The 139,009-nt window shown below is 39.2% G+C and overlaps 3 protein-coding genes across 3 annotated transcripts; 1 reads left to right on the top strand and 2 right to left on the bottom strand.

Annotated features, from left to right (window-relative positions):
• Positions 1-19,054: 19,054 nt before the first annotated feature.
• Positions 19,055-104,427, bottom strand: LOC141427580 (acid sphingomyelinase-like phosphodiesterase 3b). The gene is made up of 10 exons (XM_074087161.1): positions 104,285-104,427; positions 78,045-78,153; positions 52,298-52,366; positions 48,659-48,818; positions 47,259-47,458; positions 39,519-39,670; positions 25,979-26,150; positions 24,155-24,267; positions 23,657-23,841; positions 19,055-22,811 (listed from the first exon to the last, which is right to left on the bottom strand). The coding sequence occupies exons 2-10, from the start codon at positions 78,112-78,114 to the stop codon at positions 22,571-22,573; spliced, it is 1,362 nt and encodes a 453-aa protein (XP_073943262.1). The 5' UTR covers positions 78,115-78,153; positions 104,285-104,427; the 3' UTR covers positions 19,055-22,570.
• On the bottom strand, positions 41,732-46,826 carry LOC141427581 (uncharacterized). The gene is made up of 3 exons (XM_074087162.1): positions 46,613-46,826; positions 41,883-46,531; positions 41,732-41,801 (listed from the first exon to the last, which is right to left on the bottom strand). Exon 2 carries the CDS (start codon positions 46,431-46,433, stop codon positions 45,291-45,293), a length of 1,143 nt encoding a protein of 380 aa, XP_073943263.1. The 5' UTR covers positions 46,434-46,531; positions 46,613-46,826; the 3' UTR covers positions 41,732-41,801; positions 41,883-45,290.
• A 7,705-nt stretch (positions 104,428-112,132) lies between the features above and the next one.
• On the top strand, positions 112,133-115,158 carry LOC141427092 (centrosomal protein 20). Its single transcript, XM_074086324.1, is given in 4 exon segments — positions 112,133-112,293; positions 113,143-113,214; positions 113,217-113,298; positions 114,238-115,158. Coding segments are annotated over 4 exon segments (432 nt in total). The 5' UTR covers positions 112,133-112,197; the 3' UTR covers positions 114,420-115,158.
• Positions 115,159-139,009: the final 23,851 nt, after the last annotated feature.

Below are 139,009 nucleotides of genomic sequence, written 5' to 3'. Positions count from 1 at the left end.
GGCTGTCCTCGCGATCAAGATTGATGGCTAGGTGTCGGAGAGTGCTTTCTCGTGTAACGCCCAAGTTTTCAATGGATAAACCGATACAGAATTTGACGTATGTTTGTCTGAACTTTATAAAGATGGTAGAAATAGAAAATAATAATAGCTTCCTTATTTTTCGAGTCGCAATTTACTTCTATGTTTGTAAATGCTACATATTTGAACCAGGAGCTGATTTTTTTGTCTCCTTCCGAATTTCGATGTCATTCAGTTTTTATTATCTTAGCTGCTACACTCTTGACGGAGTAGCCGTGGTCTTCGGTTCACAATCAATAGTGAACCTGCATGACGACTTTCTTGGGAAAACATAGGTAATGCGGTACCGCCTTCCACACTCCACACCTCAGTGCTGTAGTCTGGAGTTCCTAATTATAGTTAGTTATAGAGCGCGCTTGAAGGATAAAACAATAAAACAATTCTATGTCTTTCTAGAGCAGACATTTTCAACCAGTGTGCCGCGATTGCCGGAAAGTGTATGGTGTACTGTGTGGGAATAGTAATTTTATTGAGAAAATAGTACGAAGAGAACTGACGCGTGGCGTGCGCAATTCGTACTTAAAGGTGTGAAGGAGACCCTATTAATAACTTATTAATAAGCCTCCGCTGTCCGTTATTGTTTACTTTAATGAACGAAATGCGTGTCGTGTGTGTGTGTGTTTTAAAACCAAAAGGTTGAAAACGCCTGTTCTAGAGTCACAAACAATCTTTATACTAAATTTCATCCTAATGAGTTCAAAGGTTTAAGCGTAAAGAGGTCAGACAGACAGACAGAATTACTGTCGCATTTATAATATTAGTAACGATAGTTATAAAAAGGAAAACTATCACAGCTTAGTAGGTTTTAGTAAGTAGTACGTAGGTAGTCGTCCAAAACTCTACATAGCAAGTGGTTCTGCGGTTTTTCCTGCTAACACCCATACAGCTGAAATTTTATTTAATCTCGTCTTTGTACTTCAGAGATAATCAAACGATAAACACTAAGCTCGTGATATTTACAAGTTAACATTTACAGTTGAAACTAATTCATGTAGACGACCAGATGGCCTAGTGGTTAATAGAGAACCTGACTTTGAAGCTTGAGGTCCCGGGTTCGATTCCCGTGTCGGGGCAGATATTTGTATGAAACATACGAATGTTTGTTCTCGGGTATTGGGGGTTTAATATGTATTTAAGTATGTATCTATCTATATAATTATATTTATCCGTTGCTTATAGTACCCATAACACAAGCTTTGCTAAGCTTACTTTGGGACTAGGTCAATTGGTGTGAATTGTCCTGTGATATTTATTAATGGATCCTTTTAATAATCAATTGCACTATGGTTTACTTGACAAACGTATGGGATATCAACATAACATTAGTAGCACAAAGGCTCCACCCTGGCACATGATTTAGTATGTTCGACTGTAAAATATGAACGTACAACCATCATGTTGATGTCGCTCGGGAATAGTCGGTTTTCTTCCGTTTCCAAAAGTTTCAAATTTGGAACAAATAAAACCGAAATTTTGTTTCGAGTACCGAACGATATTACCAAACTAATACACGTCATGATTTCTACATAATTCATGAAAACCATTTAGAACAATGTGTCATCTGGAGGTATACAAACAAGCGAACAAAGGATTTGTGTGCCGTGTTAAATGGGCAAATATTGATGTTCGGAGTGTTAGTCCAAACGTGACTGGTAAAGAGTAGAGGCGCAGTGGGGATTGTTGACGCAGTATGACAGTAGGAACCTGCTTACGCTACAGTAGCAAACACGGAGCGGGAAGAAACGCGAGTTAGCTCTGTCTTCGGATAAAACATCAAGTCAAGTGCTAGTGCTATTGTGCAATGGCAATCGTACCATTAAAATAATATTAAAATGCGTTTTAACAATTTGCTAAACATAAACCCGAAAAACTACATTATCGGAAAGTTTCGTATTCATGGTGATCTCTCAATTAGTTTCGGTGCTCATCGTACTGTACAATTATCATTATGACATTTAACACTAAATAACACAAAACACACATAATAATTGACATTTCGGGTGCCGTATTCCGAATGAAATCTGGCTTTTCCCAACACTATTATATACTACATCTGTATGCTCACCTGGAAATAAATACTTTAATTTTGATAAAAATAATACTTTCATTTAATAATAATGATACTTTCCTTTTAATAATAATGATACTTTCATTTTAATGATAATGATACTTCCATTTAATAATAATGATACTTTCATTTACACTTACCTACTGCATTTACCACGAGTAGTGCGCACAAACGAAGGGAGCGGTTTGAACAAGAATTCTTCGGCTAACCCATCAAACACGCCCTTTTGAAGTGTGGATCAAGACGAGACAGACTGAGTATAAAGCGGGCGAGTTCGCAAACAACATTATTGGTGCTGATGGCTTTAATATTGAGCCAAATTCATTTAAGCGCGGGTTCACGGGTGACTCGCCCGATTGAAGTCTTAACACGTTCGCGTGACCACCGTCAATATCCGACAAATAGGGTACTATGCGTTGTGACACATAGTCTAATCACGTCAGACTTTATAAAAACGTTAAAGGAACTACGTGGTCGGACGTTCGGTGTTCATAATAAATTGCAGTAGTTCCATCCTTGCGCCGTATCATATTAAATTACCAAAAATCTTGCGCCACATAGTATAACATTTTTTGACTCCAAAAGAGGCGACGCACACGCTCTTAAATGTGACTACTCACAGACGCACAACGTCGGTGGACGCTGTATTTTGTTCCCGCGCCCATACATTCAGTCATCCTGTTCACGTGACGGAGGACGCGCTCGCGCTGGTCGCGGAAGGTTGATTCAGCAACGAATTTGTCCACGCAGCTTTAGTATTATTTCAATATTTTTGTATGAATAATAGTATTTTTTGTTATATGTTACATTCTTAGTGATGTAAACTTTTACTCGGATGGGTTTTTTATTGTGTTTAGTGAGGTTTTAGGGAATTTAGATGCTATGGTTCTAACTCAATTACCGACTTATTTCTCACATCTAAACGAGTAATTTCGTAAAGTATATGTGTGTAGTTCTTGCTGTGATAGTATTATGAATAATACTGCTAGATATTATTATCCTCAATTGATTTGAGAGCTTTTTCTTCTTTTAGATTAATAAAAAACTACGAGCATGTTAAAATGCTTCTGTGCAAGTCTTCGAGGAAGTTCAATCATCTCGAGAAACATCACCTGACCCTTATAGTGATGACGGGTAGTTTTAGCTTAGATGCAGACTACAACCCAGGAGGAGACGAAGGTTCCAGCGCGAGCAGCATTGGTAATATTTCTGTAGGTGCACCAATAAGAGCAACGTCTTTCCAGCAAGTCAGCCACAAACTACCAAAGCAGCAAAGACACGGCCAGAATCACGGGACTCGGCTAGAATGTTATAGATGAGACTGTATACGCATCCTCCAGTTCAGACAGTATTTTTGACAGTTTTGGCGCTGAAGCCGAACTAAATATCAAAATAAACAACAACCCAAGAAACCAAGGCATGAAGTACTCGGTAAGAATGAGGATGACCGAACATATCGGTATCATCTAATATTATAATAGAGTCTTAGGAAATGACTTTACTTTAGAGTCTATCTCACTACCACAAGACCCGGCTGAACTGCAACCAGACATAGATTTAGAAAAAACTCTTACAGAATAACTTTGCTACCTGAACAGGAATCAAACTCTGAAAATACCCTGACAGCTTCATTTTTACTCCCTAAATAGGAACCAAGTTCCGAAATTATTGATTGGTAGTGAAGTTTCACATCAAACACCACCCACCATATTCTGGAAATAAAGAAGGTAACCAGCTCTCTATTTTTATCATCGGGAGATCACCCTAGCCATCTTCTTTTACTAGATACTGCAGCATCATGCTCTTAGCAACCGGTAACGACAGTTCTCCAGTATCAACACCGTACCCTGAAATGATGGAAACAGATCAAGGATCTCCACAGGCACAAGCACCGGGAAGGACCGAGCTCAATTTCTCTTTATATTTCATAAATGAAATACAAGATAAATTGGCTAAGCTACAACTACAACATACATCTCGTAGTATCAGTTCGTTACCATTCATTACCGGTTGCTGAGAGCATGATGCTGCAGTATCTAGTAAAAGAAGATGTCTAGGATGATCTCCCGATGATAAAAATTAGAGAGTTGGTTGGTTACCCTCTTTATTTCCAGGATATGGCGGTGTTGGATGTGAAACCTCACTATCATCAATAATTTCCGAGCTTGGTTCTTGTTCAAGGAGTAAAAATGACGCTGTTAGGGTATTTTCAGTTTGATTCCTGTTCAGGTAGCAAAGTTATTGTGTAAGAGCTTTTTCCAAATCTATAACTTATGTCTGGTTGTAGTTCAGCCGGGTCTTGTGGTAGTGAGATAATCTCTGAGGTAAAGTCAATTCCTATATAAGACTATCTAAAATCTCAGATGATACCGATATAGTTAGTGTATCATCATCACACTTCCCGAGTACGTCATGTCTTGGCCTTGGCTTCTTGGACTATTGTTTATTTTGATACTTGTTAGGCTTTAGTGCCAAACGATTGTCAAAAATACTGTCCAAAGTGGAAGATGCATATACAGTCTGATCTATAACACTAGCCGAGTCAGAGACTTCGCTGCTTTGGTATATAGTTTGTGGCCGACTTGCTGGAAAGACGTTGCTGTGATTGGTGCACCTACGGAGACGTTACTAACGCTGCTTGCGCTGGAACCTTCGTCTCCTCCTGGGCTGTAGTCTGCATCTGATCCAAACTACCCGTCATCAATATATAGGGTCATGTAATGTTTCTCGAGATGATTGAACTTCCTCGAAGACATGCATAGAAGCATTTATTACGAGCTTGCAGTTTTTATCCATCTAAAACAAGAAAAAAGCCATTTGCCAGTATGATATGGCTGCCGTAATGTGACGTTGATATATTCTTATTTTATAATGTAGCATGATTTTGTGACACAACGTCATTTAACGGTTCGATATTGTTGCCGTAATATGACGTTGCTTTATTCTTTTAGTATAACGTTACATCGCATTGTGACACTACGTCAATTGACGTTTCGATCATGTTGCCGTAATATGACGTTGCTACGTTATTGTAGTATTATGTTACGTCACTATGTGACACAACGTCATTTGACGATTTGATAATATTGTCGTGATATGACGTTGTTAAGAATATGTATAATTACAATATCAGTTGTACGGTAGAACGTCTATAAACGGTGACGATTAATTCCGCATGCGCCGTAACGCTAATTATTTCTGTATACAGTCAAAGCTCAACTTGTAATGACGTGACGTCTCATTGTATGGAAAAAGTTGTGCGATATCGCATTGACCGAAAATTTTGGGCGTACGCGCGAACGTGTTAATTAGGAAAAGTTGGTAAATACTGATTATATTACTTAATAAAATCTGCTCAAAGCGTTTTCGGTATTCCTCAATCAACCGCACAGCAAAGGAGTGGAATTCCCTGCCTGCGACTGTGTTTCCTGAACACTACAATTTTGGCCGCTTTCAAGTCCAGGGTGAATGAGCATTTACTAGGCAAGCGTGCTCCATCGTAGGCCTCATCCTCGCTTTCCATCAGGCGTGATAGTGGCCAAACGCAAGCCTATATTGTATAAAAAAATATATATGTACAAATGCGAGAGTTTGCGTGTTTTTCTCTGTCACGCTAAAACAGCTGGACGGATTTAAATGAGATTTAAAATGTTGATAGCTGTATCTACTTTTTATCATGACTTTCTTACGAGATTGGGTTGCACGCATGTAAACTCACGAATGCTGGGATCATTTTACGTGGTTACCTATTCTGCACACAAAATTAAGGAAGACCGCAATACTTTGGGAATTGTAAAAAATAATTGCTAAAATCGTGAGGAAAATTCAATGTTATGTGTGAAGTTCCCAATCCGTACTGGATCCGTGTAAGAAGTGCGGCCCAAGTCTTCACATTGTGAGAGGAGACCTGTTCCTAGCAGTGGGACGTAAATATACTGCGATGATGATGATGATGTCATACTTTTCACAACTTGATACAATTATGATAGTATCTTGTCTGTAGCCATATATTCATTTGGTCGCCGTGTAGTAACTTTTACGTCTTTTCTGTACGCAAGTAGTAACATTTGCTACGTTTTGGCGAAACTGATCGTGTGTGGTACGGACAGTCAGTAATAAGAGTACCATACAGGTTAAAACACAAAACGTGACAAATCAGACAAGTTTTAGCAATAAATTAATATAATTACAATACCGTTGTTGTAAAAACTTCTAAAAAGCCAGCTTAGTTAAAACTTTCCGGCCTTGTTTTGTTAATATTTGGAGGTTTATTCTAGAAATGTTCATAAATCTTAACAGTTACCGCTTTTTTATTTTGTAACTATTTCTTTAGCGAGTAAAAACATATAAAAGTATGTATGTATGTAAACTCTTCATTGTACAAAAGAAAAGAAACAAAACACAATTGACAAAGTGTTTGTTTCGTAATTATTTAAAGGTGGTTTTGAATAACTTTTAAACATAATCCATACTAATATTACAAATGCGAAAGTAACTCTGTCTGTCTGTCTGTCCGTCTGTCTGTTACGCTTTCACGCCTAAACCGCTGTACCGATTTTGATGAAATTGGGTACAGAGATAGAATAGACCTTGGGAAAGAACATAGGCTATTTATTATTGCAAAAAGAGGCTTTCAGGGGTTGAAATAGGGGATGAAAGTTTATATGGTGGAAGTTCGTAGCTATCGAAGATAAAACCATGAAACTTGGCATTTAGGCACTTAAAACAAAATAATTCTATATTTGTTTTGAGTTTTTTGAAAATTCGACCTGTGAGGGGATGAAATAGGGGGTGAAATTTAAATGCAAGGTCGTCATTAATGAAGATAAATCGATGAATCTTTATTAAACTTGCCATTTCGGCGCGTGAAAAGAGATACATAGATATTTGTTAGCACGTTTTTTTTAATTCTTCCTGTGGGGGGGGATTCCCTATTTCAATAGGGGATGAAAGTGTATATGAAAGATCGTCATTGTCGAAGATAAATCGATAGTTCTTTATGAAACTTGGCATTTGGGCACGTGATAAGAGACAAAAGATATTTTTTCGCGCGTGTTTAAAAAATCTTCCTGTGAGGTAGTGAAATAGGGATGAAACTTTATATGGAAGATCGTCATTATCGAAGATGAATCGATGGTTCTTTATGAAACTTGGCATTTGGGTACTTATAAGAAATAAATAGATATTTGTTCAAGCGTTTTTGAAAATTTTACCTGCGAGGGATGTTAGCAGAGGGATGATTTAGTGTTAGCAGAGGCTTCTAAGCTCAAGCATAATGTACCTACGCAATGTGGGGTCATTTTAGATGATTCACATAGACAGTCAGACATGCAAAATTATGAATTTTCAGATCTTTCTTATTTATTGTGCTAAGAGCTACCTTTATGCAAAATTCCAAGTGTCTAGGACAGCCGGAAGTACCCTTTTACTTTTTCTGTTAAGGCAATTTGTATGGAAACACCTTTTTAATGACTGTAGCTTTTGATTGTCTTGACTTAGCTTAGAGTTTTGATTGTTTCACAGCTTACGGACAGTTGACCTGAGTTTAGGGTTTTTAATTTCAGCTCGATACCTATACTCCGCGCGTTTACGAGATAATCAGTCTTGACAGACAGACGGACGAACGGACAGCAAAGTAATTCTATAAGGGTTCCATTTTTTCCTTATGGTACGGAACCCTAAAAACATTTGCTCTGGCGCTTTTCAAATTTCGACCTATTTACTTGACTTATGGGATGAAAGTTCTTAAGAATTCCAAACAAATTACTACATACTTATAAGTATGTTTATCGGAAATATGTGTAGCTATGCTTAGTAAAAATGCCGTCTTAATCCTACCTCCTGACTTACAATAAAGGACGTAGGTAAGGTGTCAAGAGTTCACTATGAAGAATTAGTACTGGTACTTTGTGTTGGCAGGGTAGAATACACGCCGTATTTGATAAATAAATTAAATAATTCCCAAAATTACTATTCCACGCGGACGAAGTCGCGGGCAAAAGCTAGTATTCTATAAGAGTAGTTGTGTGCATTCTGCTTTTAACTTTTTTTTACCGAAGACTATACGTTGTATTATTGGCGGCGTAGAAGTTTTACTTTATTTAACTATTTTCCTAACATTTTATTTCTGGAAACTGTTTCCCACAGCAGAACTGAAAAGCGTATACCTACTTAGTTCAAAAAACAAACAAAGAATCCTAAGGAAAAATAGTAACAAATGCGTTGGCCGTTCGTTTTTTCCGGCCAAGTTTCGTCTGTTACAGCGGAAAGTGGGAAATAATGAATTGTCTTTCCCGCGAGTCAGCACAAAATTTCTTTTGAGCTCGCTGTCCTTGGGAATTAAGATTGATGAATTACCGTGTTGTTTTACTTTCGCTCTTGGCGAATTTTTTTCTATCTGCGAAATGCGGGCAGATGGCGGGAGCAGGTGGACGCTGGCTCCAATAAAACAGTCAACTGACAAGAGGTTAATTAAACTTTGAGCAGCCTGAGTTGCATTAACGTGCCAGTAAGAGCGACAGACTAAATATTGGACGTTTTAACATTTGTTTTTAAATTTGGCTGTGTTCTTTTCTGTATAATTGACAGCTCCTTCTGAGCTACAAAAGCTCTGAACAATATAAAGCTTCAATATTTAATGGCTTTTAGAATTTCGTATCTCAAAAGGAAAAGACGGAGCAATAATATACAAATAGGATTACCCAGTTGTTAGTCTGTCTATCTATTTACGTACATTTTTCTTAGAAAGGGCTCTGCTAACACAGGATATTGATAGGAACGTAGATACGTAAAAAAATATACAGAACTTCAGTGCGCGAGTACATTACGCACGCACTTGGTTTTCTATCATTGAAACAATTACTTTGCTCACCCACGATCTAATGATAGCTACGTTTATGCAAGAAATGTGTGTTCGTGCAGTTACTCCACCTCCACACTGTAAGAACACACACAAATCACACAAACCAATCTATCACCACCATCACACTACACTGGCGCGTTTCGAATTCAACCAGAGCTCATCTTCAGAGCAACACAACCGTTCACCATGCTACCAGATAGATACATGTCTCAGACCAAGTAGATGTCTTTGTCATTTTGACTTTATCATTTTCTTTGTACTTTGTACTGGTTTTCGGTTCTTGTGTAACGAATTATTACCTAAACTATTTTATGTTCCTCGTTATTTTAGCCATCGCAAAAGTTAAAACGAACAAATACTTAAATGGTCTTTACAAAATGATAGGCACTCATGTTAAATGAAAAACGCCTGCTTGCCAGTATTGTGCTGATAAAGTGTTTAATACTTCATTAAAATTTTAAGCTTTTAAACTACCCGCATTCGTTTTCAGCTATCACCCGACAGCATCATGTGAAACAACAAACGATCGAGGGCTCTCTCTGTTCGGTGAAACTTCCAAACAGTGAATGGCTTTTTAACACGGTGTGACGTAAACGCCTTTAACACTAAAACTTGAATTTTGGCAGACATTTTCTTCACATATCGATTACCTATAGTAAAACATACATAAATCACAATCCCAGCTCTAAGTTTAAAGTCTACAGGCAAATCGTAGGTAAATAAACAGCAGCTAATGTGGAAAGGGAATCAAATATTTAACAATCAATTTCCTCTTCGATATTTGCGCACGGATTGACTCAATATACAAAAGCATCAATCCGCAAAAACGAAGTATTAAAAAGGTTTGAGGTGCGTACAACCACTGTTACTCGTGCCTGTATCCTGGACTATGAACTTTAACAATTATTTTGCTCACCTGCGATCTTATGATAGCTACGTTTATGCAGGAAATGTGTGTTCTTGCAGATCCCCCACCACTGTAAGAACACACAAATGACAGATACCTAACCATCACCACCATTACAATACGCTGACGCGTTTCGATCTCAACCAGAGCTCACAATCAGAGCAACGCCAGCGTTCACCATGCTACCAGATGTTAGACCATGATCTGGAATACGTATTGTATCGAGACGAGCTACAGTACGAAGTACAGAAGTATTTAAATTAAATTAAATTAATGCGTTCATTTTAGGCCAGAAGTCCATAAAAAATTGTAACCTAGTTGCAATGCCTTAGTTTATGTTACAAAATAAACAAATAAAATACATAAATTTGTTAAAATAGGTACCTACATTTTAGCCATACTTAAATGATCTTGTCTTGTACCATCCTTAAGCCAGCAGCTACTATAGTGTCCCCAATTCAGTTCCCTGTTCACAACAAGACAAGTATCTCCTCCTAATACAACTTTATTATCCTTTAAAACGGATTCCATTTTAAGGCAACCCATCTTGTTTCAGAACGGCCAGTATAAATGACTATTCCTTTTTTACGAGGAGTGGCAAAGTGGGTAAAATATCTTGACAACAATCTGCAGATTACTCCACGCTGGTGACACGGAAGCGATGATAAAACCATCATAAAAGCGATGCTTCATTAGAATACACCCGCCCCGCGCTTTAGGGTGATGTCAACAAGCTATAGCGAGCGATATTTTGTTTAAAAATGTATGAATATCACGGTGTGATGGGAAGCTCACTTTGAGCAACAGATTGTGGGAACAAATTGGAGTTTCAAGGAGACTTATCTGGATGACGTATCAGGCTGAATGAAACAATCACTCAGTCAAAGTCGAAATATTTTTATTCAATTTAGACCATAAATAGGCTTATCAATTTAAAAAAATCTATTATTGGTTCGGAAAAAGCTCTGTAGAGAAGAAAGGGCAAAAAACTCGAGGGATATACATTTCTACAATATTATTTGATGACTTATATGTACATCATAAGTTACACAATCACATTTTGAACACAGTAGATTCGTTATTTGAAGTAATGGATCGCTAGGTAATGCCGATCGGAATTATTTATTAATATCTTTGTTCGTCACAACCATTAATTTTAAAATTACGCCAGATATTGTCTTCTTGCTGTCACTATGTCGTACATACGGGATCATTACACAAGTGCGACCCCGAGTGTGCGATGTACGATTGTGCGGCATTTTTATTGAACGACAGTTCATTTCTGCGAAGTGATATGATAGTGTGAAATGTATACTGTTCAACAATACAAATATACGACATTATCTATCCGCGAAGTTAAATTGTGCGCAAAAGGAACTGCTACCAGAAAAGTGGGTTAGGTTAGGTTAGAACTGCGACCATTGCACAAAAGGAACTGCTACTAAAAAGTAGCTTAGGTTATAACTGAGATCCTAACTGTCGCGCAACCGTGCATCGCTTGATCATACTTCGCACGTACGATGCCTCGGCCAAATGGCATGTCGCACCAACCGTGCATCGCTTGATCATACTTCGCACTAACAATGGTTCGGACAAATATATATGGGTCCCACTGAAAAACAGCGTTGTGGCTTGCCGCAACATTATGCTGAGTGGGCCCAATTATACCATTCGATGTTTTTTTTTTATTTTTATTTCTTCCTAACGTGTTTTTTCTGTATCGAATATGTGTAAATCTCTCTCTCTCTCTCTCTCTCTCTCTCTCTCCTCTCTCTCTCTCTCTCTCTCTCTCTCTCTCTCTCTCTCTCTCTCTCTCTCTCTCTCTCTCTCTCTCTCTCCGTCTCTCTCTTCCTCTCTCTCTCTCTCTCTCTTTCTCTCTCCTACTCTCTCTCTCTCCTCTCTCTCTCTCTCTCTCTCTCTCAAATAGTACGTCGCACAGTCTTGCATCGCCTAATCGTATGGCGCATAAATGACACTCCGACCAGACCTGTTGTGTTTCGGCGTGGAGAGTAAGACAGCCGGTGAAACTACTGGCACTTGAGGTATCCCATCTTAGGCCTCTAGGTTGGCAACGCATCTGCAATCCCCCTGGTGTTGCAGGTGTCTATGGGCGGTGGTGATCTCTTACCATCAGGAGACCCACTTGCTCGTTTGCCATCCAATCGAATAAAAAAAAAGAAAAAAAAAGACGCGTGTCGCATTCCAGTAGTAAACCCCGTATAAACAAGTATGGTACTATTCAATGGAAAAAATCAATTGTGTAAACAAATGTGGTGACTGACATTGACACTTGACTGACGACTGGCTGACTGACTGACTGACGTTGGCTCTAGTGATGTGAAAGCTCTTTAAGATACTTCAATCAGCAGTAAATAATTATTTTGAATTTACTCATATTTCATTCTTTAATGTTTTCCCTAAGTTTAATTTTTAAAAATGGCGAATCACGTATTCTCTTAGTCCTGTTCAAGAGTCATTCACAATGTTTCCATGTCCCTTTTAACTTAAAATGTTTAATAGCATTTTCACGAAGTTTTAGAATTATATCTTCAAATATATATACCTAACGTTTTTTCCATACAAACTTACACTCCCCTTTATACCCTTTAAGGGTAGAATTTTTAAAATGGTGAAACATGTATATCCACTTATATTTTTGACGTATATTTTCCCCAAGGTTTATGATGGAGTATTTTAGAATTGAAAGGGTCAGTTAAAATATGGATTAATTTAGATTTTTTGCTGCTTAAGTAGCGTAGTAGAAAAAGGCAACCTGAGATATGTGTGCATAGGAGAAATTTGTATCTTGACTCCTGTCCAACGGTGGTGTAGGGGTTATAGTACGCAGTACGGATTGCTGAGGACCTAGGTTCGATTCCCAGCGCTGGTCTCTTTTTCTGGTTTTTCTGTGCATCCATGTCTCAGTTTGTATTGTCGATATAATTTAGAAGAGGCATTTTTAAATTTACATAAGACAGGGAAATGAGAGTAGACACAGGGAAGTGATTCAAAATGATTTTTTGGTCCAACAATGGACTCCACAGTAAATATGATACTAGTAAATAGAAATCTACATAATTTCTACTATAATACTCTTTTATCGTCCAACTAGTGTTTACCCGCGGCTTCGCACACGTAAATCATTAGGTCCAGCAGCTGAAATACCGGGATTTTTAAAAATTGACGTGGGAATTCCCGAAAATTAAATCGTTGTTTTCATTGACATTACATTAAAAACAATCATGGTCAAATTTCATGACTCTAAGCTGAGCGGTTGTTATTTCAAGATTTTATCCCTATCCCATGGGAATATCGGGATAAAAAGTATCCTATGTTGTAATCCAGGTTATCCAACTTTTCGCCAAATTTCATCCAAATCCGTCCAGCCGTTTCAGCGTGAAGAAGTAACAAACATATTCACTCACTCACTCACAAACTTTCACATTTATAATATTAGTAGGATTAGTAGGATATAGTGGAAGTAAGATAGTAGGATAGTAGGATAGGATTAGAAACCTTTATAAACCTTCATTAAATAGTGTAACTTAACACAAATAATTATATCTACGAATAAATTAATTTGCAGAGCCAGCCATAATTATCGGTAGGTAAGGTTGGTTCAGTCAAATAATTAATTTTGTTGGTACAGCACTAAATTTCCAGAGACTAGACCGACCATAGACCAACTTCGGTGAGGAAAAAATTATCATGTCAATTTGACAAATATAACGGATTTTCGTCTTCCAATTAATTCTATAAAATAAACATATTTACACGATTATTTAATGATAAAATGATTGTTAAAAACAGTGGTGAGCTCATTGAGATGTGAATATGATCGGGATTGGCGTTCAAATGTAAGTAACTACGGAGTAATCGTGAAAAATTGCTTTGTTTACACAATTGATTTTTTCCATTGAATAGTACTTTAGGTTACGATCATGATGGAAGATGAAAAACTGAATCGGAACTAGATTAAACATCAATAGAGTTTTTAGTACCTGTTCTTAAAAAGTGAACTCAGAGCACGGTTGCCCCCGCAGACTTTTTCCGTAATAGGTAAACTGTTTATAATTATTGTTATTGGCAGTTGCCCAGCAGTTACTGAGATTGTAATGATAAAAAAATGCCCTATCAATGTAATATCCCGACTATTACCCTGCTCCGCTAATCTCAAACACGGTATTTTTTTCATTTTTCCCCACCGGTATAAATAGGTAAAAAAAGTTATCTAATTATCTCTGATGTCTGATGGCAGAATACAATGAGACATCTTCAAAACCCACAAAACTAGTCTCTATGTTAATACTTAAATAAAAGAATTATGAATTTGTTTTTTTTTCTAATTACAAGTTTAAGCGAAGCATTTCCCCGCGTCTAAAGCGTGCCGCCATCGCGCCCCCCACAATCGACTCAGATATTTGGCCAATTCGCGAACAGACATTACCTCATTCGATCAAATATATGCAATTTGTAAGCAACGCAGGTTCTATCGCGATTCCCTTTCCCCTTTCGATACGCCGTGACATTAAGCCGGTGTTATTTCCAACAAAATGCTTGATAAATTTTATGATATAGAACGGTAATGTACCCAGGGGTACTATCATGTTTTCCGCATAAGCAAGTGCCGTGAACATCTTGTCATGCAAATTTATGCAAAGCACAAAAGTCGATACGGAGTCTCTTGATACCCGAACTAGCATCTTGTAATGTGGGCTCGTGTACCACACTAAGTACTCCGGCCCTGCCATTAGAGTGACGTCACTAATTACTGTGTGCCACAAGCATTGCCGAGTGATATCGTCGCACGTTAGGCTTTATTGGTACCATTGGGTTCAAATTTATTCATATTTATTTATTCAGTAGTCTTTAAACGTCAAAAAAAATGATTATTCTGCAAGTAGGCTTCAAAGAACTCTTTTATGCACATGTCACTTTTTAGGATTCCGTAGTCAACTAGGAACCCTTATAGTTTCGCCATGTCTGTCCGTCTGTCTGTATGTCTGCCTGTCTTTCTGTCTCTCCGCGGCTAAGCTCAGAGTATACATATCAGTCACGCCGACAAAGTGGAAAAATAAAAATAAAACGAAAAAATATATCTTAGCGTACCTACCTCCCATAGACGTAAAGTGGGGGTGTTTTTTTTTTCCGACGAACCTTATTGTGTGGGCTATCGTTGGATAGGTATTTTAAAATTTCCGATTCAGTGTTCTGTTTGCGAAATATTGAACTTTACACGCTCTTGGTCGGTTTTTTATTTATACTATTCAGCGCTTTCGGTAAGGACCATCATTGCCAAAAATAATGCGCCCCAAGAAAATTAGCAGAAAGTATTTTTTCACAAAATACCTATATAATTACAATTATAATGAAAAGAGGCGATCCGTCTATGTATATAAAATGCCGGTATACAGAATACTTCGCAAAGTATTGAAGTACTTCGAATAAACAAACTGAGACATGGATGCACAGAAAAACCAGAAAAAGAGACCAGCACTGGGAATCGAACCCAGGTCCTCAGCAATCCGTGCTGCGTGCTATAACCCCTACACCACTGCTGGACAGGAATCTAGACACGATTTTTTCCTATGCATACATAATAATATATCAGGTTGCTTATTTTTACTATGCTACTTAAGCAGCAGCACTAGCGACATCTATGTTTCGTCGACAGACGTCACACTCTTTCGGAACTAACCGCTCACCCAGACGAGAGATTTTTTCGATATGGTTTCACGGGATACCCGTAAAAGTAACAAATTTGGAGTTGAAATAAAAAATACAAAAAGACTCAAAAAAAAAACCAATCACACTGAAGTACTTATTTAATTTTTATCAAGTTCTATTTACCTCGCAATGTTTGCTCACATCTAGATGTGATATGGTGTTGTGTGTCGTATTTAGATATTGCAGAGCATTTGAATTGGAATAATGCAAATAGTCAGCAACAAATCAGCAAAATATACTTGTGTATCTATTTTCGCAAAAACTAATTAAAATTGAGTATGTACATAGACGTAATATTTTAGTTATCACATTCATTAAGGCATTCATTAGGCCGACGTAGCCAAGCGAATTAGCTTGAAGTGGCAATGGGCGCGCTCTATAGCACAAGGAACAAGATGGCCGTTGGGGCCGAAAAGTTCTCGAATGGAGACCGCGGATTGGCAAGCGCAGCGTAGGACGTCCACCAACAAGATGGACGGATGACCTGGTTAAAGTCGCGAATTCACGGTGGATGCAGGTCGCTGCCAACCGAAGCGACTGGAGGTCTATGGGGGACGCCTATGTCCAACAGTGGACGTCCTACGGCTGAGATGATGACGATGATATAGGCGTAATATTTCAGTTAGCTCAGTATTAGCATATTGTCAGTCTCGCCGCTTCTTTAGGGAATGCGAGTAACTCAGTTATCTGTTGGCGGTTGAATATTCATTATGTTTGTTTATTAAGGCAAACCGTGGATGACAAATTACGTTTGGTTTATGACAATTTCTGTTAAAAGGTATAACTTAATCATCATCCCAGCCCGTGCTACTGCATTAGGACACACACACACACACACACACACCCGCGCGCGCACAGGCCCTCTTTTGGAATGAAAGGGCTTGGGCCGTAGTTCCCACGTTGGTCCATTGCGGATTGGCAACTACACTCACATGTGCAGGTTTCCTCACGATTTTTTTCTTCGCCGTGAAGTTCATGATGAATAAAATTTTGCACATGAATCGCGTAAAACTCAGAGGTGCAAGCCAAGGCTCGAACCCACGACCCCCTGCTTCAGAGTCCATAGGTCTAACGACTAGGCTTCCATGACTTGTGTGACTACACGGTGTCTATCTAGTCGCATAATTTTCGCGAGTTTATCAGAGTTTATATTAGTCATATTTTTTAACACTGAAACCGTAATTTTTTAAATAGTCGTATACAGTGTGTTACAGGCAGCCAGGCTTTTTTTAAGGGAGATTAAAGTAACGTTTATTTATTAAATTAATTTAACGTATAGTTTATTAATTAAATTCCGATAGGAATCCTATAGGATTTCGATAACTTAACCGTGACATTAATTTAATTAATAAACTAAAATTCACTGTTAACTTTCTAACCAAATTATAATTGGCAGCAATTTACAGCAAAGTAAATTGACAAGTAAGTGTAAATGACAGCCGACATATGCTTTGATTATTACTTGTCAATTTACTTCACTGGCACTTATAATTTTGTTAGAAAGTTAACAAAGTCTGAATTTTAGTTTATTAATTAAATTAATGTCACAATTAAGTTACAGAAATACGTTACTTTAACCTCCCTTAAAAAAAGCTCGGCTGCCGGTAACACACTGTATAGAAAATTTTATTTTAGGTTTGTTTTATAACAAGTACCTGGGTGACCAAGCTACGCTCAGACTATAATCGGAAACACGCATTTCCCTAGAGATAAGACCAAGCTAGATCGATTATTCTTCCCCGAAAACCCCCACATATCGAATTTTATCAAAATCTTTAGAGCTACTTCCGAAATCCGTGAAATAAATATAAAAGAATTACTTGTTTTGAGATATAAGGTTCTGAACAATCAATTGATGCTATCTACTATAAGACATTGTATGTACACCAGATGTCGTTGCGAATAAATGAAATAAAAAAAAAGAGTTCTAAGGTATTGATTATACTTAAATTATGACAAACATTCCAAATTACATTATTACTTTTAACAATTATGCGAACTGATAATGGACCAGTGGCTACTGTAGTCATATTGTGTGGGATTGTGTCGAAATGTGGCACCGTAACCAGCAGCAGCGACGGCGCTCGGCACAAACATATCAATCAAAGGCACGCTGTTTCAGCGCGACGATTACCTTTTCCTCAGGAACTCTGTAATTTCGTACAAATGAGCCGATGTTCAGTTGCGATAACCGCCAGAATTCTGTCGTTTTCACCTCACTAAAACGAATACAATATTTATATTAATAGTGGATAAGATCAAAGGTCGCTTGTCGCGTGCCGCCGGTTTCCGCTGGGCAGAGTGTTGGGCGCGATCAATAAGGTGCCATTTTACTTTGAATACATCAAAGCGTCAATCAGTGAAATTGTTTGTTTCGACACTGGACATTTTACGACTTTGACGTAAGACGCCGGAGCCGTTTTATAATAGCGCTAAATATAAAAAAAGATGTTTATTTAAAAAAAAAGTTTTTGATAAAAAGTTAATTTTTAATACAAGCTAAAAATTTTGCTGCCTGTGCCTTTTGTTGACTGTACTTGTATTGTCACCCAAACTACTTTTGCATACCAAATTTCAAGTCGATGCCATTAACCGTTGAAGAGTTCCGTCCTGCGGAGACGATCCTGGCCGGACTACCAGGATGTCACTACCAGATTATCGTGTTGTCACGCTATTTACATAAGTATTCCAAATTTCAAGTCAATCTGACTGGGCAAGTGAAACTAAATAGAAGCTTGTAAAAATACACGAAATTTCCTTAATTAACTACTATTCCTTAATTAATATGATTGTTGCAGTTAATGTTTATAATAAAAATAATAAAAGTCAAATAGATTCTTTTTTTGGAATCTTTTTGTATTTTTTATTTCAATTCCAAATTTTTAATTTTACGGTCATCCCGTAAAACCTAAATTGAAAATACAAACTGAAATATAGATGCACAGAAAAACCAGAAAAATAAGACCAGCACTGGGAATCGAACCCAGGTCTTCGGCATTCCGTGCCACGTGCTATACCGCTACACCACTGCTGAACAACGGTACAGACACGAATTTCCCCTATGCACCACATATCTCAGCTTGTTTGTTTCTTATTTAGCCACTTAAGCAGTGACGCTAGCGACATCTATACCGTACTTAGCCCTCATCGAGAAACTTTCGGCACTCCATTGGAACTAACCGCTCACCTGGACAAGAGATATCGTTATTAAGCAATCAAATTAAGATTGTTTTTTTTGGAATCTTTTAGTATTTTTTATTTCAATTACAAATTTTTACTTTTACTGTCATTCTAGTAGTAAACAAAATTAACGTAAAACGTAAACTGCTGCAAATATCGCGACAGGTTTTTCTTTTAATTTTCTTAACATTTCGTAGATCGAGAATACTAGAAGTAAATGAAAATACATTCGTTGATTACAGTCATTTATTCAAAAATTAAGTATTGAAACACCCAGCTGAATAAATACGGGAACATTAATGTTTATTTTTAACAATAAAAGCAAAATAACCCACTACGAACACGGCAGCATCGCAGTCGGGCGCAAAAAGTTCAAGTTCTCGCGGAGGCAAATGTAAATCGCGCCTACGTTTTATTCCTCTTCCATTCACAAATCATAAATCAGAAAATTTTAATAACAATTCGGGAACTGAAGTTCCATCCGCTCCCTAAAGTTATTTTACGCTGACTGTGCTCACCGAACTTGCACGCTGGTACTCGTATGGCGTCTTCCTAATAGAACGCGAAAGCGCGATCATCGCAGGTTTGCGCGAATTTTAACTCATACGAACGCGTGATCAAAACATATTGAACTCGAATAGGTGTCCTATGACAATCGCACGACGCGGTCACGCGACTCCAATGTTTGTAAATCTATTCGTGCGAACTTAATTCGTACGAACGCGCGATCAAACATATTGAATTCGAATACGTGTCCTAATTGAAATTCGCGTGATACCGCTCGCTCGCTCGCGTCGTCAATTCGCGCGGTGATAGGACACCCAGTTTTTGCCATCGCGCGAACACTCGATGGTCGCATCGCTTACTCGGGCGATGATCGCGCATTCGAGTTTTATTAGGACGATGCCTATGTTCGAACCAAAATTAACACAAAAGCCTTTATTTTCACTTTTTCTTACGAACTAGTTGTTCCTCATTTACATTTGTAAATTACCTACGTCTCTAATGTTAATTATTTACAATTTAGCATTTGTTTACACGTTGTATTCCAGACTATTTAAAGTTAACTTTATACTTATACGAATACTTAAGATAACATCACAATTCCTTCGAGAGAAGCATCGCATGCCGAATGACATTACTAAGTGCAGTGAACAGTTCACAGCGCGAATGGTCACGATATAAACGACGTCGCTATTTACTATGGAAACTTTTGCCAGTTCCATCTTTATTTATACTCGTTTCACGTTTAAAATAAACATTATTCTAAAAACAGCAGTAAATTTTGCTAAAGTTTACAAACACTGGGAACAAACGAGGATCCAAGCTTAAATATTAATTAATTCTAAATTACTTTAACATGCTTATTAACATACTTATCGAAGTACTGGCGTATAAAAATGTTTCATGTAATAAGTAGGGTATTAAAAATTATAGCTATGAATACGTCTTATTTACGATCTGAATGTCACTTTATATAAAAAAATTAGCAGTATTAACAACTTTAGTTTCGCCGGATGAATTATTAAAATATAGGTGAATATCAGCAGGATTAATAACCTAGCAAAATTTTACATTCTTATTTTTTTTTAGGGTCTTGATTATTACGAATTTTCCAGTTAATCAGATCAGACTGCTACTTTCATGAGTAGACATCAACTTAAATCAACTTATAATCTATATACCCTACGAATATTTCATCGGTTTTATTGGTTAATTCAAAAGTGTGTCACGTCATATATATACGTGACTACATTTTTAATCGAATATTCCGATGAAAAACCATTATAGGGGTTCAGTCAAAGTGACGACCATCTGCTGAAATATTATGTATTCATTTAAAAACATTATGCAGATACAATTACTATAACAACGTAATTTTTTTTAGATCTGATAAAGTAACCAAAGTGTTTTTATAGTAGACTATTATTGACTTCCCTCCGAGTCATATAATGTATCACGTTGTGTTATTTTTTATTTTCGTTTACTTCAACAAACGGCTCATTCTTATCACTAGAAACTATCTAATAATGAACTTTTTGGCCAATTCGGAAAAAAAAATTCGTGCTGTCATTGTTAAAGGTCGAATTTTAATTGATAAATTCACTAACTGGCCGAGTGAGATTGATTTGACACATAAGAGGGTTATATAAAAAAACACCTTTTAAACCTTTGTTTGCTAAATATGTATGATTTAACAACATTTTAGCTACGGATTTTGAAAAAGCTGCATAAATTAAAATCATTTATAATGTGTACCGCACATAATCAATCATCTTAATGCTTGATTTACTTTTAAACAGTTGGAGCTAGGCCACTAGTTTCTTGGGGAAATTAATTTCATTTGACCTGTTAAAGTTTCTTTTAAAGCTAACGGAAATCAAAAATAACACGTTGCATAGATTTTAGAATTTATTTTTATCCTTTAATCCATACCTAGTGGGTATAATCAAATCACAAATGAAAGCAAACCTTCGATGGTCTCGATTTGCTTCAATGAACAATCTCCAACATTTTTCTAACGATTTATCGAGTATTAGAAACAGTTTGTACATGAGTACTTAGTTAATTAATTTACTTAACCGTACTAATAATGTCAACTTCTATCAATATTTAGCAATATCACAAATTGCCGTCTGAGCGAGTTTCTTGGCTCTCAAACGAAAACCTTTAATGAATAGAAGCGAGGCTTTGATTTATTTACACACACAAATTAAATTATCATTTAATGCTACCTCTTTACTTTCATTTGAAGCGAATGAGCACGTACGATATTCTATTAAATTTTTGCGCAAAATTTATACTGTACTCATCAAAATTGTATTCAGAAGGGGTTCGCTACGAAACGCTAGCCAATATTTAACTGAGTTGGGAAGAGTTGATCCAGATCACGTCTCCAGAATGCACAGAACCCTCGAAGTCAGCAATGTATTCCGGATTGTCATACTCATTAGTCGCCGGAGAGGCCAGAGTGCGGCGGATGAAGACATATTTGTTACGGCACGTAGGCCGTAATTACCTTTACCAGCAGTGTTGGCGTGTACCGTACACGTCGGCAGACCTCTCGCTAGGTGGACTAATGACATCGTAAATGTTGCGAGCAATGAGTAAATGAGGTGGCAATATGTGGTTCATCGCAGCGGTCTAAGCAGGAAACCTTTGCTGCACAGTGACTGTGCTCTTCCAGCTGATGATGCAATATCACGATAAGATGCTAATAGGATTCTGCCTCTATAACATGTAGCTCATTATGTATTTCGCAGTCATACCTACTCGCGCGCCTCACTGTAACCAGTATTCGGACGTTTACCTTCAAACTCAGTTTCATCGGTCGATAACTCGGTCGACATACAGCGTGCGGTGTCTCCCATAGGGGGTATCATGACCCATAAGTCGATAACTTTGTGCACAAGCGTGCAGTCCGTAAACAATGCCCTTTGGTATGCACTATGGAAATCTCCCGTACCTCGCATTAAGGGGCGTACCAACTAATGAAAACGGATCCCCAAATACGGGCAAGGCATGCGTTATGAAAATCTCCATATTCCGCCCTATCGACTAATGAAACTGAGCCTGTATATGTAATTCCACTGGATTATTAAAACGATCAATGAAAACATCAATGGTATGAGTTATGGAAACCTCCCGCATGTGGGTCCGATCGACTAATGAACCTGAACCTTTACACGTAATTCCATTGGGTTAGTAGGAGCGGACGCTCTGTCGCGTCTGATGCATGCATCTGGTTTTATACAGTTTGAGGAAGGTCGAATAGAGTGAGCAACAGCATGGAGAGAAGAACCATGGGCGCGGCGAAGACGAGATGCGCGCGCGCGGCGCGGCCGGCGGCGGCGAGCGCGCTGGCGGCGGCCTCCACGCACTGGCGGTAGGCGGCCGGCTCCACGCACGTCACGGCGCAGTAGTGCTGGTGCGCGCATGCGCCGTCGCACTCCGCCTCCGAGTGACGCACGCTGTACGCGCGGACGTATCTGCCGGGAGAACAGCTTGTGTCATTTTTTGCCTCAGATTCATTGCAATGCGTTATGTTTTATACACATTCGGATACGATTATAGCAGCTACAGGAGATTGAAAATGTTCAGAAGATCTATCTTTTTGAAGCAAGGTCATCAGCATAGCCTTAGGATGTCCACTGTTGAACATAGACCTCCCCCATAGATCCTTAGTTGCTTCAGTTGGAAGCGGCATTTACCCATCGTGAACCCGCGGCTTTAACCAGAGGCCTTCTTGTCTCTAGCACACTTGGAACTACAATTGTTTTCACCACTTCTTTCTGTCACACGGTGTAGGACGAGGGTAGAAAGAGAAGGTGAATGCGATCGCAACCATCAACGTGCTAGACAGTACGACCATCATCTAATTCATCTTATTGTTGGTCGTCTACGTGTCTGAGCTTGTCGATAAGCGGCAAGGATAAAAGATCTCGAACGGAGACCATAGATCGACAAGATGGACAGACGAGCTGTTTAAAGCCGCAGGTTAACCGTGGATGCAGGCCGCTTCCAACCGAAGCAATCGGTCTCTGGGGCAGACCTATGTAATGCAGCCGATATGATGATGAAGAAGGTGCACTATGAAGGTAGAAATAGACACAGGATAGGGTATGGTATACAACAGACTGAACAAAGGCCTCCGCCTTAGAACGCCACAATGAACGACAACTCGCCACTTGCATCCACCGGTTACCCGCGATTCTCAGATTTCGTCAGTCCACCTGGTAGGAGGCCTGCCAACGCTTCGTCTTCCGGACTTTTCTCCCCCAACGGTTGTCTGTTCTTCGAGCGATACAACAGGATCTGTCGGATGAATGCTCACTTGTTGAAGGTGGCGGTCTCCTGCGGCGTGCCGATGCGCAGACGGTCGGCGAGCGCGTGCAGCGCGGCGGCGGACACGTCGGGCAGCGCGTAGTGCTGCGTCAGGTTGTACTCGGGGGTCCACTCGGCCGCGCCCAGCCGGTTGGCCGCCGCCAGATCCAGGTAGTACTGCGTGTAGTCCAACACCTGGGAAGACGTTGCTAGGTAACATGAGGCTTAGCACGCGTGTGCTACCCTAGTGACACCTTGCCATTGAATAGGGTACAGAACACTGTGGACCGTAAAGCTAACGAATTCGAAGTGTTCATTCAAACGCCGCATTAATAGTACATTGTGTCTTAAGGGCGGTAAATAAGGAATTACGAACGAGAGTCTATTAGAAGCCCGAAGTCGAAAGGACTTAATAAGGCATTAATGAGTCGATGTTTGTAATTCTAATACCGCCCGTGCGACATACAATGTTTTTCATCATATTTTTACTATTATAATATTAACGTACCTTGCCGGAATTGGTGTCAAACTTGTAAAGTCTAAGGCCGGGGTTGGAGGAGCCCCCGGGGTCCCGGTGGGGGCTCACTGAGGGCGCCAGGAGCGCCCACGACACGGCACGGTCTGAAACACACTCACATCAGACTTTTTTTTTTATTCGACTGGATGGCAAACGAGCAAGTGGGTCTCCTGATGGTAAGAGATCACCACCACCCATAAATATCTGCAACACCAGGGGTATTGCAGATGCGTTGCCAACCTAGAGGCCTAAGATGGGATACCTCAAGTGCCAGTAATTTCACCGGCTGTGTTACTCTCCACGCCGAAACACAACAGTGAAAGCACTGCTGCTTCACGGCAGGATTAGCGAGCAAGATGGTGGTAGCAATCCGGGCGGACCTTGCACAAGGTCCTTCCACCTGCAAGACTGACAATATAATGCCTATAACTTGCACGTTTTTGCACGCACTGACGCACTTACACTTTACAATCACCTGCTTGAGTAACCTGCCACAGCGGAGCGTGCAAAAATATCTGACTCGTCCTACTGGCCCTAGAAATACAGTCATATCAGATATTTTTGCATACTTTGTTGTGTCAGATATTGATGCTAACTTCATACAAATACCACACAAACGTGCGCAAAAAAATTGTGCGGGAAATGTCGTGCTGCGGTACACTGCCGTCGATGACCCATTACTTCTAAAACTACAACCCATAAGTGCCCACAAGATGAAATGTAACGAAACTTGCAATGTCTCGCACCATCTGAATAGTCGTTTAAATGTTAAACATTCACACTGTGTTGATTTACACGATACCAGTAAAGAGTCAGTCGCTAGACATTGCAGCGCTCGTTCACTTGTAACTGGTTAGCCCGCGGGCCTGTAATGTAATACTACCGGCAAGATATTACTGACATGGTGTAAGCCAGCACTAATAATATTTTAACGGTTTGTATTCCTATATCTCACGCAGTGACAGTCTGAGCTAAAACGCTTGCGGCATTTGATATTGGGAATTTTGGACAACAATCATTGTGAAGTACCGGGCAAAATATCCATAACAAAGCACGTTATTATGCACATTAAGTACAGATCAGTTTAAAATCACTGCTGAGCTTAATTATACTTGTGTTAGGTTCAATTGTAAATTAAGTCAATAAGATTTAATATATTCATACTAATTAGCGTAATTGTATTTAATAAGTTATTATTTATGAAGCCATTTAAATAAAAAGTTGATGTTTTGAATATGGTAAGTATTGGGGATGACAAAGTACGTACGTTGGAGGGAGGATAACTTTTAAAGGACCCGGGAGGTTAGTTGGACCGGCAGTTAGTGTTTGATTTGGAACAAGTTTAGTGTACCTAGTCCTAGAAGCCTGTGTACTGAAATAAAAATAATAATATAATTTGTCTTAAGGTGTTTTCTTATACTTGTAAGCAACTAAGGTTCACTCCTGCTGCAGAGTAGCAGCACCACGCTCGCCCAATCGCCACTGAAGAATAACCTCAAAAATGAGGGTAGCCGGAGCACCTCCACCGAAAATTAACACCTACCCGCAATTTCTTTATTCTACCCGTTATCATCAACCTATACACGTCCCACTTTGGTACAGCTCTCCTCTTAAAATGGGAGGGCTTGGTTATAACCCAACTAACTACAGTTCGGACGGGCTATGTAAGCCATCTTAGAGCGCATGAGCGCCAAACAAGTGACTAGGAGTAGAAGTGGTTGCCGTGGCCGAAATCGGTCAGATCATCATGATCAACTAGTTTCAAAGCGGGCCTAGTGCAGATTGTGAATTTCATGCACACGTAGTTAAACTCACCGTTGTCGTATATCACGCGGAAGGTATCCGCATGCAGATGGCCGAAGAACTGTCCGGCGATGCAGCGCGCGTGTTTGCGCACCGTGCGCAGATACTGCGCGTTGGCCGCCGCCGCCGACGCGTCGTGCGCGCGCGCATCCGCGCCCGGCAGCGCGTGACCCACTATGTACACCTGAGAACGGAGCGTGTGAAAGAGAAAAGCATTGGTGGCTGCATGTAGAGACATTTTTTCTCCATAGAAGACACTAGTTATACTTAGACATATTTAACTTTATTCGACATCAAACTTAAAATAATGCATAATTTACAGAAAATACATTTTTGATGATGTCGAAAATTGACTCAGCATTATGATGCCTGCTACAGCGCTGATTTTCAGTCAATACCGTCATTATTACTATTGCTTCTACTGGTGGTAGATAAAGATAGGTACAGTCGAGTACATAAACTAATGAGCAAAAATTTGATCAAAAATATCTGAACACGCTTCTACGGCGTTAACAATAGAGTCGTGTTCAGATATTTTTGATCAAATTTTTGCTCACAAGTTTATAAACTCGACTGTACCCAATAAATATCTAGAGAATAATAAAGTTAAGGTAACTTCTGTGGAGAAACAATATACACCTCTAATACAACACTGTCATAAATGCACATTTTCACCTTTTCGAAACAAAAGCGAAAACTTTATTTTTGATCGATTTTCGAAAGTTCTCTACCATTATGGAAACACCCCGAACAAACAAGCTAACTTAATGAGCGGCAAAAATCTCAAATGTATGCAGTAATGGGTAATTTTGTATGTAGAGTGGGCCAACTTTTGTGCCGGTGGATATAGATTGCCAGCCCTCAATCTGCCGCTCTTTCTACATTGCCAAACTCGTATCGTAACGCTGTGGTAATCTTACTTCCCTCAAATAGACACACAATAACTGCCAAACATAATAATTTAAATCATACCTTGTTACTAACTAATCTCTCTCTACTAATCTTACTTCGTTGAGTTTCTTGCCGGATTCTTCTCAACACAGGTTTTTCCGAACCGGTGGTAGATTTTTTTTGACATTCATAAGTGCTTGTTATAGCCTAAATTGAATAAAGATATTTTGACTTTGACTTTGACTTTGACATACCCACTTTGCAAGCAAATCACTTAACATTACATTAATTAAACGAGTCCACTTTCGCCGGCCCAAGTGGCCTTTCAGAGCAATCAGTCCCGTAAACGCATTAATGAGGCCTGCCCCAGCGTGGAGCCTCATACATCAAGGCCATATCAAATTACGCCGCATCCTGTATGTGGGCTATGCAGCGGCCATTTTATGGCGGTAGGGCGCGGACGTCCGGGTTGTTGTAACTGTTTAAATATAGTGGCGATGTTACGTGAATAAAAAGTAACTAAATAAAACTGTCTAGTTGGCCTCACGCACCCTTCCCGGCATTTTTTTTTCGGTATGTGAAACCTACGTTTTAAACGCCCATATCTAAAAGGTGTTTGGAAGATGGATGGACATACGTATATAGGGGATAGATGGGGCCATAAAATATGCAACGTGGTCAAACATAAAAAAATACACACGGGCCCAAAAATAATTTTTAAATATGTTTTTTATTATATTTGTCAAATACTCCCGTTTTAGTGATTTAAAATTTTAAAAAAAAATTTAGGGCCCGAGTGTTTTTTTATGCTCGACCACGTTGCTTGGCCCCATCTATTTCCCTATATACGTCCATCATAAGGTCAATTTCAAAGAAAATATCTAATTTAGCAGTATATTAGTATAAACTTTATCACCAAGTTTATCAACTTAGGTAATCAAATTTATAGATATATGAAAAGTAAAAAAAAAATCGTTTTTTAGTGAATACGTAAGCAAGTCTGGCCTTTGGAAAAACTCTTAAATACAAGTTGCAACATTGCCGACCACAGCTGTCCAGGCTATTGAGTAATTTCTATTTAATGTTTGGAATTAGACAAGCAATGTATTGCGAAATCGGCATTTTGAACTGCTAGGCCCCCATTGAACTACTATTGTACTTTGTTAATTAATATACAAGGTAATTTTTGAACAGGAGCAAAACTTAAACCACAGTTCCATTTGATCTAGCATTTTTTTTTTTTTGCTTAGTTAATAGACAAGCAGTATTGCGAGGTCATTATTTGTGACAATCTCATTTAATATTATACGAGTTACATAATAAATATATTCTATACCAAAATATACGATAAATATATTTGACGACCAGATGGCCTAGTGGTTAGAGAACCTGACTACGAAGCTTGAGGTCCCGGGTTCGATTCCCGCGTCGGGGCAGATATTTGTATGAAAAATACGAATGTTTGTTCTCGGGTCTTGGGTGTTTAATATGTATTTAAGTATGTATCTATCTATATATTTATATTTATCCGTTGCTTAGTACCCATAACACAAGCTTTGCTAAGCTTACTTTGGGACTAGGTTAATTGGTGTGAATTGTCCCGTGATATATATATGTATGAAACTTAGATTTGTTTCTTTGTACAAAATACCTACCGATTCTTAAAATTCTTCCGCTATTACAGATACACCTGTGATCTACACTAACTTTTAACTCGAGCTACTTTTATCTCGGAACCACAAAGTTCTACTGAACTCAAATTAAATTGCGGGCAACATCTATTCTTTCATTAATCAAACACCACACGTCAACGTAAACTAAACCCCGTGCAGCTGGACAACCAATACCACAAACCCCAACCGCCTAGTTTGCCCAACTACAATATGTTACACATTTCTATGTTAGTGCGGTGCTGAGTTACGGCCGCGTTATGATGGACGGCGGCGGCGACGGTAACTCACCAAACTTGCCAACGTATTAAGGGACAACCACACTGGTGTTCAAAATACGTCGCACCATTAATGCGGTGACGTCTTTCATGCGTCACGTTTTTATCGCTGCTCAAAATTCGTTGACGCAGTGATGTGCCTTGTAGGTCACGTTTTAATCGCATACTATCCACAGCACTTTTCAAAATACGTTAATGCGCGTAAACGCAGTTAACTGCATGCTTCATGCGTCACGTTTTTATCGCAAACCATCCACATTTCTACTCAAAAGCCGCTTAACCACCATAAACTAATGTTTTTTTTTCAGTACCAGTTTAAAAGTTGTGTCTCAAAATATATGTGTAGCTTTCGCCCGCGGTTTCCCCACGTGGAATTCGATTATCGCGCTGTTCCCTCGGGAACTGTGCATTTTTTCAGGATAAAAAGCAGCCTATGTCGCTCTCTGGCCCATAAACTATTTCTATGCCAAAAATCACATCGATCCGTCGCTCCGTTTCGACGTGAAAGACGGACAAACATACAAACACACACACTTTCGCATTTATAATATTAGTATGGAACTATGGATTAGTCAGTAACGCTAATTGCTTTCACGTACTGTGTTTAAGCAGCGTCGTAGACAGACGGTATTCACTAAAAAGGTGTACAGCGTTTTTTGAGCAGCCAGCATTGAGGATGATACGCTATAAGAAGATGACGCATGCATTTTCTTGCGTTAACAGTGCGTCAGCGTATTTAAGCACCAGCGTGGTCGATCCTTTACTCACCGGACTAGCCGAAGAATTATGCGGCCGCTATCGTACACATCTTAATAGGCCAAATTAGTGTACGATTTGAGGCTTTGCTTGAGCTGGTTTGGGCTCTATTTTTTTGTAATATTTTGTTCGGTTACTGCTTTTTCGTCACTGTTTAACTATTTGCAATAAGCGGGAGTACGAGTTGTATTTTAGCAACGCGTTTAAAACTAGTGACCAAACAAACTAGAAACCTTGTAATTGACGGTGAGCTATATTGTTGGTGTACATAATTTTACGAGGTACTTAATAAAGCTGGATTTATAATTATAAAGAATAGTATTTTTGTTATATTCTCAAATTTTAAGGGTTGTTAGCACAGATATAGATTACAATAGATTACGCAAATGCATCTACTTCGCGTGCCCGAGCCCCGACCAAACGTCGGGGTTGGCCCCATACAAAGACTGACCGCTAACTGACTAATCATGACTAGTGACTGACTCGAGCCCCGGGCGCGGGCGGGCGGTGCATTTGAATCGATTTTGCGCGGACATCGGGGAATTCACATCGCTAATTCGCTCTTGAGACGTCCCAGTAGATATAAAAAAGTGACACGGTTGGTTTTCATACAGATTGAGGTGTTTGTGTTATCTAGTGTAATCTATATCTGTGGTTGTTAGTAGGTACAGGTCCATAAAAACATATTTCTTTGTTTTATTAAAAATAATAAACTCAATAATTGTGTTTGTTTGAAACAATGCTTACGACAAGCATTTTACAAGCAAATTACGTACGTAAAAGTTACAGTAACAATGTTTTTTTGGCGGCCTAAGAATCAAATTGGCTGAGTTCACATTATCCGACCATCTCTGTCTCTATAATATCAAGTTGTCCAATATTATTTTACATCTCCTTTAACAGCCGTTAACACTGGATAACAAGACATATAACAAGTGTTACGTCCGCTATCGTCAGATTATTGCCCATCACGATCCCTATGAAATTTAATGTCTAGCTACTATTTATACGAGATATTGCCCGTAATATAGTATACTGGGTGACACAAAATGACGGCAGAAAAGATAGATATAGATTACCTTCTGAAAAAACATGCCAGGTAATTATTAAAAAAACACAAAAGCATCGTCAAATGTATCTATACAAAATAACTAACTAATTGGCTCAGGGGCCCAAAGAGGGTCTTGGCCTCCGAAACGAGAGCATGCCATCTGTCCCGATCGTGCGCAGCCTCTTGCCAGTCGTCGACTTGGAGACGTCCCAGATCCGCCTGGACACTGTCCTCCCAGCTATACAAAATAATTCATAAATTTAAATAAAATTTAAAATAATAATTAATTCACAAAACGTGAAAAGATTATAAAATAAATCAAATTTCAATAACCTATTATAAAAAATTAAAATATAAATTAAGTTAATGTCGAATTTAGAAAATTAAAACAGTTTATGAAATAAATAAACCTGTTCGCGGTTGGATAAATTCTAAAGAATTCATTATCTCGCCATAAATACTGCGGGGCACAAGCCACCTCTCAGAATGACGGGGGCTAGGAGGGGCCAGGCCGTAGTTCCCACGCGGGCCCAGTGTGGCTTGAGAACTTCAACTTCCAAACAAACAAACTTCCTTTGAATTGCATCGCAGGTGTCTGACAAATCGATAATTCTCTGAGTGAACTTTATGAACATTATTTCAAGAGTTAATTTTTCTTACATGTATTGATTTGAGATTTCTGCAAAGTATTGACAAATGTCCTTCTTAAAATTGAAATATTGTACTACAGTAATTCATAGACTACAAATATTATATATTAATCATCTCGTTATAGAAACCACAAATTAATAACAATAGGTACAACCCTCCCTAAACGGATTGGGTTCTAATAATAACCCTTTTATCGAGACATTAATTACAACGCTCTGTAAACTCGAACTGTAATTATTAGCTGCTATCGAATTCTGTTTCTAAAATTGGAACGCACTAAGGGATCATAATGATAGTACTTTGAATTAAATCCGTAACCTAGTGGGTTGAACTGTGGGCTCTCAAACAGAGGGTCGTGGGCTTAAAACCGAAATCATATCTCAGTTTTTTGTTATTGACTACGCAAGGTGATTTGGAAGTAATTGGGAGGCCTGAGCAGTACCACTACCATGAGTTTACAGTAACCGTACTCGATAGCGACGGCGTAAATTATTTGTATGGAGAATTGTACAGCGCCTCTACAAATAATTTACGCCGTCACTATCGAGTACACGGTCACTGTAAATTCATGGTAGTGGTACAGTAGGACTACCCTACCGAACTCAGTTAGTTACAGCTGCTAAATCGTACCAGTAGTATTAAGGTGTTTTTTTTAATTTTGAAACAAAAGGTAACTAACTAAATAACCAACAAAGACTTGGAAAACCTCGACTTTGTCACTTCGAAGTTCCATATCTCCAAAACATGTCTAAGAACCATCGCTAGAAACCTTGATTTTAAATTAAAAAACCGCATTCAAATCCGTCCACCCGTTTAAGAGCTACGGTGCCACAGACAGACAGACACACATTGCGGTCAAACATATAACACCCCTCTTTTTGTGTTGGGGGTTAAAAAATACTGAGTCAGTCTGCAATTAAAAGTGTGAGGGTTTTTTCTTAAATATGATTGTGATCGATCCATTACAAATGGGATGTATCGTCGTGCTCAACTCTAGCTCCCGAACCACCCTTATATAAAAAATATTACTATTATTATATAGTAAATAATTTATTAAATCGAGGCGTTACTTTGCGGAGGTCCAAATCAATGAACTAAAATAATTTCCTTGCTCACCCGCGACCTTACGATAGCTAAGCTTATGCAAAATATGCGTGTTCATGCAGTTCCTCCACCTCCACACTGTAAGAACACACACAAATCACACAAACCCATCTATCACCACAAACCACACTACACTGACGCGTTTCGAACTCAACCAGAGCTCATCTTCAGAGTGACACAACCGTACACCATGCTACCAGTTGTTAGACCCCAGTACCTGTTGTTGTTGTGTTAGAGTCTAGAGTGTTTGTCTCAAGAGTAAAAAAATCTGAAACCGGCCAAGAGCGTGTCGGACATGCCCGAAATAGGGTTCCGTAGCCATTACGAAAAAATTAAGTAATATTTTTCTAAGTAATCAGTAATCAGTCATTTATTTGCTCAGACATGGTACAAAGAAGATGGTTTACATACAACTATAACGGTTAAGTTTTCTTGAGAATTATTAGTTATTAGTAGGCCTTAGGTATAAAATACCTAAACTTGGAATATTCCCTACAAAATAAGAAATCCTTACAATGTAGGGATGTTATAGTTATCCGTGTAAGTTTGATATACTTACTAGTTACCATTCTGATTTTTTTTCAAAATTTGCCACCCATTGGTTTAGATTTTAGAGGGGGAGGGGACGCTCGATTTTAATAAAAATTTGCACTTTAAAGTTGAATATTTTGCAAAAAAACTCACTGAATCGAAAAATCGTTTTAGCAACCCCCTTATGGTTTTAAAAGACCTATACAAAGGTTCAATACAAGGTTCGATGAGAAAAAAAATCACCCCCATTTAACGTCTGTGGGAGGCACGCAAAAAAATTTTTTTTTGAATTTTTTATAGTACCATTTTATCGGCATAGTTTACATATATATTCTTGCCAAATTACAGCTTTATAGCATTCATAGTCCCTGAGCAAAGCCGCGGACGGACAGACAGACAGACATGGCGAAACTATAAGGATCCCGTTTTTGCCATTTTGGCTCCGGAACCCTAAAAATGACATAATTTTAGTTGTTGGGAAATGTCGTCTCAATATTATGTAGTTGGTGTATTTAGAAGTTGCTGTACTTCTAAATACAAATACTTGTACGCTAAAAATACGGCCGGGCGGGAATGCGTCCTTTGGGGTCAATAATAAAACTTCATCATCTAAATCATAATCTCTGCCTATATACGTCCCACTGGGCACAGGTCTCCTCTCAGAATGAGAGGGCTTCTACCGTAGTACCCACGCGGGCCTAGTGCGTATTGAGAACTTCACACACCATTCAAAGTCAAAGTCAAAATATCTTTGTTCAATTTAGGCTATAACAAGCACTTAGTTTATGAATGTCAAAAAAAATCTACCACCGGTTCGGGAAAACCTCTGTTAAGAAGAATTCGGCAAGAAACTCAACGAGTTATATGTTTTTAAACAGATTCACAATATTATTAAATTGTATCTATACATCACAAGTATTTAACACAACTTTATTTTTAACACAGTAGGTTCGCTATTTGAAGGGATCGCTAATGCGGATCGGAATTATTTCCAAATATCCCTGTCCATGATGTAATCATTAACTTTATAATACGCCTTAGATATTAATGTCTTCTTGACAATAGATCTGAATTTTGTATCCGTTTCATTTGTGATATTTTTTTGGAATTTTATTATAAAAACGTATGCATTTTCCCAGTAACGAATTTTTGGTTTTAGCCAGTCTGTAAGATGGAACTTTAAGCTTCCCTGTGTTTCTAGTAGCCTTTGGCTTATCGACGTTAGTGGGAAAATCACATATGTTCTTCCTTACATACATTGAATTACTTTGCAGGTTTGCGCCGGTTTGTTCACAATGTTTTTCTTCACAGTAAAGCTCGTGGTAAATATCTAAATATTATTTGACACATGAATTTCTAAAAGGTGCGAGCTTGTATTTGAATTTAACCCACGATCCTCTGCTTGAGAGGCCATAGGTCAAACTAGTAAGCCACCAGCTTATATTCCAGTTAAAGTATAAACCTATTCTAGTAAATACGTCTCACCTCTATTTTCTCCGCGATTCCTTATTCTTTTTCATCCGCCCGTATGGGACGTCACACGTGCTCAGATAAATACGCGGAGAGATCCGAGAGCCGTCGGCGCAAGAGACAAGCTCTTTGAGAACATCTGGACACGTGTCGTGGGATGCTTCCGTTTTCTTACGCTTTTTATTCGAGCGCCGACAAAGGATTATGTTAAGCTTAGCCCAGTTCGATCTTGACTCGCGCAGTTCTTCGAAATCTAAATGTTTAAAACTGTACCTACGGTGTATATTTTTTTTACAACCACATATTTTAAGGGTACTTAGTGAACAAAGGTCCTAATAAACATTGCTTTCGTATGTTTTCTTTTTCCTTTATACCTAAATTAGCACGTGAACGCTACTTTTTTATTCTAAACGTCGCATTTGACGTGACGTCTGACGTGACATCAGATGATTGATGCTCGAAATATATTATTTAATTTATCACGATTTAGCGATTTGGTAATTATTGCGAAACTTATTTTTTTTTGCAACTAACATGGTTACTTTTTGTGTTTGTATATAAATTATGTACATCTATCTTCTTCTTCCTGTGGTGCTACTGAAGGTTGGCCATCAACTCAGTATATTTCTTCTTGTCCTTCGCGAGGTGGAACAGCTCAGCAGCACTCGTGACTCCGGTCCACTATCGAATGTTACCATGTAATCTTATCTCGTATGCAGGTTGTCCCACGGATGTGCGACATGGACGGATATTATCATAAATATTGTAGATAGACAATTTAACTGAAGGAAGACTTCATTTTGATTTAAAAAAACAATTCAAACTGCATTCAAAGATTTTTTAATTTCCCATGTCTGAACCAGCCTGTAATTTTACGGTAGCGATCCAAATGCTCAATCATAAGGTTTTTTTTCTGTTAACATAGAATCCATAATAATATTATAAATGCGAAAGTGTGTTTGTATGTTTGTGTGTTTGTCCGTCTTTCACGCCGTAACGGAGTAACGGATCGACGTGATTTTTGGCATAGAAATAGTTTATGGGCCCGAGAGTGACATTTTTATCCCGGAAAAATGCACAGTTCCCGAGGGAACAGCGCGCGATAACCGAATACCACGCGGGCGGAGCCGCGGGCAAAAGCTAGTCTCTAATAAAGGGAAGACCATGTATAGGTGTAATGTCAGGATTTTTAATAACGGTGTTTTTTTTTACTAATTGGTGGGTTCGATTCCCAGTTCAGACAGAGGATTATACCAAAATCTTTGAATGCAGTTTGAATTATTTTCTTCTCGCAGTTAAATTGTCTATCTACAATATTTATGATAATATCCCTCCATGCCGCACAGCCGCGGGACAACCTGTATACGAGATAAGGTTACATAGTGGCTTGTAAATAATCTAGAATATTGTTTTCAAGAAACACTATAGTTTCTGTGGCATTAATAACGTGAGGGGAGCCAGTTAGCGGCGGCATGAGGCATATTTCCAGAGCCTGGAGTCATAACTAGCGGCGGAAGGCGCGAGGAAATCCGGCCGCGGCCCTCACTAATAAATTACAGATTAGAACCTCGTTAATCTAATCGCCTTTCAAATATGCAAGGAAAACGTAATTTTACAAAGAGTTCTTGGATTACGGGAACTTAATTTTATTTTTAAACTAGCTTTTGCCCGCGACTTCGTCCGCGTGGAATAATAACTTTGGGAAGTATTTAATTTATTTAGGATACCTATTCTGCCAATAATAGCACATAGAAACTTCCACAGTTTACTGAATAAAATAAACTGAACTGAACTGAACTGAACATCCATACATCCATGTTCTTTGGTAAAACATAAATATTTTGCTGGTAGCCACATTTTAGCAATACGACGTGTATTCTACCCTACCAACACAAAAGGACTAATTATTATTCCTCATAGTGAACTCTTGACACCTTACGTCCTTTATTGTAAGTTAGGAGGGTAGGATTATAATTAAAACGGCATTTTTACTAAGCATAGCTACACATATTTCCGATAAACATACTTATAGTAAATTTGTTTGGAATTACTTAAGAACTTTCATCCCCATATTTATATGTCGATATTTTAAAAGCGCCGGAAAATATGATTTTTGGGTTCCGTAGCTCAAAAGAAAAAATGGAACCCTTATAGGGTCACTTTGCTGTCCGTACGTCCGTCTGTCTGTCAAGATCCTCTATCTCGTAAACACGCGGAGTATCGGTATCGAATTGAGATTAAAACCCTAAACTCAGGTCAATAGTCCCGAAATCTGTGAAAAAATCAAACTTCTAAGTCAAGGCAATCAAAAGCTACAGTCATTAAAAAGGTGTGTCCATACAAATTGCCTTAACAGAAAAAGTTATAGGGCACTTCCGGCTGTCCTAAAAACTTAGTTTTTTTTTGCATAAAGGTAGCTCTTATATAGCACAATAAATAAGAAAAATCTGGAAATCATAATTTTTCATGTCTGACTGTCTATGTCAATAAGCCATCTATTATAACCCCACATTGCGTACATTTTGCTATGAGCTTAAAGGGCACTGCTAACACTGCATCATTTCCTCTGCTAACATCCCCTCGCCGGTAAAAATTTCAAAAACGCTTGAACAAATATCTATTTATTTCTTATAATGTCCAAATGCCAAGTTTCACAAAGAACCATCGATTTATCTTCAATAATGACGATCTTCCATATAAAGTTTCATCCGTTATTTCACCCCCTCACAGGAAGAATTTTAAAAAACGCGCGAACAAATATCTATTTATCTCTTATCACGTGCCCAAATGGCTAGTTTAATAAATATTCATCGATTTATCTTCGATAATGACGACCTTCCATATAAACTTTCAACCCCTATTTCATCCCCTCACAGGTCGAATTTTCAAAAAAGCTCAAACAAATATCGATTTATTTCTTATTAAGGGCCTAAATGCCAAGTTTCATGGTTTTATCTTCGACAGCGACGAACTTCCACCATATTAACTTTCATCCCCTATTTCAACCCCTTAAAACCTTTTTTTCGCAATAAAAGATAGCCTATGTTCTTTCCCAAGGTCTAGGTATTCTATCTCTGCACCAGATTTCATCCAAATCGGTTCAGCCGTTTAGCCGTGAAAGCGTAACAGACAGACAGAGTTACATTCGCATTTACAATATTAATATGGATTAAGGGCCTAAATGCCAAGTTTCATGGTTTTATCTTCGACAGCGACGAACTTCCACCATATTAACTTTCATCCCCTATTTCAACCCCTTAAAACCTTTTTTTCGCAATAAAAGATAGCCTATGTTCTTTCCCAAGGTCTATTCTATCTCTGTACCAAATTTCATCCAAATCGGTTCAGCGGTTTAGCCGTGAAAGCGTAACAGACAGACAGACAGACAGACAGACAGACAGAGTTACTTTCGCATTTATAATATTAGTATGGATTTATGAGGCTTTGTAGACTTTTATTTTTATGGTGCAAAATGAGCAGGGTATTCAGTGGTTTATCGTGGGAGGCTGTTATCGGCTTACATACGAGGCTCGCTAAACATGTTTGTGTAGTGTTAGTAGGTGGCAAGGTTGAGGAAAAATGTAAACATACCTTTCCTAACAATGTTTTGAGAAATAATCGATCACGAAAAGTTGAATTTACTGTTTTAAGTGAATGATATGTTTATGTGACAAGAAACCGATGTTACACAAATTTTCTAGAGTATGTAGAAGCGTCAATGGGGTTCCGATATTTTTTAGTGATTAATAGTGAGTTGGACGGAGGATTGGGTTAAGAGGGTCGCTGACGGCGGCTGGATGCGATGGGCTGAAGACAGTGTTGTGGCGCGCCATGGAAGAAGCCTATGTCCAGTAGTGGACTGCTGTAGGCTGATGATGATGATGATGATGAATAGTGAGTTGAATCATCTAATTCTGCAATCTATACTAATATTATAAATGCGAAAGTGTCTTTGTGTGTATGTTTGCCCGTCTTTCACGTCGAAACGGAGCGACGGATTGACGTGATTTTTAGCATAGAGATAGGTTTATGGGCCAGAGAGTGACATAGGCTACTTTTTATCCCGGAAAAATGCACAGTTCCCGAGGGAACAGCGCGCGATAACCGAAACGCGGGCGAAGCCGTGGGCAAAAGCTAGTCTTTTATAAATATATAATTTTATTTAGTCTTAATTTCCTTATCATGATTGTTTTCTACATACACCAACCGCCGCCGCTTGCAACCGAAGCAACTGGAGATTTATGCGGGAGGCCTATGTCCAACAATTTACGTCCTACGGCTGATATAAAGATTATATTTTGTAAATAGTTTAAAATCTATAAGTAATCGGCAGTTGACAGTCACGTTGCAGTTGGAAGGCAGTCCGTCTGTAAACTGTAACTGGCGTCACTGTAAATCACCGTCGCGAAATCATCATCAGATCTTTTCGCGACACAATAGCTGAGTGGCGGCCATTTTGGCTGGTACAGTCACCAGCATTAATATCTGCCACAGCGGAGCGTGCAAAAATATCTGACACGTCCTTCCGGCCCTAGAAATAGAGTTGTATCAGATATTTATGCACGCTTGCTTTGTCAGATATTGGTGCTGGTGACTGTAGGAATAGGCATCCATGTGTATATTAAGTCAGTGTTCGCGTATGTGTATCTATTTTATCAGCCAATAAACCATTCTTATTGTTAAATTCGAAAATCGAAGTTCGTATCGTACCGTCTCTCTCACTCTCGTGTTAAGTAATACCGGGTGTGGCTTAAATAAAACAATAAGTAATTAAAACATAGACCACACCCCTCAAACTGAACAACATTAGTTCAGCGACTTTTAAAAATAAACAGTTTTTTAATTTCCTATTAAACTTTTAAGTTTATTCGAAGAAGCAATGTTAAGCAAAATGCTCGATGTTTGTACCTTGACAGACGCCGTCAGTTGTGTTCTAGGATGGCGTAAATTGATAGCATTATTAAATTTGTATGAAAAAAGGAAAATTCAAAGACTCCATTATTTTTAAAAGTCGCTGAACTAATGTTGTTTAGTTTGACGAGGACGACCAATGTTTTAATTTTTTGCTCGTATTACAGACCACACCCGGTATAAGCGTCAGCGAGTCGGGAAGATACGAAGCGTTGTTAGTAAAGGGTTATAGTCGTTACCATTTCGCTGTTGTCAGCCGCCTTGTCGAGCACAGCGTCGAGCCAGGCCCACTGCGCGCGCGCCGCCGCGTCGCGCGCGCCCCCGAACAGGTTCGTGTTCAGCGCCACGATACGCAGCTTGCTGTGTGACTGCTCTATCGTGTAGTAGCCTCCTGCCAGTGCCAACAAGCATGGTGTAAAGTTAATTAACTAAAGCAATCTTAAAAATAATGTTGGTATTTAAATACTAAGTTGGATTTTACCCTTAAAATAATTTCGTTTAAAACAGGACAACACACATGATCAGCTGTCATCTTTAAAATGCTGTTTGGGCTGCTCCTTATTCTGCTCAGCAGTGACGCTGTCGGTGCGTGCGTGACTCAGCGAACATCATCAGCGAGCACCATGTAGGCAGACATTGTTTGACTTTTGGGTATATCGGACCCACAGGCTGCTGGTGTAAAAGGAAGAATAGTACGCCTTGAGGAAGAACAGTACGTCTTGCACTTAAATGAAGCGTTTCTATTGGTTCATGAAACACAGTCCTCGCTCATCTCTGGTGGAAAAGGAGCCTTAATTAGTGTTTCAGTCGGAGAACTTTCTTCTGGTTCAATTATCTTGCAATAGCGGGTTCGCATATTCGTGCGAATGTGAGTATCCAGTATTATGAAAATATCTTTAAAGAAATTAAAAATAACGTAGTTTCCTGGCCTATTACTGGCTAAAAAATAGTATTCTTTTTTTATTAAAGACATAGACATAACTTTATTTCGACATCAAACTTAAAATAATACACAATTGATTTGCTTGCTTATTGCTTAATTGAGGCATACATTTGAAACAGGCTTATAATATAAAGTAACAGAATATTTATAAATATAACGAAGTTGCCTGATTATGTATCTCAGCTAGATTATTTATCATAAAATATTGGACACGTAATTTTTTTTTGGCACACAGATGGACAAATGCATAAACGGACAGACGGACATCGTAACGCTGACAGTAACAAGATCCTGTTTGTCACTTTCCGGTAACGCGTAAGGTAACGCTCACTGAGACGGGAAACATTTCTCTCCGTCAAATTTTTAACAATCAATCCAATAACAAAGTCCAAATTACATTACGGCTCGATCACTTCAAAGTTGTAAACTCACGCCAAAAAGTGGAATGAATAGAGGTTAATTGGATAAACTCCGGCGGCGCAGGTTGAGATTTAACTTGGATCGATTGGGGCTTTAATAGAATAAACTTTTTGTGCGGCGCTCAGTTGTGCGCATGCTTGGAGGGACTTCAGTAATTGAACATTTTAAAATTTCGCGATTTTCACTCATAGTCTCATAGTCGAAATACCACAAACGGGACTTATCACTTTAACTCACACGAGTAATATTTACCTCGAAGTTTCGACCACATTAAAGTGGCCGTGGTCACGAGTAGACACTCGAACGTTGAGGTACTTAAATATTACTCGTGTGTGTTAACTCGATAACTGTGATAAGTTCCGTTTGCGGTATTTTGACTATTTCAGTAATTGCTTTAATGTTTTACTGATATGATAATTAAATAGATAAATATGAGTGTTACTCGTATAAATTGGTATTGGTATGGGAGATCGCTTTTTAGCGATAAGACCGCCTATTGTGTACCTGAATTTTTCTATTTTTGTAATGTCTCTGTACTGTTTTTGGTGATCAATAAAGAATATTTGTATTGTATTGTATTGTTAACGTAATTTTAAGCATTTTGTTTTTTAACGTCTATCGTCTATCAATGTTTAGTTAAACTTAATAAAATATAGGCTTAAATTAATTATTAGAACCATTAATATATTTTTTTTTTAACTTCACCTTGTAAATATTTGTAAATTGGCATGAAGTTGGCTCTTATAGCACAGCCACTAAAAAAGTCTGAAAATCTTAATTGTGTACATCTGCCTGTCTACATCACTAACCAATCTAAAATGAACTCACACTACATAGTACATTTTGCTTAGGAAACCACGGCTCTTCTTACACTGGATATTCATAGATAACTACAAATTTATGTGCAAGTTGAAGTGGCAATGGGCGGGCCACATCACTCGAGATAACCATTGGGGGAGGAAGGTCCTCGAGTGGCGACCACAAACCGGAAGACGGCCAGTTTTTTTATTTCTTAAAATTATTGGGCTAAACATGATTTAAGCCAACCAAACATGCGAAGCAGATTACACCGATCAACAAAAAAAATATATATATAATGTGTATTCCACCCAGTTTTCTTAAATTATCTGAAGCGGTGAAATAAAACCACTGAGTTGCTCTGAAAAGAGTGGAGTTTTATTATTCACTAATACTTAACACATATCTAAGATTATAAAACTAACTAAATAACAATTCTTACCTGAAAAGAGAAACAACATTAAAGCTAATATTCCACCACAGTATTTACTTCAAGTACAATTTTAAATACACGCTAATTACATTACTTGCACTTTTTCTGACAAGTCACTCTGCTACAGATCAAACAGCTGTCATCTGTCATCAACTCTCATACGAGTAGCTAGCTACCTTCAAACATAAAATAAATGAAGTGATACCCTCTTCTTCATTTACATCTCCCCCCCCCCACAGAATCTGGCTAATTATACATAATTAAATCATGTTTCTATCAGTGGGAGAAGTTTGGTTACATGGAACAAATTGGACTCAGATTTTTTATGGCCTGTGTCTATCCTGTAAATAGAATTTGATAATTTTTGTAAAACTTTATACGGACCTATTTTTAACTCATGTAATTTTCTTCTATTTAATCGATTTCCATTTTCTACATACACTGAGTCTCCTACCTTTATTTCTGATTTTTTCCGATTTTTATCAAACTGTTTTTTGTTGTAGTTGTGTGATTTTATGGTATTTTGTAATGCGATTTTTCTATCTTGTAATAATTCATTATATGTTTTTTCCTGTTTTAGTTCATTTGGTAGAATGTTAACTGATTTCCCTTCCAACAAGTATTTTGGAGAAAATCCTGTCACTGAATGTTCAGTCTCGTTATACCTCCGAGTACATTCGTGAGCAATAGTAGTCCAGGCTAGTTTATTGTCTCTTTCATTTATCTTACACCTTATTTTGTTAACTAACGTTTGGTTTAATCTCTCATTCAAACCGTTAGAAAATGGTGCATTGACTGCAGTGAAAACAATTGGTATGTTTTCTTTATCTAAAAAATTTTTGAATTCCGTTGAATTTATGCCTGGATATTGATCCGACAAAATCATTCCAATTTTATTTCCCTGGGTCACCTTTTTTACAAGCTTTATAAAGTCACCAGAACCTTGAGTTTTAGAAGTCGAAATATAGGCATACCTAGTAAAATGATCAACAAGTAAGTGTAGATATGTTTTTGTGGAACGTGAACCACCAAATCCTCCAATGGTGTCTATAGATACTATATCAAAAGGATGCGTTGCAGGACCTAAATGTGACATTAGCCCAAATTTATTTTTTACTCTAGATTTATTTTTTACACAAATATTACAGTTGTCGCATATCTTTTTAATGTTATTTGTTAAATTTTTCGCGGTAAAAAACGGTTTAATCTTGCTTTCTATTTGTTGTGGTCCTAAGTGACAGAAGTAGTCATGTACATTTTTAATGATTTTCAAGCTAAAATCTTCGGTTATTAGTATCTTTTCTTTTTTCCCGATTTTCTTGTAGTACAGTTTATCTTTTACCTTTAATTTATTCTTATTTTGTTTCAAGTGTTCATTATTTTCCTGGTCATCTTGAATGTCTTTTAATTTAACAAAGTTTACACATTTTAAATTTTCGTCTTGGTTATCATCTGGTTCAAGTACAGGATTTCTACTTAGACAATCTGCCTCCAAGTTGTACTTCCCAGGGGAATAAATGACTTCAAAGTTAAACTGAGATAAGTAGTATGCAATGTCGCCTAGTTCCTCATCCGTTCGAGCCTTAATATTCATTTTTTCTAGAGGTTTGTGATCAGAGAAAACAGTAAATCGCTTCCCTATGAGCCAATGTTGCCAGTATTTGACGGCTTCTTTTATTGCCAAACCCTCGAGATATATGGCTTTTTTCTTTTTTTGAGCATCATTTAATTTTCTCGAAAAGTATGCGCAAGGTTTTTCTTCTCCGTTTGATTGAGGTTGTTTTAAGATCGCGCCTATGCCTTGCAAACTCGCGTCTGTATAAATGTGTATCGGTAGATTCGGATCAAATATTTCTAGAATGGGTTTTTGACAAAGTAGTTTTTTAATCGTCTCAAATGATTGTTGACATTTCTCTGACCAACTAAATGTTTGTCCTTTCCTTAACAAGTTATGTAACGGTTCTAATATTATTGAAACATTGGGTACATATTTCCCATAAAAATTAATTTTACCCAGGAATTGCCGAACATTTTTTTGTGTCTTTGGTACAGGAAAATCTTTGATAGCGATTAGGTTATCTTTTAATGGAGTAATTGTGTTATTTTTTATAATGTGTCCCAAATACTTGACTGAGTCTTGAGCAAAAGTACATTTCGCCAATTTTAGTCTAAAACCCTCTTTTGTTATTGCTTCCAATAACAATGATAAATGTTTAATATGATCAGTGAATGTTTCAGAAAATATTAAGATGTCATCTATATAATTCACTGTAAAATCTGACAGACTATGTTTCCTTATAATACTACTTAATATTCTCTGAAAGATTGCAGGCGAGGTCTTCAAACCAAACGGTAAACACGTCCATTGAAAGTGCCCCTCTTGTGTAACGAACGCTACTTTTTTCCGGTCTTCAATTTTTAATGGGATCGACCAGAATGCTGAGTTTATGTCGAGTGTGGAGAAGAACTTACAGTTCCGCGTTTTGACCATTAAATCCTCAATTAGTGGAAACGGTTGTGACTGGGGAACAACAATTTTATTTAAATCGCGAAAATCTACGCACAACCTTGATTTTTTCCCTTCTTCTTTCTTATAAGCTAATGTTACTGGAGCTGCAAAAGGACTATAGGACTCTTCAATTAATTCTTTTTTTAGCAACATTGATATCTGTTGTTCTATTTCTTTTCTATCTTCAATAGTACACCTATATGGCCGTTTACTACAATATCTGTCGACTAACAAATCAATGTGTGCTTCATAATCCTTTACGGTGCCTACATCATATTTATCCTTAGCAAACAGTGATGCATATTTGCATATCAGGTCATCTATTTTTGACTGTTGTTGTAGGTCGAGGTGATTTATTGAAATATCAAAGTTTTCAACTTGTATGTGTTCATTAAAATTTATTCTATATTTTGTTTCCTCTTTAGTTTTTTCCAAAATACTCTCATCCTTGTTACCATTATAATTATTTTTATTTTCTATTTTGCTACCTGTGAAGCCAGGAATTATTTCTGCATGTTTCTGTTCTGTAATGTTTTTACTAATTTGTTTTTGTAGGATGGGAATATTTTGTGTAATTATCAAGTTTTCATTTTGAGCTAAGTGAAATTTTTCAATGCAATCCAATCCAATTAGGAAATTGTAATCAAAATTTTCCTCATCTATAACGAAAACACTAACATCTTTTTCAATATTAAATATTTTTATTGTTAATGTTACCATTCCTATAGATTTTTTTACGCCATTAATCGTTTTCAAGCCTACATTTGTTTTACCATTATTACTTGTGTTATTCGTCAGGGTCAATAATCTCGAATTTATCAAAGATACATTGGATCCTGAGTCATAAACTCCTAGTATTTCTAAGGTATCATTTATTAATATTTTAATTTTGATTAATGGCGGGATATTTAGTTTTTTGGACCTATTTCATTTAATTCGGTCTCCAATTCATAATTGTTGACACTCTTTACTTGATCGCGCTTAAATTTATCACTACTTTTATTTTTAAACCAACACTGAGACTCTGGGTGAAACCGTTTGCCTTTGTTTTCCTTCTCACAGATCCTACATGGTTGTACGCTCACATTTTTCTCTTTAATTTTATTTTCAAAACCTACTATTTTTTTCTCCCAAGTCTTTTTCTCCACCAAATATTCTAAACCCCTTATGTTACTAAATAAATCCTCAGTTTTTTTTAATGTATTTCTGTCAATTTTATCAGCAACAAAGTTTGGCAACCCCGTAGCGATGAGATCCATCAGAATAGAATTATCCATGCTTTTATTAATTTCCAATAAAAGTCTTTCTTTTTTTACTGCATACTCAAGTAAAGAACCCTGTCTATATTTAAATAATATTGCGTACCTGATTGGTGACCAACTTTTGTCTGCATAAGTTTCACAAAAATTATTCCTCCATAAGGACCACTCTGAGTCAACCGTATGCTTTATGAGCATGGAGCTGTACCAGTCCAAACATGATTCCTCTAAAAATAACCTAAGCACTTCAATCCGTTTTGTATCCTCTTCGATCCCGAGACGAGTACATTCGGCTTCAAAAGTTGTAATCCATTGCAATACATTCGATGTCTTTCTAGTGAATTTCTCAATCACAAATTTTTCCTTTAAACCTGTCATGCTTTGAGTTTTCAGTTTATCACTCCGTGGCTCTGCAAAGTTTTCTAGAATTCTTGATAACGCTTCTTCAGAAATCCCAGCTGCTTGAGTCTGGTCCTGAGTCTTTGGTGCAATTTCTTCCAACAAATATCCTTTAAACTGCATATTACCGTCCTCATCCATATAACTACTACATATATCTGATGTCAATGAAATCCACACTTGCCTTTTGTCGTGTCTCTTCTGTAGTGTATTTTTTACTTTTTGAAAGGCTTCCGTTTTCATTATTGACTCATGCAGTTTCACTGGTTGGTATTTTTCTGGGATTGCAAAGACATTTTTATCAACATCCGTAATCGAGGTTATGCAGATTATACTGGTTTTCGTATCTTCGACACTTGCTTTGACAACAAATTCAAATCTCAATTTGTTCATGTTTTTCAAGAAATAGCTGGAAATGTTGTTTTATAATGTGTATTCCACCCAGTTTTCTTAAATTATCTGAAGCGGTGAAATAAAACCACTGAGTTGCTCTGAAAAGAGTGGAGTTTTATTATTCACTAATACTTAACACATATCTAAGATTATAAAACTAACTAAATAACAATTCTTACCTGAAAAGAGAAACAACATTAAAGCTAATATTCCACCACAGTATTTACTTCAAGTACAATTTTAAATACACGCTAATTACATTACTTGCACTTTTTCTGACAAGTCACTCTGCTACAGATCAAACAGCTGTCATCTGTCATCAACTCTCATACGAGTAGCTAGCTACCTTCAAACATAAAATAAATGAAGTGATACCCTCTTCTTCATTTACATATATATATACACAGTGCGATTACAAATGGAAAATATTTGTTCATTTTTGATTTTTGCGCTTTATTAATATCGGTCTTTGCGCGCTGTGCCGCTATTCATTTTTAACCCCCGACGCAAAAAGAGGGGTGTTATTAGTTTGACCGCTATGTGTCTCTGTGTGTGAACGGGTGAACCGATTTGAATGTGTTTTTTTTGAAAGCAGGTTTTCTGGCGATAGTTTTTAGACGTGTTTCATCAAAATCGGTTCAGCCGTTTTTGAGATATTGAACTTTGAAGTCGGGGGTTTTCCAACTATTTGTTGGCTAGGTTATTACTCGTACACATAAAAGAAAATTCTGAACTGTTCTTATTTCTAGCTATTAAATAAAAAATAGTATGTATATCCCGTGCACAAAAACGCAGTAGACCGGTGTTATGGTTAATGATGCTTACCAGTTTTGAATGTGTCGAGCGCCTCGAGCGGCAGCCAGTGCCCCCAGAGGGCGGTGAGGTTGTCGGAGGGCGGAGGGTCCAGGTGTCCCAGCACCGGGAACACGAAGTGCGACGAGAACGTGCGCCCGAGCAGGTCCGTCATGTTGCGCACGGCAGAGAAGCGCGCGCGCGCGTCGCCGTAGCGCGCCGCTATTATGTCCCTGCAAGAACGTGGAACTTCAGGATCTCTCCAAAACTATCGACGCGGAAGCAGCTTTAGCCAATCAAAAACTCTCTCATCATCATCAGCCTATAGCAGTCCACTGCTGGACATAGGCCTCCCCCAAAGAGCGACATTGCGCCCTGTCCTCGGCTAGACGCATCCAGCTTCTACCAGCAGCCTTTCGCAGATCGTCACTCCACCTGGCCGGCGGGCATCCTACACTACGTTTGCCAAGACGCGGTCTCCACTTAAGAACTCATTTACTCCAGCTAGGTACCACTTCGACTTACTAATTCTCTGAGCTATGTCGATGACCTGACGGGACGTGGTGGCCGAGTGGGTTGACCTATGGCCTCTCAAGCAGAGGATCGTGTGTTCAAACCCCGGCCCGCACCTCTGAGTTTTTCGAAATTCATATGCGACATTACATTTGAAATTTACCACGAAGGAAATGGGAAGTGGGACGTACATGTATATAGGCTGGGATGATGATGTCAATGACCTAAACTCTCTATGTCCACGCAATAAATCGGACGCGTAACGATGTTTATCAACGGGAGTCTTTTCGTTGCGTGGACATAAAGCGTTTTTGGTCGGCTTTAGCTGACGGTAGATGTGGGAAGACCCTTAAAGTTAAACATGAAACTTGAACATTCACTTATAACTAACAGTAACATAGGAAAATACGCAGTTTGTAAATTTGTCGAATGAAACAGCTAAACTGTGGCTAAACAGAGCCAAATATAGAGCCAAACAGTGCCACAATTTTGTACATGATCATTTTAGGAAACGTTCTAGTGAAAGCTCATAAAAAAAATATTATTTACGAAAGCGACGTCGTTGTTTATATATTTATTAGTCAGTAAGTGTTACTAATTTAGATATAAGTCAACGGCTACTAACATAATATTAACGATCTGTACGGCCTGTTTTTTTTTTAATTATTATTATTATATAAACATCGTACGTGACGATTACAGCTATTTTTATGATGGAACCGCTATCCTATAAAACTAGATGTCTCTCCACATTTATCTACTCAGAATCGGCTTAACCCATTCAGTGCCGCTGACGCCGATGGGCGGCAAAGTACGTGATCTGGCGCTCGCTCAAGAATGGGTTAAACCGATAACGTTGCAATTAGGTTTGCGTAGAAGCCATAGCGGGCAGCGCGCTGCTGTAGTGGCCGCATCCTTACCCGGTCCAGAGCACGAACTCGACGTTCTCGGCGTGTCGCGCGCGCATGTGCCTCGCGGCGGACTCCACGAGCGCGTGCGAGCTGTGGCACGCGTAGTCGCCGTAGCGGCCCAGCGCGCGGTGGTGCCCCGAGCTGCCGCGCTCGTCCGCGCGCCGGCACTCTGCCACACAACACGACTGTTAGGTCAGGGTTCCAGCGAGTTCAGGAGGACCCTCACCATAATAATTATTTTTTATTTATGACATATATATTCACAGCTTTACGTCTTGACCAATAGGTACACTGAGAAACTCACTCACATCTTAAAAGTCAAAGTCAAAATATCTATTCGGCCTAACAAACTTATGATTTAAAAAATCTACAGGCGCCTGGAGAAGAATCCGGCAAGACTCGTCTATATTTTTTTTAACAGATTTACAATATTATTAAATGATATGTATACATCACAAGCCCAACAAACACAGTAGGTTTGCTATTTGAAGGGATCGCTAATGCGGATCGGAATTATTTCAAATATCTGCGACCGGACTAGCATCCCGCCAGATATTAATGTCTTCTTGACAATAGATCTGAATTTTATCGGTTCATTTAAATATTTGAAATAAAAAAACTATAGCAAGTCTCCCGAAACGACTATTAGGTTTTAGCCAGTCTGTAAGATAATTTACTATTCCCTGTGTGCCTTTGGCTTATCGACGTTAGTGAAGATCACATATGTTTTCCTTACATACATGATTATTTCAAAATAAAGCGACGGCAGGTTAGGATACCTGTTTCCTAAAAAAAGATCTTAAACTAAGGTACAGTGAGAAACTTTAAAGAGGAACACTAGTTTTCCTGTCATCCATCATCTCGCAAAACATTAATAATTAAAGAGACCCGCCAGCAGGTCGCACTCCGGAGTGGACACCAGCAGCGCCAGGTCGCGTGGCAGCGGCGAGAACCTGTGCGACACGGTGCGAGCCGCAGGCACGGCTAACAGGGAGCGAAACGCGGCCTCAAGGTTATCCTCGGCTCGTCAGGGACAGACGATCTGACTAGCTGCTCAACGAGCTCAGGACAGTCTGCCGCCCCACGCAAGACCCGACCAGTTAAACCGAGAAGGCTTAGATTGCGCCTCACCTCTAATGAGTCAAAGCCTAGAGTGCCAAGTAAGAATTTAGTACGGTATAAATAAAATAATAAAATACAGGTAACATCCATATATTTTTTTGTACAGCGTTCTCAAGAAAGCCTGAACCTTCTCTAACAGCAAGATGTGGGTCGCCTCATATGGGCCAGTGGGTGGTTTTAGCAGGTAACCATTTAATCCTACATAATCCGGGGCTCTTTATAGACGTCGGGTGATCCTGGCCATAATTCACGTAGTTACTACATACAGTATGACTTGAAAGACGTGAGCAGGACAAACCCTACACCCTCAGTATTGATAATAGATCGTTTACGGGTAGGTACAGTCCTATTTAAACCAGTTAGTAAACCCTCACATTTTTATCTGCAGAGTGACCATAAACTTCGTAAATAATATTTTGATCGTTATGCTAGGGCCACATACATCGCGATAACGCGAACATTCGCTTTATCGCGATGTGTGTAGCCGAATATTCGCGAATACTTTGACATTTAAGACGAAGCCGCAGACACATCGCTCCACTATCATTAAACTCGCGCACATCAAAGGCACACCATAAACTATCGATATTTCTTTGTTTGTGAATGTGGCCATGCACAGTGCCGTAGGAGGCCTAAGAAGAAGTTTTATCGCGATTTTTGTGGCTCGTACCTACTCGTATGTCAATTTCAAAATTGTTATTGAATTTGATTTCATACAATTATTGTTTTAATTCGTTTATTTCTGATTATAAATAAAAATTAAATGAAATTAAATCAATTAATACAATTATTTATTAATTATTGTTTTAATCATACATCGCTCAAGCATAAGTGGAACAGATATTCACAAATTGCTTTTCTGTAGTAGTTATTGAATGATAAAGCTCGGTCAAGTTTGCTATGAAAGTTAGAAATTTTGGTGATTTAATAAATGTATCTGGCATAATGTTCCGTAAATCAAGTTACATACTAATATTTAAAATGCGAAAGTAACTCTATACTTTACTCTTACATGCGTAAATCGCTTAACAATCAGTTGTGATGAAATTTGTCGTGGAGATGGTTTGAAATCCCAGACATGGGGCAGGTAGGTTCCTGTAAAACAGCGGTAAACGAATTGATTGCAGACAAAAACGCAGACAGCAGCTATTACTGCTGATTCTATAAATACGTAAGTTTAGATATTTAAATTTTAGTTACTTCATCGCACAAAATCGACCTAATATTTTGGCACACTTTTTTCCACGCACGGTAAAGCTTTGGAATTAGCTTGCAGCACCAGTATGTTCGAACCGGTACAACTTAGGGATCACAGACCTCGTATCGATATAAGGTCTGTGTTAGGGATCTTCAAAAAACGAGTTTGCTCCTCTCTCAAAGGGCCGGCAATACATCCCTAACTCAGCTTAATGTTATGTCTATGGGCGGCGGTGATTGCTTTCTGAATATATAATCTGAATTAAAACATTAGGTAAGTTTTCGGAAGATCACATTATTATAGTTTTCGTGAGAATAGCGAAAAATGACTGAAGATCAATTAGCGGGCAACAGTACCTACATATACCGGGTGTGGTCTGTAATACGAGCAAAAAATTTAAACGTAGATCGTCCTCGTCAAACTAAACAACATTAGTTCAGCGACTTTTAAAAATAATGGAGTTTTTGATATTTCCTTTTTTTCATACAAATTAAATACTGCGTTTAATGTACGCCATCCCATTGCAGAACACAATGTCATGCTACAAACATCAAGCATTTTGCTTTACATTGCTTCTTAGAATACACTTAAAATTGTAATAAAATTAAAAAAAAAATGTTTTTTCAGTTTGACGAGTATGATCTATGTTTTAATTATTTGCTCATATTACAGGCCACACCCGGTATAATAATGAGCAAAGCATCTGCTCATTGAACTAAAAACATAAATACGAGTACATGTGTACAGATCGGCACATGCGTGAAGCCTTCTCTGCTCAGCGTCACCACTTCGCTAATAATTCCCGCTTGCATACATTACGGCAAACGTGGAGCGACAAATATTTGTTTTATGGAAGGAATGCAAATAATAAACCGGGTCACTTGAATGCTGAGGCAGGAAGCTGGTTACACCAAAGGTTTTCAGGGGCAGTGGCAATGATTTTATATAACAATTTCTTGTTTCTTGATACCACCACAATGTTTGCAACTTAATAGATACTTAACATAAGTTATTTAATTTGCACAATGCATTTATTTCACTTGACATGAAATGCAAGTTTAGTATTTGACTTGACTTGATTTTACGTACAGATTAATATTATTGGTATTTGTCAATGTTAGTTTTCTAAAATTTGCTATATTGGTAAAAACTAGCCAAGTCATATGTAAAAGTAGGTAGTTCTAGAAAATTGTATTTCCCTTCGATAATACATTGTCATAGCTTTGATTAGTAAAATAGATAAAAAATAAACAGTCAAACGGTTTTATTTAACGTCATAAATAAAGGTCACTTATAAACTTTAAGTAATATGTACTCTTTGTACCTACGTCTTCTAGTGTCGCCGGTGGAGGAGTACAGCGGGTCGTAGTGGAAGTCCGTGATGTGCCAGAAGTATCCTGCAACAACGAGACACACACGTTAAAAACTAACCACTTTTAGGATTCTTCCAGCAACAGGAACCCTTATAGGATGGGTTCGTAGTCTGTCAAGACCCTTTTTCTTAGGAATAAGACAAGAGGATGTGAGTTGAGATTAGTATCAACGCTGAAAGTGATCGTTAAATATGATGGCTTCATTTTGATGGTGAATCAGAAGTGCATCTGCATCGCTACAGTATCATGGGCCAACTCGGTTGGACAAGAAGACGATGAAGGAGAAGATGTTCGAGCACAACCTTGAGGCAGGTCGGGATTGACTACAAGGGTCTGAGTTTGTTTATCTACTCGCTCAAGTCTATCAGAACCAAAAATTGCTCTTTGAGTTGGAATCTCAGGTACTTGGGTGCCTGCCAAGGACCAACAGATGTTCATGCACTCCGACTTCTGGCCGCTTTAAAACTCGTAAGAAAACCTCAGTGCAAAGGTTTTAAATAAGTATACTGAATGAATACTGTAACGTTTTTAAACTTTACTTACGTGATTCTCACTCATAGTCAAATACCACAAACGGGACTATTATCACGCTATTATTAATCACAAGTCATTACAAGTTTTTAGATTTGATAGGGTGACTAATAAAAGCGAACAAGTGCGGGTAGTTCGTGATACGGTCGGCACTATTAGTGATCAAGTGCGGGTAGTTCGAAGAACTCGCGCTGCTAGGCAGACTTGACACCCCACACTTCAGTAACTCGTGACCACGGCAACTGTAACGTGCCGAAACGTCGAGGTAAATATTACTTGTGCAATAATAGCGTGATAAGTCCCGTTTGTGGTATTTTGACTATGATACTGTACTGCTGTACCTTAACACCCTGTACTTACGTTTAAAAGTATTCTAACAAATAAAAGAATTCTATTCTATACTATCCCTATTATGTAATCAGCCCTATTTATTACCCTGTTCCTAGAACTGCAGGCCACGGAGCCGCCCTTCTTCTCGCCTAATTAACTGCTCGTTTGCACGTGAAATTGCTCTGCACTAATTATTGGGCTCAAGACTGTCAACTGGGCAGTCAAGTTCTGTGACATGTTGCGTGCCTTGTCGCTCTCTTGAGTAAAAGGTGAGTAAGTAAAATAAGTAAAGTATACGGGGCAATTTAGAGGACGTGCGTCAAGACCAACTAACCAACAATAGTAGATATTGTCGTGCCTGGAAGTAGGCAATTGCTGGCTGAGTATGAGTATTAAACGGACGAGCTCGCGAGTCCGTTTAACTAATACGAAGCCAGCAATTGCTATTCCAGCCGAGACTAATATAAAGCTTTTCTCAAAAATGGTGAATAATTCTGAAATAGAATAAACTTTTTCTCAAAATATATTGTAAAATTTAATTTTATTCCAATATTTTCTTATGCTTTCCCGCCTTTTTTCATTAAAAATAAACTGCAGGTGTATTTTCCACCGAAACACCACAAGCTATATCACACCCAATACAAAAAGTCCGGAGTTCCAACAAAATATCTGATACCGGCCATTACACTTGGCTGTATGTAACGACTTGTGCCAATATTGCCATGGCCTTTTTAACTTTAAAAAAAATGTGACTGATTGCAGGCGCGCTAATTCATTATTGTCGAGCTAGCGTGCCTGCAATCGTTTTAACTTTTTAATTTTTCGCTGACCATAAACTATGCACTTCACCTTCTGATATGTAAAGAATAATGTCAACTTTTACGGTCATTTTTGAGAAAAGTTAATTATAGGCTAGAGCTTCGTAGCAGGATCGACTGCTCCTACATAGTAGGGTAGGTACACTTCAGTGGGTTGCACCGACCTGCTACCATAGTTATGTGATGAACCTCATAATTTTCCATTTGTGTGCGTAGTATCTTGTTACTAAATATGGTTTTAAATATTACCTGTATTACTACCAAAAATGTGTCAATGTTGTATCGCGCATCGCGGCATCACTTCATGGTCCCATGGCAGTCCAGAATGGCAACGAGGGAACTCGTGAGGTTATAAGCGGGTATCCCCCTCGTGGATGAGCCCCACATAACCTCTGTTTATCCAAACTGATAACAGTTTCGAAAATGTGCCTTATGTATAAACATACACATCATTAACATAAAAACATCATAAAAAAAGTATTAAATCTTCGTCTTCTCGTAGGTACTTCACTCAAATATACATGTAATGTTGGTAATGTTTATTCGTAGAAGCAACACGTTCACCGTTTAGTCGTGCTTCCTGTTATTAAATTTTGTTATTAAATTACAAGGAAGAAACGAAGAGCCGCGGCGAGTGGTGACTCGCAAGCGTCATACTACTGTGGCGACACCCCTGCCACATATTGTGTGATCAGCATTTTAGCTAACCACGCGGGGCCCGCGGCCAACGGACGCCAGTCGGTACACAACCACCTTACTTGCCACGCGCCTACCAACGCGCCCCGACTCCCGCCTGGTTAGCCCGCCTTCTGAACTTTTCTTATAACATACATGTGTGTTATTAAAGAATATTAGCTACCTACTTTGTTCATCTCTTCCATCCCAGCACGCAACCCGAACTATAGCCATTGCCAGTAAAAGGTAGTTAAAGTGGTGACCCCGTTTTCGAACACGTGCTAACTAGATTCGTTTGTGAGCTAACCAGGCGGTTAAATTCAGTGAAACCACAAAGTGACCTCAGAAGTAAAAGCCTCAACAGTCGAGCAGTCAGACCACCGAACTGCTATCTGATAGCGGCAAAAGCAAGATAGCACCGTTCCGGACCAATCTTACACAAACACATATCGTTACATCAGCAAATATTTTCGCCGAACGTCGTCTCATTCCTAGAAGCCATCACAACCGCCAAAGCGTGTGGTTAAAGGATGTTATATATTGCCGCCGGACATCGTGTCATTTGAAATCCATCTTGAAGCCATCACAGCCGCCAAAGCGTGTGGTTAGAGGATCTTCATTGCACCGTCGAGTGTCGTCGCAGGGAGTCATGCCATTACACGCAGAGGTCGCTCATGAAGTCATTACAGCCGCAAAGGCGTATGGCATGAAGACTTTCTCGTCAGAGCATGATCAAGCGGGACCTACAAGCGCCGCATTCCAGCCCAGTCACGTTGCATAGCAGTGGAGCAGCGTCAGCGCGGGCACAGAGCGATCATATTACAAACGTCGTAAACATGAGCGCAGCGTCGATTTATTTGCATCAGCATTACCGTAACAATATAAGAGTACAGTCAGTCATGAAAAGAGGTTACAAGTTGTCAATTGTTTTTATTTTTGGCTAAGTTTTTTTTTTGTGTATACATTTTATTTTTCTCAAAAAAGGGGGGGGAGTGATGTGGCGACACCCCTGCCACATATTGTGTGATCAGCATTTTAGCTAACCACGCGGGGCCCGCGGCCAACGGACGCCAGTCGGTACACAACCACCTTACTTGCCACGCGCCTACCAACGCGCCCCGACTCCCGCCTGGTTAGCCCGCCTTCTGAACTTTTCTTATAACATACATGTGTGTTATTAAAGAATATTAGCTACCTACTTTGTTCATCTCTTCCATCCCAGCACGCAACCCGAACTATAGACATTGCCAGTAAAAGGTAGTTAAACTACCATATTTTTTTCGTTCGGGACAATTCACACCAATTGACCTAGTCCCAAAGTAAGCTTAGCAAAGCAACGGATAAATATAATTATAAAGATAGATACATACTTAAATACATATTAAACACCCAAGACCCGAGAACAAACATTCGTATTTTTCATACAAATATCTGCCCCGACACGGGAATCGAACCCGGGACCTCAAGCTTCGTAGTCAGGTTCTCTAACCACTAGGCCATCTGGTCGTCAAATCTTGTAGTCTGACAGCTGGTAGAAATTTTTATGTACGTATTGAGGCAGCTTTAAAAATTGCCTAGAAGCACTTTATAACGTGCCTAATGTGGTGGGACACTGTAAATTAGTTAAGAATATTCTTGAAATCTAAATAAATAAATAATAAATAAACAATATCGATCATAGACACACAGACCTGTTTGAGCGGTGGCTTAACGATGCTTGAATTTTCCTAACATGCATTTTTTGCGAAGAAAATGTTCTTGAGGCAAGTTGAGTTATTAACATCTTTATTAGTTTATATCTTAGACGTGAATAAATAAACAGGGCATGTAATATACTCAGGTCTAAACATCATTTATTACATATTGTTCTAACTGTATATTTTAGGCACGTTGAGATTTCAATACTTTAAGTAGGTATATAGAATAATGGGAAAGTTTTCGAAGAATATGTTTATCGCTATCTCGCGGGAACTATACGATTTTTCGCGATTAAAGTTAACCTATGTCCGTCTCAGGGTGCACGCCTGCTACATGAGGGGTATCACGATATTTCTTGCAAGTCTAAACTCGGCGAAGTCTACTCAAAACTTGCTCTACTCCCCCTTCATTTAATATTAGGCACTCACAAAAAGCCACAGAGAAAACGCACAAAACGGCCGCATTCACTCATTGTGTCTTATCATTTACAGCACTACACTTCCCGCGGCATGAGCCATTGCACAAATATAAAATTCCTTAAACAATCCCACTTTTTCGAGCCAACATTACCCATTAGGGCGCCGCTTGTAATAAATTAAGACAGTTTAATCCGGCAGCAATACAAATCTCTTGTCTAATTTATTTCGCGAGTCGAATTCTGTGGGATCTAACTTTTCGTACTTGGGTGCGTGGAGGTAAAGCGTCTGGATGTGTTAATACCGACGCGTAATAAAGTACCTACCTACTATTTTTTGTGAAATAGGGAAGGGCAACTTATATAGACATGCATCGACATCTGTATATACTGCAAGTTTCTTACATCAAAACGGCGCACAAACTTGGTTCACAGCGCGGATTTGTGAACCTTTCACTATAGTTTGTTGACGTCCGTGACAGGGGTTGTGTCAAAGTAACATGGATGATTGATGCGTCACGCGTTTAGTTCCAAACATGAACATCATAACGTCATAAGCAGAGTAATTTGCATTTACTGAGAAACAGCACTGTGTAAATCTATGTAGGTAAACACATATTTCAAACTTCAAAAACAAACTCTCACTTCAAGCATTTAAACATAATCATATTTTAGCCAAATAGTTAGGAATCACTTTTAAGAAGTGGGGAATCTGTTCCACTCCTATGACCAATGTGGAAAATATGTGTCGGGGAGTGGGCCGCGCCTCTTCCAGCGCGCTACGGGGCACGTTCAAAGCGACGTGTTCATCAGGCCGCGCTCATTAATCACACGTTTTTGCCGCGTCCCGGGCAAACGCAAACTCCGGCAAATTCCCAGAACCGGGAACCTGCGTCGGTACGTTATTTTGTTTAATAAAGCAATGAATTTCTGAGATCGGAACCAATACGTGTTTGATGTGTATCAATCGTCGTAAAATAAAAATGTTACCTTCACCACGTTCAAAATATACTTCGAGTCGCTTGCGGGGTTCTTCTCGACTCGACAGTGGTTTTTCCAAACCGGCGAGATTTTTTTTTGACATTTTGAAGAACTTAAAAAAAGTGAAGTCGGCAAGCGTGGCGTAGGACGCCCTTAGACTAGGTGGAGCGATGATCTTCGCAGGGTAGCTGGCAGTAAATGGATGAGAGTGACCGAGGATCGTGCTCAGTGGCGTGCAATTGGAGAGGCCTATGTCCAGCAGTGGGCTAAGATAAGCCGATGATGATGATTTAATATGAATGGTGATGATGATGACGAAAAGTGAATCACCAATATAAATTTATCAAACCTGCTCACAAAATTTAATTCGATTTGGTGGAGAAATGCGCCCCATACAGGTAGAGTCGTTCACGATGACGCGTGCCGTGGTTCTTATTACAATGTCATTAATATCTAATTTTGTCAAAATCACGCGTCTTCGTGGATGGCATTAGGTTTACAGAAGTACAACGGACAGCCGCTCGAGAAACATTTTAGGCCATGCAGGCTATAACAGAGATGCTTCATCCGCACTTCGCGCTCGCTCGTTTAATTAACTGTTTGTTCAGAAGTTACTTTGAAAATATAGGTAAAATTCCAACAAAAACAAGCTGTAACAAACGTGTCAAGTCATTCAGATGATTTGCTTATATAAGAAGGAGTGAAATCTCATGAACAGTCAAACGTTGAAGATAATACAGAGTCATTATTTGGGAGTTGTGAGCAGGATCACTCCTACTGGATTCAGTTGCTTAAGACACTGTCGCATTATTATTAGTGAGATTAACGTTTATTTTTGAAGTGTTGAAAACAAAAGTATTAACTTATTTACTACTCGACGTAACTGCATGGTCACTCTGTAATTAAAGATTGATTGATTAATTAGAGATTGTGAACGATCCATTATCAGTTACGAGAGTCGGGTTGGTCCCGCTCGCGCTTAAGTCTTCCGAATCACTCAGTAAGTAAGAAAAAAAAACTTACTGCTTAAATCTAATCTGTTGTAGGATTCCATATGATTTGTATCAAAATAAAACCAAGGTTATGTTCAATGAACATGTAAGTCCGGAACCAATTTCAGTTCAAGGCATTGTTCTCGAAGTGGTTAAAGAGTATGTTTACCTGGGGCAAACTATGCAATCAGGTAAAAACAACTTCGAGAAAGAGGCCAACAGAAGAATACTATTATGGGAAACTGCGTCGAGTCTTCACATGGCCAATTCCACAGAGTCTAAAAACGAAAGTCTTCAATCAGTGCGTCCTACCCGTCATGACATACGGTGCCGGCCGAAACATGGACGCTCACGGTAGGGCTGGTCCACAAGTTTAAAGTTGCTCAACGTGCTATTGAAAGGGCTATGCTCGGAGTTTCTCTGAAAGATCGAACTCGTAACGAAGTGATCCGACAGAGAACCAAAGTTATCGACATAGCCCACCGCATTAGCACGCTGAAGTGGCAATGGGCCAGCCATATAACCCGAAGAACCGATAACCGTTGGGGTAGACGAATTTTTTAGTGGAGACCACGGATCAGCAAACGTAGCATAGGACGTCCTCAGACTCGGTGGAGCGATGATCTTCGCAAGGCGGCTGGCAAGAGCTGGATGAGAGTGGCCGAGGATCGTGCTCTGTGGCGTGCCATGGGAGCGGCCTATGTCCAGCAGTGGACGAATATAGGCTGATGATGATGTATCAAAATATTGTAGGAGTCGCCGTAACCATTTTGCACTGCTAATTTTATTAGTTTGAATTGATATCAACAACGGCGTTCGACTAGATTTCTGACCTATTTTCAAATGTAAACTTCTACACATCGTCGATAGGGATAGGTATATACATTTGATTCATTCCGCGTTTGCCGCAGCTATCACTCTCGAAACGCAAAAAAATACCGTGTTGAGATCCGTTTGTGAGGCGCAGGGGGGGGGGCTTCAGCGGTCGGGGGTCGCGGCGCGCTCTACTTCCTTTGAACGGGAAATGTAATGGTGTTATGATACTCGGCGGAAGATTGCGTTGAAAGTCAACGCAACGAGTAGGTAAGCTACGAGTTTTTAAATTTTACTCCGCGACACTTGTGAGGCGGCTACGTCTATGCTTTACATCTTCATTTTCATGAGGGCCCGGTCGTAAGTATAATTACCTGGAGGAGGTCTGCCAACGCTTCGTCTTTCGGTTAGTGATCGCCAGTCGTAGACTTTTATCCCTTTTTAGGGTTTCGGAGCCAAAATAGCAAAAACGGAACCCTTATAGTTTCGCCATGTCTGTCTGTCCGTCCGTCCGCGGCTGTGCTCAGGGACTATCAATGCTAGAAAGCTGTAATTTTGCACAGATATAAATGTAAACAATGCCGACAAAATGGTACAAAAAAAATTTTTTTAAGGGTACATCCCATATACGTAAAGTGGGGGTGATTTTTTTTTTCTCATCCAGCCCTATAGTGTGGGGTATCGTTGGATAGGTCTTTTAAAACCATTAGGGGTTTTCTAAGACGATTTTTCGATTCAGTGATTTTTTTGCGAAATATTCAACTTTAAAGGGAAAATTTTCATTAAAATCGGGCGTCCCCCCCCCCTCTAAAATCTAAACCGGTAGGTGGAAAAATTTGAAAAAAATCAGAATGGTAGTAAGTAGGTATATCAAACTTTCAAGGAAAACTATAACGGCTAAGTTTGCTTGATAATTATTATTTGTAGTTTATGAGTAAATAGCAGCCTAAGGTATAAAATATACCTAAACTTAGAAGATTCCGTATAAAATACGAAATCCTTAGAAAAATATTACTTAAGGGCAATGGAACCCTATTTTGGGCGTATCCGACACGCTCTTGGCCGGTTTTTTTACCTTGACTTACTAACCCTATAGTGTGGGGTATCGTTGGATAAGTCTTTAAACACCATTGTGGGGGTTTCCGAGAAGATTTTTGCATTCATTGATCTGTTTGCAAAATATTAAACTTTAAAGTGCAAATTTTCATTAAAATTGAGCGTCTTCTCTAAAATCTGAACTGTGGGGTGGAAACATTTGTAAAAAAATCAGGATGGTTATAAATATATCAAATTTACAAGGAAAATTATAAACAGGCCAAGGTATAGAATATACCTAAACTTGGATTTCGTACACAACATGAAATCCTTAGAAAAATATTATTTGATTTTTTCCCCAATAATTTAACAAAACCTTCACAATTTGCATGTAGCTAAAATTAAGCCAATTCGATACATGAGCCCCGTGAAATTGATTCGTATTCAGGGAAACTCCCACGTATAATTAAATATCCAGGATGATCATGAAAAATAACATTAAGAAACAAAGCACGCCCCGAATTCGTTAACTCCCGCTAAGAATTGAAGGAAAATAAATTGTCTTCCTGTGAATAAGTAAGGGCTATAAAAAGTTTATTATGCTCAGATTCAGCTGCTACATGAGGCTGCGCGTTCGGAGCTGAGTGGTGAACATAATACACATTTTATGTGGAATTGTATCAAAATATGAGCGGCAAAACAAAGTGTTATAGAACAGTTTAAAATGGCAAGAAAAGTCGTGCAAGTTGTATTACATTGCGGCTTTCGATTGGCCACATCAAACTTGTACGCTTTACGGCCTTGCAATGCAATCTAACTTGTAAAAATGTTTTTTTAGAGTACAGTCAAGTGCAAAAAAAGTCTCTATTCGAACCACTCAAAATATGTTACTATGGCCTTATTGCGTCGGAATAATAACAGTCTGTGGTACTTATTTTTGAAACTTTGATTAAGTTCATATTTTTACACTTGACTGTACCTCCCAGACGTAAAGTGGGGGTGATTTTTTTTTCTCGTCCAACCTTTTAGTGTGGGGTATCGTTGGATAGGTATTTTAAAACCAAACCAACCACCTCTAAAATCTAAACCGGTGGGTGGAAAAATTTGAAAAAAATCAGGATGGTAGTAAGTATATCATGATTTGAGTAAGATTGTGATTTGGGACCATTTCGTGCATACATAAAACTATTTTTTTCTTATCTTATTTTTTTTTTATTCATTGTTCTTATGTTTGTCACGAATAAATGTTTCTTTCTTCTTTCTTTCTTTCTATCAAACTTACAAGGTAAACTATAACGATTAAGTTTTGAGAATTATTAGTAGTTTAGGAGTAAATAGCAGCCTAAGGTATAAAATATATCTAAATTTGGAATATTCCGTACAAAATACGAAATCCTTAGAATACTTATAACTTATTTTTTTCGTAATGGCTACGAAACTCTATTTCGGGCATGTCCGACACGCTCTTGGCCGGTTTTTAGAATTTGTTTGCTAAACTAAACTTGAAATTTACTATAATTTCGGTTGATTTAAAAAAAACAATGAACACCGTAGACAGATACACAATTTGTCATATTTTTCAGCAGTTTCGATTTTCAATAAAACGTCCCCTCTTTTGATCTCTTCGGGGGTTAATTATAAAAACCGCTTTAGAAGAACTAAGAGTTAGTTTTATTCTGAATCCTTTTTAAGGAGTCACGGGGTTTGATGCCCAGGAGCGTGACATCTGCGGGCGACGACCACTATCCTCGTGGAACGTAATTTATGTAAACTGTACGTTTTATTATCTTTGAAACAGCTGAATTTCGTACTAAAAGCACGGATTTCATACCGAGCTGGGATGAAAATTTATCTTTCTCAGGAAGATGAATTGCTACCGAATTTGTTTTTGTTATACAAGAAAATAAAGTGCGTTGAGTTTTGTGGGTGCTCTACGGCGTAAGCTGCTACGCGTGTAATGCTACGCGGCAAATGTTCAAATAACCACTAATAACTGCTAATAATCTGAGATGGTAAGTAATCATTTACAGTTGGTCAAATTTAAACCACAATGCTTTTAAAATTTGTGTATTTCTAGCTAATGCCCGCAGTTTCGCACAGATGGGAAACAAAATGCTCATTCTGTGGATTCTAACAAATATACCGTCTTTTTAAAACTCTATGATTCAAGGAATATGTGGCTCCAATGATTCAGGCTTTGCGTTGAATGTCTGTCAGTCAATCAAACCCATTATTCTTTTGTAGACGTAAACCAATGAAGACAATGAAGACAAATGATTGCCTAGGTTAGGCTAGTGAAACTACAGGAAAAGTAAACCAGTAGTTTACAATCAATCAATCAATTCTTCTCTCTCTCTCTCTCTCTCTCTCTCTCTCTCTCCCTCTCGTAGTTTACAAATCAATAACACTCTATTAATTACTTAGTTTATTAGATTTGCTTTACTAACTACTATTTCTCTATCTTTATAATTCCACCTACCTTATTTAACTTTCTCACCCTAGTGTCCTGGCAGCTGGGCAAATACCTCTTTCCTTGACCTTCACAACTCGCGGTTTGTCGCAATGTCAGATCAATCTTTTACATACACGTTTAAATCGACTTAACTTATGTACATTATGAATAATAAATATCATGGGACACTTGACACCAATTGACCTAGTTCCAAACTAAGCAAAGCTTGTTCTGTGGATATTAGGCAACGGATAAACATACTTATAAAGACAAATACATACTTACTCATAAATAGATATTAAACATCCAAGACTCAAGAACAAACATGCGTATTATTCGTACAAATATCTGCCCCGGCCGGGAATCGAATCCGAGACCTCAAGCTTCGTAGTCAGGTTGTCTAACCACTTGGCCATCCGGTCGTCAATTATTTAAAAGAAATGTTTTGTTTATGTCTATTAACAAACAGCTAATAAGAGCCAAGCACAATAAGAATCGCTGGCGTTATTTCCCCTCGGAATCCGCCCGCATTCCAGAACACGTAACACACGAAATCTGAAATCTCATTTCTCCGGTCAAATTTTAATAAAAAGACCCGCCGCAAAGAGGCATCGGGGTCGTTGAACTGATTAGGAGAGAGTGGCACATCTCATTTTAATAAATTTCAATGAAATATGTATCTCCTGTCGGTTTAAATAATGGCCGACGCTCGCTTGAATACTAAGAATAAATCACGCCGTTTTTTAATGTTAGGGAGACTTGTAAGGAAAGTGATTTTCTTACAAAGGGATCTGACATAAATATGATTTCTGCTCTCTGGCTTTGTGTTGGAATTACGATTTCGGAGCTCTGTTACCTATTGTGCCGAGTGCCGGCTCCGGGAGCGTTGGAAACGGAAAGTATTTAACAGTTTTTAATTTAATGGTACTTAAATTACGTTATAAATATTTGATAGGTGAGGTACTTTTGATTATTTCTATGAGCTTCCGATGTTGCTGCATGGATCATGACCTCGAACAGACTCACTCGTATGTTGTGGCTTTACATTTGTATTTATGCAGCAGGTCAATTGAAGTTCCGGGATTTAACTAAAATTAATATCAAACCTGTCATCAAATCTCTTTGATTTGGCGGCTGGTTTGTCATTAATAAAAATAAAAGTAACTTGGTGCAACTCACGCTCAGAGCGGTTTTAAAAATACGGTCCTAACTATTTGTAACGGAACTATACAAATCCCTAGTTCTGCAAACACTCCTGACCGTATTTTCACGGATTCGGAAAGGAAAACATCGTGAGGAAACCTGCACCAACCTGCGTAGCAATTCAACGGTGCGTGTGAAGTTCCCAATGCGCACTGGGCCCGCGTGGGAACTATGACCCAAGACCTGTTGTTCTGAGAGGAGGCCTGCGTCCAGCAGTGGGACGTATGTAGGCTGGGTTGGAACGGAAGTAGTGCGAAACCGCTCTTAGTCAAGTTTAAAGATTTTACCGCGTGGAAATAGCGAGATAAAAAGTACTGTTTATGCTATTATTCTAGAATCAGTCTTCTTATTCCATATAAATTTGAACCCGCGATCCTCTGCTTGAGAGGCCATAATAATAATAATAATTAATAATTAAAAGCTGTTTATTTAAATAAAAAAATACACGTCCATTTCATTAATTTAGTATTCTTAATTAATAGGATTGTTGCAGTCAAACAAGTCAAGTCATAGGTTAAAAGACTGGTAGCCTACCACGGTGTAAAGCATCACTGTCACAGTGCCTTAATTGCCTAAACCCTAGCGCTCTCTTATGCTTAGCTGCTGCTGTTCATGCGTACCTGAGAGTCCCAAGTATACCTATGGTTAATCAATCAGGCTTTGTTTCACACCTCCTGATATTAATGGTGGCCAGCGCCGGCGGGTAATTTGTTAGAGAAACCGCTTTTTGTCGGCGAAACAAATGGACTCCACTCGGAATGTGTAGTTTTACGGGTGCTCTCTGAACTGGGAACAGTTATTGTACTGATTGGTGACTAGCTTTTACCCGCGACTTCACAAAAATTGATCGCTTAAGATAGGTTACATGAGAATAGAAAGAGAAAGAAAAAAAACAGACGATATGTTTCTTGGGTTTTAATTATTTAATTAGAATCTGTAGGCAGTGTTAAACACAACGCCGTTGCTTGGTCTCTATGAACTACTTATATGCCTGTTGTGTCACTTCACAGATAATTAGACAAACTTTATGTATAAAGTAAGAACCAACGTTTTCTACGGAAGCACATAGCTTCAAAGTTCTGTAGAAATAGAAATAAAACGTCAATTATTAAAATTACTAAAATGCTTAAAAACAGGTAATCCGAAAATTTCAGAACAGACTAATTTCGTACTATGTGTTACTACAATAGCGCCTTTAGAGTCGACACGCGTAGAAATTACTCCGCGCACTACAATATCGTTGCGGCTTGCGAACAATCTAGAATAGGGTGCGTGAATACACTTTGCACCAGCAAAATGGCTACCAATTATGGAGCCGAAGTCGCAAGCTAGCGTGCTAGTAGCACCCGTCCCTCATGCACCGGAGCAGATAAAAAGGGACGGGCTGAACGTGCGTGCCCGCGTAATGACCGCTTGATTGATGAACATATCCACGTGGAAGTTTTCCAATTATACTTATTGTGCCCTTAATCAAGGGCCCGAGAAATTGGTTCGGAGTTTTATATTGTGGGGATGGAAATAAACGGCCGAGTAGCTACTGAGTTTATGGAGTTAGCCTCTCATTCACACAAGTTAACAAACCTTTTAAGCTGAAATGTTTGTACTTTTTTGGAAAGCTAAAACCCAGTCCGTGTACTGTACATACACGTAACTTTTCAGGACAGCTGTTCTATACGCCTTCGGATTTACGAGTCATATTCGCTTACGTGAGCGAAACATGCCAACTTAGTTCGTGGAAGGGTTTGGGTGAAGGACATTGACACTTTTTTCAAATGTGTAAAATTAATGACGCAATTAATATGCTTAACATTAAAATCGTTAACTTGTCGAAAGATGCAAACCTGCGTACAATCAGCAGACAGCTACAGATTTGTTTCACAGCGCAATCCCAAGCCAAAAGCCGAGCCTTTCATATCCATCTTTTCTTAATTTAAACTTCAGAAGCAAACCAATTTGGACAAAATAACAAAGAGCAACTCGCATAAGCGCGAACGGCGCATAAATTGTAATTGTGAGAGGCTCATCAATCAGCGCCCTCAGCGGTGGCCTGTGATTAGCAGCCCTAAATTATCTGCCCGCGTGTGTGGGGGCTTACACTACGGAAATTGTTATAATAGCTGTTTGTTTATAAAGGTTTGGGTCTTTCACACGTTATGGCAATTTATTCTTCAATTTGAATTTCCTCCTGTTTGTTAAAATCTGCTTAGTTTTGTTTGAGCCACTATTAAGTAAGCTACGAGTAGACATGCGGGACTCGCCGATTATTTGTTGAATAGCAGGTAGTGTGTGAACCACGGCGACCCAGAGTTTTGACCTATGGCCTCTCAACTCGTGTTTTCGAACTCACACTCCTGAGGTTTTCGTAACTTAAGCCAAGCTTAGATTTGCAAGAAAAATCGTGCAAGTTGCATTACATTGCGGCGCTCGATTGACTACTACAAGCTCGTTCTCTTTACGGCCTCGCAATGTAATGCAACTTGCACGATTTTTCTTTCAACTCTAAACTCGGCTTCATGTGCGAAATCACATTTGAATTTCAACACGAGTGAAGAGTTTCACCGTAGTGAAGGACATCATCGTGAGGATTTACACCTGCGAAATGCAATGATAATTGTGATAAATTATTACCCGTAGGTAGGTAAGTATACTCGTGATCATGATTCAGCTCATAAAAGGTAATCAAAGTAGAACTTACGGGACGTAGACATCCCGTAACAAATATATCGAGTATAAAAATATTGTAAACTCAAACAAAATTGAAAATGTAATTCTCTAATGAAATTATGCATAGTGTGAAAGTCCCTGTCCTCTGATGTCAGTACAACATCGCGCTCTAATTAGGTCGTCACAAAATACTACTTACTCGTACTCCAAAGCTCCTTAATTAGTGAATTGATTAACATAACTAATATAAACGGAGACATCACGCTCAATGCAAACATCGAACACAATCGGGTAACCACAAGCTTTGCGATAACAGCCGCTTAACTATATTGTATAGGATTGAATATTGACTGAATTTAGACTGGCACCGATTGATTTTGAACAAGAATTTATAAGTTCGGGGATTTGGAATACGGCAATTCGCCGAAGAGTCCACAAAGCTCGAAGAGATAACTATTGGGTAACTTATAATTAAAAGGCAGTTTTTGGTGGCAGGATACTAGTCACAATGTAAGCACAGCCAACAAAAAGTACAGTCAGCAAAGAAAAGCTTGTATTAAAAATGTATTTTGTACCAAAAACTATGAGTTTTCGAAATATGTGCGAAATTACATTTAAAATTTAACACGAGCTTTATGGCAAAGGAAAACATCGTGAGAAAAGCTGCACACCTATAAATCAATTCAATGGTGTGTATGAAGTTCCCAATCCACACTGGGCACGTGTGGGAACTGCGGCCCAAGCCATCTCATTCTGAGAGGAGGCTTGTGCCCAGCAGTGGAAACTCTGTTGCTTGTGTAAATGAAGCAAGAAGTGCCACGTCACTTTCAGTCGGTTGTCATTTGATTCACTACAGAGCAAAGCATCGTTGAAGGTTTTTTTTATTTTTTTTATTTTATTTAGTTCTTAAATACTTGTGTTATATTTAACTTTTACTACTTACTTTCTTTTCGCGAACGTCATTTTGATATAACTACAATACAATACAATACAAATATTATTTATTGCACACCATACAAATCAGTACAACAAATTTATATTTATATAATTATGGGAAATGGAAAATAGTTTTTGTTTTTTTCGTTACATTTCATTTTAACCAAAACTTATTATAAACAACGTAATGGCTGCTCCCATTATAGTTGCAAAGCTGCAAAGTTTTTATTTGCTATCGTAATTACCTTGTTTCGGGCATGATTTTAAGTGCTGAATTGTTAGTTTTATTACTCTTTAGTTACCAAGCCATGTCTTTGTTTTGAAGAATAAAGATTATATCTATTTATCTATCTATCTATCAAAATGCTGCTTGTAAATTAGAACGAAACTACGTTTGTATGGGGACGCGAACTAGCGGGGGACTCTTTATGACAAACACAATCCTCGCCACGCACACTCAAACATCTCTGGTGTCAACGCAGCTTTGATGACGTCTGCTGATTTATTCACATCTTTTTCAGCAACGATTTTAAAATTATTCCGATAATCCGCTCATGTCGGGAATAATCATAAAATAAATAACCTTAAATGCGCGTGTCTGCGCGCGATATCAAATTCCTGTTCGTTTTTTAATAGGTTGAACGTTTTGATTAATATCGTCGGGGTGATGGGCGCCTGACCTGGTCTCTGTGAGGGATCACCACAAAACCAGGTAAATGGTTATGCTTTATGACTTATGAGCTTATGAATATAAAGAAAAGTACAGAAATAAAAAATTAAAATTTATCTACTAAGTTTAAAACAATCGACCTATTTATGTTTTTTTTTTCGTCCTCCACCTCCACAAGAAGGTTCTTTAGCTCTGAATCCACTTCAGTCTCCGTTTAGGCTTCCGTCACAATAAACCATAGCTTTAAGTCGTTAATATTTATTGCCACTTGATATTATAAAAGTAAGGATTATATTATCATGGACAGGGATATTTATTTGGAAATAATTCCGATCCGCATTGGTGATCCCTTCAAATAGCGAACCTACTGAGTTAAAAATAAAGTTGTGTTAAATACTTGTGATGTATATAGTATACACATCATTTAATAATATTGTAAATCTGTTTAAAAAAATATACCTCGTTGAGTTTCTTGCCGGATTCTTCTCAACAGATTCTTTTCCGAACCGGTGGTAGATTTTTTGACATTCATAAGTGCTTGTTATAGCCTAAATTGAATAAAGATATTTTGACTTTGACTTTGACTTTGATACTTACTTGTCGTAGACTTTGCTGAGAAAAAGGTCTTTGAGAGATTATACGGAAGTGACCTTATAAGAGTTCCTTTTTCCTATTGAGGTTACGAAACCAAGATAGAATTCTAGTGAAAAGACGATGATATACAATTATGTTTGGTTATTTGGAGTCTTTTTTTATTTTTTATTTAAACTCTAAATTTGTTACTTTTACGGTCATTCCGTAAAGCCATATCGAAAATACAAACTGAGACATGGATGCACAGAAAAACCAGAAAAAGAGACCAGCGCTGGGAATCGCACCCAGGTCCTCAGCATTCCGTGCTGTGTGCCATACCCCTACACCACCACTGGACAGGAGTACAGACACGAATTTCTACTATGCACACATAATATATCAGGTTGCTTTTGCTACTACGCTACTTAAGCAGCAGCACTAGCGACATCTATGTTTCGCTCTCATCGAGAGACGTAACACCCTTTCGGAACTAACCGCTCACCCAACAAGAGATGTAATACCGATACAGTTTTGTTTGTTTGTTTTGTGTAATGGTTGTGTAGGAGTATTGCACGCAGCATGGAATGCTGAGGACCTGGGTTCGATTCCCAGCGCTGGTCTCTTTTTCTGGTTTTTCTGTGCATCCATGTCTCAGTTTGTATTTTCGAGATGATATACAAGGTGTGCGGGGTGCGGTCAAAGACAACAAATACAAATCTATTTATTCACTTGAGAAGCGGTTACATCAGTTGTTTATACAGTAATAGAAGAATTCGTACAGCGCTCTCATGCAAATGTTTATGTAAAATTTATATAATAATACATAAATAAATAAATATTGACGATAATATTTATTTACTGAAATGCGTCACAAAAAACTCATTATAATTAATGCCTACAAAAGACGCTTAACTTATCCAAATCAACGGTAATTCAAACAGAAAACGTACTCCAAACTCTATTTGTAGAGCTACAGACAATCTACATGTCAACATAAAATTACGGTCAATTTTGTGAACAAAGAAACAAAACTGTATCGGTATTATATTCGACATCAATAAGCGATATATAGCTTTTTTATAATAGTTATTTGTGTCACAAGGGAGCAAAATGGTGTATTTACGGCGAGGGCGTAAATTGAATCCAGAATGTAGCGGAGGATTCTACAATAGGATTTCTAAAGTAGAATCCTGAGCGTAATGAGGGATTCAAGTGTTAACGCCTAAGATAAAAATAATAATTATAATAATAATTTTGCTCCCGAATGGCTCATGCAACTTTTCACACAGAGCATTAAAAAACTTGAAAAAAAATGTTCAATATTATTAAAGAACATATTAATATTATATTAGCATAGAAAATGGCGTGGCTTTACAATTATCAACTTCAAAAAATGGCATTTGCAATAAAACACTTAGAACAGCCTTGAACAGAAAAGTTGCACTTTGCTCCCTCTCGTCAGGGAGGAAAAGTTACTTTTCTGAAGGAGAGATGTGTAAAAATGTTTTTGGGCTCTCCTAAGATGTGGCATTTTGTCTTTTACGCCAATTGACTCTAAAGGTCACTCACTATCACTAGATGGCGTTAGCATCGTGGGGTCCGTTTGACGTTGCAGTCTCGCTTGCGTGCGATTGGCTCATTTAAATGCGAGTGTTAAACCAATCACAAATGTAACGCCAATATCAAAGTAAGTTGTCACAATACTAGCACCAAATAGCTTGTCCAAGATACCCTCATGCATCGCTAACTACTGAACACCGGCTAATCTTCAACCTTGACACTGGTGAAATCATTAATAGTGTCGACGAAGCTATATTTAAAACAATAGGAGTTAGTACGCTCGTAAGCATTATTATGTACACTCATAATGACTTTGGTTGTGGACGTGATTACTTGTAGGCTATAATCTATTCTGTGACGTGATTTAACGTTGACAATGAGAAACGCAACGACACAGCCACGGTGAACTCATGGACGATCATTATCCCAGCCTATATACGTCCCAATGTTGAAAAATTCAGGTGGTCGGCACCAAAGCTGAGAGTTTATACGTTTCGACACAATATTCATCAATAAAAAATAATTGCACCGAAGTGTTTCAATTGTTTCCTTAGGGCTTTTGCACAACCGTTTTCAATAGATTTTTTTCCAGAAGCTTCTGAGCAAAAACGTGTTAAATATTTATGTGCCCTCGTACCTCGATGGGGCGCGTTTCGTGGCCATTGTTTAGTATTCGCGGGTCGCGCGGCCGCTGGCATGCGCCCGCCGGCGCTGCTGCCGGCACGTCCGCCGCCGACCTTCACATTCATCGACCACTACATGGCACCTAATCCGAACACCTCTACGCAGCACTGACTCCACAAAACCGAACCAGTTAGAATGAACCACAGTGAAAATCGAATTCACCTGTACTGTAAATTTGTTGATATAATGTGCCGCCGCGTGGACCTTGGCGATACGCCGTAAGGGGTGTTTTGGTTTGGTGGCGGCCAAATTGTCGCGCGCGTAACATAAAGCTGATTGTTTATTGGGGTACCGCCAGGAAATCAAGTCGCCGGTACATGCTGCCGTTACCGTAAACAAAACGAACAGATGCTATTAAGCGCGAGGGGGCTGTATTGTCGTCATAAAACGAATGGCATTGGTCACCGCCACAGGTCACTTGATGCATCGGAATCAAAAGGACACGATATTCACGACAGTGTAATGTGCTGAAAATTTTTAATGAATTTAAGTGAGTGGCTTTGAGATGTTTTAAGATTTACATAAAATATATCAATATTAAACAATCAAATTTAATATAGGTTATATATATTACTTCTGAGATACATTGTTTTCATGCGATGGCCAAGTCAATCTATTTATTTAAAACATAAAAGATTTTTAATATCGATGATATAGAAGATGTTGTTAAGTAGGCTAGCTAATTACGTAATAACCTAAGACAAAAGGACCCTTAAGTAGGGACTGAATAAATTAATCGACTTCGTATTACACCCCGCCGTGGTGGCCGAGTGGTTTGACCTATGGTCTCTCAAGCAGAGGATCGTGGGTTCAAATCCCGGCTCGCACCTCTGAGTTTTTCGGAATTCATGTGCGAAATTACATTTTAAATTTACCACGAGCTTTACGGTGAAGTAAAACATCGTGAGGAAACCTGCACAAACCTGCGAATCAATTCAATGGTGTGTGTAAAGTTCCCAATCCCCACTGGGCCCGCGTGGGAACTACGGCCCGAGCCCTCTCATTCCTGTGCCCAGCAGTGGGACGTATATAGGCTGGGATGAGTATTACATGGATCTCACAACTTTTTACGGTAGAAGAACTGAAATGCGCGACTTGTTTTGTTAGTTAGTATGTTTTGATGGCAAATTATATTCCCCCGAGAAATACAATTTCTTTGTACTCGTATGTGGTGATTTCGCAGTAATAGAAGGAAATGGAAAAAGAGGAAGGCTAAAGATAGTGTATTTTGATCAGAAAAGAAGAAACTAGGTACTTTGTGTCAGAAGATGAAAAAAAACTATACCTACTGACAAGAACAGACCAAAGGAAACAGATAAGAGTCTTACTGTTCAATATTAATGTAGATTTCGTATGTAATTTTTGCGAAGATTGTGCTTGAAGCAAATTCTATGGATATTAATCTGAAATATTGTTTTTTACTAATAAGTTAGTCCAAAGACAAATAGTCACAATCAATCGAGTACCTGTACATAATTTACAGCGTATCAAATAAATAGGGTCTTAATCAGCAAGTCAAAGATCAATCCAACGTCACGGAGCGCCTAGGCATGCACCAAACAGATCCTCCATTATTTATCCGCAGCCCAAATCACGTGTTTTATACGGTACGCAGTTCACGGGGCGAATCCTTCGAGGACCATGCATAAGTAAACAGTACGAGTACCTCTGGCTACCTGCAGCCGTATTCGGAATGAGCTGGCTAAAGCACTACTTACTAGCGCTGACTTTGCGCTTGGTTGTGGTTTTACGAGTTTATAGAAAAGAAGATCAATTTCAATTTATTGACAGTCATTGCCACTGTTTTACGAGGATTTACTTACTCGTCGAAGACGAATGGATCAAACCTTGATCAAACCGAAATGAAATCAGAATTGCAAGCCGGTAAGTATGTAATATCGGTATTATTTGAGGCTAGGGGCAACTGTTGTACCTATGGACGATTGTACCTAAGGACACTAGCAGTAAAAAAAACTACAAACCATAGACTATTATCTTGAACACACCGGAATAGCATTTTTCTGGTATGGCAACATTAACTATCTGTCATTTTCGTATTTGTCAGTAGTATTGTCTTTTATGGCTGCGGAAAGTTTTCTACGTCAAAAGTAACAGCCTTATTCATAAAAAATCCTTAATTGAGGTTTGATCGGTCTGTTACTTAGCAGACTGATTAAGCTTGTTAGACGGTTGTCAAGAAGTATGATTCATAAACGCTTGCTAGCAGTCTGCTAGTTGTTGAGCCGCTGATAGACGGATTAGACGCGTTATGTTGGCCACCTTGACAAATCAAAGACAAAAAAATGACCTAATCGATAATTTAAAAAAAAATTGACAGCAGTGACAGCAAATTAGCAGGAAAAAAAAAGCGAGAAGTTTGTTTCCCGCCATTTCCGATCCGCATGTTTATGTCGTGCAAAAAGCCATAATTATGTTAATCATCCTAATTTTTTTTTTCATATTTATTGTTAATTTATTGTTGCTAATTTAGAGGATTTTTAAATACAAATTCCTGAAAATATTTTTTCCTGGTTTTTTTTTAATCTTTGCGTAACTTCACCCTTCACTAAAATATCTTCGGTATGGTTTTTGCTCTTGTCAAAGTCAGCTGTTCAAACTTGTGGCGGCCATTTTGTGACTTAGCAGGGAGATAAAGGAGGGTCTACGGTCCGCTAACTTTAGCAGAGCCTTGATCGACTGATTAGCGCTAACAGACGTTTATGAATCATGTTTTTTAGCATCGGGCCTTCAAGGAGCCTTCAAGGAGGCTCTAACTTTTTATGAATAAGGCTGTAAGTTTTTATTCGTATTTTGAGTGTGTTTTCTAAAGTTTTAAGCATAATGCTTCGAGTCTCTTCGTAGTTAATGAATAACTTCATGATTTGTTTCTTATTTTATGTAGTTATTGCTGCTCTCGGGCGACTTTTAACGGACTGACATTAGTTTAAATGGTAAAGTGTCGAATTTGTACCTGTGGACAAGTTTTTTATCGTACCTATGGACTGTCCACAGGTACAAAATCACAGTTTGAACCTGTAGACAGCTAAATATGAATTTATTTTTCTGTTTGATATCAGTTTCTCGTGCTAAAACCGGCCAAACGCGAAAAAAAGTATGTCCTGAAAGTTTAACCGAGGTCATTATGGAATTAAAAAATGGATGTTCTCGTAGAAAAGTGGTTGAAAAATTCAATGTGCCTAAATCGAGTATTTTTAAGTATGATAAGTTAAATCGAAACAAAAATTTGGAAAATATGGATCTTTTAAAAAATGTAAGGAGGGTATTTGCTGAAGCAGAAGAGCAACAGCTACATGATCATTTAAAAGAAGCAGCATATTTGCACATGGGCTTAGATCAGAAACAAATACGGGAATTTGTGGAGACATTGCCATACGTTATGTGCATGGGATCCAAAAAATAGAATCCTAAAACAAGTTTACTTACATGCAGCATGTGTACTGCAATCATAAGAAATGTGTTTTAAAGTCTTACAAGAATAATGTTGACTCTGACGACGAATCTAGCTTATATGTCAAAATGTTATGTGTTAAATGATGGCTCAGATGATTCTATTAAATATGTAGGCGATGTAGCTCCGACGATTCTGCTGAAGAGTTATAACAAGAATACTGCAATTCCAAATAACAAAAAAATATTAGGAGATTCTGAATGTATTGCCAAATGTATTGCTATTTGTTTTGTTTTATTTTATTAAGATTTGGATGTTTAATTATTTTTCTGTAGTGTTTTGTTGATTTTTTGTCCATAGGTACGGTCCCGTCCACAGGTACAATTTTATCGTCCATAGGTACAAACTGCACTTGTACCTATGGACAAAATGAGCATTTTTAAAAATATGCTTAGATCTCTATAGTTTTAGTAGATAATTAAAAACAAATGGTGATTATGAAAGACTGTTTTATTAAGATACTAAAACAATAAATAGTTTTACAAAATTAATGACAGTTTTTTTTTAAATATTTAAAATAGTCTAAAAATTGGAAAGTGTCCACAGGTACAACAGATGCCCCTATAGTTTCATATAACAGTTACCTTTTAAGACCAGTATTTTTGGTACCAGTTTGAAGCCTTGCCTGAAATATTCCAAATTAATTTAAAAACGCCTCGTTAACTATAATGAAGAGACAATGAGATGGTTTGATTATGTTTAAAGGATTGTGATTGTGTTTTGAAGTACAGAACCGACAAATTCACTAACCCTTATTAACATTGGCGACTTATCCCGAATGTGCAAAGTTTCCGCGGTACAAACAAAGCTGCAACAGTTTTTGGTAGGATATAATTGCGGACATTGAACTCCATGTTAAACGTTACGGTGGAATAGAAATAAAAGTAATTTTAAAAGTTAGTTAGACTGTATCGCCGTCGCGTTTAATCCGTGGCCTTCGCCGGTAATAAATAGCGCACGAGCCGCGACACGCCAGCGCCAGCTGAATTATTGAACGATCTAATTGTAACCGTCAGGACAATACTGGAATTGGTGTCTAATCAATGCTTTGTCATTCGTCACTAAACATCGATAACAGAGGTTACTCCTTGCCCTAGTTTCTCGAAACTTACAAGTATAACAATAGTTTTTTTGTCTCCTTGACAAGGAAATTAAAGAAAACGCTGGTACTGACGCTTAGAATTGCTTCGAGGAACGGATTTTGGAAACCATGACAAAAAAGTATCATTTAAAAGCTGTCTTCTTCACCCTGGAGTGGATATGTATTATCTAATACTAGCCAATACCCGCGACTCCGTCCGCGCAAAATTTGTTTATCGCTATCCCGCGGGAACTATGCAGTTCTCCGGGATAAAAACTATCCTATGTCCTTCTCCGGGACTCAAACTATCTGTTTACCGAATTTCATCTATATCGGATCAGTGGTTTAGACATGATGAAGTAACAAACAAACAAACCAACAAACAAACAGACTTACAAACTTTCGCATTTATATTACTAGCCCTTACCCGCGAGCAGTTATTGGTACTATTACATACACTGTGCCGCGAGTCCGTCCGCGCCGAATTTGTTTATCGCTATCCCGCGGGACCTATGCAATTTTCCAGGATAAAAACTATCCTATGTCCTTCTCCGGGACCCAAACTATCTGTATACCGAATTTCATTTGAATTGGTGCAGTTTGGACGTGATGAAGTAACAAACAAACAAAGCAACAAACAAACAGACTAACAAACTTTCGCATTTATAATATTAGTGGGATTTGGACAGAATTGAACTTTACCGACCATCAGATAAATATTTAGAATATTTCGTAATTTGTAAATTAATTGTATTTTCTAACTACTATCACAGACATAGGCATGTCATTAAGATAATTAAGTTTCCTTAACTTTTCCAATTGGTCTCGATTACAATCGTTCTACGCAAACACGTCGTTATCACGCCTTTGTGCGTTTCCACGCAGCATAACGAGTACGCGGCAAACACCTTGGCTGTCCCGGATCGTGGCTCAGCAATCCATCTTAATTTGAATATCCAATGTGTCTGTTTATTCTCCCGCCGGAGGTCGTTAGTCGGCTCGACGCGGAGGTTTGCCGACTGAGCACAACACACTACATAACTATCTCTACAATCCTACTAATATTATAAATATGAAAGTTTGAGATTGTGGTGTGTAAGAACATACCACAACCACTACACTACGCTGACGAGTTTCGAATCATCAGAGCCATTAGCAGAGAGATCATGAGAGAAAGACTTAATCTAAATGGTTCCAACGGAAGACCAGCGTCGGCCGCAAGTTCGATATCACGCTGATTTGGGACCATTTTGTGACAAAAGTCTCCATTTCCTTGTTTCTTTTTCTCTTCTTTGTAAATGTCACGATTTTTTTTTTCTTTCTTTCTTTCTTTCAAAGAAGAGAGATCATGAGATATCTGCACGACGCGGCTACGTTTCACGCTATAATGCCGCGCCGTGGTGATGTAGCCAGGTCTTATGAATTTATTAGTGACCGACTGACCAAAAAAGAAAGGCTTGGGCTGCAGAGACTTGGCCATGGAGCGCTGGGGTGACAGTGTGCTTAGATTCGATTCCCGGTCTTGTTCTTCTGCTTTTTCCAGTGTGTTCTAGTTACTGTTTAATGGAGTTGTGTGTGTGAGGCAACTTTGCCTGACTAGGGCCCTATTAGATAGACCTAGTAGCAGGTGGTAGGATCTTGTGCAAGGTTCGCCCGGATTGCTACCACCATCTTGCTCGCTAATCCTGCCGTGAAGCAGCAGTGCTTGCACTGTTGTGTTTCGGCGTGGAGAGTAAGACAGCCGGTGAAATTACTAGGCCTCTTGGTTGGCAACGCATCTGCAATACCCTTAGTGTTGCAGGTGTTTATGGGCGGTGTTGAACTCTTACCATCAGGAGACCCACTTGCTCGTTTGCCATCCAGCCGAATAAAAAAACAAAATAAATAAATAAATAAAAACCTGTAGTTAAATCTGTAGATAGACCTGTGATAGACCTGTAGGTAGACCTGTTGATAGACCTGTAGATAAACCTGTAGATAGACCTGTTGATAGACCTGTAGATAGACCTGTAGATAGACCTGTGATAGACCTGTAGGTAGACCTGTTGATAGACCTGTCGATAGACTTATAGATAGACTTATATTACCTATAGCTAGGTTTGTGTCCGAGGGCGCGACTCACCGATCTTGGCGTGCGTGCAGGAGAAGCCGACGGCGCAGGTCAGGGCCAGCAGCAGCGGCGCGGTCGCCATGGCGCGTCTACGGCCGCCGCATGCTCGCGCCCGCTCGGTCTGCGGCAACAACGTCATCATCATCATCATCATCATCATCTCGATCTAGTCTGCTCACCAAGGACTTGTGCACACGGACTATATTTAGACGTAAATGCGCGCGTTAACGTAGTAAAAGTAACGTACGAGTAGTTAAGTACCTAGTCGACTAAGTCAATTTTGTACTTACTACGAGTAGCTTTTTGAGCAGTAATCACACGTCGTATGCGCCAAAAAATATGCCGTGTGAACGCATACCTATGCCTCTACGACCTATGGGCCCTAAAAAATACTTATCGTCTCATTTTTGGCATAGAGATAGTTTATAGGCCCGAGAGTGACATGGGCTACTTTTTTAACCGACTTCAAAAAAGGAGGAGGCTCTATGTTCCAACGTTTGTATTTTTTTTTATGTATGTTCACCGATTTTCAATATTCTTTTTTTATTCGAAAGGGTACTCTTCTGAGGTGGTCCCATTGTCACCAAGTCAAGATCTGATGATGAGATCCTAGGAAAAACGAGGGCAAACCTCAAATTTTATAGGCACACCTAACGGTACTCTGTTAAAAAACAATGTAACTAAGCCGTGTCTGGGCTTAATGGAATCGTTGTAAAATGTGGTTTGGCAACAAATCGCTAAAAAGTAAGAAATAAAGAAAAAAATAAAAAAGGAAGATCAAAAAAAATTTTTTTGTACAAAAATAGAACTGACTATTAAAAACTTGAAAATAATTTTCTACTAGCTTAAAGTCTGTGTCTCAGCACGAGCCAGCAGGAGTGGAGTCATCTACCTCATCTTCGTACTATATAATGGGCTTCAATCATTCCTGCTGGCTCGTGCAGACACCGACTTCAAACTAGTAGAAAATTATTTTCAAGTTTTTTTGTATTCGGTTCTATTTTTGTCAAATAAAATTTTTTGAAGTATATTTTACTTTTCTATCCATTCTGTTGTGTTATTTTTATACTCAATTTTTTTCATATAGGGTAAACGGATATAATCGCTTAAAAGTTAAGAAAAATCGAAGTCAAAGTTAAAATATATTCAATTTAGGCTGTAACAAGCACTTACGAATGTCAAAAAACCAACCACCAGTTCAGAAAAGCTCTTTTGAGAATAACCCGGCAAAAAACTCAACAAGGCACCTACATAACTGCGAGTACATATTAACAAACTGTGCAGTTCTTTCAATATTACCTACATGCAATACGAGTCGCATTGATAACCTTCTTTTTTTACTATTTTTAAAATGTGTGAGCTCACCGAATTCCAATAAACAGGCTTCTGGATGGGGTCACTCCCCTGCGCCGGGCCGACTCCGAAAATTACTTCACTTGGCATTATTTAAACTGATAATTAATTAATATGTAAAATTATTTAAATTGGCAGAAGTAACTTAAATGTTATTAGGTATTTGTTTTGTGTTTGCTTGAGCGTGCTGCTGAACAGAATAATTCGCTCCGCTCCCACTCGGAGACATAATCTCGCATAACAGGTGTTATCTACGTACATACATCCTCTAATAATTTGTGACGTCCTGTGCTTCGAGTTTTATCTAATACGAAAACGTTACGTCATTTCGGTTTTTTCGTAAATGTTTTTATTTTATGCATAAAATCATAATTTAACCTTGGCCATTCTCATTCAACTGTGCATTAGTCTAATTATCATGTCAATTTTTCTGCATAACAGTGACACAGGACAGCACGGCGCGTATAGCCACAGGAGGTACGGGTTCGAACCCCATCCAGAACACCCGAAAACTTATTTTTTGTCATGCAGGTATTTATAGTAAATTAAATTGTGAGTTGTGGCAGTAGTACAAATTTAAATAAAATTTATATAAGTGTGTAATTTTAATAAATTATTGAAATTTCATGTCACTATTGTACCTAAGTATAAGTCGTAATTCTTTGTTCTTATTTTATATTTGTACCTATGAGGATTATTATTCGAGTTGATCGAAATAAGGGAATGTATTTTTTATTACCTATTATTATTATTATTATAGTGGAACGTGAATTAATGTTGTAGTTATTTTGGTTTAAACTGGATTCTCATTTTGTAAATGGCCGTAACGACTACATTACTGTTGCCATCAGACTAACGACAATGTACTGCGCAGGATTACGCAGCTCGTAGCACAAATCACAATGATCATTACATCAATACGGAATAATAATTATCCTGTTTAGTGCCGTGGTCTATTTTCACAATATTCTTTAATAATCCTACTAATATGAACTATGTGAATATTTGTGTCAATGTGGGTGTGCGTGTGTGTGTGTGTGTACGACAAGATAATTAATTGCGATCAATGCGCTCCCTGTTTTTATGAATAAGGCCGATCTTCCATTCTTTAAAACGTTCATAATCACCCTACTCGGATCATAATTGAGTCTGTAAATTAAGCCAATTATCCTTGAAAGTAATTGTTAATTGTTGTTATAAATAATATCGTAAAATATTACAATTCACGACTTAAGTTTCACCCTTTATAACCAAAGGATTCCGCCGTAAAACGACACCTAAAGTAAACATTTACAAATTCGTATTGTATACCTAAGACTTAAAATTTACTGTTTTTTTTTTTCAAAAATCTATAACGTAAAACGAAGGGTACATTCTGTAAGAAGGCTACAAGGTGCTCTATTAAAAGTAACTTTCTATTACAGCGCTTAAAGAATACCATCATAACTAGCAATAGTTGCAATACAAGTTCAAAGTGTTGTAAAATCACATCCTATACTTTTATGACATACATTATATACACAAGGTTAATTATAATAATCAAATCTCTCTGTCAAATATGGTAAATGATATGAAAAGAAAGCTATTAAATATGTCTACCTTGTTTTTATTTTAAGTATACGTAAAAAGAAAAAAATACTAAATTCTCTGCAGTTTTGTTTTTTTTTTTATAAAAAGACGTTTTCTTCAAGTAAATCTTCCTATCTTCAGTATTGAAAGTAATTGCCCCCCGGGTGGTGTTAAAATTTACAACCTTTAAGTATATTCTATTCAGAACCAGAATTTAACACACAAACAGCCAACTTAACAATAACGTCATGTTGGCAGTAGGTGCGAACTGGCACGTGAATGAGACCCGCCAGAGTTGAAAGCGGCCTGGAGCGACGGCCACGGAAATGACACATCGCGATTGACGGCGCGAGCTGCAATACTCGTATGCGACGGGCTGGGAACGGAGCAAAATAGGCTAGTGTACCATCTGGATCTGAGCTACCCAAGTAGCCGGAGCACCCTGAGCAATAATGATTACCTAATTTATTTACAAATTCAAGCTGAAGAGCTGGTTGTCATTTTTGCATAGGTATTTTAGGCAAGCTAAAAATTTGTCCCTATAAATCTTCAATAGTGGGGCTAATTTATTTTTTTACTTTTACATTTGCAAGCAACAACAATGTATTAATCTTAACTAAATGATTTAGCGAGTCTATATATTTTTTTACTTTTTAATTATACCTAGCACATTTAGATTGCCTCAAGAAAAAAAACTTTTAAAATATAACAGTTGAATCAGCCGTGCACGTCAGCATCACTCACCATCCAGGTCTGAAGTACTGAGATAGGGCCTTATAGGAGATGTACTAGCTTGCCACTTGAATCGCTAGTGCTAATGGTGTAAGTACGCGTGCGAAGCCAGCAAAAGGCTACTATTTCATAAAAATAGACAGATAGATAGATTTATTTATTACCTTTTAAAAAATACATTAAAAACACATGTCAGGTCATTATAAGAAATTCACAAAAGGATATACAAAAACTTAAAAATAGAAATGCGTTATATATACGCTGACAATTACATCGGTCAAAGTCCGATTGTTTCCGTTTTGCCTACACCCGACGGCCGAGCTAAGTATATTCAAAGGCTCGTTTAATGAAGTGTTAGAATAAACGGAAAATGAAGCGAAACTCTCGGATTTTTTCATACATGACATACGACGCTATTTTAGGCAGCCCTTTTATTTCCTCTAAGAGTATCTCGCGTGTCACTGATATATGGCACGGAAATGAGGGCGTGCGGTAACGACGATGGATGGTCACCGCTGCAGCGGCCAATACTACGATATTACATATAATCGGCTTTCGTAATAAATAGCGTCGGGCGAAGATGTGGCCTTCTACTATCCTTGTGTGAATAAGTGATTCAGCGTCACGTTAGAAGCGAAGAATCAAGATACGTGCTGGCTGATATGAGGGGGATGGAATATTACTACGAGTAACATTGTCCATGCACGTCCGGTTTTAGAATAGGACTCGAAGAATAGGACCAACCCATCTCTTAGAAGAAGAACTTCATTCAGTTGTATTTTACTCAAAAACGGTCTGATCTATTTATTTAGATACTTTTTTTTATAAAAGGTTGGTGTTTAGTAGACAAGTGCTTAGATAGTTATTATAGTGTTAACTGGCCAGAATACTCCTCAATTAACTTTACTCTGATCAAAACATTTTTACCCGATTACAGAAATGGTTCCGTAACCGAAGGGTGCCAACGGAACCCTATTAATGCTAGTACACTGTCCGTCCATCCGTCTGTCCGTCACACGGCTGTAGGTATCAAAACCTTAATATATAGACGGCTCAAATTTAAACATTATGTATCTATTATCGCTGCAACAACAAATAATAAAAAATAATATAAAGCAATTTGCTAATTCCGATTTTCACAATTCCTAAGACATATTATGTCTAAGTTACTAAACCCTTCTTAAATGTATTTACTGATATATTATGTGTTTTGTTACATGAAATAAATGATTTGAATTGAATTGAAATGAATTGAATTGAATAAAATTTCGATTACTTAAAAACACGAAATTTATTTTTCAGAATTTCAAATATCGATTTATTTAATATCCGATTTTTAAAACTCCGAATCCGAAGAATAAAAAGCACGAAATGTTATTGGCCCGAAGTACAGTATTTCTATTATCAATTTTCCGAAATGACATCGCTAATTCGGAAATATGTTATTCGGCAAAATAAACTTCGTGGTTTGAATAATCGGAATCTTGATTTCGAATCTTGAATTAATATCAATCAATTAAGATAAATGGACCTGCTTACTTAGGTTAGGTTAGGTTAGAATTGCGACAAGGCACGAAGCGCCATAACTGCGCGGAATAGGAGCTCCGCGAAGCGGAGCTCCGTCGACCTTATGTGACATTGCTGAAAATGAATAACAGTAAATACTGTTTTAGGCCAATCTAACCTACATAGCTTGTCGGGATTTATTATTGACCGGTGTAATGATATTCGGATTTTTTCAAATTGGTATTTTAATAATCGGAATTCGTATTTTTGACATTTCGGATTATTATTGAGCCGGACTTCTTCTTGTTCGGTGTATTAAAATTCGGAATTTAGAAAATCGTAATCTTAAGCATTAAGTAGGTATTTTCAATTTTCGGATTTATAAAAATTGGATTTATGAAGAATAGGAATAGTCATAATAGGAGTTTTAAAACATTCGGAATTATAAAAATCGGTATTTCGAAGTTCGTGTTTCCGACCTTCGGACTTTTGTTTTTCGTAGGTATTTATGTAGTGTACCCTTGAAAAATACGACACCTCGCAGGTCGCAAGCTGACGACGCCGACACCAGCAGGGGTCAAAAGACCGACAAAAATCGTTGGCCAAGAATAATCGCCAGAATGCCAGCTCCGAACTATCTTTATTGGATTACCGACCGAATTTATTAGTCCGGTTTACTTACCGGCGGGTCGCGTCGTCCGGTGATTCGATATCGTCAGCGATTTTCGCTTGTTCCAGCGCTGGTAATCTTACAGGAACGTGTTTAATAGCTCTTATACTCAGTTCGCTGACAGTTGACTGTTGTTAAATGTTATAAAAATCAGGGGGACTAATCATTTTTACTGGTAAAACAAAATGAAGTTTTACTTGCAGGTGTAATATTTAAATAATATTTTTTTGTTTGAAACTTCCATTTGAATGTGTACCTATAAGCTTTTTTTACAGACTGTACTTTTTTTACAGTACTTGCATTGTCATCCAACCTTCATCATGTTAGTACACCAAATTCCAAGTCAACCCGACCACTTCTTGAGCAACCGAGCTTACTCGGAGTTCTTTATGTACATATTTTACTCGCATACATTAAAATGTATCTTTTCACGTTTATTTCGAATTATAAATTTAAAAATATTGTTATACAGAATGATTCCGGGGTCATGAGCAGGAGCTAAAGGGGTGATGGGGAGATTCACACTGAGCAACTTTTATTATGGGACCAGCCACGAACGAAATGGCAAAAAAAACTGCTATTCCATACATTTCGCATAGTTAGCGATCAATTATCTCTTGATTAGATGGTTTTTTTTCGCAATTTTGGGGCTGGTCTCATAGTAAAAGTTTCTCAATGTGAATCTTCCCATCACCCCTTTCACTCCTGGTCATGACCCTCCCTGAATCACCCTCATGAATCACCCTGTATGTATTTTTTGTAATGTCTGTAATGACACATTACGAGTCTCAGCTAACTACAGCGCACGTGTAAAACACAAATTAATTAGTTAGATTTAAACAGAAACATGAAATGAAAAATATGTATTTTTTATTTTGTTCAAAGCTAAGAAGCGGTTAATGTTTACAAAAGTACAGCACTTACTAATGAATTGACACATCATCAGAAAAAAGCTTGTAAAAGAATCACGCTGATTAAGGCACAAGGTGGTCTCTCATCCTGCCATGACCTTTGTATGCAACCGTTAGAATGAGCACGTCCCACGCGTAAGTAACCAGTTGTTTTACGGAAAATAATCACTTTTCCCAAAAGCATCGCCATCCCAGAAACACTAAGCATGTTACTTCTCTACTTCCTGACTGGCTCAAACAGCTGTATGTTTACAGGACATATCTTACTGAATACCGAAAAGCAAAGTTCAGCATATTTATTAGGCATCAGTAAATAGTCGAACGCCGAGGAACCGTGGAGATGTAGCAAGTCGGGCGTCATTTCCGACGGCGCGCGGCCTGCGGCGGATGGGGCGACTCGACGCTCTAGGAAAACGTGTATTGTAGGAACGAGAATGTAACATATAAACTTCCGGACTTCTTCCGGGTGATCGACCCTGCTGACTGACCTGACTTGACCTTGAAAACTACCAGAGATAATGGGCTAGAAATGCTCTGTAGATAGAGAAAACTGATTAGCCGCCCGCTCCGGCTTCGCACTGGTATATTATGTCGAAAATGAGGCTAAATCTACCCTACAAAGTTTTTTTGTCTCTCATTCACTTTTTCATGAAGCGAATTCTTATATCGTCCGCTTATGGGAAGTGTGTAATTTTCCAGATTGAAAACTATCCTCCTCCACCTATAACCAGGCTAAACATCACAATCCGTGCGCTAAGCAGAACTGTAACAAACAAATATACCTACCCAACTTTGAACATGATACTAGCTTAGCTCGACATGTTTCGGGCTAATCCGTATCCCTTCGTCTTCGGCTCCGACGGCTAAGACGTGAGTTATCCGGGTCATTATATTTAATAAAATATACCCAACATTCGCTTTTATAATATAGTTTTGATTACGATCATAAGTGTGTACGCCATTGCATACATACATACAATACGTGTAATCACGCTTTAGGTCTATACTTAAGTGTTTCACTCAATTATCTGTTTATTTTCCTATTATGTGAACTCCTTTTTTTGATACAACTATAGTTTGTATTGTAGTTGTGTTTGTATTGTAGTATACTACAATTCCCCTAAGAATTGTTTAAACTATTTTTTGTTGTTGTTGTTTCGAAATAAATTATATTCATTTCATTTTATTTCCATTGTGGCTATTAAATTGAAATTTTATTCTAACATGAAGTGTAAAAAAAAATATGCGCCTTCCCCATACCCCGCACTTGTACTTGGCCAATGATTTACGTTCAATGAATTTCCTCAGTAATTTCCCTTTTGTCCCGCGGTAACGTAAAATTACCGTTTCGCCAGCTCCGGCCGCTTCGCATGCGGTTGGATTTGATTTCTCAGTTCATGTACCTACGTACGTGTACGACCTGTTCTGACAGTAAACGGTACTTACACGAGTAGTTTATGCGCCGTTTGACGGGTTGCCGTGCAGCTACAGGTTTGCCGCGTACGGAGCTTTAGTTACGGCGAACTATTAACGTTTCCTGCCGTAAATTGATCTGATTGTAAGTGCACATTGCAGTTTTTATTTCCACTTCGTTTTATTTTAAGACGTGATAAATAAGGGCAGCATATGGCTTATTTTTTAGGTACAGACGACGTACAAAATTAACGCGCTTTAAGGAGGTTTATGTTTTTCGAGGTATGTGTTCTCTGTAGCTTTACACTCTGTTTATATAGTGAGGAGTGAAATATTTTTTAATAAACAGTGTGGAAAAATAAGTCGGGCCCCGGAGGGAAACTATCTTAAATCCTTTATTTTTAAAAAGAAACAAAACTGCATTCAAAGATTTTCTAAAACTCGCTTGCCTCGCCCGGGAGGCGAACCAACTAAAATTAAAAACCCGCCAAGAGCGTGTCAGACACGCCCAAAATAGGGTTCCGTAGCCATTACGAAAAAAATAAGTAATATTTTTCTGAGAATTTCGTATTTTATACGGAATCTTCCAAGTTTAGGTATATTTTTTACCTTAGGCTGCTATTTACTCATAAAATTACTAATAATTCTAAAGCAAACTTAGCCGTTATAGTTTTCCTTGAAAGTTTGATATACTTGCTACATCCTGAATTTTTCAAATTTTTCCACCCACCGGTTTAGATTTTAGAAGGGGGGACGCTCGATTTTAATGAAAATTTGCACTTTAAAGTTAAATATTTCGCAAATAAATCACTAAATCGAAAAATCTTCCGTACAAACCCTTAATGGTTTTAAAATACATATCCAACAATACCCCACAATATAGGGTTGGATGAGAAAAAAAAATTACTTCCACTTTACGTCTGTGGGAGGTACGCTAAAAATTTTTTTTTTTGAATTTTTAATTATACCATTTTGTAGGCATAGTTTAATTATATATCCGTGCAAAATTACAGCTTTCTAGCATTGATAGTCCCTGAGCAAAGCCGCTGACGGACAGACAGATAGACAGACATGGCGAAACTAAGGGTTCCGTTTTTGCCATTTTGGCTCCGGAACCCTAAAAAAAAACACTCGCTATTTATTATACTAATCGATAGGATTATTATTCAGGATAAAATTTCTCTAATAAACATTTGGTGTTAGTCTCGTCTGTCGTACAAAATATCCATCAAGAATAGGTACTTATTCTGCAGACTTGCTGGACTTCTTGCAGGCCATCTTATCGTCCCGTTTGTACCTATCTGGATAGATATTGAAAATGTCATTGAGGTAAGCCCTGGAAATTCTGCTGTTGTGGGCAGGTGCACCATCTTGTTGAAAAATGATATTATTTGTCTTTGAATGTTGGAGAGATAAGAGAACTGTTGCGTGTCTTTTACTTGTTGAAAGTGAACAGTAAATAAGAAAGAAAGAAGATATTCATCGCACCGTAGGCTCGTTCAGGGAGGGTTTGGAGAAAAGTGGCTCACACCTTCTCCGTAAATGTCGAAAACATTAGCTATTATTATTGTTATTATTATTTTTGCTTATTGTATTGGTACGTATTATTCATAATTTTTGTCTGCATATGCATATAAGTATATTTGTATATAGTTGTGTATTTTTATGTTAGGATTCTTTTAAAGATTTGTGTATTATATTATTTCAAGCAATGTATTGTAGCTTCCACTATCTATTTTAATTTTTAAACTCACTTTTTGTCTGTCCCTGACTAAATGCTCCTCTCATCCACTCAAAGGTTGACTGGTAGAGATCCCTTAAAGGGATAAATTCGCCTTTGTACATATATCTCATTGTTTGTCAATTGTGTTTGTTTACTTATTTTGTACAATAAAGAGTTTACATACATACATACATAAATTTATTCACATTCACGAAGACAATTTTAAAATAATAATAAACAACAAAAATAAAAGAAAACAAAAACAAACATGAAAATACATAAACGATTTTGTGTGTCCCCGCAAAAGTGAAACGGCCGCTGACCCAGCATAATGCTGACGTTAGACGCCTGCAGCGCTGATTTTCTGTCAGAACCGTCTGTGACTCGGAATGATAGGTACACAAATATACTAAACCTATACATACGTAAATAAAATTACCAAATACTAGGTAATGTTCATTAAAGAACTTGTGTACTAAATAAGTAGGTATTCTTCATGGATATCTTGTATGACAGACGAGAGTAAGACCACATGTTTTTTAGATAAATTTTATCCTGAATAATAATCCTTTCTATTATTAAAATAAAATAGCGAGTGTTTGTTTCTTTTTAATTTTAGTTGGTTCGAGCCCCGGGCGAGGCAAGTGAGTTTTAGAAAATCTTTGAATGCAGTTTTGTTTCTTTTTAAAAATAAAGGAATGTCTTCTTTAAGTAAAATGAGCCAACTTAAGGATTTAAGGTAGTTTCCCTCCAGGGCCCGAGTTATTTTTCCACACAGTATAATCCGCAGAATTTAATTAATTAGAAGTGGTCTGGAAGGTTATTATAAGATTAATTAATGGTTTTTTTTTCGTTGTTACAACTAAGTAAGAATGACATCCGGTGCATTATAAACTGACTTGATAATGACTTTGTAATAACTAGATACAAAAAAATGCACTCACTTATATTTGTAAAAGCCAAACATAGCATATACCAACACAAACATGCCTGAAATATTGGCAAACAGGAAAAGCTCCGCGTTCCCGAAACATTCCCGCATGCATTTTATCTAAAACCTTGTGCAGTGCACAAACAGTCGGAGCCTTCTATTTATGTGAGCGGATGAATCCAATTTCCCGTGTAAAAATCCAGACTCGGACTAAATCGAATAACAGGCGTATTGACCGAGCGCTTTGCATAATATTACAGGCGCACGGCGCGGGGCTCCGGGAACGACACATTGTTTCTTAAACATCGTCTTGATCCCGCCTCACGTCCCACTGCTGGCCCAGCGTGGCTTAACTTAACTCACATCATTCAACTGCTTTGTACCTGTATCTATTAATTCCTACAATGTCTCCTCCTCCCCCCCTCCGCATCGAAAAGCTTAAGGCAAAATTATAAGCGCGTAATTTTGCACATACTTTCCAAGAAACTCACTTGAGTAGCCCGGAGTAGTACTTGCGCCAGCTGTTGGCCGTTACTTGGCCTGCGAAGAATTCGTTTTTAACCCCCGACTCTCAAAAAGAGGGGTGTTATAAGTTGGACCGTTATGTGTGTCTGTCTGTGGCACTATATTAAGTCTTATCGGTCCATTTTAATTAGTCTGTCCAGCACTTGTTGCACGGAAAGTTCATTATATTATAATGTTAAAAAATCCTCGGGGTTATACCGTGATCATATTTTAAGGCAAAGTTTAGTTTTGCCAGACATTTTCATTCTACCTTCCAGAATCAGCAAAGTTCATGGTTAACGAATATAGGTAAGTACGATAATAAAAACATTTTCGTTTACATTTAAGGGTGTTTACTTAAAAAAGGAGCCTTATATAGGATCACTTCGTTGTCTGTCGATCACAGCCAATTTGCTCCGAAACTGCCGAATTGATAAGTACAGGGACACACATCCTTTGGAGCCCTCTCCACGGAGTTCGATTCCAACTTTTCCGGTCTTTTATCCGGCAAGACTGAAGATATTTTCTGGAATTCTATTGTACAATAACGTTTAATTAAATACACACGCGAAATTCATCACCGTGTATGCCCAAGGAACCCGCAGCATGCGCCGCGGGGGGCCTCTGCTTGTATGTAACTCCGCGATAAGACAACATTGCCATTTGTATGCAAAAAGTGGAGGGCCCATCTATTCCCCGGATTAGATCTTGGGCAGAGATTTACCTCGTTAATTCACATTCTATACAGAATTCAGAATTATAAGAATATCTTATCTCGATACAGCGCTGTTGTTTTTTTGGCGAGGTTGTGAGTTTATGGCTAGGATGGAGCTCGGTTTTATGATCGCGGCTGGAGGTGACGATAAAAATGAAATCGAGATGGATTACGCTGAGATTTATCTAAATCACGCTCCGTGTGTGTTTGTTTCCGCGCGAAATATGAGCCAAATGATATGGGTTTTATGTAAAGTGTGTATTAAAATTCATATCTAACTTTGACCGATGACTGCCGCGGATCTTGATTTTAATGATATCGTTTCTCAAAAGTAAAAAGGCACTTTGGCAATTAATTATCTGTCTGACAGTGTACCCTTTTCTCAGGAACGTTTAAATTTCTGAGTTAGTTCAAAATACAATAATTTTGAAAGTGTGTTTAGTAGAAAAAAAATCTATAGGGTGCTGCTCATTAAGATAGAACGATATAATAAAAATAAAATAACCCTCCAAATGTATCAACATGCGACGTGTTTTTTTTTTAGTTCAATCGTCGGATCCTCACTTCGCAGGTTTGTTATAAACCGTACAGTTAACTCCTAAAGTTTAAACTAACAAGCGAAGCCGCTCTATTTTTTTACTACTGTGCCAACACACTTAACTCGCTACTTCCTTTTCTCCTTTATGAATATCCAATTTTGAAACAACCACTTTGTAATCATGTGAGTAGCGAACTTTTGTGCTGCGGCGGTGCTTCGGGCACGTGTTACAACGTGTTAAAGCTCCCGGTCACGCCAGCCGCCGCCCGCGCGGCGCGCCCGGCCACGAGTAGCGGCTGAGGGGCCATTTGCACGCGGTGACTCTTGCGGCGTCAGAACTAGTTTCATTACATCAACACTTGGCTACTGTTTTGCTTCGCGTTAGCGCGGCTGCAAGAAGACAGGTAGATAGATAGAAACTTTAATTCACAACAGTACACAAAGCTAAACTCACAATAATAACTTAAAACATGCACTGAAAGTAAAGTTCATTGGTTATTCTTTAAATTGAGAGCCATGCGGCGACGTCGAGAATAGACGCTGACTCAGCATAAGCAGTAAACTGCAGTGCTGATGTTATATTAGAAACCTTGGAAAGAGGCTGTTTGTATCAGAGTATAAAAGGTATTATTAAATTGGGTTAGTATAACTGAATAAGAAAAGTCGTCGCGAAAATGTTTTTCGTCAAAAACTTAAATTCATAATGTACACATCTACACGTTGAACATCAACCAATCAAAACATCCTTAAAAATCCAGGGGTGTTTGATTGAACTAACCCAACCTTTTATATAATATTCCACTTTATTTTAAAACATCCTTATAAAAAAAAAAAAAACTTGGATACGTGTGATATGGTTTTTCATACTCGGAATCAAGAGCACAATCGATCTTGATCGTTTAAAAAAATGTCCCCATTTTCAACCGACTTCAAAAAAGGAGGAGGTTCTCAATTCGGGTGTGTATGTTTGTTACGGGATAACTCCGCCAATTGTGGGCCGAATTTCAAAATTCTTTTTTAATTCTAAAGGACATACTTCCGAGGTGGTCCCATTGACACCAAGTCAGGATCTGATGAGATGAAGAATCCTAAAGAAATAGAGGGCAACCATCGAATTTTTAAAGCACACCTAAAGCGATTTGCATTTTTAACACCAAGTCAAGTATTTACTTTCAGAAAGTATCATTTGGTGAAATGGACCTGATGATGAAGACCTACGGTACCGGTACTCTGTTATAAAATAACTAGCTTTTTCCCGCGGCTCCGCCGCGTGGTATTCAGTTATCGCGCGCTGTTCCCTCGGAAACTGTGCATTTTTCCGGGATAAAAAGTAGCCTATGTCACTCTCGGCCCATAAACTATCTCTATGAAAAAATCACGTCGATCCGTCGCTCCGTTACGGCGTGAAAGACGGACAAACACAAAACACACTTTCGCATTTATAATATTAGTATGGATGTGACTATGCCGTGTTGGCTCCGGCGTCTTACGTCAAAGTCGTAAAATGTCCAGTGTCGAAATTGCGTCACATCGTAAGAGGTCCATGGCTTACATCGTCTAAGTCGTGCCACGTCCAAGTCTCGGGTGGTCCAAATCGCGAAATGTCAAAGTAGTAAAATGTCAAGCTTTACTAATGTCTATGTCTCGGACGGTCCAAATCGCGAAATGTCAAAGTAGTAAAATGTCAATCTTTACTAATGTCTGTCTCGGACGGTCCTAATCGTGGAATTTCTAAGTATTAAAAACCGGCCACGAGCGTGTCGGACACGCCCAAGATAGGGTTCCGTAGCCATTACGAAAAAAATGTACTATGTACTATTAATATCAATTTACAACCTGGCATTTAACTACCTGGTCATGTTACGATCTTGACATTCTACTACTTGGTCATGTTACGATCTTGACATTCTACTACCTGGTTATTTTACGACCTTGACGTTCTACTATCTGGTTATTTTACGATCTTGACATTGTACTACCTGGACATTCTACGACCTGGGCACCTGGACATTTTACGACTTGGACATAAGACGCCGGAGCCGCCGTGTTTGAGCTTAATGGAATCGTTGTACAAATCACTAAAAACTATGAAAAAAAAAAAATTGAACCGATTTAAAAACCTTGAAAATAACTTTCTACTAGTTTGAAGTCGGTGCCTCAGCACGAGCCAGCAGGAGTAATTAAAGCCAAATACATATGTAGGTGAGGTAGACGACTATAGTTCTACTCCTGCTGGCTCGTGCTGAGGCACCGACTTCTAACTAGTAGAAAATTATTTTCATGTTTTTGAAGTCGGTTCCATTTTTTGTTAAAAAATGATTTCAGACAAAATATTATGAGTCAGTTTTGTCACGCCCATACTGAGTGTATGAAAGAAACGTCACAACAAAACTGACATTTTTTGGAGAAATTTATTTAAACTATCTTAATCGATTGTGCTCTTGATTTTAAGTAGAAAAAACCATATTTTTCCAAAATTGCAAAAAAAAGAAAGGGTATACTTTTTTTGAAGACATTACAAGAAAAATGACTGTATCGGTTTAGACGACAAAAAGTAGGCATTAGTCTATCCTCGTGCCTACATCCTTCCTTTGGGAAGGACATAAGAAATAATTATAATTGGACACTGTGGTCTTTTGTAAATTACAGAGTGAAAAACTAGTAGGAAAAGCCGGAGATTTTTTCCTCTATTTTCCCTGAACACCTTAAGCTCTAAGCAATATAATTTTAAAGCTTCAAAAAGATATTCCAAAAAAGTACCTTCAGTAGGCAGGAGGCTATTGAAGAAGAACCTCCTTTCTATATAATAATTGAGGTCTCTAAGAGTGCCTACATCGCACCATTGACAGGCTTTCAGAAAACACTGCAAATTAAAGGCCCAGCTATTACTACGCTCGTCCGAAAATGCAGCGCGAGTTTTCTCTGTTCATTACGTGCGCTGGCAGGTAACCATTGTAAGGAGAGCCTCTGGATCACGCAATGCACAGAGAAAACGCTCACCCCCCTTCCGGTCACGCTTAGTCTTAGCTTTGCTTGGCATGTTGTCTAATTAAAGATAATTACTGCGATAATAAAGTTAATGGAGAAGATTGAAGTTCTCGAGGGACATGTGACGTTTAAGAATCAAGCGTGAAGAAGGGAGCCGATCCTGACAAATGCCAGTACATTAGAGAACACGAAGTTGCCCGATCAGCGGCGCCGGTAATGACCCGCGATTTAATAAAGCGATCGCCCAACGGCATTTTAAAACTTTTAATGGAACGGAGGCTTCTGGAGCCGTTTGGCGGCGCGCTGTCACTCATTTTAATGCGCTGTATTGAACGTTTGCACTTGGTTTGGACCGAGTTATCGGTTTTGTCACTGACTCGCTGAAGAAAAGACCTCAACTTACGAACAAACAGAGTAAAAATAAATAAATATTTAATATGGCGCGCAATTCACAGTTGGGTTTCCGTTTGAGTTCACTTTGAGAAGGAACCTCGGATTATCTCGAAACGATTTGGGCAGATAACCGTCGGGGGAGAAAGGTTCTCGAGTGGCAACCACAACCCAGAAGACGAAGCGTCGGCAGGCCTCCCACTTGGTTGACCGCCGTCGTTGTGCGAGTTGCGGGCAACCAGTAGGTACCTAGATGCAAGTGGCCAGTTGTCGTGCACTGTAGCGTTCTATAGAGAAGGCCTTTGTTCAACAGTGGATGTTTTCCGGCTGATGATGATATCGGGGCATACCTCGACTGTTAATGTGTTAAAGACTTGAGTATCTATTTTAATAGAAATGGTCTTTACCATTTCTACTACTAGCACATATTACTACATAAGTCGACTCTACAGTAGAGCCCTATTCGCAGCGAAATCCCACAATGCCGCCAACACCAATGAACTCCCCATGCGTGTGTGGAACAATGCCGGAACTTCCTTACAACTACTTATTTCACGCTTTCGTTCGGCTTACATTACAAGTTTCGGATAACAGTTGAATGTAACCGGTTTTTACCGATAGTTGGTAATAATCGGCCAAAGTTTTGCCTAACGGCTATTACCAGTAATTGGATTGGTAATGGCCGGGGAGTAATAATATTATTTATTATATTACGCGTGAGCCATTATTGTAAGTCATATTGTGTGTAAAGTAACATAGATAGCCTGAAGAGCACTGTGCAAACTTTCGATGTTTCTAGACTTAGCAACTCAAATTTTGAGGATTTCAGTGCGGGTGTTTAGGCGAGGGAACTGAATCACTTACCGGAGTCGAACCTTGTCACATTCAATTTCAAAATGTTTTTTTTTTTGTTTTGGCGGATGTGTGGAATGTAAACATGACACAACGAAAAGTTGCCACTCTGCTGGTCCTGCGGGAATATCGGAACAAAACGTACATTTAATGTTGTCTTACATTTATCTAGTTGTAACTTTGACTGACGTCGAGCACATGACGTATAACTTCATTTTTACAAGCTTATTCATCTTAGAATGTTTTTACAAACTTATCTTCAAATTTTGCAAGTTGAATTTTCCAATTTGCAGTGATCGGATTGAGCTGAGGGCTAAAAGAATAAAAAGATAATCGTTACCCGTCCAAGAAGACATCTAAATCCTTGAATTTAAATAAACAGCTGCAGTTATTAAATAAAGCAAAGCATTACTTTAAATGTGGTTTAAATGCATAGAGGCGTTATTCATCCCAAGCATTTTCAAGTTGATCAAAGCGATGCAGTCTCGTGGCTTGGAAATACTGATTCGCTGGACATGTTTTCACATCTTATGTTTTAATTACAGTCTAGTTTAACTGGCTGGGGCTATAAACAAATTATTAAATAAAAAAATAATTTTCACACCTTTCCTTTGGAAAAGTAACTTTTCCTCTCAGACGAGAGGGAGCAAAGTGCAACTTTTCTGTTCAAGGCTTTTCTAAGTGTTTTATTGCAAATGCCATTTTTTGAAGTTGATAATTGTAAAGCCACGCCATTTTCTATGCTGGTTCTTCTTTAATAATATTTAGTTTTTTTTTTCAAGTTTCTTAATGCTCGGTGTGAAAAGTTGTATGAGCCACTCGGGAGCCAAAATTATTTTCATCTTAGGCGTTAACACTTGAATCCCTCATTACGCTCAGGATTCTACTTTAGAATCCATCGCTACGATCAGGATTCTATTGCATAATCCTTGGCTACATTCTGGATTCAATGTACGCCCTCGCCGTAAATACACCATTTTGCTTCCTTGTGACACAAATAACTATTATTGACCCTCCTGTCTATAAAATTTGATCTAATGGATATCGAATATCGGATAATCGAAAGTAAGCCCTAGAGAAAGCGATTCAGCTCGGTACAACTGAAGACGATGTACACTCGACTGCCAGATATAATTAGGTGGCAGTCAAGTATACAAATTATTAATCGGAACGAAATAATTGACCACGAATCTTAGTTATGAGGAAACTGATGCAAAGTAAAGTGTTAACTGGCTGACTGCCATTCGTCGGATATTCAAAATAATCCAACGGCATGGGGAATAGTTCGCTGTTAACATTTATTTATTTAAAAACCAGCCAAAATAGGGTTCCGTAGCCATTACGAAAAAATTAAGTAATATTTTTCTTCGTATTTTATACGGAATCTTCCAAGTTTAGGTATATTTTATACCTTCGGCTGCTAATAGTAAACTCTTAAACTAGTCATAATTCTCAAGCAAACTTATCCGTTATAGTTTTCCTTGTAAGTTCGATATACTTACTACCATCCTGATTTTTTTCAAATTTTTCTATCCATCGTTTTAGTTTTAGAGGCGGGACGCTCGATTTTGAAAAATTTGCTCTTTAAAGTTGAATATTTCGCAAACACATCACTGACTCAAAACATTGTCTTAGCAATCCCCTAATGGTTTTAAAAGACCTATCCAACGATATCCCACACTATAGGGTTGAATGACAAAAAAAAGCACCACTACTTTACGTCTATGGGCGGTACCCTAAAAAAATTTTTTTTTGTTTTTTCATTGTACCATTTTGTTGGCATAGTTTACATATATCCGTGCAAAATTACAGCTTTCTAACATTGGTAGTCCCTGGGCAAAGCCTGGACAGACAGACAGACATGGCGATATAAGGGTTCCGTTTTTGCCATTTTGGCTCTGGAACCCTAAAAATAGAGAGCTAGAATAATGTTATCCAAAGTTCAGCACACACAAATAAAAAAAGTTATGCCATGGGCACTAACCATAACCTAACCAACAAAAAGTTGGTAAACCCCCGACTTTGTTACTTCAAAGTTCAATCTCTCAAAAGCGGCTAAACCGATTTTGATGAAATATGTCTAAGAACCATCGCTATAAAACCAGATTTTAAATAAAAAACGCATTCAAATTGGTTTAAGAGCTAAGGTGTCACAGACAGACACACATACACACACAGACACACATAGCGGTCAAACTTATAACACCTTTCTTTTTGCGTCGGGGGTAAAAACTTCCGGGGCTTAGAAAAAAATACAACTGAATTGAGAGCTTTCTCCTGTTTTAAAGTCAGTTAAAAATAACGAATACGTATACATAAGGTATACATGGATCATCAGATCTTAGAGATTTACCTACGTATAGATCGAATTAATCGTGATGGTATTAATAATTTAAATCGAGCTGAGATTAACGCTGCTAACCGCGCCATCGAGCGCGTTTGTTTACCTTCACAGTCACGCGAACCTGAACCTTACAACTTTTAATAATAGTGTTTGAAATAACCCGTGATTTAGCTGGGCCCTGCAAACCGCTTTAATTCTTGGATAGTTTTATATCGAACCATAGAACTAGAAACTGATAGAAGCGTCAAGCAACCTTTTTATATAAGAGGGGAAAACGAGCATCATTGGTCACCTGATGGGAAGCAATCACCGCCACCCATGGACCACAAAACGAGGGTATCACAGATGCGTTGCCGGCCCTTTGAAAGACTGATAGACTTGTTTATTAAAGATTCTTAAGTTGCATCGCTCCGGGAACGCTTTCCCAGGAAGCTGCCTCCATGTTTTTGTCGTACGTGGGAAAAAGTTCCGCTTAAAGCGGACGGTGCGAGATTATCACCCATTAAGGTAAGGATAAATTATTGATCAAATACGCAACTGCGCAGGCGGCTAACACATTATAGCCTAATTATTAAAACTATTTGTTGCCCGCGACTTCATCTGTGAAAAAGTCGTATATCGTTGTCCCGATCAAACTATAATATTTTAGAAGCTTTTATTTAGTTTCACCTGTCCCGTTGTCTGTCTGTAATCAAATCTTGCAAGTTAAATTTGTACAACTTCCAGTAGTCAGATTGACTTGAAATTTGGAATACTTGTGTAAATCGCGTGATAATCTAGTAGTGACATCCTGATAGTCCAGCCAGGATCGTCTCCGCAGGCCGGAATCTTCAACGGTTAGTAGCATCGACTTGAAATTTGGTATGCAAATGTAGTTCGGGTGACAATGCAAGTACAGTCAACAAAAAGTACAGTCAGCAAAAAAGCTTGTATTAAAAATGTCATTCTTATGGTCTGGTTATTTAAGAATCTAATCAATGAATAAAGATATTTCGACTTGACTACCAGCGTCATCATCACGCGTAGACTGTACGGGTAGTTAGCGCCATGATTGGGAGCTTAAAGATAATCGATAGGCACAGTCTACAACCCGTCGAATATATAGCTTGTCAGGGAGCTGCGCGCTATATACAACAAGCCCTATACTACGAAAAACAAAATTCAAACTTCGTATCTTGCCGTCCCGCTCACGCTAATATTAAATAATACAAGAGTAAGCGGGACGGTACGATACGAACTTCGATTTCTGAAATTCGTGGTAGCCTCCCAGGTAATACTGAAGCATGCGCTCGGCGATGAACGTGCTTCGGTAGCCTCTCGGTGGATTCGCTGAACAAACCCCGACTACCCAAACCAGCGTACTAATGGGCCATGTTAACAGCTGATCGGCTATATGGAGACATTTTTCAAAGAGACTTTAAGCTCTTCATCTTTCTTTTTGCATTTCACGTCATCCTACTAAGATCATTAAGTTAGTTTCTATAAAGATTATCTCTTACTTCAAAACTGCACAATATGTTTGAATGAAATTTGATATTATTAAGCCCTTACTTTCGACTTCACACGCGTAACCTAGCAATTGAATATAAATTTCGGAACTTTACCAAAATCACCGCAATAAATCACAAAAAATAAATCGTGAATTTCATTACAATTGCTTAAACAAACTCGCGCCTTTGATGTTACGTACGCACATCTAAAAAGTTTATATGGTTATTATAATTATTATCTAGCTTGGATTGATGTCCCACTGCTGGGCAAAGGCCTCCCCCCCCCATGTCACCCATTTCTCCCAATCCAAAGCAGCCAAAGCAAAGCAAAGCAAGATAAAATAAAGATAAAGTTTGTTGCAGAAAATGGGTACATACAAGATGCAAAACAAACAAACATGCAAACAATAAAAACCAGTTGATTTTGTTCAGTTGTGAAAGTTATGAATCAAAATAAAGCGATCACTTAATCTAAAAGTTAAAACTAAGTTAATCCGTTTTTGGGCTTCATGTTTAAAAAATCTTTTATAGAATAAACACACAGTTCGCAAAGCCAAGCATATAGTTTTTTCTTAAACATTTTAATGGGGAGCTCCTTTGTCTTTGGGAAGTTTGTTGTATAGCTTTATACACATAAAGTAGGGGCTGCGAGTTGTGTGTTTAAGTCGAGCATTAGGCAGAAACAGTAAGTCCCTCTTATTAAATATATTGACCCGGATAACTCACGTCTTAAATCGAGTTTAGCTCGACATGTTTCGGGCTAATCCGTAGCCCTTCGTCTTCGGAGCAACGCGACTCAGCGGCTGCTGCAATGCCCGCACTGCTCCGAAGACGAAGGGCTACGGATTAGCCCGTAACATGTCGAGCTAAACTCGATTTAATACGTGAGTTATCCGGGTCAATATATTTAATATGAGTGAGTCTCATGGTAGTTTCATGTTCAAAGTAAGTCCCTCTGTCTCGACATGCGATTATTTGTACGTTATTACGTCGCAATTTTTCTTAAAATACCTTAGATTTCTGTGTACAGTCACGTCTAAAAATATGTATACAAAAACAAGGTTGCATAAATATGTAGTCATACATTGTATCAAAAATATTTATCTATTACTGACACCAAAAAATTGTATTCATTAAACTTTTTCAGTATTATGTAATCACAAAATGCTTCAGAAAGTTGCATACTTAAATAAATTCCATTTAAATGTATCCACCTCGTAGGCAAAAATAAGTATACATGAATGGGTCCCATATACATATAACCACAACAATTTGGCAAATATTTGTATACGCCGTTTGATTCATAAATATGTAAACACGATTTGATATTTTGATTCGTTTTGAAGAATTACTGTTTTGTTAAGATTACATGTCTGTCTCTTTCGTAACCTGCATGCGGGCAGGGACATACATACTACGAATCCATACTCCATTAAAATAATATTATATACTGGTGACCCGTTCCGGCACAACACGGTTACGGTATACATAGACACCGTGAATCACACTATTTATTTGTGAAAACCGCATCAAAATCCGTTGCGTAGTTTGAAAGATCTAAGCGTACAGACAAAAAAGCGACTTTGTTTTATACTATGGAGTGATGAATTGAAAGTAACTCTGTCTGTTCCGGTATCACGTCGAAACCGACTGGTTTCGACTGTCAAGGGGCTGAACAAAGGGTACTTAGTTTTTATCTCCAAAAGCAACCCTTAAGGGGAGAAAATGGGGGATGAACTGACTGGAGTGAGCTGGATGAAATTTGGTATGGATATATTTAATTTTTTATACACCATCAAGATCACCAAATACTTGGAAACGTCCAGAGTGGTCATTAATATCGACAAAGCCAAAGCCAAAATCAAGTTGTTCGGGTCATCCACTGAGGACAGATCCACTGAAGCATCTATAATTTGCAATCTTTAATCATTGTAATTTTAATTATAGAAGACAGCTTCTGAATGACGATGACAGAATGGCGATCTTGCACTTGACAGTATAAGTATATGTAAGTAATTGATTTTAAAATGAAGTTCTTCCATGAAGCCAGTGACTTTCTTTTATAATATATAACCTATCTGAAGTTACAAATAGGTAGTGTTTTCTATCTTTAGTCTATACATCTTTATCTATTCACTTTAATGTGAAGTGTTGGAAGTGTGGACAAGTGCAAATGATGTCTCTTGTTGTCAATTCTTTATATTCATTGTGTTTAAAAAAAATTACAGCTATCGTAATCGATGATACCCAAGATATATCACGGAACCTTATCAAACATGGAAAACAAAGATTTTTCAGCTGCCTCTGCCCAAATGTGTACTCGTATTACGAGATGTTTTCCTGGATGTACTTGAACACTTAACATTTATGTTAAACTTTGAAAAATAAATGGTATTGTTTATTGGAATATGCACTAAGTGCTTTTATAATGCATTTTTGGACGATAATGACATTTACGAACAAGAAGAACTTCAACCCATATTTTTATTTTGTAAATTATGTGCTAGTTCCTGCTTTATAGAATGTCGTCATACAACGAATTGTAATTGTGTCGAATATGTAATTAGCTTAGGTAAATAGAATTATTTGAAATATCTATAATTTGTGATCGAGCCCGCCCATTCGTACTGCAAACCAAGAACTGGCTACAGTGCGGCTCTACCACTAACAATTAACAATATAATTAAAATAAAAACAAAAAAATGCTTAGTGCACCTTTCTGAGAATGACCCTAAACTGAAATACTCAATATTTACAAGTCAATTCAATCTAAGGACTGTCAAGTGCGTCATAGAATAATCGTGAGATAGACGTATGCAGTGACAAGTCCGCACTGTTTTCGTGAATTGTCAAATCAGTTAAATATACAACTTACGATTCTATGCCAGTCAGACAAGGTTTGTTGTTGCAGTCTGGATACATATTTATGAATCAAACGGCGTATACAAATATTTGCCAAATTGGTGTGGTTATATGTATATGGAACCCATTCATGTATACTTATTTTTGCCTACGAGGTGGATACATTTAAATGGAATTTATTTAAGTATGCAACTTTCTGAAGCATTTTGTGATTACATAATACTGAAACAGTTTAATGAATACAATTTTTTGGTGTCAGTAATAGATACATATTTATGATGAAAATGTGTGGCTACATATTTTTCAATTTTTTTTGTGTATACATACTTTTAGACGTGACTGTACAAACACTGCTACTTCGTATATATATATATAATGAAATAATAATAATAATAATAAATGAAGAAATGATGAAATGATGAAAGTGTCATAAGCTTGTTCACGAGGTCCCAGTGCAAATATCTGCATTATGAAAGCTCTTGGCATATCCGTGGAGTTTAGCGGAGGAGCGACATCAAAAGCAAAGCAAAGTTTATTATGGTTCCAAAGTTTTAATTTTCTTAGTTTATTTTTCGTAAGGGCCTTCTACTACATATTGACCCCAAGATCCCACGGCTTGGGGATAGACGCATGCAAAATTTCTAAATCTCAACCGCCGAGCCTAATTAATACTATGCAATCTTCTGGGATACAAATTATCCAATGTCCTAGGGTCTGAAATTAGCTTTGTACCAAATGATGTCTAAAACATCACAGCGAGGTATTTAAAACATTGTGGTTCTTTGATATGGACCTCAATTTTATTCGCGGCTAGATAGTCTAGGTACAGAAGTGAGGGTCATCCGGTGAATCGTTCTCATTAAAGACGATAATGATTCCAACAAACACAGAAACTCTTTCTTTTTTGAAGTCTATATAGAAACTTAATGTTCCATCCGCAAACTCTAAGTACACATTTTTACCATTATTATGATTTGTAAGATGAGTAAATTCCCGATGATGACAACTTTTTAGCTTGATTTTGTTCAAAAATTGCTGTTTGCCGTTTTGTTTTGACCGGATGGCCAAGTGGTTCGAGAACCTGACTACGAAGCTTGAGGTCCCGGGTTCAATTCCCGGCCGGGGCAGATATTTGTATGAAAAATACGGAAGTTTGTTTTCGGGTCTTGGATTTTTAATATGTATTTTTATCTATATAAGCATATTTATCCGTTGCCTAGTATCCATAGTTCATTATATTTATTTGTCACTTAAAATTAGTTTTAAATTATCGTGTTTGCATTAATTATATTGTATGTCAGTCTGTAATGTATCTATCGTAAGGGCCATGTTGCCCGAAATAAATGGTTTTATTATTGTTATTGTTACTAATGATAAAACATGTCTAAGAACCATCGCTAGAAAACCTGCTATCAAATAAAAAAACCGCATTCAAATCGGTCCACCCGTTTAAGAGCTACGGTGCCACTGACAGACGGACAGACACACACACAGACACACAGACACATAGCGGTCAAACTTATAACACCCCTCTTTTTGCGTCGGGGTTAAAAAGAAATTACATTTTTAATTGTTTACATCACAAATAATACAATCAAACTATTTAAAAGTACAAACTTTGACTTTGACTCTGACTTTGAATCTGAGGGTCGTGGTTCGATCCCGGGCTCACCCTTTTGTTTTTTAGTATTTATGTGTGTGTTAGTAATTTTGCTCTGATCTTTTAGGTGAAGGAAAGTATCGTGAGGAAACCTACATGTCCTTTGAAGCAATTCTATGATACGAGTGAAGTTCTCGCAAGAACTTTAACCCAAGCTCTCTCATTTTGAGAAGAAGCCTGTGTCCAACAGTAGAACGTGCATCCATTTACTTCTTGCAACGTAAATAACTAGACCAAATATTTTGTCAAAAATCTTAAGTCTTTTAAGTTGATGGCAAAGTCAATGTTCTGTCACAATATCACAGTGCTACGACGGTGGGTGCTACGGAGCTACGCGCTACGTGCTACGCCGCTCGTAGCTCGTAGCACGAGGTCGTGAACCAATGAAAATGTCCAATAAAAGCTTCTAGCTGCATCTCACTTGTCCTTGTCGCTCGCGAAGTAATAGACAAACTCACTTACGACAGTTTTAAAGGCCACCACGGGCACAGATGTAGTTTGTGAGCTCAGACTAAACTTTCTCAAGGTCTCGACATCTTCCGAAATTATTTTTGTTGTACGACGTATTTTTGTGTTTTCTGTGAAAGTTGCTTGGACAGTTTTGAGGTATGATTTTTGTTGTCATGCCTGTGACAAAAACTATCGAAACTGAAAAAAACCATACTGAATTTGAAATACATGTCTCTACTCGTATTTCAGCTCTAGCACAGAGCGAACGGTACAAAACTAATAATTAATGTCGTCAAATGAACGATCGGGCTTTTTATACAAGCTGTAATTTTTTGGTAATGCACAGGTCGCCCACGTTGGAAAAGTGTTTGCATGTAACGGGGTTTAGAAAAATCGGTACCAAGTTAACTTTCGAAAGCGTCGGGCCACGGTCATTTAAAAAAATATTTACAAAAGGAATTCCATAACTTTACCCTTGATTAACCATTACAAAAAACCTTGGCATCTAATAACCGGGAAAAAAAACTCATTGAAAAGCAGCTGGTACCAACAGGGTTTAAACAAACAACACCCGAATTAAGCTGAGCCCAAAAAAACTCGGATCAACAAAACGCTGACTTATAAAAGGGTATTTGCATGAACCGTACTGACCTGAATGTTCTATAGTGTTACAAATTCACTCATGTTTGTTAGCATCACAATGACATTTTGCACTTATTCACTAGCACTGAACGAGAGACGTGTTATCGGGTTATGTGTCAGCGCGGGCTGCGACGGCGTGCGCTCCCGGCGGCGGCGCGCGGCGGACTGGCGCGCGCTCGCCCCGCGGCTGCAGTTTCTGCGTTTAACGTTGCATCTGAAGTGCCCTTTACAGACACCATGCATTGCGTGGTCGAGACGCTAGCCACACAGTAGTTACATGCAAGCCCACGCAATGGACAGAGATAACGCCCGCCGTGCCGCTGCCCGCTGGCGCCCAGTTTGGGGCCTACAAGTTGGCCTAGCTTTAGACCACGCGCTGACTTACCTACTACACTGTGATGCCACAGAATTTAGTCCGTGGTGACACCTACCTTTGGTCGCTGGTAGGATTCCAGCTGAGTCCGTAAAAAGTTGTATGAGTTGTAACAAACCAATATAACGCTATCCAATTCCAACCAGCCGTCAAATAATTGGGAGATTATGATACTGGTTGGAATCCACAAGTAATTACTCAACAACCAAAGCAACTTGGAAAAGTTGAAAAATAAGCGACATTTCAAAGTTCAGTATTTCAAAAACGGCTGAACCAATTTTAGACATAACTAAAAACCACCGTGAGGAAACACGCTTTCACGTACAAAAACTGCATTGAAATCGGTTTATCGGTTTGAGAGTTACGATGCCACAAACAGACAGACAGACATTGGCGTCAAACTTATAACAACCCTCTTTTTGCATCGGGAGCTAAAAATACGCACGATAACATTTTCTCCAACAAATTGTGTCTTGTAAACCGATATTGTTGCAATTGCAGTCCGCCGCAAGTGGCTGGCAAGTAAACCGCAACAATAAATAAACAAATAGGTACCTATTTCTTTCGTTTGTAATAATTTCATTTTCGTAATGTTTAATCTCATATATATAACCTAACCTGACCTAACCAAAAACCAGTTAGAAAACCCCCGACATTGTCACTTTAAAGTTCAATATCTCAAAACTGTTAAACCGATTTTGATAAAACATGTCTAAGAACCATCGCTAGAAAACCTTCTTTCAAATAAAAAAAACCCATTCAAATCGGTTCCCCCATTTAAGAGCTACGGTGCCACAGACAAACACACAGACACACATAGCGGTCAAACTTAATAACACCTCATTTTGCGTGGGGGGTTAAAAATACATGAAACCATGCGGTGTTTAGGACTTCGTGTAATTTCATCATGAAAATTAAGTTACATTAGGTTAGTTTAATAATTAAAAAGTATGTATGTTTGTCTGTTACCTCTTCATGCTTAAACCGCTTTATATGAGATTTAGTTTGAAAATAGTTTGAGACCCCGGGGAAGGACACAGAATAGTTTATATCCCGGAAAATTGCATAATTCCTGCGAAAGAGTGATAAACAAATTTTTCGAAGATGTATCAATATACTTCTTAAAAAAAATATTAAGCACGAAAAACGATATATGTCATTATGCACGTGAAGTTTGGCCAAACGATAGAGAACAAGGTAAATACACGCCGACCCGACGTGTACTGCCTTGAAGTACCTATTCGCTTGACCGGGGATGATGGGAGAGCACTGGGGTCTGCAGGATCGAACCAGTCGAGTCAACAATGCGCGTGTGATTTGCAACCGCGTTGAAGCGTACGAACTTACCATGTAGCTGTGGCCCAGTTTAGACTTGCAAGGAAAATGTGAGTTGTACATCGCGGGCCGTAAAGAAAACTAGTTTGAAGTTGTCAATCGAGCGCAGCAATGTATGTTACTAGTAAGTTTTTTTGCGTGTCGTAACTGAGCTTTACATGTAAAAATTGGAAAACCCTCGACTTCAAAGTTCGATATCTCAAAGCTGCACTGATTTTGATAAAACATGTCTAAGAACCATCGCTAGAAAACCTGTTTTCAAATCCCCACCCACTTGCTCGTTTGCCATACAGTCGAATCAAAAATCAAAAATAAAATTTAAAAAAAACAACTCTATCAACACGTTCTACCCGTTTAAAAGCTACGGTGCCACAGACGGACACACAGACAGACAGACACACATACAGACAGATACACACACAGAGACAGGCACACAAAAACACGGTTTTACATCGGGGGTTAAAAATAGATTTGAAAGCCGGTACTTGCAGTGAGGTATACTCTTCTCTTCGAGAGTTGCCAAGTATTTTTTTCTTAAATTGTCTTAATTTTTTGCGAAATGAAAAAGTCTGAGAATAGTGACTGTCGCTCGGCCGCTTAAATAACACTAACGGTACGACGGGCGTCGCTATCACCACGCACATCCAATCATCTACAAACCAGCAGGGCTACTACGAAACTCGAAACCCGAAGTTCGTATCGTGCGGTCCCTCTGACACTTATACTATTTAATACGAGAGCGAGAGGGACGGCACGATACGAATTTCGAGTTTCGAGTTTCGTAGTAGCCCTGCTGAGGCCGTAATGCCTAACGTTTCTGATGCTCGCGATCGCAATGAAATGACAGATTTCGCATACAGAAACTGTCATTTGATCGCGATTGCGAGCGCCAGAAACGTTAGGCATTACGGTCTCTGAACTGAACGTATTCCATTCGCAGTTCGTTCGCCTTAAGTGTTCCATCCATATTTTAGAATTTGACGACCCATGCACAAAACAGCACAGGTTGCATAATAATTAGTGGCTACCAACCAGTGACGTTGCGCCGTAGCAACTCGTTTCCTCCGAACTTAATTTTATATAATTTTATTTTTATATTTTGTAGGGGTTTTCCAACTTTCTGTTAGTTATGTTATTTTTAATACGTGACGTTCACTGACTGTTCCTACTAACGATGTAGTTAATCTGTGCTATTTCTGCAGCGATATATTTTAAAAGATAGAATCTTTTAATGACGAACTGAGAATGGAATACGGGGTCACTCGGGAGACTTGAGCAGGACTTGAGCTACTAATGCAGTCATAAAAGGAGATTCACTTCGGAATGAGAGTTAATAAGCTAAAACTGACTTTTTTGACATTTGACCTTGAATAACTTATGACGCGGACACGAGATTAAATGTGACTTTTGAGACAACATGTGGGATACCAAAATGAAGCTGTATACGAGTTTTCAGCTTAATCTCTCATTCTGAGATTTACCCCTTCTGATTCCTTAGATGACTGGATAATACCGTAATTAGTTAGTTAAGTTAAGACTACTGTATCGTATCAGTACCAGTAGTGACATTGTCGTTACCTATTTTTTTTAAGTTTTGCTAACAAAAAATACTAAATAATTTACTAATTGCTTGAACCAAAACTCTGCTTTGCTTTGCGGGTGAGCCAAGTAATTGTTTTAGTTCATTTGGACCTCAGCAAAGTAACGCCTGATTCAATGAATCGCTAAGAGCATGGTTACTCTGAAACTAAAGGTGTGAGGGGTACTCAAATATGATTGTGGATGAGCCATTATCAATTACTGAGGGTGTAGGCTTGGTTCTTCTTACTTCTCCCGAATGTAATAATAATAATGTATTCAGCTTTATAGATAATGTAATACGTAACGTCTAGGGTTTCTGAATAAAAATAAAACGTGCTTTCATGAATTTAAAATAATGTTTAGCCGCGCGTGAATGTGTCTGGAAGGGAGTATTTTCATTAGAGTTCCGTACAGTGTTACTGTCACTGCGCCTGTCGGTCTGTGTCTATTTGTGTTTCGTTAATACCCTACTTTTAAATAGTATTTATTTTTATCTTTATTGTTTTATAAAATAGTATATAGTAGAGGTATCTAATAACTATAAAATTAGCACGTCATGGCTAAATACGTGGAACAATCAATATTGTAAACTAGACCTATTACGTACCTATACGGTGTCTAATGCAAGTAAAGATTCCGATTCTGATTCCGGCGCAGCGCTGTATCTCAAGAACCATAAAAGATAAAGAAATTAAATTTACACGCATTGTGTGTACTGCCGGGCACGTATCTAAATATCGAAAATTGTAATATCGATGGTCCAAATACCGAACCTAACCTAACCTACGCTACTTTAGATATTTTGACCGTTCGAATTTTTAACGTTAGATACTCGTAATATATTAATTTTCGATATTCAGATGCGCAGTCCTCTGTGAGACCTAGTCACTTTGTACGGAACCCTCGGTGCGCGAGTATGACATGCACTTGGTCGGCTAAAGTTAAATGTACATAGTGTAGCTCTCGTGTGTAAATATTTTAAAGTCTGAGCGTGGCCAAAGTAGGTACAGCTTTGAAGAGGTACCGCAGATTCAGTTAGAGTAATAAAGCGCATTAAAACAATAAGTGGATGTTATAGGTATTTCGGTAACCTCGTCCAACCACATGCATTAAATATTCCAACTATTTATAACTATTGCCTTTACCCGTTGCTTCGCTCGTGTTCACTGTTAGGTCCGGTATGTGAGATGAAATACTAAAATTCTTCGCGTTAAAAAATAAGTGTAGATCGTTCATAAACATATTCTCTACTGTTTCGTACAAGAACAAAACGTTGTAGGAGGGAGACTATTGACACTTAACATGCAATGGAAGAATTTGCCACATAGCTGCAATTTCATGTGAGGTGCACTATATGTAAAGTTGCACTATATGTATACAGTCAGCAGCAGAAGTACATGAGCGGTGGCAGTGCTTAAAATGATCTGAACACTCTGTGTGTGTTGTGTAGATCATTTTGAGCACCGTAGCCGCTCATCCAATTCTGCAGATGACTGTACGACAGACATCATGCAAGATTCGTTGCATTGCATTGGATTAACAATTTAATATCTATCAATAGTTTTACGACCTGTTTAAACTATAATATAGTTTAAATGCATAAGACAACGTTCAGAGCTCTGACAAGGCGAGGCAATTTTGTCACCCTCCCTTTCTATCTCAACTCAACAATCATTAAGCGCATTCATGTAAAAATAAACCTTGTCCTATAAAAACGTAAATGTGGCAACGAGGCCAAAGTGACGTCGATAAGACGCAAATATTTTGTCGGCGAGACGATCGCAAATCATTGGGCGCGTCATTTGTCAAAACCGTCGCGCGAGCGCGGCGTCAACGCCGGCGTCAACACGCAGATAGCGCTCTTTTGTCGGACGACGCACGACAGCCGCCGTAATATGGCGGTGAACTGACTTTAGCATATTATAATAATAATAATAATAATAATATGCCATTTATTTCGGACAGAATCCATAGAGGTTAGTTACATACAATGAAAATACAAACAAGTGGTGTTAGTAAGTAGGTAATAATATATCAGACTGCCCAGCGCCGTCAACCGTGATTATGAGGTTGCGGCAGCGTGCAGCCCCATCCAGCGCCTCATCATCGGGGAGTCCCACCGGCCGCCCAGCATACGCAGGACACTGTTGGAACTATCATGCAACCGACTGAGCAACGAGGCGCATCGCTTTCTTATGATCGCAATAAAAACTATCTACGTTGGCTTTAGCAAACATAGCTGATGCGCTGCAGTAGCGTGGTAGTCCAAACAGTATCCTGAACGCGTCATTGTATTGGACGCGCAGCGCACCGTACGCCTGCCGCGTAAAGCCAACCCACAGATTGCACGTGTAGAACGATTGGCAATAAGCTTTAAAAAGCTTTATGGTTATGAGATTTTGGCTTTACCAAACGGATCTGTTTTAAAGCCATATTGATGATATTATACGACAGGCGCGCACTTGGTCGCGGTTTAGTAAAATTGTGACAAAAACGGTAATTTCCTATCAATAGTGAATTCCTAGGAAACCATAAAAACCGTGATATACGAGTATGGCCTCTCAGACAGAAGGTCGCGGGTTGGAATCCGGACTTGCACCTCTGAATTTTGCGAAATTGTATTAAATTAGACCAATATGGTAAATGAATACGAGTACGTATACTGTGTTTCAATGATAAACCCCGATAATTCCTCAGCCTTAGCTTCAAATTAATCTATCCAATAAATGAAACATATACCTACATTTCAAATACATCGCAACTGGAGGCTTCCACAAGAGGCTTCTCCCAGGACAGACGCGAGTCCGCGCAATAAAAGACGCTGTTCAAATCAGATCAAGGGATTAACGGCCGCGGCCGTATTCCGTCGCGGCTGCTGCAGAACATAACAGCTGCGGGGCCCTATTTCATCAACGAGACAATTGTCAGCGACATATGTCGTGTGACAATCTACTATTGTTTCTAAATTTAATGATAATTATGTTATTTTTTTTTTATTCGACAAGATGGCAAACGAGCAAGTGGCTCTGGTAAGAGATCACCACCGCCCATAAAAATCTGCAACACCGGGGGTATTGCAGATGCGTTACCAACCTAGAGGCCTAAGATGGATTTACCTCAAGTGCCAGTAATTTCACCGGCTGTATTACTCTGCTGTTGTGACATAAAATATTTTTTTCTAGTCGATATTTATTTGTAGTTTTGTCGGCAAATCTTGAGATGAAATTAGCTGTGTCACGTTTGCGTTACAATTGTAGTGCTTCGTGATTAACATACGCGTATTTCCAAAATGACGCTCTATGAATTTTGATACAAATAATAGACTGTCATTGACATATGTCGCTGACAATTGTCAGGTTGGTAAAAAAGTTATGGCAGTCGTTGTGACAATTCGTAACCTCCGACGCAAAAAGAGGGTTGTCATAAGCTTGACGCCAGTGTCTGTCTATCTTTCCATCTGTGGCATCGTAGCTCTCAAACCGAGTTCCCAATTCGAAGTGGGCCCGCGTGGGAATTATGGCCCAATCCCTTTCAATCTATGAGGAGCCCGCCTATTCACAACCTAATTAGTAGATTTGGTGGGATATTTAAACAGGTAGATATCTTGAATCTCACTCCATAGCCTGGTCATCATATCCACAGTATTTCAACCTCATAGCCCATTCCATGTCCGCTTCCAGTCTGGCGACAGTTTCGAAATTCTGGAAGACCATCCGCAAGCACATCTTTAATGGCGTGGAAGGGGATAGATCTCCATAGCTGCGCACATTTCACTTTTATGTTATGTACCAGGGCCTTCATGTTGGCTTCGGCCCCCAGAACGTCTTTCAAATGACCGGGTTCCTCCTTGGGTGCCCTTGCACGTGATCATAAATCAGTACCAACAAACATATTAATACATTATCTAAAAAAAATGTTAAAATATCGCTCCGTAACGGTTCTTTTCAAAATCATCCACTGCTGCAATCGCCCAATTTATTACTTTAAATCACCGCCGTTTTGAGGACTGATTTGATTTTGAAATATTGCCTGTTACGACTGCAATTACTCGGTTACCTTCGCAAGGCTGTACGATGCGTTTATGTTAAACTAATTTTGGACTTTGTCTGCGTAGCATAAGGTTGACTACGTGATTGAAGTTGGATAAAATAGGAGGTATTGGAGATAAATGGTTGAATTTGGGAGCACGTCGTTTGGGGCACGCGAGCTCCTGCCCTTTGCGAAATTGTCTCTCAATTTAAACCGCTATTATTGGAATCGAATCACTTAAGGAGTTGAGTTGGATTGCGATTGCGGCCGCCGCTTCCTCGCTCGAGGCAGCGGGTGAAAGGTATTGTGAAAAAAAAAACCTACCTTAGACTATGAAGTGGTCTTAGAAGTCAATACGAGTAGGTAAATAACAAATTGGCCTAAGAACTTTCCTTCTTACTTTCCTTACGTTTCCAATCGATATGAATAAATATTTGCAAATATACAAACTATTTTCGGGCAACATCGTTTCTAAAATTACTGGCTGGCGATAATTTTGACGGCGTCAAAGCTTTGATACTTGTCATAGGAAACTAATTTGTAAACATACTAGTTTGTTTTAGGGGAATAATAATAACATATTGTTTTACCACGATTTACAACGATGAACGTGACCAAAGAGACTTCCGAGAGAGAGCTATTAGATGCGATTAAGAAACTGTTAAAGAAGAGCGGGCATTTGGACAAGATACAAGCAGAGGTAATGACGGGTGACGGGTGGTGCACGTGGGGATTGAGGCTTTGAGGTTACTTGTTACTCGTTTACTCGATCAAAACTAAGCACAGCAAGGGCGTTAGACATAAGTCCATCCATCTCATTGTCCATGAACTAACAAGGATGTGTCTTTAATAGTCTTTAATTTCTATCTCCCAGTCACCGTACGAAACACTGTAGCAAAACTACCTACTATTTCACGCCGGTATTCTGTGGTAGTGTGGTACTAACCCGGTCGAGCCGGCAAGTGGTAACAGTAAGGCTCTACCACATCACCGATCACGATAGATGGTGATAGATACAGTCAGTGGAACAAAACATACTAGTGCAACGATGATGTAGTGGTTATATTCGCCGCGTTGTCTCCAGTAAACCGTGCGTGGTCATCGAGTGGATATCGCGTGGTCCACGAATCCCCGTGTAGTCTACTATCACAATACAAGTAATATCTAGGCAGTAATTCGACTTCATACTAGAAGGCCAAAATCGACGCACGCACGCAGTGGAGCGTCTAACATGGCCGCGAACCAGACTACGCAGTGCCACTTGGTGTTACGCCGCGCGCCGCGCCGTGCACGAGAACGTGTGTACGAGTACTGCAGTGTTTACGGGTGCCTAAATTCAACGCTGATAAAACCAACTTGTCAATTTTTATTATTACAAGCTTTTATTTAGTTTTGTCCCGTTGTCTGTCTGTCTGTATGTAGGTATTAATTTCAAGATTACGGCCGAGTCGGTCTACTGCCTGTTACTTGTATTGTGCTACTATATTGAGTGGGGAGCGCCGCATGGCCCTCGCGTGAACGCGCTGATTTTTTTTCACGCTGTTGGCAGACGCGTGCGAAGGTGACGGAGCTGCTGAAGGAGCGGCAGGAGGGCGGCGCGGGGGCGCGGGGGGCGGAGGGGGGCCGCCGCCGCCCGCGCCGGAGGTGCTGCTGGTCAATGAGCTCATACGAGAGTACCTCGAGTGGAACGGATACCTCTATACCGGTGAACAACCTTACATTTAACTAACTAAATTAACGTAGATATCCTAACATCATACATACAGAGCGTTCCAAGACTTCATTATTTTATTTTTATTATTATGAGAGGGAGGAAAACGATCAAACGGGTCATCTGATGGGAAATGATCACCACCGAGGAGGAGAAAAGGAGAGTTTCTGGAAGCTTGCTTGTTTGTTTGCTAGAAGGAAACGTTTTATTTTGAAAAGTATAAAATACTGCATTCAGATATTTTCTAAAAATGACTTGCTTCGTTTGGAAATCGACCAACACAAATGTGACAAAAAAATACCCCGTGTTTTTACGATGACAATTAAAAGCAATTGTTATAGCGTCGGTGTCGCTATCATCTGAGCTCTAGGACCAATAAAACCATGTTTCGAACCTCTCGCTCGCGCTTGGGAACTGATCGGATCTTTCGCTTGCACTTTGCTGCGGTTCGCGAGCGAGAGACCCGCAAGGCTACTACGAAACTCGTAACTCGAAGTTCGTGTCGTGCGGTCCCTCTCACTCTCGTATGAAACAGTGTAAGTGTCAGAGGGACCGCATGACACGAACTTCGAGTTTCGAGTTTCGGAGTAGCCCAGCCGATACCCTCTCTGGAGCGAGCGATTGGTTCTAAACATGGCTTGAGGTTGCGTTTCCATTCCACCAGGGATAAGCGAGGATGTGTTGCGAGGAATGTATTTTTCAAGAACCAATAAAAGCGCTTCGTTTACCTATCCTCGCACAGCACCACTCTAGTGGAAACAGCTGAGCGGAGCGAGGATAAATAAAGGAAGCGTTTCCGGTTCATGAAAAAGACATTCCTCGCACACGGAGATGGCACCAGGTCGCACCAGAGGGTGGACACGGAGCCTATAGCCCTAGAGCTAAGATGACAGCGCCAGTATAGCGCGGTAAGGTGGTCGTGCGCGTGCGCAGCGGCGGTGCTGTCGTCGGAGGCGGGGCTGGGCGGGGCGCGGCGCGCGCGCGGCGAGCTGTGCGCGGCGGTGGGCGTGCGCGACGACGAGCGCTCGCTGGCGCTGCCGCTGCTCGCCAACGTCGTCGCCGCCTACGTCGAGCGCATCCGCCGCAAGCTCAGCCGCTCCAAGCGGGACACCTAGACCGCCACCATGCACACTAAAACTATTGTACCACCTACCACTGTAGTTATCTATTTCCTAGTCTCATATAACTGTTGCAGAAATGAGACTGTAAGCAAGAATGTTTGAATGAAAAACGTAATTGTACCGCATGCACACTATATCGTTTTATAAAATCCTTCCATTCTACCTGACTCATTTCTTCAGTACTTATACCTAAGGGACAGGAAACTGACAGCGGTTGAGACACTCGTAGAACTACCCAATTGTCGACCCGGAATAAACGACAAAAACATCATCATCATCATCCCAGCCTATATTCGTCCCACTGCTGGGCACAGGCCTCCTCTCAGAACAAGAGCATACTACCTGATAATTCAATCGCTCGTGTGACTACCATACAGGCTTCAGTTCTCAGGTTGTGCATTAGCTTGGTTAATTTCTGCTCGACTAATCGCACCTTCGGTAAAACAAGGCCATAATTACACATTTTTCTAATTTTTTTTTTTCCATTTTTAGACAATTATGCCCTTGTTAGAACAAGGTGTGAAATATAAAATACACCGACCACCGGCGATCCGAAAATATTATTCGTTTAAAAAAACAAAGCTTTGTTGGTAAAGCTAGTAGTTACTTCGTGATTTCACTCCTTATTTTTTAATTAGGTATAGCCGGATCACTTAAGCCTCATTCAAACTACATAATCAAGAATAAATATGTCGACTATTACTGATAAATAAAGATATACCTAATGTTTGTTTGTTTGTGTTTCATTTGAATTTGTGGGGCGCATAATTGATTAATGAATCTTGATGAATACTAACGAAAGCTTCATGTATTCTGTACATGCGCATATTTTGTCAGAGAAACGAAAACACCTGCAAACATTTACGAGGTAAAACAAAACTAGATAATTGAATTTAAATTGTTACGAAATCTCTACAAAAAAACATCATTGTGACCATCATCATATCAGCCGTAGACATACATAGACGCCATAGACTTCCCCCAAACATAGACGCCATAGACTTCCCCATACATAGACGCCATAGACTTCCCCCAAACATAGACGCCATAGACTTTCCCCATACATAGACGCCATAGACTTCCCATACATTGCCCATCCCATATCCCATACATGACGCTAACTTCTTCCCCATACATAGACGCCATAGACTTTCCCCATAGACCTCCATTAGCTCGTATGGAAGCAGCCTGCATCCACCGTGAACCCCGCGGCTTTATCCAGCTCATCCGTCCATCTCGTTGGTGGACGTCCTAGATGCGCTAACCGATCACGGTCCCAGCCCCAGCAACAAATTTAAACAGTAATGACTAACCTTTGTAATTCAGCATATTGTCGAATTTGTTACGTTGCAGATAGGCATTTGAATTTTACGGATTTATGGTTCAGCGAATTTTTCACTCTTGCGTCGTTCAGTCAAGTTCACGACCTTAGGTGAGACGCAGGCGGAAAAACTCACCAATCTACAAGTACAGTCAGTAGCACCAATATCTGACGTAACAAAGCGTGCATAAATAGTTTTCTGATACAACTCTAGGGCACTCCTAGATATTTATTGCATCGATCGCTAGCATGCCAGCTGGCAAACATTAAGCTGGCTGCGTCCTCTGGCCTTTCACCGTCAGGTGCATTTTCAAACACTAAGGGGCTGTTTCACCATCCATTGATTAGTGTTAACTAGCGATTAGGTGTGATGCCGTCTCTATATGTTTTGTTCAAATAGACGGAGACGGCATCACATTTAAACGTCAGTTAACACTAGTCAATGGATGGTGAAACAGCCCCTCAGCGTATTAACTTACTATCTTATCATTTAAGATCATGACAGATTTTCCGCTCTAACAAAACATTTGGAATTGGATCTAGAAGCCACACGTGAATACGCAACCGTTGTGGCCCGTGAACTGCGGCGAGGGTAAAGGTAAATTAAGCACCGACAAGGGTAAAATTGATTACGCTAGAGTCGGGGCTCGAGCGGAGCCGAGTGTGTTTGTACTGCGGCCGGCGCGGGCGCGCGACTGGACCGCGTGCCGTGCCGTGCGACAAAGACGACACTCCCTGATATTGTCATCTTTGTCTACTTTTATTTCGAGCATATTGTCGAAGAAATGTTGACAAGCCTCTAGAACGGATGGGGCTAAGGGCCTGGCCACGTCACCACGGCGCGGCGCCAGAGTGCGGTACGTTGCCGTTACGGTGCCTTGCAAGAGCTAATTATAAAGCCTGTCACGAGCTCGGCATCGTGTATCTGCACGACGTTTCACGTTTCGACGCCGCGCCGTGGTGATATGGTTCGTAAGTGTAAATTTTCGGTTAAAAAGCGCCTCTAGCGGAACGTTTGCGATGTTCATGTTTCCATACGAATTGAGATTTTAACGCGAACGCGCTCGAGACGTATTTTGTAACCGAAACTTACACTAAGGGGCTGTTTCACCATCCATTGATTAGTGTTAACTGGCGGTTAGGTGTGATGCCGTCTCTATTTGTTTTGTTGGAATAGACGGAGACGGCATCACATTTAACCGCCGGTTAACGCTAATCAATGGATGGTGAAACAGTCCCTAAGGGTACAGGCTCTAACTACCCTGTTCCTCGACAGTCATACATTTTATTTAAAGTTCTTATCTAATCACAAATTCGTTCCACTAATTATTTATTACCTACCCCATCCAAGGGTTACCATTGTTTAGAGTTCGTTTTAGAGTAGAATGTTTAAAAATTGTGTTACAACAACTACCAAATTATTTTTAAAATTCCTGTTGACCTGTAAACTTGAAATTACTTTAAATAATGCAAGTAAGTTTCCCATTACGAAATGCGACAGATTTGTACATAGATTCTTATGATAATTCAATAAAAAATTCATAAGAACAGAGAAATTAAATACGATAAAATTACAATTTTACTTAAAAAAATGTTACACTGCTTTGAATTTTACTATATCAGAGATAATTTTTGCTTTAATTTCTTACATAAGCTTAGGAGCATACAACGATCAAAGACGCCTCACGTTCTAGAAATATGTTAATACAAAACAAACTTTAACAAAACATAATTAACTATTACTTATGAACATTAATGAGTGAACCTAGCGATCCTGCTACACGAACGAATAGTTAAGCCAAAAGAGCTCTTGACGCGCCGAGCGAGTGAAAATTCACCGGCTGTTATTTCAAAACGCTCCACGACTTGACGTAACGGGATATATTAACGGGCCACGGCTTTAAACCAAATCGCTCACTAGTATATAGGTTAAAACTAAATCGTGCTTGCGTTTAAATTGAATTATCGTAACATATTTTTTATAGTTATAGAGTAGAGCCGTAAAACGATAGTTTTAAACTAAACTTTTCTTCGCAACGCTGGTGTAATGTTCCACGTTCTTTTGAAAATAACTGATGTCTGAGTGGAGTTCAAAAAATTGGATCATAGTAACACCGATACTTAACCAAACAAAACAGCTAATTGTGGAATATTCCGCTGAGACAGGAAAATGATCTAAGTATTGTACAGTGGCCATCAGATATATCGGAGCGGCCAAGGTGGTCAAAAATATCGGTACATGCACACTATTATTAAGGTATTAGAGTTAATGTTTCGATATTCTTGATCACCTTGGCGCTTCCCCGCTCCGAAATATCTGGTGGCGACTGTACATAATTTTATGATTAATTGTGTGTTGCACAATGGAACGTTTTCGTACTACACATTTTGCCGGTGTCCGATTCTTTTAATTCCACTGATTTCTGTATATATTTTTTTATTATTATGTAACTAGCCGTTACCCGCTACTACGTCTACGCAGAATTAGTTGGTGACTATCCCGCGGGAACTATGCAGTTTTCCGGGACTCAAACTATCTGTATACCGAATTTCATATCTAGTTGCCTAGTATCCATAGTACAAGCTTTGCTTAGTTGGGACTAGGTCAATGGTGTCAAGTGTCCATGATATTTATTTATTTATTCATCTAAATCGGCTCAGTAGTTCAGAAGTGATGAAGTAACAAACAAACAGACTTACAAACTTTCGCATTTATAATATTAGTAGGACGTAGGATGGTCAGCAATTATACAATCAGTGATGATTAGAATCTGACAAATATTATAAAAAGATTATGGGGGTGTGTGTCCGTTTGTATAAGGTTTTTTTTATCTGGATGGCAAACGAGCAAGTGGGTCTCCTGATGGTAAGAGATCACCACCGCCCATAAACATCTACAACACCAGGGGTATTGCAGATGCGTTGCCAACCTAGAGGCCTAAGATGGGATACCGATGGGATAGTGTCAGTAATTTCACCGGCTGTCTTATGGTGATTTTCCACCGGCGAGGCGAGACGAGAATTGAAATTTGTATGGCGGCGCCCGCGGCGGCACGCGGCGGATCGCGGCGGGCGCGCGAGAATACATACAAATTTCAATTCTCGTCTCGCCTCGTCTCGTCTCGCCTCGCCAGTGGAAAACTACCATTACTCTCCACGCCGAAACACAACAGTGCAAGCACTGCTGCTTCACGGCAGGATTAGCGAGCAAGATGGTGGTAGCAATCCGGGCGGACCTTGCACAAGGTCCTACCACCTGCAATGACACCAGGTATGATACTTTTATAGCAACAATAATAATAGTAGTACCTGGGCGACCGAGCTTTGCTCGAGCTAAAACTCGTTAAGAAGCATTTTTCCAGAGATAAGACCAAGCTAGATCGATTTTTCATCCCCGAAAACCCCTACGCCCTATATACATACCAAATTTAATCGAAATCGTTGGAGCCGTTTCCGAGATCCCCGCAATACTTATGCCAACCTATTCCAAGAATACAAGAATACAATATTGTATACAAGAATTGCTCGTTTAAAGGTATTAGATGTTATCATAAAGTAGTTACTAGCTTTTAAACATGTTATGTATAAAAGCTAATACTTTATGATAACACACTGGTAACAGCCCGCCATTGAGTCACGGAATTCTTTCGCATTCCAGAATAAAAAAGTAACTTACTTTAATCAGAGGCCCAGTAGTGTAACCATTGATAAATGGTGAAAGTATTTTTTAAATCAGTTCAAATCCTACTTTTCACATTCAAACAAATCATGCTATTTTTGCGTACCTAGTATTTCTTGTGTAATATTTTTTTTTATTATTCCAGTACGTTTGTAAATGCAAAAAGAATCGGACTGTTTCCAGAATTTACGACTATTATCAGGTGCGCCGCGAGTGCTATCCGATTCGAGGTTTCAAAACTTTGTCATAAATTTTTCGATATCAAAATTTTCATCGGATTTCAATAAAAAGTTTTAAAGGAAATGTAACACCAAAAAATATTACTAAGTTAACAGATATTTTCATTACGAATGAGTGAAACGATATTTCTATAATGGTTCACCAGCATTACTGGATCATTTTAAAATACATATACCTAACTTGCGTAGGTAGATAATGGTTGACACTGCAAAAATATCACTTTTTAACCAACGTCGTGAAAAGGAGAAGGAAGTCGATTCGGTTGTTTTTCTTTTATTAATTTTTATGTTTACTTTGCTGTCTCAGAAAAGAGTGATTTGTGAACCGATTTAAAAAAAAATTCGTGGTTTATTACTATTTCTGGTGATGGTTATGGTTGGGGGTTTAGTTGCGTTCGTGTTTTATATTTTTTATTTTTATTTTCCAAGTGGAGGGGGGGCGCGGAGAATTAACCGTACGAATACAATATTCAACGCATTGGCGCTGCTATTGGCTTAACCACACCACACTGCTTCGCGGAGAGCAAATTTAAGTGTACCCGTGTTATTTAAAACGTAATAATGAGAATAATTAAATTTTTTGATTGATGCATTGATCGTTAGAAACATTTTTCCTGTCGTTTACGAAACTAAATGAACTTTCTTTGTGCATAAAATTTGTAACATATAAAAACTTACTTAAAAAAAAAGGTAAAAATTACGAGTAACTCGGGACGCTTTGCTGCGTCAAGTTTCTACTACAAACTTAAATTGCAAAGATTCCCAAAAGCACCTCCGTCGACGCAGGCCGCTCGTCGCCGCTCGTCGCTCGCAGCGGCCATTGTGCTCCGTATTTTCACTCCTATTACCTGTAGTAATCAGTTAGAGGACACAATGGCCCTTTCATCCATTCAAAGGTGAACAGATTCTACGAGATAAATGTTCTCTTCACAGCGGCGACATTGCCCATGATCGTCCCGAGTGGCCGTTTCAAAAATGGACGAAAGGTATTAAGCTAATTCTGGAACGTTCTAGGCGGAAATTGAGCGAACTGTTCTGCCCAGCCGGCAGTGGCTCGCGCACATTCGGATGTAATCTCGGGGGCTAGATTGGTTTTGTGGACGGTGGGATGCATTTAATGCCGTGACCACTTTGTGCTTGGAACAAACTTATATCGTTTATCAATTTCAGAACAGGTTGAAATTGTGTTTAACTACTTGCTGTCGAATTAGGGACTAATTTTCGTTCGACAATCGGTTGAACTCTTTAAGCGTGAAAGTGTAACAAAAATTCAGGACATCGTTCGTTAGGCTTTATTTTCTTCTACAAAATAGAATAATCTTCGCAAGAACAACGCTCTAACAAAACGTCGATCCAGTAATATCAATAAAACATGGTATAAAACTCTCAAATAGTCGTTGCGAGTGCTCGCTTATCGCTTAATGTGGCCGCCGCGCCAGCCGCACCCGCTCCCGCTGACGCTTTTCTCTATCCTATAAATAGTGGCTCTTGAAACAGACAGCAAAGATTAAAGAATGTAAAACTTAAATTTTCAAAAAGACTACACGCCTATCGCTTAAGCAATACAGCCTGATCATCTTCATTGACATCCAAATCCAAGTGAACGTAAAGTATGTAGTTAGAATCCGTGTATGCGCACCGCAGCCTCTCTGGACCCCGGTAACGTCTACGGCTAGTGGCTACCATCCCCGCCCCGGCAACAGTCGGGTCGCCGCGTCACCGGCACTCGCCAATTAATGCCCGCCCTTGGGTCACCAATTTTCTTATTTATCGCCTCCGATTGCGGCCCATTAGTGGGCGCCCGCCTTATTAGCTGCCCCGGACGGAGACAAATGGATCGTATTTTAATCAACTACACGTTATTTGATTGGCCCTCGACGGAGGCGACGTTTGATTGCTCTGTTAATCATCGTGTAATTAATAGTTGGAATGAAGGGGCTCGCATCAAAGGCGGCATTAGACGGAAAAGCTACCTACTGCCGAGTTCATCAAACAATTTATAGTTTGTTTCGACTTGGCACAAAATTCATCGTTAATCAATTTATCAATCTAAATTAATTAAATCGTTTTAAATTGATTATTAGACCAATAAAATAAAAGAATAGAAGTCGGTGGTAGATTTTTTGACATTCATAAATGCTTTTCAAAATTGAATAAAGATATTTTTTAACTTTGACTTTTGGCTTTGACTTTGTGGTAACTTTGTGATTTGACCTATGGATAAAGCCTGCTATGGATGGCCTCTCAAAGAGAGGGTTGTGAGTTCGAGTCTGGGCTCACACCACTAAGTTTTATGTGCAATTTATGTGCAAAATTACATTTGAAATTTAGGTACCATGAGCTTCACGGTGAAAGAAAACATTGTTAGAAGTCCTGCAAAACCTGAGAAGAAATTCAATGATGAAGTAAATGTAAAAGTTTATCAGTGTTTGCGTGTTTGGTAGGTACTCGGTAGGTACTCTAAAAACGCCATCGTTATTTTTTTTGTGAACTGCTCAAGGACCACAAACGTTTTAAAGGGGATTTGTTAAACTTACTCGTGAGGTTTATTTAAGTGTATTTAACTTCTTGTGCACAAACAGCACAGAACTGTTTGAACAAGATGTTTAAGCCTTATAGTGCCCGGGGGCAGCTCACAATCTAATATTGTGCTACCTCGCGTAACGCCGTGTTTCAGCTGGTGTTTAGCCACTTGTATAAGAACACTACGTAGATCTTGCAGCATAGCCTTTACACGCGGCCTCGCTCGCAAAAATTAATAGATCTAACAGATGAAATTCCCAAAAACTTGGTCATGGCCTTCAACTATGTTGCAAAATAAGCACCCGTGCATAACTTGATGTCACTATTCTAGTCTTGCCCGTGCCGTGCCTAGTTATAGCAAAGGACGGACCCATCTCTTCCCGTGGGTGTGGTAAAAGGCGACTAAGGGACCTCATGTGGGAGTGAGCGACGCTCTCTATTGCCAAATGCGAACTCCAAGCACTCCAGCACTACGGGTGTGAAATGCAAGCAGAAACCATCACACTCTCCTATTGAAAGTTGTCATAGAGGTCCACTACTGCTCCTCATCCGATCACAGCCACTTTGTCAAGAGTTTAGCGATTTGGAATGAGGTTCTTCTCTTGGTGTTGAGATTACGAGATTTTATATCCGGAGTCCGTGGGAATATCGGAATAAAAAAATAACTAGTGTCCGGTTCATACGCTTCAGCCATTGATGCGCGATAAATTGCGTCATTGATTTTTATTTTATTTTTTTAGCAAGTGGGTCTCCTGGTGGTAAGAAATCACCACCGCCAGAGACACCTGCGACACCAGCGAGATTGCAGATGCGTTGCCAATGCGTTGTTCTTAGGCTTCTAAGATGGGATACGTCAAGTGACAGTAATTTCACCGGCTTTCTTACTCTCCACACCGAAACACAACAGTGCAAGCACTGCTGCTTCACGGTAGGATTAGCGAGCGAGATGGTGGTAGCAATCCGGGCGGACCTTGCATAAGGTCCTACCTACTACCTGCAAATTCCGCGATTGATCTGTAATATGTAAGTACACACAATTTCATCCATCACCGTCCAGCCGTTTAAACGTAAAAGATAACAAACATAAACTCTGGCATTTGTGATATTTGTACGTTTCAATAGCACAGTTTTACTGACGTGTATGGCATGTAGACGGTGCAAGTGTAAACGTATTATTTCCGCCGCTCGGCGGTTACAGCGATGGCGCCGATAGCGTATCGCGGCGTATCGCTTAAAGCGCAGCGACACGCAGGCCGCGCCACGCGCACGCCACGCACGGTCCCTGCTCGACCACTAGCTGGCTCTGTAATACTATACATATAGCAATATCAGGTAGGTATATATATATTATGATGACCAGACAACCAACTGGTTGGAGAAGCTGACTATGAAGTTTGAGGTTCCGGGTTCACTCCCCGGTCGGGCCAATATTTGGTTGAATAATACGAATGGTTATGCTCGTCTTTGACGTTTTATAATGAATTTATATAAATAAGTAGGTATGTTTATCCGTTGCCTAGTACGCAAGTATAACCTTTGCTTATTTTGGGACTACCTAGGTCAAATCAAATGCACATGGTGTCAATCGAATCGCCCCATGGTACTCGTAAGATCTAAATATTTAATATTTATTTATACTGAGTTGTTTTTGCTAGAACTCGAAAATTCCCTTGAAAACATGAGTGAAATCGTTAAAACCGTTACCAAGAGCTCCGAAATAAATAAAATTAATAAATATATTGCTCGTTTTAAGGTATTAGATTAAGAGTGCTGGTCTAGATAAGTATCAATCGTCAGATAAATTCAAAGTTCTAACACCTCCAGACTAGCTGAGAATATGCTTCTTGTTTTAAAGTTTAGCAGCCGGCGATGGCGTGTGGATCCTCACGTGGTCGCTGGTAATTGAATACTGAACCAGTGTCTCCGAGGCACTAAACGGCGACATTATGTCGTCAGCAGTAAACAGGAACAGGAGGTTTTATAGACCACTTGACTTGAATTTGCAAGTTTATTTCGTGCGCCGGCTCCGGTGTTTAAACTTGATATAAGTAGTTAAAAGAAAAAGAAACAGTCTACAGGAGTGTTCTGTGACGCGCGAGTAGGTTTTGTTATATTTCATGGCACAAGTAACGATGGACCGATTTCAATGCGATTATAAGTTTTGGAAATTCAAACTTAGGGGCAAAGCTTGCTTCAACAATTGCTTGAGCAATTTCAATGAAAATGTTCATCCCGTTTATTGTACTGTCTGGTTGTACTCTAAAATATTGTAAACCTTGTTTTTAGGTATGTTGTGGAGGTGACGCTTAATTATGAGTGCATTGAAACACACCTGATACATTGATTAGTATACTCGTAGGTACTTTATTAGAATGAAAAAAAGTTTTCAAGTTTAATAATAATAATAGGTGAATATCCCTAATCTTTTGGTGTACAAGTCTTGTCACAACGGCAACCATACCTACTTTATTAATCAAAAGTCAAAGTCAAAATATCTTTATTCAATTTAGGCTATAACAAGCACTTATTAATGTCAAAAAAAATCTACCACCGTTTCGGAAAAACCTCTGTTGAGAAGAATCCGGCAAGAAACTCAACGAGGTTTATTTTTTTTATACAAATTTACAATATTATTAAATGATATCTATACTTACATCACAAGTATTTAACACAACTTTATTTTTAACACCTCGCGGGTCCAGCGAGCTTCTAAAAGGACATTGACCTTTATTTTAAAAATGAGCATTAGATATTGCCCAAGTCAGAAGATTAAGGTAGTAACCTAATAGAGGTCGGTGTCCCTTTGCCGGCGCGGGCGCGTCGCCGGGATACAGCTGTGTTTTACATAATTGCGCCGGTTCCTCAACGGCGCTCCATTACGGCCGGCCCGGCAGCCCGGCAGCCCGCCGCCCTCCGCCCGCCACCCGCCACGGCAATAGGTATCGAATGAACCTTATTTGTTAGGTATATTTTTTGAGTTTTGTCCACAGTTGGCAAAAGAGAAACGCCCGTCCGTTCATCCGACAATTACGACCTTTTTTCTGAGGAACGCGTGGATGTATCAAGCTGAAATTAATATCTCGTGCCCAGGTCTCCCACCCCCTGTTATTTTACTCGTAGTATAAGCAAGTATGAGATAGCTTCGGTTATTAAAATGTATGTATGTAATGTTCGATCGACATTTGGAACATTTGATATTTTTTTTATTTACTTGTTTTGTAAAATGTTTAATCAAATTTAATTAATAACAAATTTTACGACGTTAAAGTTGTATTAAATAGTTGTTATAGTTACATACATAATGTAAAGCCATGCCCAGCTTATTAGGGATGTTTGAAATTCGAACATACCTATAGTAGATTATTGTCGTGGCCTGGAAGTAGGCAATTGCTGGCTGAGTATGAGTATTAAACGGACGAGCTTGCGAGTCCGTTTAACTAATACGAAGCCAGCAATTGCTATTCCAGCCGAGACTACCCAGCGAATATTCTGAAATATACTTAACTTTTTCTAAAATATATTTATTTTTTATTCCAATATTTTTCTTATGCTTTCCCGCCTTTTTCGCATTAAAGCGCTTATTGTGTGTGCAGCGAGCGTGTTAGCCAATTAGCGTGTTCGGAGTATCGTTGCGACTCCCGGATGGCGTCGGCGCCGGCGCCGCTAAGCTGAGATAACTGTTTATTCAGGCAGGAGTGCAGGAGCGCGGCGCGCGACGTACGTGATTATTCCGGAACCCGGGAACACCGTCCGGCGCCACTACAGTGGCCACTGCAATGCAAATTACTTGAATAATACTTAAAATTGAAATGTTTCCCGGACAAGCGGCAGAAAGAGCGCTCTGCCGGCTCGGCATACGGTCGCTATTGCGATCGGCGACCGTCAAATATTACTGAGGTATTATTTGACGAGTAGCGAACGAGTGTCCTGAATAAATTTGCGAGAGGTTTACACGATATGGAAAGGTATGCTTTTAATGTCGCTGCCGCGGACACGGCTTGGGCATGGCGGCTAAGAAGGCTCGCTTTGAGCGCGCCTTTGTGCCGGCTGTTTATTTAACGGTGCCGCTGCATGCCGCGTGCAGCTCGCTCGGCTCCGCGGCGCACCAACACCTAAATAAATAAGTTCCCACTGTTACTCATTTACTTTGTTTCACTATAAAAAAATGATCTTTGTAATTATTTTTGTTGAAAACAACAGCTTTCGTGATGTGTTAAATATCGGGTGCCGTGGAACCCGCGGTAGCCGCGGCTTCTGGTAACTACAAGCCTAACTGGGACCTTTATAGCGAAACGTTCCGCGGGCCTCGAAGACAACATCATTACGAATGAGGGACCACTGTGAAAACAGGTATTGCCGGTATCCCTGTACCTATACCACAGTTCATTTTCTTCAGCGTATCTGCGCTCACCGTTGGGTTTACGTATCTCTCGTTTCCTCCATTCCCGATTGGCAGTGGATCTCCCAGTAGGCCAGTGGGCCAGCGAGCTGATGTCTCGCACCACCTTGCTAAGGGCTGTCAAAATTTAGCATGAAGTTACTTTAAGTCCCAAAGAAGAACAAATAATTATATTTTTTATCCACATAATATCACTGCACGCACAGTTCACGCGAGATAGTGATAAACTCTGAAGACGAACATGGGCAATAGCTAGTTACCTATTATAAATAGTCTCAGGTCTACTATTTTTAGCAAGATCGAACCCCCGCCCCTCCAACAGCAGGTCGCGGCAGCTGTGCCCCCCCCCCCTCTTCCAGCCTCAAGCTTCCGCAGCTCAAGGATTACACTGTAATCATTACAGTAATTACAATTTGTTGTAAATTTTCTGCTCCTCATATAAACAACGTATTGCCGCGTACTGGAATTACTCGCAAATTGCTAAAAGCTTTTGTTAGTTGACGCTTCACGCGTTCATGCGCGCTCATTTACTTCGTATTTTAATGTAAATGAGAATGTTTTCATATTTAAACTGAGAACTTTGCTGTTGAGAAGTTTCTCAAGAACGCGTTTTAAGTTGTTTATGTAGTACATTAAACACAGCGCCGGCAGCGCCACAGAGAAGTTTAACTAAGCGTGTGGGTGTGGTTAATTGACGTATTTTGTTTTAGTTTGCCACAAGCAGATGTGTTGAATCAAAGATCTCTCCACGAGTGCGGAGGGCTTTTTGTTTTCATGATACCACAAAAACTTCCATTTCTGAATTTAAAACTCTCTTTATCCGTCCCTAACCGAATGATTTCTTCATCCACTCAAAGGATAACTGGCCTGGTAGACCCAACCTTTGTAAATTTATATAGTTCGCAACTTTTGTACATGTATCCCAACCTTTGTAAATTGTATTCATACTTTATTATGTACTCACAAAATTAAGTGGCTTTGTGGCGTACTAACAGAATAATCTGCTTGATTTAGACTTTTTGATCGTCAAAAAATGAACCATCAAGTTTCCTTGTGCCGCAGCCGCAGCCGCAGCCGCAGCTGGAGCATGCCTAAGATCAAGTTCAACGAGTCTCACTGTGTCCAGCGCGAGCCTCCGCCTCGCAGCCTCGACGCCTCAAGGATTAGTGACCCTTAAGAAATAGTTATTTGTGTCACAAGGGAGCAAAATGGTGTATTTACGGCGAGGGCGTACATTGAATCCAGAACGTAGCGAAGGATTCTACAATAGAATCCTGAGCGTAATGAGGAATTCAAGTGTTAACGCCCAAGATGAAAATAATTTTGCTCCCGAGTGGCTCATACAACTTTTCACACCGAGCATCATGAAACTTGCAAAAGAAAAATCTAAATATTATTAAAGAACAACCAGCATAGAAAAAGGCGTGGCTTTACAATTATCAACTTGAAAAAAATGGAATTTGCAATAAAACGCTTAGAAAAGCCTTGAACAGAAAAGTTGCACTTTGCTCCCTCTCGTCAGGGAGGAAAAGTTACTTTTCTGAAGGAGAGGTGTGAAAAGGTACTTAGGTATGTTATATTTCAATTTGGACTTTTTTCCTCTTCAAGACTTTATCCCTGTTTATTTGGATAGAAAATAATTATTTCGACATACTTTTACATCATTATTAGAAAAAGTTGTAAAATTTCCCCCTAGAACTCATTGTCTATATTACGAATGTAACTCATTATGTCTAACCGAATAAAAAACGATTTGTTTTGCGTAAAACGATGCACAGCAAAAAAAACTTGAACACAAGTAAAAACCCCGCTATTCGATGTCACAGACTGTCTCTATCCGTCGTGAATCCAGTAGGTACTAATATCGGAATAAACAGTATCTTATTATATTATGTCTTATTCCCGAAGATTAAGATATCAATATACTAAATGACATCCAATTTCATCCTACCGTTGTATTCTGAAAAAGTAACATTGACAAACTTCCACATTTATTTATTTACATATTTATTTATTTATTTATGTATGTATTAAGTATTTAGTTGTTTATTTATTATTAAGTTAGTATGTTTAAGTATTATACTACTACTAGATAAATTGTCTATTTGTAATTGTCACGAATAAATGTTTTTTCTTCCTTTCTGACTTATGAAATTATGACGAACAATCGGTAACATTGCAACACGGGACCTGATACACGAGGCATTAGCAGTAGCTACCGGAATAGAAACACGAAATAGGTATTAAAGCACAAAATAGCGCAAAAGAATGGTATTTTCCCTAATAAACAAACACTAAGAGCAAACTAATCCGTAGCAACAGCATTTTGACAGCTGAGTAGCGCGGGCAGCGTGAAATTGCGCCGCGCCCGCGCCCGCGCCGCCGCCGCGGGTCTAGACGCCTTTTTATTCCCTAAATAGATTATGTCAAAGAACAACTCCCAAATGAATCCATTTGTTCCGCGGCGGGCGCTGGCTGCTCAAAGCGAGGACAGTTCTTTGCAGCAAACAAGGAAAATAAATGCGTTTTAGGGTTCAGTGCAGCCAAACAAGAAAACGAATCTATGGGGGGGGGGGCGTCTTTTAGAGTCGTGTATGTGAAAAGTGAAAATACAGTCAGCGCGACAGCAAAACACGATCACAGTAGTAAAAAGTTAGAGCCCTAAATAATTTTATCGAATGGCCCAAAATTTTATTCGAGCGCTCGTAGCCCTGTGTAACACGTCACGGATTTTCGGATCGTGTCTTTTCAGAATAGATATAGTTTTTAAAATTGGCACTCTCCACCGCGTTAGGTATTGGTTTGGGATATTGCTGTCTTTATCGCTCGTGACATAGGCGCTCGCAGCCGTCCCCCCCCATGCCTTCCGCAACGTCGTCCGTAATTTATATCGAGATAGCTGTAGGCTTTTCAAGATTTGGGCGGTTGAATTTTGGGTTTCGTTGTCCTCATATTATACGAAAAGTTATAGCTCAGAAATCAATGATATTTTACAATCAAGATATTCATTATATTTTCTATGCCTGTAGTTTTTTTAATTTTTGTAAAAATGCTTTATTAGTCTGTAATTCTCGTGCAAAGTTGACATCTTTTTTTGACGACTTTTGAGCTCCTGTAATTCTGATATTACTGATTTATATGAAAATCTGAAAAACCACAGGCATAGATAATTACGTCTAGTCCATACTTACAAAATTTCATCTATTTCCGTTGCCTAGTTTTCAAATGAGACGTTTGTATGGAGAATGGAACGAAGAGACTTCTCTTAAGTATAGGAGACATGGACCTATTATAACGTTTTACCGTTCGTGTGTTTTAGCGTGATAAGTCCCGTTTGTGGTATTTTGACTATATCATGGACCGATTTTGTTTGATGCGGTTTTTCTAATCAAAAGCCAGTTAAATCAAGACGGTTTTAGCTAAGTTTCATTCAAATAATTTCAGCTATTTTCGAGATATTAATTGATTGTATCTCAGGGTCGTAGTATCGCCATGCACCAACAGCTCGCCACAAGCCGCCCTGAAACTACTGGCTGTACTGGTGGCCCCTCTCACACTACACACTACACCAGCGGGCGATGTGGTCGTCACACATCCCCCCTACGTCTTATTATATTTTTAACTCAGCTGGAACCCTCTCGGCGCGAATACAACTCGGGATTCTTTTCTCGTTGCTGTTACTCTTACCTATTGCGGGTATCGGTTATAAATATAAGCTTTGTTTTCAAATATTTTCTTTTCTGTTTTCCTTCACACCACAATAACGCGAAATCTACGAAGTATTCTTAATTCAATTTAAATTGTTTACAATAACACGCTCATAGTTTGTTCTTCTGAAACTGACCAGCGATTGAGTTCTATCTCACCTGATTGTAAGAGCAGTTATTTATAAATAGATTATATCAGCTTAGCAATCGTTAAATTTTTACTTAATGCTTAAGTGGTCGTTGTAAACTTAATAAAAAGGATCGACTCAAGCATATAGTAATCTTAGTTCTTGACTTCAAGTCGCATCGCCGCTTGGAGTTTGGCCGTCTCGGAACCTCCTCAGGATATCAGGGTCAGAATGCGAAGCGGTTCTACCGCCGCACCTAGCTACCGTAATTGATGAATACTTAAACCTATCCTTGCTACAAAGACGGCCACACGCACCTACGAGTACAGCGGAGTAGATGCTCAGGTAATTAGTGTAAGTTCGCAAAAGATACGACGGTTGAAACGCTTCGCGGCCTTTACCATCGGTGTCTAATCTACCTATTGTCACAGAATAGATAATAGCACAAGTACTATTGTGATGTGAAGCAGGGGCCAGCGGGCAGGCTCGCGCGCGCACTCTCTTGTTTTCGCCTCTTCGTAATCCGTCTTCATTTTTCGCTTTACTTGTTTTGTCAGCCGGAGAGCTGCTTGAGGTTTCACGTTTCACCCTTGACGTGTAATTGGATTGTGTTTGAGTGAGCGATTGATATTATTATTTTTTTGTTACGGCATTTCCTCTTTTGTTTTAATTTGATTCTTTTGCGTCTGTTTACAATTTTCTGTGAGTTTTTTTTTATAATTAATTGAATTTAAAGTTACCATGGTCATATTTTAAGGCATATGTGAAACGGCTCTGACAACGGAAATAACCCTTTAATTACGCACATTTATTGTCCAAGAAAACTAAATGCATATTATCATACATGCGATATTCACTGCAGGATATCTTTTAATTAACAAACCAGTTAAAATGCGGGTTGGATGTACCAGTTAGCACACGGCCTGCTCTCGTCGCCGACACTCCGCGCTCTATCTGATCAAAAACAAAAGTTTACCTTCCAAATAAACTGCAAAGGGCACTTTTACATATTTTATGTTTAATGTTAAAATAAAAATAAAAATTGCAAAGAAGAATACGCCACAAGAGACTTGGATCAACGTCCATCGCGAATTAGATAGATTATGAATGTAGCGTGTCTTTCTTAGTAATTTAATAAAAAAATGTTCTAGATCAATTATTAACTACCACACTTAAGATTTAAAAAATCTACCGAAAGTTCCCTCTCGTTCACCGCCATTACGATCGCTGTTTCATTCATCGTCGTATTTCATTTAAGTACAAATATACCCATTGGCTTCTCCGTCGCTGCCATCTCCGTGAACACCTGCCAGAGCACATTTGAGCAGTCATTTAGGCAAATGAGGCGTCTCGGCAGGATCCCGCCGTATTTTCCGTGGCAATTAATTAAGCGCCGGTTCGAATCAATATGCGTGATACATTCAGCAGCGGGCTGGCGCCGCGCCAGCGAGCTGTCCCGCATCTCCGCCGCGCGCCGGGCGCCGCCGAGGGCTGCGGTGATCTCGCGTACACAGTACACACACGACGTGCCGCATGGTCGCTGCGACACCGACCAAGGGCATGACGCTGTATTCGTTGCTAAACGTGACTGCCAATTCCTATCCCACTTTCTTCTTCGTTCTCTATTGGCATTCGTTTCAAGTTAGATTTAAAACGTTAAATAAAAATCGTATTCCCGATCCGTACCGGAAAACGCAGGACGGGTAGACGCTCCACAAGATAGAATGATGGGCTGGTGAAGGTCGCAGGAGCCCGATGGACGCACGCAGCGCAGCCGGTCACCGAAGCATTGGAAGTGGCTAATGTCCAGCAGGAGACATCTTTCAACTGACGTCAATGCTGACGATGATAAAAAGGATCTGATTTAGTTTTTTTCTCTCCAGCCCAGGCCTCGCGGAGGCGGCTCCGCGTGCCGCCGTGCCCCCGACGATAGATTAAGCGGATTTGCAGGCCATGCGTACGATGCGGGTCACGGGCACAGGGCAGCCACCGGACAGAAGCTTCTTATTGCCAAACTATTTACTTTTTATCAGAGTTAGTGTGATAACGACTAAATCAAGGTAAGCCTTGGAGGTCCCCGGGTACTTATTGCGAATCTGTTCACAATTAAGTTTAGTGAGCATACTCAACATTCTACTGCAGCCTTTTTTGGGTTCCATACACAAAATAACCCTCTTAATAAAGCTCAGTTGTCTGTTGTCCGTCTGCCTGACCATTTGAATTAACAAATTTTCAATTAAACCAAGAAAAAAGTCTCTTATTCGTATGTGCGAGTACATAATCTATTTACGTGAACTCTGAAATCAATAAAAAAATCCTTGGATTGTTGTGTAAAAATAATATTTAAGCAGGAGATATTATTATGAGGTATGAGGATAAAAATGGCGCTACTCTGCGCGGTAATAAATCCCATCCACCGACCGCGCTACTCTTAATAAATCCCATCGCAGTCTTAACGCGATGCGATCGCCGCCGCGCCCGCGCCGACCGACACACAAACTTGCGTAGCTTGCAGTTGTACCTACTCATCTAATACAAGAGAACATTACAAGGGGTTTTTGAACTGAATTTAGATCAAATAGACACTGACTCATTAAAAAATACGGACTGATTTTGAACGATCCGTCCAGGATCCGTTTGATAGCTATGATGACACAGATAGACACACACACATAGCGGTCAACCTTATAACACCTCCCTTTTGCGACAGGTTTAAAAATACATTGTAAGAATGGTTCAGCTATCTACATTACAAGCACTAATTATCTAGTATCCGCGTTCTCAACCACACCGTGCGACCGGTTAGGTCTACACAGACCTGCCTTTACGCGAAACGAGACTAGCCGACTGACTGACAGACAATGCACAGCCTAAACCACTGGAGCAAAGAGACTTGAAATTTGGCAGATATGTAAGTGTTCCTTGAGGATCATACAGGGATTTTTAAAAAGGAACTAGCCTATCTTTTATTAGTATAGTGAGGGCAATGCTGCTGGTATGCGCTGCGCAATATTAAGAACGGCGATCGAGTAGGCTCTCCAGACTCCGGACAAAGCGTTGTTACGATTGTCTAACACTAATTACTTGTTTGAACTATAAACGTTTGTGTTTGTGCGGGGCAGCGGCGCCGGGGTCGCGCCTTAAGCGCTCCGGGTCGGTTTATCAGGAGCCGCCTAAAAGGTATTGCTTTTCGATCTCAAAGCGCCTTATTTATAGGCGGGAGGTAAACTCGAGAGGTTTGCCCTGATTTTAATGACAATGGCGTCGGAGATTATAAAAACCTTCGCGAGTTCGCCCTCCGCTGTAAGTTGATAGCTACATGTTTAATTTAGGTTCTCGCGGCGACAGGTAGGTATTGGGCGAGTGCTGAAGGAAGAGGAAGAAGAGTGTACAGTTAAGAGGAGATTAGCGCTAAAAATTATTTTTGAATGCGGATCAGAGGGGCTACTACGAAACTCGAAAATCGAAGTTCGTATCGCACCGTCTCTTTCACTCGCGTATTAAATGACATAAGCGTCATCGGGACGGCACATACGAAGTTCGAGTTTTGCACTTCGTGGTACAGGGCCAGGTCAAACTAATACTTACTTATTTTACTTATTGACATTTCCGACGCAAAACAGTACAAATATTTATGCAAAATTATCTCCCTTGTGTTTTTTACTCTTTCATAGAATTTCGATGACATAGATATGCGATTGCAAGGACACGGCATCAATTTATAGCTTAGCTTCCTCACTCAAGAGGTCTTTCGCTCAGGAATCCATCCACCTCAACTCTGGTTCCCGTACATGTTATGGTACAGGTTATACTGACGAAATCAAAACGTCTCTACTTTTATTCGTCTGTTAAGACTGAAAGCCGATGATAATTGTGTTATGATGATTTATTTTATTTTGAAAAAATTACTTTCTGCCAAGTTTCTTGCGGCGTATATATTCTTCTTGGCAATTAAGGTATTTCCGAAAGCGCTGGTATTAAAAAAAATGACATGTAAAAGTGCCCATTGCGGCCTATTTACTGAATAAATAATTTGAATTTGTATATTGCCCACTTTATAGAGACCAATAAACAAAGCTCTGAATTTAGACGCGATCTCATCAAATTCCAGACCAGAAACCCTCGCGTTTTAAATTATGTGTGGGCGGAGGGGGACAGTGGAGGGGGGGGGAGAAGAATTGAAACGTGTTCGGGGGCGGCCGGGGCTGTTGTAGAGCAGCCAGGACATAAATAATACTCCAATAGGCAGGTAAGCAACTATTAATTGAGGTTCATACAAACTAACTAACTATAGGTTGTACTAACTAGTGTAAATGATATTTTGAGAATATCTACTAGACTAGAATCAGCAAAATAAAATATCGGCCATGTACAAAGGCCGTTGGACGTAAGTGCTGTAAACTTCATTATTTAAATATGTTGGACCTAAAGATTGCGCTGCCTGAGGCCTGACGGACCAGAGTAACAACGCTTGCGACTTCTTCCTGTGTATGCAGTTCGCCATTTCGAGTTAAACGGGCTCCGTGCGGACTCCGGTCCTGCAGAGTGGAAGGTGAACTAGAACTACGTAAAATAGATAATACTTACTATCTGGAAAACGGAACGTATGGAGGTATGGATGATATATTAGACGGCATATGATATGAGTGAGTGTTCTTATTAAGAATTTGACATGTTTGACGTTTTTTCTATGGCGTATTGTACAATTCCGCTCTAAGAGAAAAGAGGAAAATAAAAGTACAAAGGTGACTAAATTTGTTTTTATTCAATAATTAAGTCCCGCATATAATGCGTGGCGACTGGCGACCACATCGCTGAAAACAACGAAGAAGTTCGCTTGTTAATCCCGCGTTTAACTGAAGGGACTACACCGAGGATTAGTCAGCAGGAAACAACGCGCGCTGCGAGTTGCGGCTGCCGCGCCGCGCCGCTTATCAATATTCGCTTTTATTGCGAAGGCACTAAGGCGGTCGCCGAGCGAGCTGTCGCCTGCTCTCCTTTCAAATGAAATGCTAATTTCAATATTCAATAGACGGTTGGCAAAATGTAGGTAATTGAATTCTGCTGGCGCCTGTTTAGTTGGAATATTAAACGAATGTTCATAGAATTAAGATCTCTTTTCGTTACTTTCCTAGTATACCCTATCCTAGTGTACCTACATAACGGACCACAAGTTGAATTAATAAATTCATGAGATGAAGCAGGCTTAAGATATTTATATTCTAGTTTCTAATGTAGGTAGCCACTTTAAGATTTGCACTTTGTTTAAATGTACATCTGCTTATTGAAAATTGTATAAGTTTCTGAGCTTGGAATACCTGCAATGGGCTACCTTTATTATTATAGTTCACATGTCATGTCAATTGTTCTCTACTAAACACGGTGACCTTTCTTTACTACACTTAACCGTTCAATAAACTCGTGGCGTCAAAGATATTATGGATTAATGTAGACATCAATTTGTGTGAAATATTAAAACATTGTTTTAATATTCATACGGCTCGTATGATTGAGTCACTGGCATCAGACAGAAATTGTAATGAGTGTTTCTGTTTTGGGAGCAGGCATGATCGAGCGCCGTTTTAATGCATGTGTAATTTCATTAAAATTCAGTGAATATTGAAACAAACTGGGGCCATCGGCGGCCCGCGGTCCCCGCGGCGCCGCGGCCGCGACCCGCGGGCGGCGGGTGCTCGTCGAGCGTGACTTGCACCAAGTCAATTTTAACGATAATCAATGTCAAATCACCCGTCAAATCTCCACTTTTACACAAAAACTCAACATAGTAAATATACGTTTCGTCTCTGTTAACTAATACCAAGAAGGCACACAAAGGCCACACATGGTCCTATCTATCCCGTAGGTAATATGGTCAGAATTTAGGTTTTGGTTTACTTTTATTATTCAACTGATTTATAAAGTAAAACAATATTAAGCAGGTTATTATTTTGTTCCCTAGAGTTAAAGTTACTGGCGAGTCTAAGTGTAAACAGCCTCCACTAGTTACGAGGATAAATTATGAACAGGAACAAACTGAGCGCGCGGCGCCGGCGCGTGTATTGTCGCAACAAAAGGGCGCAGTCATTTTTAAAGACGCAGGACGCAGCAGGCATTGTTTTACTGAGGTTTTACTGCAGCCTTTGTGGCGGCCATCAACGCCGCTTGCACTAATTTATTTATAAGCTCTAGTGCTCCGAAATCAAGAGAGGAACAACTGCAAATGGCTTTCCTTGTTATACTTAGATGTACTTAGCTACAAAAAAAACGCCACAATTATCAACCATCATCTTCGGGCGGAGAACGTTCACTGTTAAACAAAAACCTCCCTCTTAGAACGCTACTATGAACTACAACTGGTCAATTATTGTATCCACTGGTTGTCTGGTTGCCTATTACTCTCTCGATGTTGTCAGTACACCTGATGCTGATATATCCTCGCACAGCACACTCTGTGGAAACAGCTGAGCGGAGAGAGGGCAGGTAAATGAAGCGTTTCTATTGGTCATTATGAAAAACACATTCCTCGCAATACATCTTTCCAAATCTCTGGTGGAAACGGAGACTAAATCTGGAGTGTAAATGTCTTCCGCATTGTTTGAACGGTCGGTCTCAGCGCGCCACGTTGCCGTCATATTTGTTTCCAGCAGTAGACAGTAGTCATGTAGTTATCCATCCGGCTGAAGCATCTAGTGTGAAATGTGATTTATCCAAAGCTATTTACCGATGCAGGCTGGAGCGAGCTGTGGGCACTAAGCACGTCACGTGCCTGCAGCCGGTTTCCAGTTAATGTTCCGGCTACCGAACACCTTCACCTAGCAGCCTGTTAAGCCTACTGAATGCACCTAAATCGACAGTGTACCAACTCAATACCAAATCCTTACTAATATGATAAATACGAAGAAAGTGTGTCAGTCTGTCTGCTACCTCTTCACGCTTAAACCACTGAACCGATTGAAATGCAATAAGGCTTTTGGATTAAACTAAATCATTTCAAAATATTCTCATTTTTGCGTAAATCGGAATGTTTAAACAAATGTTATTTTTAAGGAACTACCTAGTTAGACTTATTTCGAAGATGGCGTAGTATGATTGCATTCGAAGACATGATCTAGCTCGTGCTCCTCTCTCTCGCCCTTTCTTCACTCGTCGCTTTAAATCAGCTGTATTTTTGTTTCGGGTTACAACGTAAATGACGTCCATACTTAAATATTCCTAGAGTATCGCGCTACACACAGCGTGCAACATTCATACAAAGCATAGAACCCGTATCCCAGTACCACCTAACCCTGCACACATCTATGAAACGCCATTTTATATTTCTGAAGCAAAAAAGCCTACTTGGGGCCTATCTGCCGCCTGTGGCCTTTTCTGTACTGCTCTTTCGCCGTGTGTGGGGCGGCCGGCGGTTAGTATGGGGCGGGCGGCGGCAGCGCGCGGATGGCGACGTGCGCCGACTGCGAACGGGCCGCTTGCCGATGCAATGTCTTTAATAGGCCCCATAAATTGAATATATACATTAGCCTGCGAGAAACTATGCGAAAATAGAGTTGGGTACCCGTGTTTTATATAAAACTACTGGAGCTCGGGCGCGCGGCGCGGAGCAGCGCGGGCGCGTGGCTCCGGGCCACTACCATCTATGCCTGTCCCCTATATTGCACCAATGTGACGTCAGTGATATCATGTCGAGTGACAATCTATTATTTGTATCAAAATTTAATGATAATTATGTTGTGTAGCAATAATTATTTTTTTCTAGTAGCCTATGTCACTTTATAACGGCTTCGATCAGCCTGGTGTGGAATAGGGTTACTCGCGCGCCCTGTTCCCTCGTATTACCCTGTCCATAATACTCGTATTATAAGGGAATACTCGAATAAGTAGCTCTATGTCACTCTCGGGCCCACTAATACTCGTATTCTCCTTACTAATACTCGTAATAATGTCACTAATACTCGTATCCGGAAAAGGGCCCGTCCTTACTAATACTCGTATTATAAGGGCCCTGTCCTTACTAATACTCGTATTATAAGGGCCCTGTCCTTACTAATACTCGTATTATAAGGGCCCAGTCCTTACTAATACTCGTATTATAAGGGCCCTGTCCTTACTAATACTCGTATTATAAGGGCCCTGTCCTTACTAATACTCGTATTATAAGGGCCCTGTCCTTACTAATACTCGTATTATAAGGGCCCTGTCCTTACTAATACTCGTATTATAAGGGCCCTGTCCTTACTAATACTCGTATTATAAGGGCCCTGTCCTTACTAATACTCGTATTATAAGGGCCCCGTTCTTACTAATACTCGTATTATAAGGCCCGTTCTTACTAATACTCGTATTATAAGGGCCCTGTCCTCACTAATACTCGTATTATAAGGGCCCTGTCCTTACTAATACTCGTATTATAAATGCGTAAGTGAGTTTCTTTGTTTCTTCGGCTTAACTAGTGAAACGGTTGCCATGGAATTTTGCATGTATTATATTAGAAGACCAGAATACCTAAGTATATATTTTGAACTCTAAGTCATACATAAAACAATTTTTTTAAATATTTGTCATTTTGGCTACAGAAATATTAATTTTCT

Source organism: Choristoneura fumiferana, chromosome 4 (assembly GCF_025370935.1).
Source record: "Choristoneura fumiferana chromosome 4, NRCan_CFum_1, whole genome shotgun sequence".
NCBI classification, from domain to species: domain Eukaryota; kingdom Metazoa; phylum Arthropoda; class Insecta; order Lepidoptera; family Tortricidae; genus Choristoneura; species Choristoneura fumiferana.
The sequence above is the reverse complement of the archived record's forward strand: the minus strand, read 5'-3'. Positions and strand labels throughout refer to the sequence as shown.

Coding starts and splice junctions, on each gene's coding strand:
- LOC141427580 (XM_074087161.1), bottom strand. CDS start 78,114: ATGGCGACCGCGCCGCTGCTGCTGGCCCTGACCTGCGCCGTCGGCTTC. Junction 47,459..48,658: donor GAGTTCGTGCTCTGGACCGG/GTAAGGATGCGG, acceptor ACGTTCTTGCAG/GGACATAATAGCGGCGCGCT. Junction 26,151..39,518: donor CGGCTGACAACAGCGAAATG/GTAACGACTATA, acceptor CTCCGTTCTCAG/GTGTACATAGTGGGTCACGC.
- LOC141427581 (XM_074087162.1), bottom strand. CDS start 46,433: ATGAACAAATTGAGATTTGAATTTGTTGTCAAAGCAAGTGTCGAAGAT.